This window comes from Acinonyx jubatus, chromosome B1 (genome assembly GCF_027475565.1).
Source record: "Acinonyx jubatus isolate Ajub_Pintada_27869175 chromosome B1, VMU_Ajub_asm_v1.0, whole genome shotgun sequence".
Lineage (NCBI taxonomy): Eukaryota > Metazoa > Chordata > Mammalia > Carnivora > Felidae > Acinonyx > Acinonyx jubatus.
Window position 1 is genome coordinate 181,395,914 of NC_069382.1, and position 104,860 is coordinate 181,500,773.

Consider the following 104,860-nt stretch of genomic DNA (forward strand, 5'->3'; position numbering starts at 1 on the left):
ATCTGCAAAAATAATGCCAGATGAAATTGAGGTCAGCAAGGTTGCAAGATAGGAGATTAGGAAACATACAAAACCCATCCTACTTCCATATTCTAGGAATGATCACGTGAACGCCCAAATTAGAAAGGAAATACCACTTACAACTGCTGAGATAAATGAAATACTTAGGTGTAAATCTAACAAACACGTCCAGAACTTGTAGGTGGAACACTACAAAATGCTAATGACAAAATCAAAGGTCTAAATAAATGTAGAGACTGTGTCACTAGGTTAAGAGTCAACATAGCAGGGATGTCAGTTGTCCCCAAGTTTAGTGCATGTACACGTTTAACACCATTTCTATCAAAATCCCAGCCAGACTTTTGCAGGTGAAGACATTATTCTGAAGTTCATAGGAAAAGCAAGGGAACTAAAGTAGCCAGAGGAACTTTGAAAAATAATAAAGAAGGAAGAATCAGTCTATCCAATTTCAAGACATTATAGCATACACACGCACATACGCACGGTTATGGGTGGAAAAGTAAAATTCTCCTTATAGTTCTAAAGAATTGATTTACACACACATATCTAACATCACACGTTTAGTCCTACGGCATATTAATTTAGAAATATTGCTCTTTTTCATGCACATTTCATGCAGGGGTTTCACTCGATTCTCTCACCTGCACCTTCAGCATCTGGACTTTGACATAACGATGTCCCCGTTCAAGCTGTCCAGCACTGGTTGCCAGTGCACGTTATCTGCACTTATATGTCATTTGGATAGAGAATTCGAGACCCGGGGTGTCTGTGGCTCAGTCAGTTAGGGTCTGACTCTTGGTTTCAGCTCAGGTCATGATCTCATGGTTTCGTGAATTCAAGCCCCATATCAGGATTCTCTTTCTTTCCCTCTCTCTGTCTCTCTCTGCCCCTCCACAACTTGCGCTGTCTCTGTCTCTCTCAACATAAATAAATAAACTTTAAAAAAATTTTTAAAAACCCTCTAGATCCAAACATGACGATACTTTGAGAAATTTCATCTCAAGACCTAACTACCCATTCTCATTAACACTAACACTTTTATTGAAAAACTTTTCTTCCAGGTACAGATTTGTGATCTTTAAAAGACTTCTTTACAAAATTTGCAGTTGGATTCATGAACTCCTATCACCAAAAATAGTCACTGAATCCGTATTTTTCTAATTCTCCCTTTAACTCCCGACTCTGTGGGGTGACCTCTCTAAGCAGCCTAAGACGGTATGGATTTGCAGCCTTAACGGGTAAGCTTCCCCAAACAGTACAAGTATGACAAAGGTCGACCCAAATAAGGTAAAGTACCCTTTAGTGTGAGAGAATCGGAAGGTTTCAAAATTAAGGCAGTTCCCTCTTTTCCGGGGGATAATTTTGGGAAGGAAAACAAAACAAAACAAAACAAAACCCTCACCTTATATTCAGACATATCTGGTAAAAGTCGTGCGTGTTGAATATTTGCTGAGAGGGGCGAGACTCTGACTTCACAACAATAAGCTGGGGATGTTTCTTCTTATCGTCTAATCTGTACAGGAAAATCCTTGGGTGGAAGAAAGCCAAGGGACAGAGAAGGATGCTCAAAAGGAAACCAGTGGCAGAGCTGGAGGTGGGTCTCCTGAGCCCTGAGCGCAGAGCCAGACCCTGGGCTCGCAGAGCCTAGTCTCTGACACCAGGCCACTAAGACGGGTCCAGTTCAGTGACTCCTCTAACCGGAGGACACGGGCACACCGCCCAGCTTCCTGCGGGACCCGGAAGTCTTACTCCTTACTTTGCCGGTAGGATGGAAGCTCTCCAATCTCCAAATCTACCGCAGAGAAAAGGGTTGAAGGCAGAGGAGCGTTTTGTAGTGATGCCTGACCGACTTCCCTGTCTTCTGTACCAGAACCCCAGTTTCCCTCGGCAACCTTCCCCAACTTTAGCTCACGTGATTGGAGAGGTAAGAAGAACCACGGGGACTGGCTTGGGTTTGGGCAAATGCCCGGACGCTTCTGCTAGAATGGTTGGGAAAGAAACTACAGTAGTTCAATGTTGTCGTCTTAGTGGCATCCGAGATGTTGATTTCTCATGTGCCGCACAGGTTCAGCTTTCCCATCTCGCCTGGGGTGGGTGACTGGCTTGTCTAGGGTCGCGTTGGCCGAGCTAATTCGGCTCTGTTCCATGTGTCTCTCGTGCTCCTCCTGGATCCAGCGGGCCAGTCTGGACATGTCTTTCTCATGGGAACAGCCGGAGCTCAAGAGTTAGGACAAAGGGACAAGCTTCTGGAAGCCTGGGCTTGGGGCTGCCACTGTTACTCCCACCGTAGGCTTTTGGTTCAGGCAAGTCGCACGGCCAAGCATTGCGAAGTTACATGGCAAAGGGCAGTGGGTCAGAAGGGGGTGAAGAAGGGGAGCCAGTGACACAATCTGTCACTGAAGCGCTCTTCACTGGAGAAACCAGGTAGCTGTTGGTATTTGTGGTAGTTATGGTTTTTGCAGTTTCCCACCACTTAAGGAGCGCCTGCCTTGGCCCAAAAGCCAATAAGAGGAGAACAGAATTAGGAAATGGGAACGAATGAGGATACCACGTGAGCACCTAGACCCAGCCATGCCTGAAGCTTTCACTTATGTGGGTCATATAAGTTTCTCCTTGAGCCAGTTTGAGATGAGGTTCATTCTGTCAGTCACACCCAACAATGGGGTGTCACACCCAACAATAGGGGTCCTGGGTGGTTCAGTCCGTTAGGCATTCCACTCTTGATTTCGGCTCAGGTCACGATCTCTCAGTTTGTGAGTTTGAGCCTTGCCTCAGGCTCTGTGCTGACAACATGGAGCCTGCTTGGGATTCTCTCTCTCACTCTCTCTCTCTCTCTCTCTCTCTCTCTCTCTCTGCCCCTCCCCCACACTCTCTCGCTCTCTCAAAATAAACTTCAAAAAGAATGCCAACTAAGGCTCTATGGCTGCAGCCATAATATGGCACGGATGTACCTTCTACTAATATGCCTTGAAGCTCCTTTCCGGTCAAGACCAGCTAACCCCTCTCTCCATTCTCCCTGCCATCCCCCCCCCCGCCCCGGTCAATATGCCGCCCGCGTTTGCCCCTCCAGTGTGAGAGCTGGGAACAAGGTGCAGAAGAGAACGTGCATTTATGTGCGTGAAGGTGACGGTTCCTTCACATAGAAATGAAACCCAGAGATCAATAAATCTACTAAAAGCAAAGTTCCCTGGGTTCCGTAGTGTCCCCCAAAGATTGATATCCCCCTGCAACCTCAGAATGTCGATCTCGAAATAGGGTCTTTGCAGGTGGAATCGGTTAAGGATAGAGGAGATATCATGCTGGATTCGGGTGAACCCTACATCCGACGAGAGTGTCCTTTTGGGGAGAGGAGAGGACACAGAGACACACACAGAGAAAGCCACAGGAAGACGCCACGAGCCAGGCAACGCCTGGGGTCACTAGGATCTAGGAAGAGACAAGGAAAGATGCTCCCCTAGAGCCTTGGACGGGAGCCTCACGCTGCTGACACCGCCAGAGCTGTGAGAGGATACATTTCTGTTGTTTGTCGCACTTTGTCACAGCAGCCCTCGCAAACATACGCCTCATCTGGGTTTGACATCCTCCTCCCGGAGAGCCCAGCTCTTTGTTTTATCTTCCAAGTGACCTTGGAGAAGTCACTGTCTGAACTTCGGTTTCCTCACCTGTAAAAATAACCACGTCTACCCTCAAGGACTGGGAGGGTCAGCGTACGTGAGCAAAAAGTCACAGAGCACTTTGTCACCAGCCCAGTGACGTGTACAGGTTAGTCGTCACGTTATTCCTTTATGGCTGCCTTCAAGTAGGTCAGGGGGCCACTCTAAGGAAGAGAACCCATTTCTTCTGGATTATTCAACATGGCCGGCCCCAGGTGAGATTATAAAAAGACAGATTTGGGCTAAGAAAGAACATGGGGTTCCTACACATGGAGCCTGGGGTGCAGATCCTTTTGCAAGTGGTGTTTGGAAGGAGAAACTTGTAAAGAGGTCAGAGGAGCAGGAAAGGGCAGGGGTAGAGCCGAGGCAGACGTGTTTCAGCCAGAGTGGATCCTCAGCCTGATGCACAGGGAGCTCTGGCATGCGATCAGTCCCGAGGCATTGCCTGGTCTCGGGGTGCCCTTCTGTACCCTACCACCGGTCAGTCCTAATCCCAGGCTAAATTGAAATCCTCTGTGGGACTTCACAGAAGGCCCTTCAAGGGACTGACTCCGCTGGGCAATGTATCTCCTTACTCTTCATCCCTCGTCCTCCCTTCTGGTGGAAAGCAGATGTAACGGCTGAAGCTCCAGCAGCCATCTTGGGCCTTGAGGTCACTGTGAGACAGAAGGCAAAAAGATAGGAAGAACTGGTCGAAATATACTTCTTTTTTAAAAACTTTATTTAAGTTCAACTTAGTTAACATACAGTGTAGTATTGCTTTCAGGAGTAGAACCCAGTGATTCATCTCTGATATTCGACGCCCAGTGCTCATCCCAAGTACCCTCCTTAATGCCCCTCACCCATTGAGCCCCCCTCCCCCTCCAGCAACCCCCAGTGTGTTCTCTGTATTTAAGAGTCTCTTATGGTTTGCCTCCTTCTCTGTTTTCATCTCATTTTTCCTTCGCCTCCCCGATGTTCATGTTTTGTTTCTTAAATTCCACATATGAGTGAAATCATATGATACTTGTCTTTCTCTGACTGACTTATTTCACTTAGCATAATACACCCTAGTTCCATCCACGACATTGCAAATGGCAAGATTTCATTCTTTTTGATTGCCGAGTAAAACTCCATTGAATATATATACACCACATCTTTTTTATCCATTCATCCGTCAATGGACATTTGGGCTCTTTCCATGCTTTGGCTGTTGTCAATAGTGCTGCTATAAACATCGGGGGGGGGGGCATGTGCCCCTTCGAATCAGCATTTTTGTATCCTTTGGATAAATACTTAGCGCAATCACTGAATCGCTGGTAGCTCTATTTTTTATTTATTTTTTTGGAGCAGCCTCCACACCGATTTCCAGAGTGGCTGTGCCAGTTTGCTTTCCCTCCAACCTAACTACACGTCTTTGATGTGAGAATAAACCCTTGTTTATTTAAGCTACTCGGGTTTCATGTTTTCTCGTTTGTGTAACCCAACTTGACCTTCACATAGGCTTTTTGAATATGGCACTTCAGGTTTCAAAAATGTGATTTGTGGGATGCCCGGGGGGCTCAGTGGGTTAAACGTCCGACTTCGGCTCAGGTCCTGATCTCCGGTTGGTGCGTTCGATCGAGCCCTGTGTGGGGCTCTGTGCTGACAGCTCAGATTCTGTGTCTCCCTCTCTCTCTGCCCCTCCCCCACTTGTGCTCTGTCTCTCTCTCTCTCAAAAATAAATAAATACTAAAAAAAACCTTTTTTTTTAAATGTGATTTGTAACTAAAATCATATACACTGTATACTCTCCGGGTTACGATGCTTCTCACTTAAAAAAGGGAAAGATTGAACTTGGATGATAACTTTCAAAACATCCCACAAATGGGCCTGGTGCCTTCAATATGTAAACATTTCATCCATCTACCAATTCGCAGGAATTATTGTTGTATTCCTTTTGCACAGGAGGCAGTAGGGTCAGGGGTCAGACCTTGCAGGTGGGAGCGAGGAATGTTAGCCCTGGAGTCACATTGTCCGGGTTCTAATCTGGCTCCACTGCCTTTTAATTCAGGCAACCTTAACCTTGCTGTGCCTCAGTTTCTCGTTCTGTAACAGAGGGATGGCTAATAAGACTCTTGGGAGGATTAAAGGAAAGAATCCTTGTAGGGCACTCACTGGAGTGCCTGGGATGTAATGAACAATTAGTAAAGCTGTTATTCTAATGGCTCCGGATGAGAGCTGAGGCGGGGTTTGAACTAAGGTCTGTGGGAGCCCAGTGCTCAAGCTCCTTCCGCAGTCTCGGTTTCGGGGCGGGGGGGGGGGGGGGGGTGGAGCCTGCCACCTGCTCTTCTCCTCTGTTCCCTCTTACCCCTGTTCCCTCTTACCCATTTGCTCATGGGTGCCTGTTCCTCCGTCAGCAATGCTTAGACATCACCTCCTCCAAGGAGCCCCCAAGGTTAGGTTAGATGCTCTTCTTACGTGTTCCTGTAGCAGCTTGATGCACATCAGTGGTTTGTTGTTGTTGTTGCTATTGTTTTAATTTTTTTTCAGTGTTTATTTATTTTTGCAAGACAGACAGAACATGAGCGGGGAGGGGCAGAGAGAGGGGGAGACACAGACTCTGAAGCAGGCTCCAGGCTCCGAGCTGTCAGCACAGAGCCCGAATTAGGGCTTAAACCCACGAACTGTGAGATCATGACCTGAGCTGAAGTCAGACACTTAATCGACTGAGCCACCCAGGTGCCCCATATAATTCTTATACCCATAGTGCTGATGTGTAACAGACATTTAATACGTATTTACTGATTAAATGACAACGAAAATCAGACTCAGAAAATCTGAGACTATTTGGACTGGAAGGGACCACTGAGTCACCTCATCTGGTGATTCCAGTAAGGGCCAAACCACCTTCCAGGGAGCATTTTGGAAATGGGCAGAGGTGTCTTCGGTTGTCACAGGGTTTTGAGGGGCCCTGTTGGAATGTGGAGGGTAGGAGTTAGATGCCAAATAGCCTGTAACAGAACAGTCCTGTGCAATGAAGAATTAATTGCAAAAGGAATTAATTGCACTAAAGGTCGCACAGCTTTTTTCGAGTCCAGAAAGTCATTTATGTGGGCGAATAATCTATTTATACTTATTTGAACCCAGACTCTTTGATTTACACAAACACAAAGTGTTTGCATAGAATTTTAAAATATCTGAATATGCCAGGAATGCACTGCTGTGGATATCAAGGGAAACTATACTTTGCTTTGTCCAGAAGGAAAAGCAGGAATGGAGCACCATTGTGGGAAACCCACATGACCTATAGCAACGTGGCCCATGTTATCTGAGTCCCCCAAACAACCCATCTGTATCTGCCTTTATAGCCGTCACAGTCGTCCCGGTTGTATCTGTCGGCAATTTCTGGGGAGCAAGCCAGTCCAGAAAAACGTGGCTTAAAACAGCGTTCTCCCCCACGCATCTTGGGTGAGCGGGGCGGGGGCGGGAGAGGGGGGTGTTGACTGATCTAGGCTGGGCTCAGCTGGGCAGTTCTGCTCCAAACTTGGTCAGGTGGGCTGGGCTCCTTGCTTGGGTTGGGCTCAGGTCGTCTGCATGCGTCTCACCAGGGAGCCAGGCTGCGGGGCAGCAGGTGGCTGGGAGAATCTCACCTCACGATGATGGCAGGGGTGCAAGGGGCCAAGCCCCCCCTGCACAGCACACGTCAAGCCTTATTTCAGTCTAGGCTGCTGTTATTCCACTCGACCAAAGCGGGCTACATTGGTGAGCCCAACCTCGAGGAGTGAAAAGAGTACTCTCCTCTCCCACGGAGGCGCAGGGATAGAGTGAATTTTTTTTTTAATTTTTTTAACGTTTATTTATTTTTGAGACAGAGAGAGACAGAGCATGAATGGGGGAGGGGCAGAGAGAGAGGGAGACACAGAATCTGAAACAGGCTCCAGGCTCCGAGCGGTCAGCCCAGAGCCCAACGCGGGGCTCGAACTCACGGACCACGAGATCGTGACCTGAGCCGAAGTTGGGCTGCTTAACCGACTGAGCCACCCAGGTGCCCCTAGAGTGAATATTTTTGAGCCACCTTGGTAGTGATTCTACATGAATCTCCTAGTTTAGCTCTGATTTCAAAATGTCCTGTATACATAAAAAATCCGGGGCCCTGGGTGGCTCAGCCGGTTAAGCGCCTGATTTCAACTCAGGTCATGTTCTCACGGTTTGTGGATTCAAGTCCCGCATTGAGCTCTGTGCTGACAGCTCAGAGCCTGGAGCCTGTTTCGTATTCTGTGTCTCCCTCTCTCTCTGCTCCTCCCCCATTCATGCTCTGTCTGTCTCTCTCTGTCTCTCAAAAATAAATTAAAAAGTTTAAAAAAAATTTTAAACCTGTTTGGGATTCTCTCTCCCTCTCTCTCTCTGCCCCTCCCCCACTCACACGCACGTGGACACTCTCTCCCTTTCTCAAAATAAATGAACTTAAAAAAAAATTAGGCATTTAGGTAGATTATATTATCTATGAATTTCATTTTAAGAGAGTCAAGGGGGTCTACAAAGCATTTTTTACAGAAAGAGGACAAAGGGTAAAGTTTAGGATCACAGAGGTCTTGCAATATAGCGCACCCTGGGGAGGGGCAGGTAGTACAACTGAGTCACAAAGACCTTCCTTTGAATCCTGCTCCACCATTTACAAGTTAATTATGTAAGTTCAGGCCAGCTGTTTAACATCTCTGAGCCTTTCTCGGGTGTGCTATGGGGATAATAATACACGCGTCTTCTGGCTTGCGGGAAGAATGGCATGAGATCATGTGTGACATTCAGGATCCTGGCGGGAAACAGATGACTCGCTCACGTGGGGAATTTGAAGGGCATTTCATAAGGGGACTGCTCACCAGCTTGTGGGCAGGGTTAAGTTTAGCTACCCGGGGAATGTGCCTTCTCTTAGAGCCATTAACAGCAGGGGAGACGTGGAATTGACTTTGGAGTGATGGCGATCTGGAGCTGATGGTGAACAAGGAATTCCTGAGATGTCTTTGGCACAAAAAGATGATTTTATTAAAGCACGGGGACAGGATCTTGGGCAGAAAGAGTTGCAATGGAGTTGTAAGGAGTGACTGGTTATATTCTATAGAGTTGGGGCAGGTAAAGGCAAAAGGAAGGCCTCCAAAAGGACTTTCATACCCAAAGGAGGACTCCTAAGATACTGGGGGCCTAGCTATTGTCAGCTAAGGTTGTTTTTCCTCTAGTAAGACATTAGCATTAGGACAGTAGAGGTTCTGGAGGAATATTCTACTCTGTATTGGCCTCAAGTATCTGTCAATGGGCTGCAGGTTATAAGGAAATTTAATTTTACCTGCCACTTCCTGCTTGCCTTTGTTCCCCACGTCACTATGGAAGGGAGGGTGGTGTTAGGGCTCCAGGAAACTGAGTCTGTGGGTTTCTGGAGGTTGGGCTGTTATGCCCAGAATTCGTGATCCCCAAAGACCACTAGGGAGCCGAGTCCGATGCAAAAGCAAAGAGCCTTTATTCGAGCTAGCTCGAGCTCAATCCCCTACCTGCACCGACGCAGCGGTGAGATACCAGGGAAAGAGAGCGAGTTTCAAAAGGACAAAGGTTTTATTGGGGCCTGGGGGCAGTTGGTGAGGTAATGGCTATGGCCTCAGCCGATTGGCTGGGGAAGGGTCCTGGGGAAGGGTCGAGTCCTGTTAGGCAGGTGAGGGGGGGGTTACTCAAGGGGAGGAGGTGTGGTCAAGGTGAAGGACACAGAACAAGATGGAGTCGGCTGGCGTAGGCCCGCCCTTTCAGGGCTATTGATAAGATTGCCTTTTTTTTTTTTTGTAATTTACTAAGACATTTCTAAACTGATGGAGACTCTGTCTGCATGACTATGATCTCCATCAGTGAGTCATTGGTTTTCTCCTTCTCTTAGCTTTAGGGCAGCCAGGAATGCCTGAGGAATGTCACACAGATTCCACCTGTGGTGCTTTGAAGGGAGGGGTGGGGGAGTTGCTAGCTTGTGCTTTGCATCCAGCTGGCCTTTGGCTGCTTCCTCAGAAGGAGCAGCCCTACCAGACTCGTGGCCTTCAGCAGAGGGCCCCAGTCAACCACGACAAGCCCACAGGGAAGAAGCTGAAGGGATGAAAACCCCTACCGCACGCTCCTCCTTTGGACCTCAGATCTTTCATCTGTCAGTGTCTCCTATTGGCAAAAAACAACCAGAGACGAGATGTGGACTGCGTGTTGATGGCGTCCATGTAGGTCAGTCTCCCGGAGCATAGAGCAGGGTGGGGCGGGGAGGAGTGGAAAGTAGGTCTGGATGGGCAACGAGAAGATGGCCAACACAGCATGAATAACACTCAACACCGCACATGGCAAAAGTAAGAACGCTGTAAGTGGTAGTACTGATGGGGGGAGTGCTTGAGGGCATAAGGTGGGCTGAGGACAAAGTACAAGCTACACCACCCCCCACCCTCCAGGTGGGTTATGTGTGGTAGTCCTTGGACACTCCCGCCTACTCAAAACCAGGAAAGGACAGAAAACAAATGGTTAACTGATAGAGATCACAGTCATACAGGACATGGGTCTCCTGTGTGTGAAATTACAAGAAAAAGGCGATCTTATCAATAGCCTAACCTCCAGAAACTCATAGACTGAGTTTCCTGGAGCCTCAGCATCACCCTCCCCTCCACAGTGATGTGGGGGAACAAAGACAAGAAGGAAATGGCAGATTAAATTAAATTTCCTTATAACCTGCAGCCCATTGACAGATACTTGAGGCTGGCAGAGTGAAACATTTCTCCAGGAACTCCCTACTGTCTTAATGTTAATGCTTTGCTAGAGGGAAAAACAACCTTAGTTCCACAGTATCTTGGCCTCCAATCATCTGTGAGTCTTTAGCATATGAAAATCGCTTTGGAAACTTCCCTTTTGACTTTCCCTGCCCCAGCCCCATAGTATATAACGAGCCACTCTTCACAGCCCCAGTGCAGCTCTTTCTGTCCTCGGGTCTTGTCCCCATGCTTTAAAAAATCACCTTTGTGCACGAAAGACATCTTCAAGAATTGTTTCTTGGCCATCAGCTCCAAACCCCACCATCACCCCAAAACCTCATCAATGCTGTTAAATAAGTTAACACACACACATATGCACACGGGAAACTCAAATAACTTCCCCAAATGATGACTAGAACCTCCACTAGAATCTAGTTGACCTTGAAGGGAAGGAAAAAAGTCTTTTCCCCTAACCATCTTGGGTTTTCTGGCTGAGGCCCCATAAATTAGACTAACAAAAGACAAATTAACAGGAGAAAAAAACCAGCAGAAGTTCATTAACACCCGCATCCAGTGAGAGAGAGAGAGAGAGAGAGAGAGAGAGAGAGAGAGAGAGAGAGACAGACACCCTGGAGCTTAGAGATCAGTATCTCAAAGGAGTGATTAAAACTTGGGCTTGTACAGCATCTTGACAAAAATGTTTTTAGAGACCTGACAAGACAAAGGAAAGGACTTTGAGTTTCCAGGGGCACCAAACCGTGGGAAGGCAAGGTTATGGGGAAACTGGTGGTTAAGAAGGACCTAGAATTTTCTGCAGTGATTAACCTCTGTCCTTGTAGGGGTGTGTGTGGTGGTGGTGGTGGGGGGCATCTTTACATATTATGTCCTGCTTTTAGGCAAATATAGGGGGAAGGCAAAGGGCTTTTCTTATATCTGCTTTTTCTCAATTACCTTCAGCTCAAAATCATCCTTATGCCCAAGTGCTGTATTTGGGAGTGGCATATTCTGCTACCTTTCAACCTCTTCAGTCAGAGTCGAAGGCTTTTTCGACTGCATTCTTCCACAAAATATGCCAACTTTCTGCATCAACACTGACAAATTGCCCTGAGCCAAAGACTCTCAAAACTTAAAGACCGTAATATTTGCCCTCAAAACATATTAAGGGGGATGCTGTCCAGGCAAATAAACCGCATTTAAGCTAGAGATTCAGGGAATCAGGCATTTCCAACTCCTCACACACAGCATTGGATAGCAAGTGAGGCTGGGTGTTGGCTTGCTTAGAAACTAGGCTGGGGCAGTGGTGACCTTGGTTTAAACCAGCACCTTGGTTTAAATGCAGTTCCCGATTACCTTTAAGTAGCTCATGTTAAAACAAACACTTGAAGGGTAGAATAGCTTCCTGGATTGGTCCCCAAGCCACACTGAGATAAAAGGCAGTCTTATTTGTCCTGACAGGCATTCAGGCAGAAACGTCTCTGAAGCTGGTTAAAGCAGTTCCTCTGCAGCTCTGGGATCAGCCCTAAATGTTTATACAACTCTCTGACTCTTGGGAAAGGCAAGGCCACCTGATTGTTCTGCTATTTCTGTGAGCCTCAATAGTTTCAGAAGACTGAACTGTCAGGTGGGAATTTTGTAAGCAGAACAGCCAGGGTTCTTGGAGTCAAAAGAAAAATTAACACATCTCTTTGTATACAGAGTAGATTAGCAGCTTCTTTTTGACTTCACATGCTTTCAATTTCAAGGACTGAAAAAAAAAAGAAAAGAAAAAAATCCCCAAAAACCCACAGGCACAGGCACCAGCCATCTCTGCTCTGCCAGGTTCACATTTCCCTGGCTGGAGCTGGGTGTCAGGATTCTGAACAAACACCTTTTGAAATGTCACTTAGTTTCCCAGAGGATCAGATCTGGATAAATCTCTTTCTTTTACCCAGTGACCTCAGGTGCCTTTTCCTCTCAATCCCCTGTCAACCCCATATGTCACACAACAGAGAACTTTAAGATAGTCTTTTGATTCCAAATCTGTCACCATGCTCCAGGCAAGATGTTGTCAAATCCAGAAATTTGCATGTGCACATACTCTTTATGTAATAATCCAAACCCATAAACGTGCATGTAGCCTTATCTCCTCATCTAAAACCAAAAGTCCAAAAATGTCATTAATACACACAGACAGGAGCTCCTGGATGGCTCAGGTCGTTGAACATTCGACTCTTGATTTCAATTCAGGTCATAACCTGAGGCTCATGGGATCAAGCCCTATGTCAGGCTCCACACGTAGTGTGGAGCCTGCTTGAGATTCCTCTCTCTCTCTCTCACTCACTCTCTCACTCTTGCTCTCCCTCTGGCCCTTTCCCCTGCTCATGTTCTCTAAAATAAAAAAAAACCATATATTTAATAAAAAAAATACAGACAGTTGCTCAGATAGAAACCCAATCTATAACCACCAGAATTTGTACCACACTTTTCACATAATATATCTTATGTGTTCTTGTTAGAAACCTCTGAAGTTATCATTAGCTTGTATATTTTACATATGGAGAGAAAGCTGGTTTGCAAGATCTGTCCAACGACACAGAGCTGATAAGGGGCAGAACCAGGACTAAAGTATCAGTCTATTCCAATTCAAAATTCTTAGTCAAAAGAGAATTGTGGCATGCTTTCCATTTATTAAAGATAAGCAACATTAGAACATAAGTAAGTTTACAGTATTTTGAAATGACAAAAGTCAAATCTATTGCATTACTTGGTGTTTGAATAAAAATCTTTAAGCTTCAGGATTTATTTTCTCAAAGAACTCTTTACATGGAGTCTGAAACAGGTTAAAACTTACTGAATAAAATGATGCTGATTAATAATACAGTTTGCTTAAAAAATAATTCATTTTTGTTATACATCTTTCACTGTTTGATCCACGAGCCCACTTAATATTTAGGGATCTTCATATGAAAAGCACTGAATAATAGCAAAATAGCTCACAGCAAAGAATGAAAGCTCGTAGAATTGAAATACAGCTTTGTCGTAAGTTATGAATTTTATTCTCGAGATTTTAGGCTTAACTAGTATCCTTCATGACAATATTCTTTTTTTTTTTTTTAATTTTTTTTTAACGTTTATTTATTTTTGAGACAGAGAGACAAAGCATGAATGGGGGAGGGTCAGAGAGAGGGAGACACAGAATCTGAAACAGGCTCCAGGCTCTGAGCTGTCAGCACAGAACCCGACACGGGGCTCAAACTCACGGACTGCCAGATCATGACCTGGGCCGAAGTCGGCCGCTTAACCGACTGAGCCACCCAGGCGCCCCGACAATATTCTTTTAATATTGTGACCAACTAGTACATTTGCTTGTGATGAAACCCAGCTCATCACCCCTCATCATCATCACCATCATCATTATCCAAAAATAGAGCTAAGAAAAACTCACTGATAAAGAAGATGGGACAAGAATTAAGTTTTCAAAGAAATGGTGAAGGACATCTAACTACCCTCTACATAGACAAGTATATTTTTCAATTTGTGAACAGAGTTCCTACTGCCACAGCTCTCTGGCTCCTTTGGGACTTTCTCCCCTACCATGATGAATTCTTCAATGAAAATGAAATATCTTTTAGTAACTCTTTTATTTTATTTTTATTATTTTTTTTAAATTTACATCCAAATTAGTTAGCATATAGTGCAACAATGATTTCAGGAATAGATTCCTTAGTGCCCCTTACCCACTTAGCCCATCCCCCCTCTCACAACCCCTTCAGTAACCCTCAGTTTGTCCTCCATATTTATGAGTCTCTTCTGTTCTGTCCTCCTCCCTGTTTTTATATTATTTTTGTTTCCCTTCCCTTACGCTCATCTGTTTTGTCTCTTCAAGTCCTCATATGAGTGAAGTCATATGATTTTTGTCTTTCTCTGGCTAATTTCACTTAGCATAATCCCCTCCAGTTCCATCCACGTAGTTGTAAATGGCAAGATTTCATTCTTTTTGATTGCCGAGTAATACTCCATTGAATATATATACCACATCTTTATCCATTCGTCCATCAATGGACATTTGGGCTCTTTCCATACTTTGGCTATTGTTGATAATGCTGCTATAAACATGGGGCTGCATGTGTCCCTTTGAAACAGCACACCTGTATCCCATGGATAAATGCCTAGTAGTATAATTGCTGGGTCGTAGGGTAGTTCTATTTTTAGTTTTTTGAGGAACCTCCATACTGTTTTCCAGAGTGGCTGCACCAGCTTGCATTCCCATATGTAACTCTCGATGTAAATGCAGTATGAAGTGTGCAGGATCATCTCTGAAATATTCTTGTCAAAAATGTTTAGCCCGAACTTAGTCAAGCTTTCAGATCTCACTTCCAGTTCATAGAAAATATAAGGGATAGAAGATCAAGCTGAACACTAAGAAGAAATAATTAGACAAATTCAGAATATGGAGGAAATTCCAAAAGTAACCATCATGGGGGAAATGAAGGAACTGTTCTAGATTGGAAGATGGAACAGACGGATGTAATGAATAAAACTTGATTGGATCCCAACTCAAGGAAATCTAGCTATAAAATATGTATTTGGCAAATAATCGAAGATATTTGACTACTGTCAATATAATAGATAATAGACACTTCTGTTGATTTTCTTCAGAGAGATGATGTTGTGGTAAATAGAATGACCTTACTCTCTCCTTCAATATGGTCTCTCCACATAACTAGCGTGGTCTTCCTCATAGCGTGGTGGACTCTGGGGAGTTGGACGATTTATGTGAGTAGCTTCCCGGGGGAGAGGGAAGGCTCCTAGGTTCTTAAAGACAAAGCCCCAAATTGGCATAGCTTCACTTTCACTACATTCTGATGTTCCAAGAAAATTGCCAGACCAGCTCAGATTGAAAAGGAGAGGCAGTCTGCACTTCCTGATGGGTGGAATAACACATGCTTACAAAGTGGGAAGGAACTAACGACCGCCATCTTTGAAGACTATCTACTCTCCACCTCCAAAAAAACCAGATTAAATATCTCAAGTGGTGGAATGAAAGCCACACCCTCCACAATCCAAGAGAAATCTAGACATTGAAAACATGCCTCTTTTATAAATAAAAAATTCATTGAGAAGCTCAAACCAAAGGCAGTCAAGCATTTAGTCTACAAAGCATTTCTTTTCTCTCCCTTGTATGCAAGTCTAAGGAGCAAATGCAGAAAAGGACAGAGGTAAGACACACGAAGATTAGGATATTATTCCCTCAAAAATATTTTATTTTAGCCCTATTCTCGTTTTCAGGTTTTCTTTCCCGCTCTGAGCAGTACTTGAAGAGCGAATCCAATTGAAACAGTTGAAAATGTATTTTACTGATTTTTGTCTTCCTACTATCTTTGAGAGAATTTGACATACTGAGTACCCAACAAATGTCTGTTCAATTCACTGAATGATTTATATTTATCATACAAACCGTTATGCATCTAGGAGCTAGGGTTTTAGGAAATTAAAAAGAGCTAAAGAAATTCATGTATTTGCCACAATTGAGAAATGAGCTGTTCTGGTTCACAACTATGCAGAACAGAACCATGAGCCCAGCAGTAAGTAAGAACTTTATCTCCACAGTCAAAAATAATTACTAACGGGGGAGCAGAGTGGCTCAGTCAGTTGAGTGTCCGACTTTGGCCCCGGTCATGATCCCCCAGCTCATGGGTTCGAGCCCCGCATTGGGCTTTGTGCTGACACCTTGGAACCTGGAGCCTGCTTCGGATTCTGTGTCTCCTTCTCTGCCCCTTCCCTGCTCATGCTCTCTCTTTTTCAAAAATAAGTAAATATTTAAAAAAAATAAAAAAATAATTATAAATCCCGTTGAAAAATTCTACACTTATTAAGAAGCGCTTTCAGACGTCGCTTCAGAAAATATTCACGATGACCTTAGTCTTCCATTAGGCATATGACGACGGAGGTGGCTGGGACGGCAGAAATGGCTGCGATGGATGCTGATCCTGACCACATTACGAGGAACCAATGCAGATGTAGATGCTTGCAAGTTTTTTACTTTGGGTGGTGGTAGGTACTGAACTGTGTCCCTCCCAAATTCATATTCAGAAGTTCTAACCCCCCAGTGTGACTATATTTGGAAACAGAGACTTTAAAGAGGTAAGTAAGGGTGAACCTCAACGAATAGGGCTGCCTGTCCTTAGAAGAAGAAGAAACACCAGGGTGAGTGCACAGAGAAAAGGCCATGTGAGGACATGGTGAGAAGGTGGCTTTCTGTAAACGAGAGACATACCTCACCAGAAACCAATCCTGCCAGCACCTTTATCTTGGTCTCCCAGCTCCCAGAACTGTGAGAAAATAAATTTCTGCTGGTTAAGTCACTCAGTCTGTGGTATTTTGTCATGGTAGCCATTTGTACGCTAATAAAGGCTGGCAAACAGAGCATTCATATAAATATGCTCCCATAAAAGCTTATTTTTAAAAATGAGATAATTGAAACATACAGAGAATAGCAGAGAATTAAATATATACACACATACATATATATACACTTATGTATACACACATACAAGTGTATGTATGTATGTATACATATATACACACATATATATACATATATATGTACACACATACACATATATATCTATATATGTATATACATATATGTATACATACATATATATCTATATATGTATATACATATATGTATACATACATATATACATATATGCATATATATGTGTATACATACATACACACACACACTCATATATATATATATATATATACACACACACACACACACACAATATATATACATCCAACCACTGATGTACCACTCAGATTTTAACAAATGTGGACAGCCTGTATTTGCTTCAGATCATTAAGAAATAAATTTTATATTTCAAGTGTGCTTGGTGCCCTTTAGATCTGCTTCCATATCCTCCTACCCCTCACAACTATTCTGAAGCTGGAGGCCGTTCCTGTCCACACTTTTTTGTACTTATATATATGCATGTGTCAAAAAGCAGCATATGGCACTGCTTTGTATTTTACATAAATGATGCCTGTACATACTTTCCTTGCAACTTTACTTCTTTCCCTCAACACGGTCTTGAGGTTTATGTGCGCATTTTGATCCATGTAGTTACAGGTGAATTATTTCCACTGCTCTGTAGTTTTCCACTGTATGGGTGTGCCGCTGTTGACTTCTCCATTTTCCTGCTGACAGATACTTAGGTTGTTAGCAGGGTTTCAGAATTCTAAACACTACAGCCTAGACCAACCTTGCATGCGCGTCCTACCACAGAGTGCTTGCGTCTGCAATTTTACTAGCTATTGCTCTCCCAAATGATTGTGCCAATGGTTGGGCTTTTAATTTTTCCCAGATATGATAGATCTGAAACCTTTATTCATTTATTGTTTTATGAAGAATAAGTTACACACAACGAGCGGTGCCATCCGATGATCTTTGACGAGCATGTTAACTGCGCAATCAGAAGGATCATCCTGTTTCCCCGTGCTCCCAAGCAATCCATCTCTCCCTCTGCCTCGACTCCCAAGGAAGCACTGGACTGTTTTAACAGTAGACTAATTTTCATTTTAGAAAATTTTATATAAATGGAATCATACAGTATGCTTTCTTTGTTTCTCGCTTCTTTCAGTTTAGTGCTGTGATTTTGAAATTCATCCACAGTGCTGTGTGTAGCAGTAGGACGTTCCTTTTGTTGTATGGAGATTTTCTGCTTATCCATTCACCCTTTGGTGAATTTAAGTTATTTGCAGTTTGGGGCATTACAAAAAAAGCCTGCTATGAACATTTCTATGTGGCGGTTTGCTTTCGTTTCTGTTGTAAGGAAAAAGGCTGCGTGGCATGATAGGTAGATGTTTAACTTTACTCAAGGCTTTTATTTGCATTTCCCTAATGGTAATGCTGACCACCTTTTCATGTGCTCATTGGCCATTCATAGATCTTCTTTGGTGAAGTGTCTGCTTAAATCTTTCGTTCACTTCCTAATTGGGTGACTTCTTATTCTTGAGTTGTGTAATCTCTTTATGTATTCTGGAATTCTGGATACAGTTCCTTTATCAGATACTTTTGCCAAATGTTTTCTCCCAATTTGTGGCCAGAAATTTCATTTTCTTAAGCATGTTTTAAAGAGTACAAGTTTTTTGAAGAGCAATTTCTCAATTTTGTGTGTGTGTGTGTGTATGTGTGTTGTGTCGTTTCTGCTTTAAGAAATCTTTACAAATGCGGGGTTCACTAAGGTTTTCTCCAGTTTTCTTCCACAGGTTTTAGCTCTTTTCTTTAGGTCTACATATGGGGTGAAGGTGAAGATTCACTTTGTGTGTGTGTGTGTGTGTGTGCATGTGCACGTGTGTCTAGTTACTGGCACCATTTGTTGAAAAGACTATCTGTTTCTTTGAAATGCCTTGGCACTTTGGTTAAAAATCAGCTTACCATATGTATAAGGTTTATTTCTGGATTCTCTGTTCTGTTACATTGATCTATATGTCTATCTTTACACCAGTTATCACTGTCTTGAGTGCTGTACCTTTATAGTTTGGAGATCAGGTAGTGTAAGTCTTCCAACTTTGTTCTATTTGTCCAGAAGTTTTGGCCAATACATTTCTATATACATTTTAGAATTAGCTTGTTGAGTTTTACAAAAAATTCAGATGGGATCTGGATTGTGATTGTGTTGAATCCATAGGTAAATTTGGGAGCACTGACATCTTAATATTATCAATACCTCACCATGGTATCGACCACCATTTACTTAAATCTTTCATTTTTCTCAATACTCCCCTACAGTTTGGTGTAGAGATATTGCACATCTTTGGTTGGACTTATGCCTAGGAATCTGAAATTTTGCTGCTGTTGTAAATGGTATCTTTTTTACATTTTCTTTTTTAAACTATGCTGCTGGTGCATAAACCTTGCAATACTGGTTCTAATAGTTCTCTGTACATGCTATTGAATTTTCTAATGCATAATGTCACTGAGTAAATAATGACAGTCTTATTTACTTTCTGATCCTCATACCTTTTGCCTCTTTCCTAGGCTTACCAGTGCAATATGGAGCGAGAATAGTGAAAGCAGGCATCCTTGTCTCATAACCGATCTCAGAGGGATGGTATAGAAGTCAGAATAGCCCCCAAAGATGCCCATGTCTTGGCTCTCCAAAACTTGCAGACGTGTTACACGGCCAGGGGGGTTAACGTTGCAGATGGAATTAAGGTTGTGTATCAACGGGCCTTAAAGTAGGAAGAAAACCTAAATTACCTGGGTGGACCCAGTCTAATCACAAGATTCTTTAAAAATGCAAGAGGGAGAAGGAGGAGTCAGTATCACAACATGGTGATTTGAGCACAGTGAAACCTGTATCAGACTCCTAACCTGCAGAACTGTAGGATAACCGATCTGTGTTGTTTTTGAGTCACTAAAGTTTGTGGTAATTTATTACAGTGGCAATAGAACACTAATACAGATATTTGAGACTTTCCAACAGTATGATGTTTGCTGTAGGGTTTTTACGGATATGTTGTCTCTTTGTTTTGTATTCCTTCCAGTTTATTTCTGAAGTGTATTTTTAACTAGTATTTGCTCTGAGCTGTCGGCTCTCATTTTCTTTCCTCCTGTTGCTTGCCTATCGAATCTGAGCTTTTCCAATGTTGATGTTTGATTGTTCTTCCTTAGCTTCTATCATTTCTTGAATTTCTTTCTTCCGTTACTTTTTAAAGAATATTAGATCACGGTTTTTTGCTGCTTTGTAAACATTATTGGGCATCTTCGTTTTCTGTGGGTGTATCATACAGGTTGTTATCCTGTTTTCTTAGAGGATAGTAGGATGTGGTTGTGTGTAAATTGAGATGGATTTCCCTATATTTTTCGATTTCTGTGTAGGAGGTGACGGGCGCCAGGACAGTTTCCTAGTTTTGGGGTCCTAGGGTTCTGTCCGCTGCAGTTACTAGGCAGTGGCTTTGTGTGTGCTGTTAGTGCTCTCTGAATTCGGTCCTGTTTGGTCTCCTCTTCCATCCATCCTTCCCTTGTCAGTGCTCTACACCAACCACCTCTCCCAGGACAGGCCCACTAAGGGGTAAGAGCTACTTCTGATGACTCGAAGCCCATGTGGCCCCAGCACCCTCATACTTTTCTCTGCAGGCTCCTTCTACTAGCTGCCAACTACCAAATGCTGAACGGCCCTCTCTGCTTCCATTGTGGTTTTGGAGCCACCAGTGGGGATGGCCACATCGCGAGTCCCCCTTAGGTTGCTTCTGCTTGTTCCTCCAAAGCTGTTGTTCCCACGTGATCACACGGCTACTGATGGTGTTAGCTCCAACTGCTCAGATTCTGGGATTCACAGGGTTACTCTACTACTTAATTTTAGGGAAGATGATGTCACTGTGTTTTTCTTTTGCTATAGGATAGCTCCTGGGGGTTCGGGGAGATTAAAAAACCATCTGCTGTCCCTACCATTGTGCTTCTTAAAACTGATTTTTTGGGGCGCCTGGGTGGCGCAGTCGGTTAAGCGTCAGACTTCAGCCAGGTCACGATCTCGCGGTCCGTGAGTTCGAGCCCCGCGTCAGGCTCTGGGCTGGTGGCTCGGAGCCTGGAGCCTGTTTCCGATTCTGTGTCTCCCTCTCTCTCTGCCCCTCCCCCGTTCATGCTCTGTTTCTCTCTGTCCCAAAAATAAATAAACGTTGAAAAAAAAAATTAAAAAAAAAAAAACTGATTTTTTAATTTAAAATGATTTGCATTTTTCTATTTATATTTTAAGGCCCAGGATAGGGCAGACTATGCTACAATAACACATAAATTCCAAACTTTACAAGCACTTCTCTCCTGCTCACATAACAGCACGGCTCAGTGGATGGGCTCTCCTGGTAGTTTTCCGAGTGGTGACGGACATGCCCTGGCTGCTTCCAGTTGGCAAATTCCTTGTTTATATCCAAACGGGAAGAGAAGAGAGTGGTCAATCATGACCACTGCGTGTGAAGACAGGGAGTTTTATTGCCATTTTCAGAAGTCGCATATTATCACTTATCCCAACATCTCAGCACTCAGCCACACGGCCCCAAACTAACCACAACAGAGGCTTGGAAAGGTAGAGCAACATAAGAATCTTTGCCACAACTCTGCACCGTTGGCCAAGTAACCCTGGGAGAAAAGACAGACTATAAAACATTAAGACCCTGCCTATCTCTTTATGCATCTGTAAAAAAATTTCAGATGTTATGTGATCAAAGAACACTCACCATCTGTTTTTAATAAGGTTTTAATTCCATCAGTACAAAACTATAAATAAAAAAAACCTTTGTGATTCTGATTGTTTTTACGTCTGCAAAAAACCTTCCGCTGGTTTTCCACAGCCTCCATTGCTGGCAAATTTGGGGGAGAATAAGAAAGTATATAATTAAACAAAATTAAATCGTCTCCAATTATAAAGGTTCCAGTTACACATGGCTTTTGGAATTTTAAAGAATTAAACTATACCACTAATACACAAGGGGGATGTTGGTTTAGCATCGCTTATAAACATAAATGTGTTCACAAACATTCTAAATATCCAATATACATACTTCAGAAGAACAGTGACCTTAAGACAATGATTTTTATTACCTTTAGTCTACCAAGCTTGACACTATAAATATACTCATTCAAAAATTAACACAATATTTAAATAAGAGTCAAGTTCATGAAAATTTACAAAATATAACCAATGTATTCTGACTTATGATCACATCTTAAATATTTCAGCTTTACTCTTCTAGCCTGGTCCGGCCATTTAAAAATATCTGCACACTATTTTAACAAATTCAGGATATAAAACGTAGGAATTTACTAAGTTTTCCCATTATAAAAATTAATATAGCAATTCTCAAAATACTGAAAAAACCGTTTTATGAAAGCAGTACCCACATCATAACAACTTATTTAAGAACACATCTTCAAAAGGCACATTTGAATTACTAGTATTTATCTCAAGATAGTAGTTGAGTTTTGAATTTCCAGTCAATTTCCCATGATCTCAGCGTTACGATCACGGAAGGCCGGGGTTGGAGGTAGGAGAACACAGGTGTCCAGTGAACTTTCCTTAAGGCAGCGGTGTTCTCACTTGCCACACCCATGGAGCCCACGACAGGGAGGTGAGGGAAGGGCGGGTCTGCACATCTGTGTTCCGTCCTAATCGAACCCTCAGGAAACACCTTTTACATGAAAATACTTAAGTAAAAAAAAAAAGAAAATCACAAGACAGAAAGCTAAAAAAAAAAAGGCCCAGAGCACAAACTGCCAGTTTAGTTTGAGTGGTGGTGTTCCTTGTTTGGGGCCCGAAGAAGAGGATGAAGCTTCTGGTTCTTCAGAATCACATCTTCATACTGGGCTCGTCTCAAGTTACATCATCCAGGAGTTCACGGTGCTACAAAATCCTAGCATGTCAGACATACTGATTTTCAAAATCAAATCTAAATGACGTTATGGTTATCTCTGTCAGGTTCCCCTTTAGCAAGGGCTGATATTCTATAGTTGACTGTAATTATATCAGCATCGGTAACCTCAATACCCTACAATACTATAATAACTACTGTTATTTTTAAGGACTTATGCCTTAGGACCCCAAAATGCAATCCAATATGCACTTTGAGGTATGGTTTACTTTTCAGTGAAGTTAATACTAACTGAAGCACTACACAGACTAAGATCAGTAATCTAAAGTACTAATTGACTACGTAATTGATTCCATGGAAGAAACAAAAGGGACTTTTAGTGCTATGGTGGAATTTCAAAATATTGGCGATCTACTTTAATTTCCTATTATTCCTCTCCAGTCTCAGCTGAGTGCCTCCATTTTCTAAAAAGGGAGAGTATCTTTAGATTTTTCCCCTTACTTTAACAAAATAATTGACCAAAAATATTCTGAAGCACAGAAAATAAAATGGTCACCTGTTACTTAACCAAGATATAATTTTCCATTCCCTAACAATGGTCACTTTAGGGGCAATTACTCAAGTTCTAAAATAGCGGCTTTTTAAATTAAGGCAACATTATTCTTACCAGATTTTCTATTAACCACTCTACTGAAGTTCACAAGAGCAGTTTCACCCTTGAAGGCCTTTTATAATGTAAGAAGAGTGAAGACAACATCCTTCTCAGTGTTTATAAAGAATATAAAAAGTTATTCAAAGTCAACAAATACCTTATGTTTCTACTTGGAATTCTAAAGTAATTACAGTCATTTCAGAATGTGTAAACCATGAAATTACCTTTTAAACTAACAAAACAACATAAAATACAATTTTTCTACAAAAATACAATTTAGGAGATATACCACTTCTTCCCTGAAACAGAAATTTAATATTTGGACAAAAAAACTGTAAACTTTTGATTACATTCAAAAGATAACCTTTTAAAGACTTACATTATTTGAGGTTTTGGCAACTGGAGATCTTAACAGCAGATTCGCCCTGCGGTAATGTTCTAACAACATAATAATGCCAAATGTTTTTTTCTCTTACGCTTACATCTGCTACCAGGAAGAGAAAAATGGCTTCCTGCAGTGGACGGTCTGGGTGAATGAACTGCTGAGGTGGACAATGCGGCCCTGATTTCTACCTTGACTGCGTTCCACAATCACACAAGGCATTTGTACCATCTGGACAGGACTCTTCCCATCTTTCAATGCCTGAGTAAGATTTAAGATCTGTGGAAAAAAAAGAGATTTTCACCGGTTCAAATAAGATAAAAACCTTCATTCAGTTCACTGAATAATGGCTATTTTAACTATTTATTCATAACTACAATCTTTATGTCATCCACTTCTGCCCAACAGAGATGACAAGGAGTAACTGCTATAAATACATACTATACAGACACAAAAATAGACACACACGAGTGTACGAAATTAGCATTAAATAACTTTTGCCAATTACTAACTTTAAAATATTCTAGAATGTACTGATGTCCAGAAGCAATCGGAAGACTGAATAAAGAGAATGGTTCCACATACTCCATTTGACATAGAAGCTAGACAGATTCTGGTCTAAAGAGTCTGCTTTTTCCATAATTTGGCTATTGTAGACAATGCTGCTGTAAACATCAGGATACGTGTATCCCTTTGAATCAGTACTTTTGCATTTGCTGATTGCAGTGCAATGGCCGAATCGTACGGTAGTTCTATTTTTAACTTTCTGCAGCACCTCCATCCTGTTCTCCAGAGTGGCCGCACCAGTTTGCATTCCCACCAACAGTGTTTGGAAGGAGCTCAAGTGTCCATCGACTGATGAATGGATTAGGAAGATGTAGCACATATATACAATGGAATGTCACTCGGCCATAAGAAAAATCTAGCCATTTGCAGCGAGGTGGATGGACTAAAGAGTGTTATGCTAAGCAAAATAAGTCAGTCAGAGAAAGACAAATACCGTACGATTGCTCATATGTGGAATTTAAGAAACAAAACAAACGATCACAGGGGAAAAAGAGAGAGGCAAACCAAGAAACAGGCTCTTAACCACAGAGAACAAGCTGATGGTTACCGGAAGGGAGGCGGGCAGAGGGATGGTTGAAATAGGAGATGGGGATTAAGGATGCATTTATTGTGATGAGCACTGGGTGTTGTACCTAAGTGTTGAGTCACTAAATTGTACACCTGACACTAACATTACACTATATGCTTACTGGAATTTAAATAAAAATTTAAAAAAAAAACATTATCCACTTATTCAACAAAAAAATTTGTTGCACGCCTACTATGTGCTAGGCTCTGTTCTAAGTGCTGGGGCTATAACAGTAGAAAAAAACAAAACAAAACCCCCATTTTCACAGAACTTACATTTTAGCAGGGGGAGGAGTCAATAAGCATGAATAAGTAAATTACAACATGTATCACAGGGTACAAGTGCCATGGGAAAGCATGACACAGGCATTGGGTTAGAGAATTTGGGAAGGTACCCATTTAAAATAAAGTTTCATTTAAGAGTTCACTCTTAAATAGAAAAAATAAAACTAGAAAGAGTAAAATATATTACATTACATGTTTAAACATACTCTTAGAATTGCTACTTGAGCACATAAGTAAGGGTGTGAAACTCAACACATAGCTTACAGCCTATTCTACTCTGTTCAGATAATAATTCAGTTTCTTTTTTCCCCCTGCATATCAGGTAAAAAAAAAACAAAAAACTCCCTTTGTTATGTACTTTAGAAATAAAGATGTCTTCTTCAAGTATTTGAAAATATCTAATAATATACAGATAGTATGCATTTTAGTGGTTCTTATAAACATTATTTAATAGTGATAAGCATAAAGGTTTCAACATAAAGCCATACTAATAAATAAAATTCACATTACTTTGAACAGTATAAACTGGATGCTTTAGATCCTGGAAAATCTGAAGTATTTAATACCTCAGGGAAATAAATCTTTACTAGCTATAGTAGCTACTCAATGTATTTATGTTTTAGATTCCCTTTTAAGTTCTTCCCTTAAAATTTCCAGGCTGGATAACAAGACACAAAGAACTTATGAAATTCACATTTATAAACATTGTTCTTATCACAAACATAAATGTGGGCACCAGCATGGCTAAGGAATGAAACGTTCTGGTTAGTTTCCTCTTCTGGTTTTAAAAATTCTATTCTAAAATTGTTAGTCTAAACACAAATTTAAGTAACACCTAATATTTTCCTGACTCTAAAGACATGGTTGTTGGGGCGCCTGGGTGGCTCAGTTGGTTAAGCATCCAACTTCCGCTCACGTCACGATCTCACGGTTTGAGTTCGAGCCCTGCGTCAGGCTCGGTGCTTACAGCTCAGAGCCTGGAGCCTGCTTCGGATTCTGTGTCTCCCTCTCTCTCTGCTCCTCCCCCCTCATGCTCTGTCTCTGTCTCTCTCTCTCTCTCGAAAATAAATAAACATTAAAAAACAGTTAAAAAATAAAGACATGATTGTTGTAGAGAATCTAGAAAACAGAATGGTATAAACAAAATGAGAGTCATTCTACAAGATTAACAATTTTCAAATATATAATAGCAAATATTATTCAAGCCTAAGAACTATCCTAAATATTAATGTTTCTTTGAAAATTGTTAAGACACTTGATAATCTTGCATTTATTTACTAAAGAAACATCTACTGAGCATGCACTATGTTGGGGAGGAGAGAAGACTGAATAGGAGGAAAAAACTCATGAGAGCCCTCTAAATTACACACTTTCTAGAAACAAAAAGCTATATGAACAAATGACTGGAATAAAAATTGATAAACACTTTAACAACAGTGGACCTAGGCCCTGACTTAAAATCTGAACCCCTCCACTACATATCACCCATTTTTTCATTTCTCAAGGGATAAACAAATCTATTATTGTAGGTTTAAAAATTTTTTAATGTTTATTTACTTTTGAGAGAGAGAGAGAGAGAGAGAGAGCACGCGGGCGCGCACGAGTGGAAGAGGGGCAGAGAGAGAAGGAGGGGCAGAATCTGTAGCAGGCTCCAGGCTCTGAGCTGTCAGCACAGAGTCTGACGCGGGGCTCGAACCCACGGACCATGAGATCATGACCTGAGCCGAAGTCGGATGCTTAACCGACTGAGCCACCCAGGCGCCCCAATTATTGTATGTTTAAATTAGAGAAGACTATTTTTAGAAATAGGTTAAGCATTGAAGGCAAAGAAGAAACACTTCAGAAGTCTCCATCTATGCCGCGTTTGAGAACTCGGTAGTGATGTGACGGTTAGGCCGAGGGCGGATGGTATAAACTCTCAGACTTCTGCATATAGACTTTGCTCTCCTTTAGCCTATTTCACTGGTCCTCAAATGTTAGTGGGTATAAGAATTACTGTACTATCTAAAACCACCCATAATTGCTTTATGGTTGATTTTAAGCTATTTTTTTAATAGTAATATTCCCAATATATTGTTTTCACATCAAATTTTTGAGTAAAATGGACATCAGTATGTGTATTTCCAGGGAGTGCTGCAGAAAACGGAACTCTGAGTGGCAGGAAGAGCCTAGAAAGACAGAACTGGAGCTTGAAGGAAAACCGTCCTCCAGATGAAGAGGAAAAGGCATCTGAGGAGTGGCAACAACACACACAAGGGCACCACTGAGAGACGAGAAATGGGAGGGAGTAAGAGTTAAGAGTGACCAGGCTTAGAGGAAGCCATGAGTGACAAGTGCCAGGGCAGGTGTACAGGACAGAGGCAGACTACCAAAGGTCTTGCTGACTGGCACTGGAGCCTGTACACAGTGACAAATCATGGAAGTTGTAAGTCACAGGAGACATGGTCAGATTTGCTTTCAGAGACATGGTTCTGGTTGAATGTGAAAGACAGGAAAAGAGGCCAGGATACCATTTAGAAGATCATTAAATGCAGCGAAGTGATGATAAGGGTCTCAGGCAGAGGCAATGCCTAAATGCAGACTGAGACCCCCTCATTTCATAGATTCAACATCTTAACCCTCTTGAGCCAAGTTTCCTCCACGTAAAATGCAGATAACTCTGTAGAGCTGCTGTAAGAATAAATGACACCAAACATCCAAGTATCTAGTAAAGGGTAAAGTACTCAAGAGGTACTAAAGTGTTACTTTCATTGTCTTTAACATCAATTGTTACTGAATCTGCAAATGAGCTTCCGGTTTATAAGTCACTGAATAGAAGTTCACTGTGTATTCATAAGACAGCTTTATTTATTATTTCTGCCACTTTCTCAGACCACGTGTAAAATTATTTCACGTAAGTAAGTATTTTCTGAGGTCCAGTGTTCCCAACAGGCATAGGCAGAACACAAAATGAATGGCCTTAGACTCTTAACTATAGAACAAACCGAGGGTTGCTGGAGGGGAAGTGGGTGAGGGGATGGGCTAGATGGGTGATGGGCATCAAGGAGGGCACTTGTGATGAGCACCGGGTATCATACGTTAAGTGATGAATCACTAAATTCTACTCTTGAAACTAATATTACACTGTATGTTAACTAGTTAGAATTTAGATAAAAACTTGAAACATAAAAAATAAATAAAATAAAATGAACAATCTTATTGAACCTGATCATGACCTACTGCTATTTAACGTAACATTCGAAATCTTTAACTTTAATAAACATTACTGGTTCCAGACTGTTTTTAAAAAAATGACTTCATACTAGCTCTTAGTTCCAGTCCAAATCATTCTGAGAAGAATTAGAACACGTCACTGATAATGTGTGGAAGCCTAAAAACTTACTGTAAACTAGGGCAAAAGACTTGGCTGTACCAAAGCACAAGTCTGGAGTTCACTGGCAAAACTGGAGGGCAGAGGGATTTAAGGAAAATTATAAACAGTAGAAATAACACAAGTATTTTGACTTAGTTAAGGAACTGGCTGAAAAATGATTTTGTTGCTCAGAATACAGGTTACTGTTATTTGTTTTTGTTTGTTAAACTTCTGTTTCAAAGCACTGATTTACTTTAGAACATAAAATAAAACCTGATTTTTCAGATCAGCTCTTTTAAAAAAACAGTTAAAACCAGAAAGCTACATAATCATGCATGGTCAGGGTACCTTATTCTTTCTGGCTATCAGAAAGACAAAAACCAAACCAAAACCAAACTAAACAAAAATGGGGAACCTGGGTGGCTCAGCTGGTTAAGCATCTGATTTCAGGTCAGGTCATGATCTCACGGTTTATGAGTTTGAGCCCCACATAGGGCTCTCTGCTGTCAGCACAGAGCCCGCTTCAGATCCTCTATCCGTCCCCACCTCTGCCTCTTCCCTGCTCACTCTCGCTCTCTCTAAAATAAATAAACTTAAAAACAATTTAAAAAAATCAAATTAAAACATATAACCAAGGCATCATTTTATTTTTTTTTCTCCAGAACTTGATCTTGTCATTTTTAAATTTTATTACATGCATTTGTAGAATACCTTAACTCCTTTGTGAATGAGATAGGATATGAACAAATAAACCTAAAAGAGCAGACAGCCTCTGGTATATCTTTGTGACAGATCTCAGAACTGGAATGTCCCCTATCTTTTCAGACAAGCATTTTAAAATTTGTATTTAAGGGGCTCCTGGGTGGCTCAGTCGGGTGAGCGGCCGACTTCGGCTCAGGTCATGATCTCGCGGTCCGTGAGTTCGAGCCCCGCGTCGGGCTCTGTGCTGACAGCTCAGAGCCAGGAGCCTGTTTCAGATTCTGTGTCTCCCTCTCTCTAACCCTCCCCCGTTCATGCTCTGTCTCTCTCTGTCTCAAAAATAAATAAATGTTAAAAAAAAAATTTAAAAAAAATAAAGAAAATAAAATTTGTATTTAAATTCCTCATGTACTAACTTTAATTTACAACAAAAGCTTATACAATTATTTAGAGCTTTTCCCTGAAAATCAAAATTCCTGAGAGGGGTGCCTTAGTGGCTCGGTTGGTTAAGCGTCTGACTCTTGATTTTGGCTCAGGTCATGATCTCACGATCAAGCCCCACATCCAGCTCATCAAGGAGCATGGCGCCTGCTTGGAATTCTCTCTCTACCCTCCTCCCCCCCATCTCTCTGCTCCTTCCCGCTCCTGCTTGCTCTCTCTCAAAATAAATAAATTAAAAAAAAATTCCCAAGATAAATCTTTACAGATAAGAGAATTCCGGAAGATGGAGAATATTTATACATCACTTTGTTTTAAGCAAAATGGTCATCTTAGGGCATAATTATCTATGCCAGAAATTGTAGCTCAACTATAGTTTGGGATGGTGACACTCTTCGACATAATTATAATCATGGGCCACCTAAGCCCTTCATGCCTGCCTGAGTCACCTAACTCGGCTCCCTGCAAGGCCCCCTGGCTCTGGCCTCCTCACCTGCTCAGCAAATCTGCACCTGACTGTCCAGCCTCACCTTCCCTAGTGGTTCTTAATCTTTGCTGGGTTAGAGACACCTCTGGTTGAGGTATAAACTCCACCCCAAAATGCACATACAAACAGAGTTTAGCCTAATTCAGGTATTCACAAAAGAAGGTCTCCTCTCTGGAAATTAGTTTTTTGTGTATTTTTTTCCCCCAGAAATTAGTTTTATCACAACCCTTTCGAATGGTAATCTCTCACTGCTCCGATCCCTTCCGCGTGGAATCTATATTCTGGCACTTAAGGCTTCCAAGATCTGGCTCTAGCCTTCTTCTTCAGCCACTTCACTTACTATTTAAAACTTACGACTCCAGCAAAGCACTGCATAAATGCAGATAACAGAGAGCACAGAGAGGTGTGCGAGCGAATAATCCATCCTTTTCCCTGACCCCTGGCCTCCTCATCACAGCAAATGTTCCATGACAGGAGGAACTGGGTCTTGCTCACAGTTCTATTTCAATCACCTTCTGGTACTAGTTCTGTCAATAAACATTTGGTGTATGAATGATTATTTAACTTAATCATATCTATTTGTTAAAGTTATATAATGTAATCCTCAGTACAAAAACTAGACTGGTCTTTTTTGCCACAGGTATGCAGCAAATAGTTACCTGAAATCAAACGTGTATTTTAGGAAGAAAAAGTTAATTAGTAAGTCACTAAAAGACAATGTTTACAGTAACTTATCTGTTCATTATACTTAACACTATAAAATTATTCACAATAATTTAGTTTCATTTCAAGTTTTCCTTCTGGAATCTAAGTACTATCAGTAGAGTGGAAGAACTAGACATTATCCGTAGACCAGCCAGCCTGCACACCCACACCAGCAGACCTAACGCCTTGTACCTCTAATTAAAGAAAGACGGAGTGACAAGACTGAGTTACTATTAGTAACTTTTTTGCCCCACTCAGTGTTCAACTTTGGTGATATGGCGATTTACTGACTGCGCCAGCAAAGGCCAAAGACATTCTATGAGAGAAATAATCAAAAGGCAATAGAACTCGGCACTGAAACATCCAAGCAAGTGGACTTGAGGAGGAAAAAAACAGTAACACTCAGGAAAATAGTTATCAAAATGAAGACAAAGAATTCACAGGAGAGTGAAACTGGTTAACTAAACAATATACAACAAGGTCAAAAATGCCTAATTTAGAACAAGACAGGAAAGATGCTATTGAAATCAACTTCATTTTTAATCATACGAGCTATTTTGGTTCAGCATAAAAGAATTGCATCTTTGGGTCACAATGGAGAGAAGGGTTAACTACTACTGTTTCAAAGAGAAACTGTCTTCTTAATGAACAAGGTCATAAAAAGGTAACTTACCTGACCCCTCATAACAGACATCTGACTTTCAAAAGTAGCTTTGTTAAATCTTCTGTCAGTCTTTATGGGAAAGGAGGAAAAAAACCTACATTATTATAATTCCAAAAATCAAGAAATTTGAAACAAATATTTGAAAACAAAGGAACTCTTCAACTTAGCACATAAGGCCATTCCAGAGCTTTCCTAATAGATAAAATAACATGTAAAGAGTATTTTTACTTGAAGTATTTTTGTATGTCTCTAGAATGACAAGAATAGTTTATTTATAATCCACCTGGTCCCAAAAGGATTTAAAATGACCTCCCAGCCAATGGGTTTAGGTGTTTTTGAGAGAATTAAACTACAGCAGCTCACCAAATATTTATTACAATTTATGGAGTACTTTTGTAAAAATTCAACTTTTGAAGAAAACAACTTGTCAGATTGTAATAGAGTCTTACTTCAAAGAACACTCATAACCAGTGTAACTTCACAAATTTATGCTCCTGTAAAGTAAAGCTGTTAATTCCTTTTTAAGTCAGGCTCTACACCAGAAGCAGTAAACTGCAAATTAGCTCTATTAAGAAAATCTCGTTTGAGATTTATTTCGTTTTCTGCAAGAATTAAAACGAAAAATTTATTTACCTTAAAAAGTTCATGAAGATCTTCACATAAATCTTGCACAAAGTTCATGTCGGAAATATATGGTAGAATCAAGTTTCTTATTTCTTCAGAAAAAGGAACTTTTGCTTGAGGAAGCCAAGCCCAGTGAAATGGATCTGAATGAAAAAGGAGAGAGAGAGAGAGGAAGAAGTTATCAGAGAATAATCATCCTGATTCCAAGTTTGGATGGTGAATTCAGATGGTAAAGCACAGTAAAGTATTATTTAGAACTAGTCAGGTTCCTGAGTTTTAAATAGTAAAAGGTAAGAATTTTGATAATCAGTCTCTCTCAGACAGCCCTATATCAAAAAATACATCTGAATCCCTGGTTTCTAAATTTGGAAATTAAGGGACACCTATAATTTGTTCACATACACCATATCAAATACCATGGCTAAGATTTCCCTGCCCTCCTCCCAGTTACAAATTATCAGGAATTGACCACTCACGAGTGTGTGTGTATGTGTGTGTGTGTGCGCACGCATGTGTATGTGCACGCATACACATGCGTGGAAATATATGATGTTCCAAAGTCTTACCTAAAAAAAATTTTTAAGTGTTATTTACTTATTTATTTTGATAGAGAGAGAGAGAGAGAGAGAGAGAGAGAGAGAGAGATTGCAAGCAGGGGAGGGGCAGAGAGAGAGGAAGAATCCCAACCAGGATCCATGCTGTCAGTGCAGAGCCTGATGCAGGGCTTGAACTCATGAACTGTAAGATCACGATCTGAGCCGAAATCAAGAGTTGGAGGCTTAACCGACTGAGCCACCTGTGAATGTTCCAAACTTTTAAATCATTAGTAGGTGAATAGGCAAATGTCTCTAAGGGATCAAAGATCCATGACTGGGGCGCCTGGGTGGCTCAGTTGGTTAAGCGTCCGACTTCGGCTCAGGTCATGATCTCGCAGTCTGTGAGTTCGAGCCCCATGTCGGGCTCTGTGCTGACAGCTCAGAGCTTGGAACCTGTTTCAGATTCTGTGTCTCCCTCTCTCTCTGACCCTCCCCGGTTCATGCTCTGTCTCTCTCTGTCTCAAATAAATAAACGTTAAAAAAAAAAAAAAAGATCCATGACTTCAGGCTAATTCTAGTTCTCTCCTAAGAAGACTGTTAAATCTACACAGTACTAGGATGAGAAAGATTCGTAAAGTCGTAGAATCTTCTGGAGAGGGTGCATATTCAAATTCCTGCAAGAAAGTATATGTAAGGCTTATGACAAGATGATCACCCACGGAGCTACTGTGGGCACATCCAATGAGAACCTCCTACAGCTAGAGTCGTTCCTTCCGACTTCTCTTTTATTATCTCCCTGTCCACTGTGGGAAGTACACAGTCCATTCCAAAGAAAGCCCTTCCTCCGGCCCACATCTCCCTGCAGCTGTATCTAATTTCCTTTTTACTTATCCCTGACCAATCACATAAAAGCTCTTATTCCGTGCCTGCCTTTACTTCCGATCCCCATCCCTCAACTTCTATTATCACCATTCAGACCGCTCTCCCCTAAGACCACCAGCCATCTCATAAGAGTCTCTCCAAAGGCACACTTGCAGTCCTCATGCTACTTAATGTCTCTGTAGAAAGTAGCAGTCTTCTCTCATCTCCCTTTGTGAAATTCTCTCCTGTGTGGCTTTGGAGATACTACTCTCCCAGAGTGTACTTTCTATCCTTTAAGCCACTTCTTTTGTTTGCTGGCTTTTCCTCTTGCCTTCAATGCCACCATTCCCCCCTTTCTCTCCTTCATTTATTTGCTAAACATTCATGAGACATTCACTGAGTATTTGTGTACCTCACATTGTCCTAGTGGTGGTATTTGTTCTCCTCGAATTCCCTGAGGTAATAAACACCACCGTGGCTTCCGCTACCACGGTGACCGTTTAAAAACTGTATCTTCAATATCAACTCCTCTTTCAAGTTCCAGATCTCTAATCCTCAACTGCATATTTGGTAAAATTTCCCAGATGTATTGTAGGAGCCCTTAACTTAACACTTTTAAAATACAATTTGCATATAAATTCCAAACTATTAGAGGGAAAAAACAATGAAACAAAGACATCTCAAGCCAATTCAACAAAAGATAGGAAAGGAAAAATAAATTGGAATTCATGGTCAATAGAAAAAAGTAAGATGGCAGGAAAAGTTCAAACACATTATTTATTGAGACTTTAACTAGAGTTAAATGTACCTTTTAAAAGAATCTCAGATTGGGTAAAAAAATATCCAGTTAAGTGTTGGGCATAAGTCATATGCTTACAACAAAATGATGGGAGTAAAAAATAAAAGTATAGAATAACACCAGGTAAATGTTAATAAAAAGAAATGAGGTGTAGCAATGTTACAACAGATAAAATAAGTAAAAAAAAAAAACACTGAGAGGGATAAAGTGAGATGTATTTCACACTAATAAAAGAACAAGCCACCAACAATACAAAATGCTGGGCCTTTATGTATGTCAAATACACAGCAAAAAATGTACAGAAATGCAAGAAGAAATTGCCAAAGTCACAATCTTGGTCAACTTCAACTCTCAAAAATTAACAGATCAAGTGGTCAAAAAAATAATATGATTTGACTAACAACTACAATCTTTAATTAATAGACAGATGCAGAACTTTGTGTCCAGACACGTTCTTTTCAAGTACCCTTTAACTGGCCATCAACCAGATTACAAAGGAATTACTAACAAATTTCAATCAGCAGAATTCATGCAGCCAGTCATAGGTCACAAAGCAATAAAACTTGAAAATAAAAATGGGCAGGTTTTTTTTTTAATCAACTGACACAGAAATTTTATTTACTTATTCATTAATTTTTATTAAAAAAAAGGTTTTTTTTAAGGGGCGTCTGGGTGCCTCAGTCATTTAAGTGTCCAACTTCGGTTCAGGTCATGATCTCACGGTTTGTGAGTTTGTAACTCAGGAAGTTCTTTTTTTTTTTTTTTTTTTTTTAACGTTTATTTTTTATTTTCGAGACAGAGAGAACATGAGCAGATAAGGGGCAGAAAGAGAGGCGGGGACAGAGGATCCGAAGTGGGCTCTGTGCTGAAAGCAGTGAGCCCAATGTGGGGTTTGAATTCACGAACCGTGAGATCATGACCTGAGCCGAAGTCAGATGCTCTACTGACTGAGCCACCCAGGTGCCCCAATTATAATTCTATAAAAAAACTTTGTACCCATTAATCCAGATCTCAAGATGTCACGAACAATTTTAAACAAAATAAAACTAGCTCAAGAAGATGTAGCAAACCAGACCCTCAACCACAGAGGAGACTGGTAAGGCAGTTAAAGCACTACTCACTGAAAAGGGGAGAGGTAGGCCTAAACTGTTTTGTAAGTGAATACTACCCAAAACATTAAAGTTAAGTTCTATCCATATATTAAAATAGATGATTCTCATGTTACATACATTTAAAAACTTATTCTACAAGACTAACACAAGCCAAAAAACCAAAACCAGACACAGTCCCTCAAAAATAAGCAAACAAACATGGCAAGGCCCGTGTAGAATGTATCTTTGCATCCCCACATCTAGAACAGAGCCCTAGTGAATGATTATTCTTCACCCAGTTTTTCTTTTCCTTTTTTTGATATCCATAAGTTTTGTTCCCTTCCCATTCTGGAAAAGGGTGATTATAGAATGTATAGATGGTTCTAAACACTTACATGCTCTCCACTCATCAGGATGCTTAAAAGGAAATGCCAGACCATTATCAATTGCAGCTATTTTAATAAGTGATTCTTTATCATCAATCCATTTCGTTTCCTAAAGAAGAAAAAATGGCTGCTGATAAAAAAATGTATATGAATATTTCTAAAAGATCAAGTATTAAATAAATTTTTAAAAATTATTGAAGTTTAAATACCTTTTATTTGAAGAGACTAAAAATAAATAAGTTGCCTTTTATTAAAGGTCTTACTATAAATAAAAAATAAGTTATCAGAAAGTACAAATTTCCACACTTGAAGGGAAGAAACCATCGTATAAATCAGTAAGAATTTCATAATCACTATTTTTTATTTGCTATTATAAATTCAGATAGTACTGGTTTCATTTCTTTCCTTTTGGGGAAGAGGACTTGGAATTATTAAGACTTAAAAATTTGTTGTTTCAGATACTTTACTGCTAGATATACTGCTTAAAAGTATGACATTTGTAAAATATTGGTATTTTTAAGAGAACTTAACAAAGCTACCTCATTAAAAATTTAGTCTTTCCTGGGGTACCCCAGAAATATTTAGTCCAAACACAAAATGTTTCTAAATAAAACTCTTCAAAGAACAATTATAAAAAGGTCCAGTAGAAGGAATCTCAAGATACCAATAATTACAGAAAGTAGGCCATTCCTAACTTCTACATTCTTGACAGCAAGAGGGATTTCATGTTAAAGAGTATTTATTATGGGGGTGCCTGGGTGGCTTAGTCGGTTAAGCGTCCGACTTCGGCTCAGGTCATGATCTCGCAGTTCATGGGTTCGAGCCCCGTGTCGGGCTCCGTGCTGACAGCTCAGAGCCTGGAGCCTGCTTCGGATTCTATGTCTCCCTCTCTCTCTGCCCCTCTCCTGCTCACGGTCTGTCTCTCTTTGTCTCTCAATAATAAACAAACTTTCAAAAAATTAAAAAAAAGAGTATTTATTATGTAAAGATAAGACGGTTGCCATTAGCAAGTGGCCTAGATAAAAACAAAAGGTAAAAAAGACAATTTTAAAATGAGAAGTATTAGCATGAAGGTCCGTGTCATATATGTCTGGTTTGTTTCTTTTAGTTTATATCAAATATCTTACCTCACTGAAAATGCACAAAATACTTAAGAGCAAAAGAATAAAATTTTCAGTAAAATCTAATTGCTCAAGATACACCAATAAAATATATTTAGCAACTATTATGAAAATATATATTTATGTGTATATTTTAAACCTATTTCTGCTGTAACTGCCATTTATTTTTATTTCTTTTCTTCTATTTACAATTTTATTGAGGTATAATTTACACACAATAAACTTCACATATTAGTGTACAATTTGATAAGCATCCGCGGATGTGAAACCTTCACCGAAAGTTTTCTGGTGTCCTTTGCGGTGGCTCCCTCTCTCGCTCCCTCCCTCTACCCCACCCGCAGGCAACCAGGGTCTGCTTTCTGTCACCAGGGATTAGTTTGCACTTTGTAGATTTTCACATAAATGGAATCAGTGTGTTCCCTTTGTGAGTAGCTCCTTTCACTCAGCAGGATTTTGAGACTCATCCACATTATGGAGTCATAAGACTCAGAAAGAAGTGAATTACTAAAATATAAACATGTCGACCAAAAATACCAGAACCTTTTTTACATAAAAGCAAAATAAATCTGGTGGTCGTGGTTCTACAACGAATTTCCCAAGTTCTAAAAAAAAGTACCAAGCTGGTATCATTCTTCTACTCTAATACAACATAAAAAATAAAGCTGCACAGAGATTTAGAAATTTAAAAAATGCAGTGTAAACAGGGGAGGAAAGAAAAAAGATGAGAAAAACAGCAAAAGGAGATAAAACCAAGGATCTAAGTGAAGGAAATGAAGAAATGAAGAAAAACATAAATTTAAGGAATCTTTTATAGAAATTGTGTGTGTCTCTGTGTATAATTTTGAAATTTCCTTACCTTAACTTCCTTTCCCTGTTGCTTTTCGTATTTGATTAACCAATTGTCATTTCCCCTGTCTTTCAAAACAAAACAAATGTTACTTCAGTTTTTATGGATATCATAGCTTAATATCAAAGGAAATATTCTAGTCACCTTTTGATTTTCAAGACCTTAACTGGTTATCTGTGGCACATGTGTACATATTAAAGGCTCCAACCTAACACATACAAGCCAAAAAATACTTACAAATGTTAACTAACACTTTTTGAGGGTTTACGCTATTGTCAGACATTGTTGTAAGTACTTAACAGGCACTAATTCATTTAATCCTTATAACCATTCTGTGAGGTATGTATTATCAAGAACTATTAAATCAAGGTTATTAAAATCAAGGGTAACTTCTGTTCCCCTCAGGAAGAAAAAGCATGTACCTCTATTACCAAGCAAATTTCTGGGTAGGTTCTCACCTAATGTCTGTATAGAAGTACTCTATGACTCTACATCAAATTTAACATTAATCTAAGACCACATTAATTAAGAAGGCAACTCTGGAAAAGTATGTAATGCTTTTTCAGAAACTAGTATAAATGAGCAAATATTTTGAACCAGTGGTTCTCAAATTTCAGCATGCTTCAGAATTACCGAGAGGACATGTTAAAACAGACTGGTGGCCCCCTATGCAGAGTTTCTGTTTTAGCAGGACTGGGGTGCACTCTTCTGAAAAGATGCATGTGTAACAAGTCCCCACATGAAACTGACCCAGCCAGTCCAGGGAACCGTATTTGGGAGCCACTGTTTCAGATGATCTACACCACTGCTCCATTCTAGCACAGAAAAAAAATCAAGTTTAATGTATTTATAGACTATGCTAACAGTTACCTAAAGTCAAAATAAGCATCTAAAATAATTTACACAATCAAGTTTTAATTATTCATATTATGCAGATAATATTTCTGGCTTTGTCCTGCTGCTAAGAAATTCCCCAGGAGGGACAAGAACTGACCTCTACCACCCAGGCAGGAGACTGCTATGAGTTAGAATCTCCAGTACAAGATTAACTCTGCCCAAGGGAGTCAGTACTACATCTGTTTTCCAAGGCAGGTAGAGAAAAAGTGGCCTCCAGACCTCTGTATCAAAATTTTATGTCTTTGATTTGGATAACAAGAGTTGAATACAATCTGCAAACTAACAAGATTTGAGTAAACAAGTAAGAGAACTTCAATACCTGTATTTCTGATGATGTAATCCAAAATAACTAATCTTTCAAACTGTGACTGAAATTGTTTTCTAATATTCTCGGGCAAAGGGTCAGCTTCAAATTTCCTAAGCCAATATTCAGCCTCCTTGTAACCTTCAACAAATAACTGAAAGGAACCAATCTATAATTTTAAGAACTAGAGTTAGAAAAGAAAGTACAAGAACAAAGAAATTACTTCTTTAATTTCTCACCAGTATCATCATAAAATGTTATATAAACATTATAAGAAAAATAGAAGGGTTAACACTAATTTAGATAAGCCATATTTATCAAACTATTTTTATACACTAGTTTTAAACAGCCACATAAAGAATACATAGCAAAGTAAAAATGCTCAACCCTAGGCTTTTAAGGAGCATGGAAGCTATTTTAGGATAACTAAAAAAGAAAATGCACATGTGCCCTCAAGGTGAAAATCTCAACTCAGACTGATGTTTTCTAAAAATATTCATTAAAATGAACTTAATTATAGTGGCCAAATATTACACCTATCCTGGTCATTTAATAACCGTGCATACTTTTATCTTATTGAAGAAATACTCTGGGATTTTTTTACAACATAAAATATGGACTATATCCTTATTTTTTTAAATGAATTCTTCAACTTTGCAGATTAAAGATCCGGTCACAAATTTTAAAGAATAAATCAATCAATCATAACTTGGTTTTAAGTGGTTTTTAAGAAAATCCTTTCCTTGAAGATATGTCTGTTTTAAAAGGCATTTCTGTCATTAACATTACTAAATGTATTTATGGCACAGGACACATGGGTTACCTGGTTGGTCTCATAAATACAAATAACCACAAAGAAAATCTATGTCTTATCCTAACACTATGTTCTTATTGTTGGCCTGAAATTTTAACTATATATCTAAAAGGTTTTCTTTAAAGCACTTAATAAGTAGTCATAAATATGGAAATAATATCTTTCTTTAGTCACACTTAATTTTATCATATCCAAGGAATAACAGGCCTTGTAAAAATTTTCAAACTTCCTCCTTACTTGGAGTATAATTTTAAAAACAATTTAAGTTAACCATGAATTTCTACTCAAATTCTTTTATCTAGATATATGCTAGGCATAGCAACCACAAAACAAAATCACAGGTCACATTACATATATATATATATATATATATATATACATATATATATATATATATATATACACAAATTACATATATATACATATACTTATATATACACACATACATATATATACATGCATATATTACATATACATATTACATACACATACATTTTACATATATATAATGTAAAAATGTAAAATATAAAAAAATAAAAAAATATATAAATTATATATACATACACACACACACCCACACACATATATAAAAGCCTGAAGTTTTTCTAGAATGCCTTCCCATTAACCCTTCCCACTCCTGCTTAGCCAGCTGCTAACCAATCCTTAGGTTTATCTAAAAGTAATAAGAAAAAACAAAATTCATTATGTAGTCCGTAAACAAGAATTACTACCACTTACTTTTATACTATGTGCCAGGCACTATACCAAGTACTTGACATGAATTTCTTCATTTTATCTCACAACCTCAAGAGGTAGTTTTTCTCATCCCAGTTTATAGAAACTGGGGCTTAAGGAGCAAGCAACTTGCCCAAGGGCTCAGAGCTAACTGGTAGAGGGGCTGCGAGAGCAACTTAAGTCTGTGCTTTTAGCCATTACTTTATAAAGCCTTAGATGCAAACTCCTCCTGGAAACAGTATCCCCAGTCCTCCAAGCTGGGTTAGACGTCTCTCCTCTATCCTCTCTGAGAATTTAACCATCCTAACAGCTTTCTCATATCACACTGAGATTGCTTGTTCACTGAAAGCTCTTTGAGAATGAAAAAACTATTTTCTTTATTATCATATCCACAGCCTACAGCACACGATACTCAGGTAATACATGCTGAATTGTCCCCCCAAATAAAGTTTCTCACAGTAACTTACCTTAGGGGGGAGTCCTATCCGATGGAATTTTCTACCTACTTTTGGCACTTTCTCTAAAGCATACTTTTTGCCTCTAGATTTTGCACGGTCAATTGCGCTGTAGTTAAATGTCTCACTGACAAGCCAAACCACCTAGAAACACACAGTTTAGAAAAATGGTTATGAGAATTTGCATTATAGTGTTTCTACTCATATACACCATGAAACACACTCTAAAGCTATAAATCAGCGAAGTTCAACCCAATCCTAAACGGTGCAGAGAATCTAAACTAGAAAGGCTTAGGGATTTTGCAAAGTCAGTTAAATGGCACATATTTTGGAGAGAGGCAGCTTAAAACTGGCCAGTGGAAGAAAGAAGTAATCATTCTGAGATGTAGAATTAGGAAGGGATATTCTGAGGAAGTCTTCAAGTAAAAATTCATAAAGGCTAAATAGAAAGAATTTCTAGAACACCGATATTCTTCTGCCTTCTAAATGTTAGTTCTTTCTCTTCTTGTCTTATCGTCAGCATCATCTAGGCATCAGCAGCCAGGGAGACTTGCTTGGACACTTTGAGCATCTCCCCTAGAATCAATTTATCGGTTACTCATGTCTCCAGATTACCAAAACAAGGGCTCAACTTCAGGTTCTGTCATCAGAAATATTACTAAAGTGTTCGCAGAGAAGTAGACTATAAATTAGAAGCACATAATGAAAACCAATTTTTTCCTTTACCTTTGTTTTAGGTACAATATTCAGATGCAGCTTTTCATCCACAAGGGAGGCACCAGCTTCAGAAAGGTATCCCTGATTAGGAAGCAGGCAGCCTCTACCGAAGCAGCAAGGGCAGCAGACCTTATGAACATATTTGGTCCATTTTGGATTCAGTTGACCATAAGGCTCTTCTGATTTGGGTTTAAATACACCAATAATTTTCTATATAAAATAGGAGACATTTTCTGAGACTTTTAATATAGAGAGATGATAACCCATAAAATGCATTTGGTAATCTTTTTCTATTTCTTCCCACCAGATTTGGATATAACTCTTAAATATTAAGATATTTAGATATTTATATTAAGATATAAACTCTTAAATATTAAGAGGTTTAGTTCTCATTGTGTTTTTATATCCATTCTCATTTAACAATGTAAAATCAGTAATCCTTTGGGCTAGTAGTTTTCAAACTGTGCTCTCAGCAACACTAGGAAAGGTGAGAGGGGAAATGAGAGTAGGGCTCTAAGACCCCCTACCACTTAACTAGATTAACTCTGACTTCACTTGTTTTATTACTGGACTTCCAACTTAAGAAAGGGTTCTGCTGATTTCATAATGTTTGAAAACTACTGCTCTAGGTCAGATAGTATCTATTAAATATCCATATTATGTGTTTACTTACCAGCTACTTTCTCACTAGATGTACATTCTAAAGGGCAAGAACTTTGTTAGGGCTGTATCCCAAGTACTCAGCACAGTGCCTGGTACACGGTAGGCATTCAAGCATTTGTTAAATGAACTAATAAAGCCAATGACAAAAAGTCATCTCTAAAATATAAAGGTAATGATAGGATATAGTGAATATATGTTGCTATATGTTCAGATGTTGTCAGATTCTCCTACCCTAATCTTTTTCCAGTTATTTTTTTGTGAATCATTTTAAATAAATTTTCTCCTCTTAAAAAAAATTTGCCCATGGATGTCTAAAGTCTATAATCTTTATTACTGGTCTGATAAAATATATTCATATTAAATTTAGAGGGTGAATTATCCTTAGACAAGAAATAAAAATCTTACTATAATTTTAAGTATATAATTGCTTTATAATGCAATAAAATCTGAGTCACTAGTAAAAAGTTAAGAAGAAAAAATTAGTAAATCAAACTTGGAGGAAAGACTGAGAGACTGACATTACCATATATATATATATATATATATATATATATATACACACACACATATATATGTGTATATACGTATATATGTATATGTATATATATGTGTGTGTGTGTATGTATATATATATATATATATATATATATATATATATATATATATAAATCCCAAAAAAGACTGTTTTAAAATGTAACTTGGATCTTTGCAAAGAATATTAGGATGAAATCATAACCTTTTTTACTCCTGAAGAAAGAACTGCTGGTTATGTATCATTCAGGAAGCTTTTAAAGATAATAATACAGATTTCTGAAAATCTAGACTAATTGGAACAAAGTCCCATATCAACTTCTCTTTTCTGCCCTAGAATTCTACTTTGGTTCATTTCACGATGTCACATTCCAATGCCTTCAAGCTTCAGGCTGCCCAGGTTCCTCTGGCATAATGCTGACAAATATTCCTAGGGCAAGCCTTTGAAAGTTTAAATTTCTACTTTGCTTGGCTAATATAGATGCTGTAAAGTAAGGACTTACGAATATAAACTCAACAAATCTATAGCTGAATGTGAACATTCCGTAATTGCTTGAAACCAAGTACTAAAATAGTAGGAAAGCAAACTGTGACTTAAAATGAATAGCGCTATTTCTAAATAGCAGAATGCTCTAGTTAAACACAAAACAACCCCCCACCTTTATTTTTGAAAAGAGGGTGCAATCAGATTAGGAAAATAGCTTCAGAACCTCATAATGACTCCACATTTAGTGTTTTCCAAAATTTCTGTTATATACAGTAGATCTGTGAAATTCTCACCCTCTTAGGATCCTTCACAAAGTAACTTCCACTTGAACCTTGAGAGATTCTTTCTGGAAAAACTCCAAATTCTATTGCTTGCTCTGCTTTCAATATAACATCAGCAAATTCAGGATCATCCAGGAATGTATTCAATGCTGAAGAACCAACAATTATTGCATTAAAAAATCAATGTTGATATAGAACGTGACGAAGAAAGGCCAGCTATGACAATGCTTGTGATAGGGACCTGTGATACTGGGTTAGGTGATTAGCATTAGGACATTAAGGTGCAGAAGAACAAAAGCCATCACATGGCTTCCAGGATGCTCCTTCTCTAGGTTTAAGAAAAAATGTAATCAAGTATCATATGGGCTGCTTGGATCCTCGCTTTTTTCCCCCAACCCCACTTCTCTTTAAAGTTCAAGTACTGACGCATGAAAAACAAAATCCCTATTTGTTGAAATAATCATACTAATACCTCCGATTGCTCTGAATTCCTCCTCTCTTCCAGTGATTCTGTTCTCCATTCCACCTCCCCTTCCAGCTGTGGTCACACCTCAGATCTGTCATCACCAATACCTGCAACCTCCCCACACCTTTCCATTTCAAGCACCTTTTATCTTCCTCGTTCGTTCCCTCTAGTACCCTGAGTTCAAAAACTATTCCATCCCACTAGGACCCACAAGGCACTGACCTCCCATGTTGCTACTGATCTCTGCGTCCTCACATCCCTCGCTGGCCAGCTTAATTAAATTACGGGCAGGCATCATATAATCACTCTTCTTTTCCTCCCTCCCCTTATCATGGTCACCTGGAAAAATCCCATTAAACTCAACTGGTTAAACTCAACTGTCTGCAGAGTACACCTAGGCCTGGATAGCTGAACTTGACGATACAAACATACACAAACACAAGGCCTCAGAGCTCACTTTAATGTAAATTCATCCCCACAAACCTCAGGTGGGTCCTTCATGCCACCTGGGAAGCACACTACGTTCCTGTTTCGGACTGAATCTTTGTGTCTTCCCAAGATGTGTTCAAGCCCTAACTCCCCATGGAATTGTACTGGGAGATGGAGTCTGTGGGAGGTAATCAGGTTTAGGTGAGGTCATGAGGGTAGGGCCCCCACAACAGGATCAGTGCCAAGAGCATGCTCTCTCTCGCCCTGTGCCACGTGAGGACACAATGAGAAGGTGGTCATCTGCCAGCCAGCAGGAAAGCCTTGATCTTGGACTCATCTTGGACTTCCCAGCCCTGATCGTGAAACTTCATCTTAGACTTTCCAGCCTCCAGGACTGGGAGAAATAAATGTCTGTTGTTTAAACCACTCAGTCTACGGTATGTTGTTCTAGTAACCTGAACTAGGACAACTCCTGGTACCGTTTCTCCCACTGTTCTGGGCAACTCTCTCATAACCTCCCCCCTCTTCACATTTCCAACACCCCCTCTTTCTCAGACGATCCTTAACAGATGCAATCAGAAATCAGTATCATCAGCCCTCCACACCATATCTGCCCACAACATCCTGTCTTCCACCTGTTACTACAGACGAACTAAGCTTGAAGATCAACTCATTCACTTTGTGTCCTAGACCCTATCTCTTCCTGATGATTCCAGGACATTTCTTCAGCAATCCTTCCCTGCATCAATATTTCCCTCTTTATTGGATCACTTCTATCACCATACTAAGCATGCTGTAATTTTTCTCAGCCTAAATGTACTTACTCCCACGTTACTCCTAGATATTCCCTCATTTCTTTGATCCCCTGTATAGCAGAAGGTCTCTATAGTTATTTACATTTAATATCTCCAACATTTCTTCCTCGACTCTCTGTTGAACCCATTTCAATTAGGTTTCTGTCCCAACCACTCCATTGATAAAACTTTTGTTGAGGTACACAGTGATATCCATATTGCTAAATCTAACCTCAGAACTTATCTTCCTTGACCAGTGCCACCATTTGACCCTGTTAATCACTCCTTCCTCCTTCACATGGCTTCCAGGATGCCCCTTCTCCAGGTTTTTCCATTTCATTGGCTCCTCTTTTTCAGTCTCTTTATTGGCTCACTTTTACCTCGTGACAGTTTACCTTTAGGATGCCCCAGATTCAGTTCATGGTCCTCTCCTCTCCGTTATCAACACTGATGACTCCCAAATTTATTTGTCAAGCCTGGACTTCTACCTTCAACTCCAGACTACGATATTCAACATCTCTACTTGGATGTTTAATGAACAGCTCAAATTTTACCACCCAAAACTCAATTCTTCTCTTTATAACTCCACCTGACTGCTTCCCTCTCAGGTTTCCCTATTTCAGTTATTGGCAACTCCAAATCTTCCAGTTGCTCATGGAAATCCTTGGAATCACCCATGATCTTATACTCTCACCTCCAACATCTAATCCATCAGTAGTTTGCATGGCTCTACCTTACACGAACATCCAGAATCCAATCACCTCTCACCATCTCCATTCCTTCCATGTGATTCAAGGGACTATCAACTCTCATCTAGATTATTGTAAGACTCTCTTAACTGCTTTCCCTCTTTCACCCACGCCTTCTCTATACTTGACAGAGAAGTTATAATCATTTTTTTTAAGTTTATTTATTTTAAGAGAGAGAGAGAGAGAGCAAGCGTGCACAAGTACACATGAGCAGGGGAGGAGCAGAGAGAAAGGGAGAGAGAGAATCCCGAGCAGGCTCCTCACTGTCAGCACAGAGCCTGACATGGAGCTCAATCCCACAAACCATGAGATCATGACCTGAGCCGAAACCAAGAGTCAGGTGCCCCAACCCAGAACTTTTATAGTTCTTGGAACATAACAGGTAATCAATAAACACTTGCAAAATGAATGAACAATTAATCATTTAAAGTGGTACACAAGGCAAAAATTATTCATATTTTACTTTGGAAGGTATTTAAATGCTATTACATGCATTCAACATTATGAAAATTCAAAACATAAACTTACTTATTTTAAAATTTGCCTTCATTTAGACAGAAATATTTTTTTTTTACTAATTTTTAAAAGTATGTGCTAAGAAAAATGCTACAAAAAGTACTATTGGGCATATTTAACCTACTTAAATGAATAAATAATCCAAGTATTTTAGTTACATCACTACAATTGATGTGCTAATTCCTAATCCTTCTTATCTATCCCGTGAAAATAATTAAGAATGGAGAAACTTAGTCTTTCTTTATTCACTGTATATCCTGAGCACCTGGATGAGGAGTCAGCATTTAGTGGGTACTTAATATTTAACTGAATAAATGAAGTATTATTTATGTACTAGAATATACCAGTAATAATGATCATTAGTCAAATGAGATTTCTTCTAGGCGGAGGCTCTTTTTTTTCTTTTTTTTTTAAGTTTGTTCATTTTGAGAGAGTGAGTCGGGGAGGGGCAGAAAGAGGAAGACAGAGAATCCCAGGCACTGTCAGTGCAGAGCCAGACACCGGGCTTGAACAAAGGAACCATGAGATCATGACCTGAGCTGAAGTCGAACACTTAACCGACTGAGCCACCCAGGTGCCCCTAGGCGAAGCCTCTTAATAAGAAAGAAGTTGGAAAGTTTTTTATTTCAACCCTGCCCCTAGCACTAGTGTACTTTTTACAATACGTCACTAGGAGGTAGTCTTCGGGGAAACGTTTAAACACTTTCAACAAGACATCACTACTTTTTTTGTGATCCTTTTATTTGGAAGCGAAACAATGTATAAGCTTCTTCCTTTTCCAGAAATTAAGTCTCCTGTAGTTTCACACCATGTCCTAGACCTGCTATCTGGAGCAAAACAAAAGCGTACTTACTCCTTTCTCTCCAGGAAGAGCCCTTCAAAAAGCTGATGATCATTTCATGTTCCCCTAAGTCTCCTCTACTCTTGCCTCCTCCCATATGGAAGTGTTTTCAGGCTTTTCAGCACACGAGTTGCCCTCTTATTTCATGCCTCAGGTTTTCAATGTGCCCCCTTATGAAATATGGTCTCCGGAATCAAGCAACCCATTGCAGGGAATAGACACATCTCTCAGCATTGATAGTATACCAAAATGAGAAGCACTCTGGTGTCACATTAGTTGTTTAGAAATCTGGTCATACTACTAATGCATACTGAACTTGGACCACTCTTGGTCTCTCCCATGCTGTACTTGAGCAGTTCTTGTGGAAACTACGCGTAGACTTGGCCGGTATTACTATTAAATGTTATCAAATTGTTTTACGGGCTAAGCTTTATGAGTTCATCATGTAACAACCTGCCTTTGTTGCTCTCATGGAGCCCATGCTTATACTCTGAATAATAATAATAATAATTTTCAGTTATAATAATAATTTTATAATTATTATATTAATAATTAATAAATAAATATAATAATTATTATTATAATAACTGCATACTAATTCAGTTTCAACCAAAATCAGATCAAGCAGAACCATTCCTATAAAATCAGCCAGGATGTTCTTAATCCCTTTCTCTTTAATTTGTCCTTTATTGAGCAACTCTTTTAAATAAATGAGATAATCTCCCCACATGAAAACGGGCGTTCTTTGAAGATGCCCTGGATTTGCCATCACTATCTAGAATGACGCTTAAAAGACAACTGGTCCTGCCATCCAAATTGCTGCTGGAAAAAATGCCTACCTACCAACTGTTCTAAAATCAAAGAAACTGTTTTTTAGGAGATAATTTTTCTTGAACTCATAACTCACAATTACATTCTAAAGCTTTCTTCATTTACTTAACTGTACATGTGGCAATTAGTTTAAGTTGAAGGATCTCTCCAAAACTTATGGCGCTTCATGCTGTGAGTGCTCTGGAGATTTGGGTTGAAGGCCTGTTGTCATTGCTAGTTTTGATTTTTAATAGTTGAGGGGCATGGTTAGTTACATTTTCTTTAATGAAGAAAATCTTTTTTTCCGGCAAAATTACTGTTGCTCCTTTTAAGGAATAAACTATTAGGGTTTTGATTTGTCTCTGTATCAAAGAATTTTCTGAGGAAAATCTCAATTCCACCTCTGTGTATTCCCTTCGGGTCTCCTCTAAGAAGTGGTGACCTTCTAGTCCAGCTCTGGTCCTGTATGAGCGCCTCACTTTCACCAGATATCCAGCATACACTCTCAACATTTGCCAATGCTGTTCCCCAGTATGTTCCAAGCTTCCTTCCCAGGCTAATTCTTATTGATCCTTCAACTCCATCTGATCACTTGTAACACTGTAACAAAATGATCCAAATCGAAGAAGGGCAGACATTTTTGTTTTGCTGATATATTCCAAGTGCTTAAAACAGTGCCTGGTACACAGTAGGCCCTCAATAAGCCTGAAAATTATTTATTAACAAACTCTGCCCTTAACCACATGTAAGCCTTATCACTGGTCCTTTAGGAAGCAGAATTGAAAATGGAATTAAGGGAATCCATTTTATAAACCTTTCAGATAAGGACATGTGGCAACGTATCAAAACAAGCCCCTCCTCACTTGAGGGTTGGGTTGTATCTTACCCACTGACCAGAATTTTCTAAAGAGAAAAGTCGTTAGCTCACCAGTCTGGTGATCTGAACACTGCCTCGGAGGTTCAAGTGCCCGTCATCCTTCAGGCCTCGAGTTGGATGCTCCTTCCTCTGCTAAGTGTTCCCAGGCCCCTAAATCCAGGGCACAGCTCAATGGAATCCTCAGTTCTCCCCACCCAAATAGATCAGCTGTGGGAACTGTCTGTTTTAATTGGCCATTCCCTCCATTACTATAAAGCTCTGTGGGACAAGGCTGGTGACTGGACGTCCATTTGCTATCCGGTCACCACTGTGTCCCGAGGCCTCAACTTCCACTGGCACACAGCAGGCACTCAAGCATTTGAGAATGATGCATCTCAGCAATAAACGGAAAACAAAGAATAAGCGTCTTCTAATTACTGGTTGAGCAATAACCGCTTGACAGTGAGAGGTAGCTGCTCACCATCTTTCAATAGCTCAGTTATGGATAACTGTCAAGACGCATAGGACATCTACTCTTCTAATATTGTCCTCTAAATTCAGCCAGATTATCAGTGTCTAGGATCTGGATCTGGCAATACTGAGAGCACCGTCCATTAGAATTCCTTTATTAAAATGGGCTTCAAGGAGGTTATGAGAAATACTCCTATGAAATTCATCACTTTTATTACAAAGATACTATTCAGTACATAGTCTCTTCTCCAAAAGATACACAACAGGTTATCCTTTGTCAGGTCAGTTTAGATTCCAATAGCTACTTTAACTTTATGGGCACATTGTGCTTCTTTCTGTAACCTTAAACACCAGATTTGTGGGGCACCTGTGGCTCAGTCGGTTAGGCGTCCAACTTCGGCTCAGGTCATGATCTCACGGTCTGTGAGTTCAAGCCCCGCGTCGGGCTCTGTGCTGGCAGCTCAGAGCCTGGAGCCTGCTTCAGATTCTGTGTCTCCCTCTCTCTCTGGCCCTCCCCCGTTCATGCTCTGTCTCTCTCTGTCTCAAAAATAAATAAAACATTAAAAAAAAAATCAGATTTGTGGGCTGCCTGCAGCAAGCATCTCCTGTGCATGCTGTGTACTATCATGGCCTCCACCTTATTTATTTCATTACCTCAGTTCCCACCCTCGTCTTTCTTCCTTATTTTTAAATGATGCTATTTTGTTCATACATTTATAAGCCACCATGAATCATTAAAAGGCTTTTAAATACACACTTCCGTTGACTTTGGCAGTTCCTAGTATATTCTAACACCACTCTCTACTTGTAGGCTCTCCAACGAAACTGGTAAGTGCTCCTGGTTTGTGTTAACTGGGATCCTGGAAAAGTCACTTCACCTCTCTGTGCTTCCTTAAAATGAGAATAAAAAATAAAACTCACTTCATGGGGTTAGTTATATATTAATATAAGTGAAGGGCACAGAACTATGCCCTTCATATACTGTTACCTAGGTATTATCATCTTTATGACTCTCCAACTCACTGATTAAAATGACAACTAAGGAATGAATCTTTCTACTTTGACACTGACCCAACAATACTATGTTTATGCTGGTTCCAGACTGTCAATGTCTTGCTCAAGTAACGGTAACAGATACTCTTCCACGTAAAGCTCCTATTTACATAGACAAAATAGTTAAGCATAAAGGCTCGTGCATTGAGCGTAAGATAAATGATGTTAATATTCATCTAAAGGCAAGAATTTCTTAGAACTAGTGAGGTGGCTTCATGGAAAATGGATGCTAAAGGACAAAGGAAGTTAATGGAACTCGCCTGGGCGGCTCAGTCGTTGAGCTTCTGACTTTGGCTCAGGTCATTATCTCACAGTTTGAGTTCGAGTCCCACACTGGGTGAGCTCAAGCCCTGCTTTGGTTAAAACATGAGCCCTGGGTGAGCCCCACTTCTCTGTCTCTGTCTCTGTCTCTCTCTCTCTGCCCCTCACTGACTTGCATGCTCTCTCTCTCAAAATAAATAACTTAAAAATCTAGTTACATTACTCAATCATAAACTTTTTAGGAGACTGGTTTGAAATGTTTAAATACTTATTGAAATTCAAAACTATTTTTAAATCCATTAAAAACAAGACCTCCATTAATAAATCACCAAAAGTAACAACTATTTTACAATACTTGGGATCTACAGCAAAATGGAAAAAGTGCAGGACACAAAAAGAAGGGCTAGGCTCAGTCTGGCTTTACCACTTCCTGTATACTTGCCTTTGGCTTACCTCTGAACTTCTATGTACTAGCCACTACAGTTTTATTCATTTTCAATTCTCACAACAAGGAGTAACAACTAACTTGCCGTGCTGCTGTAAGAATTAATGAACTACACAAAGAGAGATCTCCGCAAACTGTAAACCGTGATACAAATAAATTATTACCATTTTGGAACGTAGGAATTCTCTTTAGTAATCCATTTGTATTATGAGTACCATATTCTATCCCAGTTACTTTTTCTAGCCTTAATACTATTTGTTTACAAGATCTCACTTTCCGGGGCACCTGGGTGGCTCAGTCAGGTAAGCATCTGACTCAGGTCATGATCTCATGGTCCTGAGACTGGACCCCACACAGGGCTCTGTGCTGGCAGTACAGAGCCTGCTTGTGATTCCCTCTCTCTCCCTCTCACTCAAGGATTCAGGCTCTTTTAAAATCTAGCTACACAGGTAAATTTAAGGCAGCAAAAAGGAAGCTAGCCACACAGATCTTAGTTAGTTCACAGAAGGGATTCTAGGTAATACAGAAACACATTACACAGCTGGGGGAATGTGGGTCCATTTGTGATCATCACATTTGTTCTGTTCAACGTCAATGCACCTGTTAGCTAACACAGTGGCAACAGACCTGCATGTCAGACCAGTCTGCTAAAGCTTTATTCATGAAACACCTGAACAGGAAATCGTCTGCTTCTCCGAGGCCTCTCCGATGTATCTGCTTGAGTGTCTGAATGTTCAGTTCAACTACGACTTGAATAACCTATTCCATCCAAACTTTCTTAAATTGTGGGAGGCCCATTAGTGTACTGACAGCAGGACATGTAAAATCTAAAGACTCCAGAAAGACTAAGCAGGAGTAATGACAAGTACAATTTCTGTGGCTTTTCTTCAAGCCGTCACCCAGGGAGTTCTACAGGCACAGTGCACACACCATCTCACTTAAACCATCCTAACCACCGACAAATAGGTGTTATCCGAATTTTACAAACTAGCCCGTCTCATCTCCAGCTATGATTCCTACAAGCCCACTGTTTTACTATCAGATTAGGCTAACTCGACTCGACCTGCCAAAAAATCCTTCATCGACAAATATCCATGCCTGCAATAGCATGCTTACCCTTTATTAATTTTCAACATCCTATCAATTATCCTCGTTTCCACCCGAGGCTACCAGTCCATTCGATAGTGAAAAAGTCCCCGCCCCCTTCTTAAAGTACAAGAATACAAATGGTTCCAGAAAGAAAACTTTGCGCACGAGATGGCAGCTGGAGAAATTCAACTGCCTCTGCCCCCTCTGGCTAACGTCACAATAACATTAACTGCAAGAAGTTTTGAAACGTGTCCCAGTGGCAACTAGATATTCTTGCTCTCCAGCTCTCTGCCGTCATCCATCTGCCTTGCAAATTCACAACTCCGGGAACTTTCCTGACAGTTCAGGCTTCTTATTCCAAAACTCAAGTCCAAACCTGAGAAAACGACTTACGTCATGTTACCATGCTAAGTTTGGGTTGTTTTTTTTTTTTTTTCAGTGTCTGATTGCAAAAGTTGAGGCTTACTCTTAGGAGAGGCCTCAAGGGTCAGAGTTTAACGACAACCTCGGGCCTTAAGTGAGGTGGCCTAAGGCCCCTGGGAAAGGTGCAAGGAAACTGGGGAGCAGAGAGAAAGGGAAGGTGTCCAAGCTTCGACCGGCCCCGAGTCTGTGCTCCGCATGGGAGGGATGCCCGGCTAACTGCCTCTCCTACCAGGCAAGGGCTGGTGTGGGACAGAGGTGGGACCCCGGGAGGGGCTGGGCGGCGACGCGCGCGCAGGGAGGACCGCGGGGTGGAGATTGGGGCCGAGTCGCACCTGCACCCAGGGGCGGTTTCCGGTTCGGGTGGGTGGGCGAGCCCCGGAGGACCCCCACGCCCCAGGAGGAGCGGCTGGGCGCGTCCCGGGACGGGAGCAGCAGTTCCGCGTCTCCGGCCTCCCGAGGGGAGGCCGCGCCCTCCTCGCCGGCAGCCTCCACGAGCCTGACGGCGCTCCCGGGGGCGCCCTTAGGCGTCTGGGCCCAGGCGAACCGCGGCAGCAGCGGCTCCCGCTCCTCGTCGTCCTCCTCCTCCAAGCTCCCGCCGCCGGCTGACGCCCGCAGCCCGGGCTCGGAGGACTCCGCCATGGCCTCCCTCCGTGCCGTCCGCGCTGGGACCAGCTCAGAGAGGCGAGCTGCCCGGCTCTGGTCTCGACATCGCGGGAGACCGGAGCCGCTGGGTCGGGGCGAGGTCACCTCACAAACTCGCGGCCCCGCTCTGCGCGGGCCTGGCGGTTGTCCCCGCGCAGCCGCCAGCCACGCCCCACCTCGGGCCAACCCTGCGCCTGCGCAGAAGGGCGGGGGCGGAGGTAGGCGGGGCGCGGGGCGGGGCCGCCACCTGCCGCTGCCTGCGCCGGAAGATGTGAAGTGGGGTGGGTGCCTTGTAGCGGTTGGCGTTCATTTACCTCCGCCTAGGAGCCCCCCACCCCCGGAACCCCAATCAGCCTCTCCTCCACCGCAGAATTTTCTCAAAGAGTTTACCACCATCATTATTTCTGTGACTAACTTTTGTTACTCCCACTACAAGCCCATGAGAGCAAGGACCTTGTTCTTTGTTAAGACATTTTGGATATTGGTTGTATTTTGTCTCTTTTTATTATGACTAATTTAGCTAGAAGCTTATCATTTTTAAGAATCTTTTCAAAAAGCCATTTTTTGGTTCCACTGATTTTCTGTTTTCTAGTTCACTGATATTTGTGCTTATTATTTCCTTCTTGCTACTTAATTGGGATTTGATTTCCTCTTCTTTTTCAAGTTGGGTAGAGTAGAAGAGTGTATTACTGATTTTGGACCTCTCTAATTTTTTAAAATATAAGTGTTTAAAGCTATGCCTTTCCCTCTATGCACTGCTTTATCTGCATCCACAATTTTTGCTATGTTGTGCTTTCATTTTCATTCATTTCAAAATTCATTTTATTTCCTGTATGGTTTCATTTTGACTGCTTTGAAGTGTGTGTGTAATTTCCAAGTATTTAGGGGTTTTCCTAGAAATCATTAATTGGTTTCTAATTTAATTGTGCTGTGGTCAGAGAAGATACACTAAGATTTCAACCTTTTTTGAAGTTTGTTGAGACTTATTTCATAGCTCAGCATATTATCTACCTTAGTGAACATTCTATGTGCTCTTTAAAAAGAATGTGTATTCTTGGGAATGCAAGCTGGTGTAGCCACTCTGGAAAACAGTATGGAGTTTCCTCAAAAAACTAAAAATAGAACTACCCTACGACCCAGCAATTGCACTACTAGGCATTTATCCACGGGATGCAGGTGTACTATTTTGAAGGGACACATGCACCCCCATGTTTATAGCAGCACTATCAACAATAGCCAGAGTATGGAAAGAGCCCAAATGTCCATCGATGGATGAATGGATAAAGATGATGTGGTATATATATATTCAATGGAGTATTGCTTGGCAATCAAAAAGAATGAAATCTTGCCATTTGCAACTATGTGGACGGAACTGGAGGGTATTCTGCTAAGTGAAATTAGTCAGTCAGAGAAAGACAAAAATCATAGGACTTCACTCATATGAGGACTTTAAGAGACAAAAACAGATGAACATAAGGGACAGGAAACAAAAAAATATATAAAAACAGAAAGGGGGACAAAACAGAAGAGACTCATAAATATGGAGAACAGAGGGTTACTGGAGGGGTTGTGGGAAGGGGGATGGGCTAAATGGGTGAGGGGCGTTAAGGAATCTACTCCTGAAATCATTGTTGCACTATATGCTAACTAATTTGGATGTAAATACAATAAAATAAATAAAATAAAATAAAAATAAAATAAAATAGTACAGAGATCAATCAATAAAAAGACTGTGTATTCTGCAGTTGAGTGGTTCTATAACTATCAACTGTTTCTATAAATATCAATTCAGTATTTATAGTGTTATTTGCATCAACTATATCCTTATGGATTTTAAATATAGTTACTCTATCACTCACTGAGATGAGGGTTACAATCTAACTATGATTGTAGATTTGTCTATTTCTTCTTTTAGTTTGGTGAGGTTTTGCTTTATACATATATATATATGTACATACATATATATACACATACATATATATATATATATATTTAATGTGTATTTATTTTTGAGAGAGAGAGAGCATAAACAGGGGAGGGGAAGAGAGAGTGAAGGGATAGAAGATCCAAAGTGGGCTCTGTGCTGAGAGCACAGAGCCTAAAGCGGGGCTTAAACTCATGAACCATGAGATCATGACCCAAGCCAAAGTCAAATGCTTAACTGACTGAGCCACCCAGGCGCCCCTGCTTTATATAGTTTTGAAATTGTGGCATTAGGTGTAGACACAGGTTTTTTTATGTCTTCAGTTAGGTTTTTATTTCTTCCTGATGATTTGGCCCTTTCCATCCCTTCTAATACTCCTACCTTGAAGTCTATATTGTCTGACAGTAATAAAATCACTCCACTTTTCTTAGGCTTACTGTTTGCCTGGTAAATCTTTTTCCATCCTTTTCTTTTCAATATATTTGTGTCTTTACGTATGCATGTTTGTAAATAAGTATATATCTCCTGTAAATAACTTATAGTTGGTTCTTGGTTTTATTATTTACATTTAGTCTGATAATGTCTGCCTTTCAATTGGTGTTTTTAGTTTACTTACATTTAATGTACTATTAATGTGTTTGGATTTCGTTTACTGTCATTTGCAATTTGTATTTTATTTTTTTCATAATTTTTGTTCCTCTGTTCTTCTTTTCTTGCTTTCTTTTGGGTTAATCATATTTCTTCATATTTCATCTTAGTTCCTCTATTGACCTGCTAAACCTCTTTACATTAATTTTGAGTGTTTATTCTAGCACTTACTGTATGCATCCTTAAATTATCTCAGTGCACATAAAGCTTATATTGTAGCACTTGATGTAAAATATAAGAACCTTGCAAAAGGGTCATTCTATTTATCCCCCATCCTTTATGTTATTGTTGTCACATATATTAGACCCACATATATTTAAATATAGTGAATAAGTTTTGTCTTAAACAATTACATGTCTTATAAAGAAATTAAGAAAAGAATGTATTATCTTTTATATTTGCCCGCATAGTTACCATTTCCAGTGTTCTTCCTTCCTTCCTGAAGATCTGAGTTTCCGACGAGTATAATTTACCTTCCCTCTGGCGAATTTTTTAAAGGACTTCTGGTAAAGTAAATCCGTTGGTGATAAATTCTAAATTTTCATTGATCTGAAGTTATCTTTATTCCTCCTTCATTTTTAAGTTTTATTTGAGAGAGAGAGAGAGAGAGAGAGAGAGAGAATCCCAAGTAGGTCCATGCCCAGTGTGCAGCCCCAGGCAGGGCTCTATCCCACAACCCTGGGATCATGACCTGAGCCAAAATCAAGAGTAATTTCATTGTCCTCTACCCTTCATTTTATCTGAATTATGTCCTTGCACACACCCAGCCAGCTTGCACTAGGTTATTTTTTTCTAGCTGCCTTTAAGATTTTTTCTTAATCCTTGCTTTTCAATAGCTTGACCATGATGCTCTTGATATGAATTTCTTTATCTATATCCTGCTTGAGTTTTGCTTAGGTTGCTCAGACCTGTAAATTTATGTATTCCAGAAAAATTGGAAAAATCTCAGCCATTATTTGTTCAAGCTTTTTTTTCTATGCCATTCTGGGATACCTATTATATATATAGATATGTTAGACTCTTTGATATTGTCCTAACATTAGGGCTCTGTTAATTTTTTTCGATAGTTTTTTAAAAATTTTTTCTTGTTTTTATTTTGAGACAGAGAGAAAAAGCATGAGCGAAGGAGGGGCAGAGAGGGAGAGGCAGAGAATCCCAAGAAGGCTCTATACTGTCAGCATGGAGTCTGATGCAGGGCTCAAAGCCACGGAATGTGAGATCATGACCTGAGCTGAAATCAGGAGTTGGATGCTTAACCCAGTGAGCCACCCAGGTGCCCCAACAGTTTTTAGCTCTGTTTTTCAGATAGTATAATTTCTCATTACCTGTTTTAAATTCACCAACCCTTCAGCCATTCTAATTAGCAATTAAACCTACTCAATGGGCATATTTCAAATTTTGTACTTTTCAGTTCTAGAATTTCCATTTGGTTCTTTTTTTTTTTAAAGAGTTTCTATATATCTGCTAACATTTTTCATCTGTTAATTCATTACGGCATATATATTTTTAAGTCCTTGACTATATGTATAGGTGTTAAGTCTTTGCTAATTCTTGTATCTGAGTTATCTTAGAGTCAGTTTCTATTGATTACTTTTTTTCTTGACTATGAGTCAAACTTTCCCATTTCTTTCCCATTTCCCATTTCTTGCATATATGTTACCTTTTTCTGGATGTTGTATATTGTGGATGCTATATTGTATCATCACATTGTATATTGTAGATTCAATTATCTTCCTCTGATGAGTGTTGATATGTTCTGGTATGTAGTTAACTAAACTAGAGTCAAATTCCACCTGAAAATTCTGATCATTTCTTTCAACAATCCTGATGCTGCTTTTTGCTGGGCTCCATGGAGTCTCCCTTATGCACTCAGAGTTTAAGAATCAACCAATTTTTCAGGTGGGGTATATGTGTAGATTTTGGAGCCTTCTCCCTCTGTTATTCCTTCCTTTTCAGGATTTCTGTCCTCAATTTTCAGCTATCTTGGGAGCCCCAGACTCCATTCTTAAGCTATTAAGACTGTGGCTTTCTGATTGAGTTCCCACTGTACTGTACTGTACTTTCACAGTACAGACTAAGCAGTGATTTCACATGAAAAGATGTGTAAGCATAAATCACACTTGTTATATTTCAATTCTTTGAAGAGTGGCCATCCCTTCAATCACTGCCTAACTGCTTTTGGTTGCTTTCCAGTATCCTCAAAAAAATTTTTTTATTAAAATTTTTTTTAAACCTTTATTTATTTTTGAGAGAGAGAGAGAGACAGATAGACAGAGTGTGAGTGGGGGAGAGGCAGAGAGAGAGGGAGACACAGAATCTGAATGAAGCAGGCTCCAGGCTCTGAGCTGTCAGCACAGAGCCTGATGCAGGGCTCAAACTCACGAACCACAAGATCATGACCTGAGCCAAAGGTGGACACTCAACCTACTGAGCCACCCAGGCACCCCAATAACTGTTTTTATATTTTCCCCAAAGTTTATCATTTTTATCTATAAAGGATTAGTCTGATATAACTTCTTCTGACCTATTTTTTTTTGGAAATGTATCCTTTAGTGAAATGAATATTTTTGTCAGTAGTTTACATGTTAGCATAGGAATATTACTTATTATTAGATAAGGCAGGGTTCCACATCAGTTCTATTTGTAGTTTTAGTTTTTATAGACATAAACATTGAGAAAATCTGTTCAAATAAATAGATGAACATGGGAAACATTTTATAATAGCAATGTCACTCAAATCTTTGATCTTCTTTCAAAATATATGCTAAATATCACAGAGTATTTTATTTCATTACCCCAAATTATTTTTATGATCAATCATCAGTTACCTCATTCAGGTCCTCCTTTGAGTTTTTCACTTTCTCAGTTTCTGGGAAGTATATCAGAAAGGCTTTTAAAAGACTTATCCAGGGGCGCCTGGGTGGCTCAGTTGGCTGAGCATCTGACTCTTGATTTCAGCTCAGGTGATAATCCTAGGGTCGTGGGATCAAGCCCCAAGCCCCTGGGGAGCATGGAGCCTACTTAAGGTTCTCTCTCCCTCTGCCCCCTCCCCTGCTCATGCACTGTCTCTCACTCTCTCCAAAATAATATAAAATTTAAAAAGACTTTTCCAATTATTAATAATGGTAGTGTAATCTTTTCATTTCAAAGCACCTTATTTTTAACTCAGAAATGAGAAAGTAAAAATATTAACATTTCTATAGAGCATTCCCAATATGATATTATTTGCTAAAACTCTTGTATCTCATCAAAACCTTGGAACTATAGGTTTGACTCATTCCATGTACATAAAACATCTAACTTAAAAGGTACTTGGTAAAGACAGTGTTCGTTATCAAATCAGTCAGTCAAAGCAGACTTAAACATTTTCACAAACATGACAAAATATGCCCTGTGTCAACATCTCAGTTTCTCTAAAATTTTTTTTTAATTTTTTTTTTTTTTAATTTCAAGTAAACTCCATGCCCACCACAGGTATTGAATTCACAAACCCGAGGTGAAGAGTCGCATACTCCACCAACCAAGTCAGCCAAGCACCCTCAACATCTCAGTTTTCACGTTGTTCCCATGGACTATTCCCTTAGGAGTGCATTTTTTTTTATAGTGGTCAGGGTTTAGAGGAGGCAAGATCTTTAAATGAAACTTGTCACCACTCCCACAATCTCATTCTACAATACCTATGTATTTAGAACATCCTAACGCAGGCCTAAGTGCACTATGTCTAATGTTGTCATCGCTTTGAAAATAATGCTCCTTTAATAAGAAAATAGAGAATGCACTGCTGCTATTTTATGGGGCCTTTGTATATGGAGAGTTTTCCAAAACCTGTATTTGAAATCCAGTCTTTGTTGGGAGCCTGAAGTTTTATGCACCTGGAAGCAAGGAGACTTTGGATGATTCAGGACAGATATTCCTACACCAACTGGTATAGTACAGTTCAATTCTGGCACTAACCATCTAGAGTTAGCACAGATTCCACAAGTTAAGGGGTCAGTCCTCCATAAAACTGCGATCACTTCAGATGCCAGCCATATTTCGGGGGTCCCCAGACTACCTGCATTTATGACCGACTGTCTACAAATTCGAGGGGGTCTCATGACTCCCTTGGGTTCTCTAATTTGGTAGAACAACGCACAGAACTCTGCAAAGAGCTCAAGGTTCTTACCCTCGTGGAGATTATGATCAGATGGAACTTACAGACAAATAGGCAATTTACAAAAACAGTATGCTAAATGCTGTGTGGAGGAAGCACAGGCTGCTATGAGGGCGTGTAAGAGGGGCAGAGATCAGGAAAGGGGGTTAAGAAAGAGAATACACGAGTAGGGAAGAGACTTGGCTGGAGTAAAATCTCATCTGAAATTTCTGACATTTCTTTCAGCAATCCAGCTGTGGCCTTTTGTTGGGCTGAGAGATGACAGAGGAGGCCCTCAGGGCGGATGACATTTATTTATTTATTTATTTATTTATTTATTTATTTATTTATGTATGTTTATTTATTTATTTTTCAGAGAGAGACAGAGCAGGGGAGGGGCAGAGAGAAGGAAAGACAGAATGCCAAGCCGGCTCCGCACCGCCAGTGCTGTTTGTGAGAAGAATGGGGAAAAGAGCAATCCTGGCAGGGAAGCCAGCTTGGTGACAGGTGCTATCCTCTTGCTGGAGACAGAGGAGTGAACACGTGTCTGTTCTCAAGAAGCTCCCATTCCCATGGGGGAGACACACGCTAAGTAAGGAAGAGGATCTTAGCATGTAAAATGATAACAAATGCTATGAAAAAGGACACTGCAGGATGGGAAATACAGAATGATGGTGGTGTGAATGGGTAGGTGCTATTTTACGTTAGGTAGTGGGTTGAATGGTGGCACAAAAGATATGTCCATGTCAAATTCCTAGAACCTGTGAATATTGTTTTATTTGGGAAAAGGGGTCTTTGCAAATGTGATTAAGTTAAGAATGTTGGGATGAGATCATCCCAGATTATCTTGGTTGGCTCTAAATCCAGTGACAAGTGTATTATAAAAGAAAGGCAGAGGGAGGTTTGAGAGAGAAGAGAAGACACACGGGGGCAGATGTGAAGACGCACAGATTGGAGGGATGTGGCCACAAGCAAAGGAAGTCGAGGAATGCCAACAGCCACAAAAAACAAGCGCAACAGTCAAAGACTCAAGGAGAGTCTTAATGGAATTGAGGATGATAGCGATAGCTATGAGGCTAGCTTGGAGAATGTTCCAAATACATGCTTGCCACTGAATTCTTTCTATATGGAAATTTTGGAACTTCTAGGGCTGTATACCTTTTCACACTGATTTTTTTTAACCAAAAAATTACATCAAAAATGATTTAGTGTATCATAAGGCCCTCATAGCAATGGGAAAAAAAACAACCAAGAACTACTTGACTAAGGTGAAAGTTTTAATTAGATGTGATTTTAAAGGTTGTGGTTCAACTGCTATGCAATCAGTACACACAGAAAACAGAGGACACTTGTCTTTGAGTAAATCTGATAACTGCCACTAGGTTGATAATCTGTTTTGGCTTTGTCAACCTAGCTCCAGTGGACTTTTGCTTCATAGGGAATCTATTATTACCTTGAGAAAACCCAGAGATCCTCTAGATGACCCCTTCAATCTGTATTCTACTCCACTTCAATATTTACTTGGATAGGTTGTGATTTGAATACAGATATGTTTTAAAACATAACTCCCAGTTTCCTATCATTCCCAAAATTTATCTTATTCTGATACTGGATCTTGCTTTAGGCAGAATCTGTTCTCACAAACTTAAGTACAAGTAAAATGCTGCTTTAATGCAGTGTTAATCAGGGCTACAGGCCACTGAAAGCCAGACTGCTGTTGCATGCACTTTGAGTTTATTAGCATATTTACCTCCACAGCAACTTATTGAGACAGGAGTTCTTATTATCCCTTTACTCATGGGAAAACTAAGGCATATAAAGATTAAGTAATCTGTCTCAGATTACCCAGAAAAAAGTGGCAGAGTTAGCATTGAATACTGGTGGTCTGAGTTCATCTTCTTAAGCCACTCCTAACTTCTCTTCACATAGGAAAGCAGTGGAAAGTTCTTTCAGAATCACAATTCTGATCACTGTCATTAACTTCTAATGTTACCCCATTGGTCACCAAAACACAAAAACAAAAACAAACCTAAAAATTTACTGTGGCATGTAATTTCTCCCGAAGAGTAGGTTCTAACCTCTAACATAAGCCGTATGTTTTGCCTCATTTCAGCTACAGCCATCCTGAACTTCTCCCTATTTCTAGAATCAGTTATTTCATGTCTCCATGTCTATCCTTGCTGTCAGGATATCCTTACTCTCTTCTTCACCAGTTTAATATCAATTCCTTTGGAATACTGTCCCCAGTTTCCTAAGCAGAGATCATAATGTCTCTGCCTTGTGTCTTCCACAAATCCTTGCTCTGACCTCTGATGAAGCCGTCTCCAAGCCGTCTCCCACTGAAGTTTAATTTTTTTCCCTATTCGAAGGTGCCATGAAAATGTGAGCCCCTTGCAAGGAGAGATACATTGTTCCCTTCTCTGTAGTTCTCTCTCTCTCCCTCTTCTGGTAGAAGAGTGACTAGAACCTAGTGTGTGCTTGACAGAAGTTTTATAGTTCATGAACCAATGAATGAATGAGTAAAATTATATTTAAAAGAATGATGTCAATGAATTTTGTCGTAGAAGCCATCAACCCCTAAGTTCTCTTTGGTAGCATTGATATTTGCTCTCCAAATATCATCAAGACAATCTGTGTTGGGGGTCCCTAGTTTTGAAGATTCACTAGGGCGACAATTCACTAGATTCGCTAGATTCATTTTGACGACTCACAGGGCTCAGTATATAGCCATATTCGTGTCTATGACAGATTATCATGAAAGGATACAAAGCAGAATCAGCAAAGGGAAAAGCCCATGGGACGAAGTACAGAGGAAACCAGGCACTCACCTCCAAGAGCTCTCTCCCAGTGGAATCACATAGGAAACTCACACCTCCTCCAAACTAGAAGCCATGACAACACTGGAAGACTGTCTACAAGGGAACCTCATTAGAGACTCAGTGCCCGGGATTTTTATTGGGGCCAGTCATGTGGGCACCCTCTGCCTTGCATCTACCAAAGTTCCAGACCCCCACAGAAGCAAGGCAGGTATCCAGCATACACCATATTGTTTGCACAAGCAGTTTAGGCCCAGTGAATCGCTCTTACCAGGAACGGTGGGAACTCTCCCCAAATCCAAGTTCCCAGATGTCAGGCAAGGGCCATTATGGCCTTTTCAGTGATGATCACAGCTGCCAAATGAGAGGAGGTGCTTCTGAAGGGAAGGATACATCTCAGCAAGAGAAGGAGAAGGTTGGTCAGCTCCGTGCTCTAGAATGAACAAAACGGACAGAAGCCTAGTTCCTCAGGGACTATCTCAGAAGGGAGTTAAGAAAAGAGTTGTCAGATTTTCTCTTCCAGAATCCTGGTTTGGGATACAGATGGGGATGGGTTCACGGGATGCACGGCTGAGGTGGTGGCGAGAAATGTATGTACTTAAATAAAATGCATTGATTGGTACTTCCAGTTTGTGCAGCTTACTTTAGGAAAAAAATGTAAAACATTTTAGAACTGTATAGACATATACAATTCAAATTTTGTTTTTCATTTTAAGAGATAGCTAAATTCCCTAAATGCCAACTTAATTGCAGAGGCTAGTTAAATCCAGGAACCTCAGGAGCAGGACTGTGGTTTAACAAGTTTTATAAACTTTGTAATTTCCCCAGGATTCATATTTGTGTGGTTGCCTGTTTGTCTGCAGTAAGGAATAAAAAACAAAACAAAACAAAGACAATAAGGAGAGGGCTCTGGGCTTGTCGGCAAGAAAATGGCAAGCTGGGGAAACAGGGTACCCTTTCTGCTGGGCTTGGTGGAGAGCAGGCGAGTGAGTGACCACAGGTGCTGAAAGAAAAGGAAAACTGACAAATCCTTGAGGCCTGAGCAGAGAAAAAGACATGGGGACAGGTGAGGCCCGCAGAGAGCCTGGGGCTGAGCCTTTGAAGCCTGTGTTCATTTCCTGGGGCTGCCCTAACACATTAACCCAAACTGGCTGGTTTAAACAATGGAAACTTATTCTCCAATAGTTCTGGGGCCCAGAGATTGGAAATCAAGGTGTCAGCAGGGCCACGCTCCCTCCAAAGGCTCTTCTTTGCCTCTTCCCGCTTCCAGGAGCTCCCAGCATCCTTGCCTTGTAGACCCATTACTCCAATCTCTGCTCCAAAGCCACCTAGCCTTCTCTCTGTACATCTCTGTGTTTCTTTGCCTCTTCTTTTAAGAACACTGGTCATTAGATTTAAGGTCGAGCCTAATCCAGTATGACCTCATCTTAAGTAATTATATCTGCAAAGACTCTATTTCCAAATGAGGTCACATTCTGAGATTTTGAGTGGACATGAATTTTTTGGGGGGTAGAGTGTCGAGGGGAGCTATTCAACTCACTATAAAACCCCATCACAGTAATTTGCACCTGTTATTATCAGATGGAAGATCCCCCCCATCAAAGCCTTGGTATGTGTATTAGCACAGTGTTACAAAAAAGGAAACCACTGACCAAACCTAGCAAGTAGTCACAAAAGAGACAGAGTGAGCAAAAGCAGAACTGCATCCTGTACGTGATCAGATTTATGCTTTTCCTTGGATGAAAAGGCCATGATTGCAAACTTCACAATGAAAGGTCTTTATTGAAGGAAACCTGCCAGAAAATCTGCCTATGAAACAACCACAGCCGAATGGGGTTCCATTAATTTTTCGGGACATCTCGAACGTGCTCTGAGCTTCCTCGCACAGTCCCCTCCACACTGAGTGTGTGACAGGCCCACCTGCCAGGAGCCAGGTGCAATCAAAGGCTAAGGAGGGGACAGGATGCACATGCTTGTAAACATATCCACACTGGTCTGAGCCATCCACGAAGATGCCCCAGCTATACTAAATAACCTCCAGCCACCCCCTTCTAGAGGTTGCTCCTCCGCTAGGCTTTCTCATTAAGCTGGTCTCAGAATAAAGGAAAAGTTGCTTTGTTCAAGAAAGTTCTGGCGGTTGGAAATGGTCATTCTTGGCTTTGAGGAAACACTTGAGAGTGGCTGTGCATTAATTTCTGCTCCCAGTTAGACTTTTGGATGCTGATATAGATTAACAAACACACTTAACATGCTGATACTATTTTTTTTGTTTTTTGAGAGAGAGACATACAAGTGAGTCAGGGGCAGAGAGAGAGAGAGAGAGAGAGAGAGAGACAGAGAGAAAACCCCAAGAGGGGCAGGGAGAGAGAGAGAGAGAGAGAGAGAGAGAGAGAGGAGAGAAGTGGGGCTCACCCAAAGTGATTATGACCTGAGCCAAAGTCAGATGCTTAACGGCTGAGCCACCCAGGCACCTGCTGATATTATTTTTAACTTGTGTCTCAGAGTTAGTATTGTTGGCCAATGAATTAGACACAAAAGAACCTCAGAAGTACAACTGCAATCATTCCTGGTCCGCAAGAAATTTTCAAATGACATATTAAGCGGTTAAGAAATTAGCAGAGGGACGCCTGGGTGGCTCAGTTGGTTAAGCGTCCGGCTTCCACTCATGTCATGATCTCACAGCTTGTGAGTTCAAGCCCCACATCAGGCTCTGTGCTGACAGCTCAGAGCCTGGAGCCTGCTTTTGATTCTGTGTCTCCCTCTCTCTGTCTGCCCCTCTCCTGCTCACGCTCTGTCTCTGAAAAATAAATAAACATAAAAAAAAAAAATTAGTAGAGACTAAATGTGCTTGGCCAAAATTCATTATGTTGGTATCTAATCCCTAATGTGATGGTATTTGGAGGTGTGGCCTTTGAGAGGTGATTAGGTCATGAGGGTGGAACCCTCACTAAGGGATTTAGTATCCTTACAGAAAAGATCCCTGGAGAGCTCCCGTGCCCCTTTCCACCATGTGGGGACACAGCAAAAAGATGTCTGCCTGTGAATCAGGAAGTGGGCTTTCACCACACACCAAACCTTCTGGTGCCACTAATTGGACTTCCCAGGCTCCTGAAGTGTAGAAATAAATTTATAGTGTTTATAAGCCATCTGCATATGATATTTCTATTACAGCAGCCCAGATGGACTAAGACAGTCATTGTCAACATGGAAAGAACTTTCCTAATGATTTAATCTATCCATCCTTCCATCCATCCACCCATCACTCTATTGATTCTACTTCCGAAATATCTCCTGAATCATCAACTTCTCTTTCTCTTCATCACTACCACCATGGTCCAAACCGTCATCGTCTCTGTCTTGACCATTCCAACAGTCTCTTAACTAGACTCTTATTTCTACTCTAGTCCCCAAACTAGTTAGGATATCATGGGAAGCAAAAACAGAAATCCCAACACAAATCGGTTTAAAAGAAATTCATTCTCTTCCAAAGGAGAAGGCCAGCAAGTGGGCAAAATTGGGAGCTGGTTGACTCAGGGACTCATTACTGTCACCAGAGACCCAGGTTCTTTTCCATTTTAGTTCATCCATGCTTAGTTTGTTGGCTTTACCCTCAGGATGCTACCCTATGGGTGAACACTGGTGGCAGCCGTTGTAAGCAGCTTCATACCCAGACATGGCCACATCCAGAAGCAGGAAGGGACTGCCCCCTGGTGCATTTCTACAAATGAGGATGCCTTTCCCAGAAGTCTTCCATGATAGACCTTCCATCAAAGCTCACTGCCCAGAACTAGTTCACATGCCACTGTGGAACCAATGACTGACAAGGAGAATGGGACCATTGTACTGACTTGGGACAATCAGAATTTCTCCTTGGAGTTGGGAATACAACCCCACTTTCTTGAGTCACGTTGAAGAGATGGACACCAGACCAAATTATAATTCCACTGGCAGGAGGTAAGCGAGGAAAAGATACTGGACAAGACACCAAAGGTGTCAGCCAGGCCTTCCACCCCAAATCTCTTTTCTGTGGAGCTGCCAGTGTGATCTTCTCAACTCTCATTTCTAATTATGTTTCTCCTCTGCTTAACGTTTTGGTGGTTTCACCTGATACTTAGAAGGTAATCTAAAAACATTATTTGGGTTTACAAGTTTTTGCAAGCTCTACACACTGCCCTCCTCACTTTCTGTAAACCATCCTTCTGGCTTTGCTGCCAAGGGGCTTGTGCCTATCCCTGTCTGTGGACTGTATTAGTCAGGGTTCTCCAAAGAAACTGAACCAATAGGATATAAAAGATTTATTTAGAGGAATTGCCTCCTGTGACTGTGGGGGGTGGCAAGTTCAAAATTTGCAGGGCAGGTGGCAGGCTGGCAACCCACGGGTTGATGTTCTCGTCTTGAATTTACTCTCTGGGAAACTTCAGTTTTTGCTTTCAGACCTTGCACCTGATTGGGTGAGACCCACCACATGATGGACAGTAATCTCTTTCACTTAAAATTCACTGATTATAGATGCGAACCACCTCCCTAAAACACCTTCACAGCAACACCTAGGTTAGTGTTTGATTAAACAACTGGGCACTACGGTCTAACCAAGTTGACACATAAAACTAACCATCACACGGACCGTTCTTTTCTTCCCATCTAGCCAGAACATGCCCACTCTACTTCCAGGTCTCAACTTCCTCAGGAAGACTTGTATGCAGGCCTCCTTCCCCAACCAGATTAGATGCCCCTCCTCACTGGCTCCAAATGAACTCTCTAACTAGCACTACCATCATGCAACTTTATAATAATCTGTTTACCTGTTTGCTAACTGGCACACAAGCCTGAAGAGCAAAAACTATGCTCAGATCACTGTTACGCCCCATCAGCCAGCACAGAACTTGCCACATAGCAGAGGCACTCAAATAGTTACCAAGGGGATGCATCCCATCCAACTCCATGTTATGGTTAAAATAATAGGCTTCGAAATGAAAACCACCTTACTTACGATTACCTTGCAAATTAGTAGCAGAGCTTGATCAGACCTCAGGGCTCTTGCCTACGACTTCAGCCTCCTCTGCACTTTGCACCTCCTCTTTGTGCAGGAAGGCGAAGATCCACCAGTCGTGTCAAGGTTTAGTTTTTAGAGGCATCTGTGTCCAGCTGTTTTGTATTTAAAAAAGAGATGCACACTTGGGTTCCTGTAATAGGGGTTCATGGGTTTTTGTTTGTTTGTTTTGTTTTGCTTTTGGGTGTACGTATGATGGTAGGAAGCTTGTGTGACAGGAATGGCTATCCAGCCGACTTTGAGGGAAACCTGGCCAGGAACTAGCTTCTCTCTCTGCTCCTTAGCCCCAAGGGGTCACCAGTTCCCTGCCATCCTGCTGCTTCAGCTCTGCCAGATCTTATCCTTTTCCTGTTGCCCACTCACTCCTTGTCTGATCATGCTTTCCTGACGCTGTGGCTGCTGCTTATGAGTACTGTGGGCTCACTCATGCCTTCTCTCTGCAATTGTTCAGTCTCTTCCTGCCACCCAAATGCCTTGCTCTTTGTATTTTCTAAATGTAGTTTCCAACCGGGCACTCTGGTAGGCTTATTTTGTTACTATCTTTCCTATTTGGATAGAATTTTTCATGCCTCATCACCTCAAAGGTTAGCCCATGAATGGGCTGCTTTTAGATCCAATTGGCTGTGATGGAAGTGGTCTGGAGGCAGGCAGATCATGTGGCATAGAACATTCTAGAGACTGTGAGAGGGCATTTTTTTTTTCTTTTCCAGTGGCTGAGAGTGAGGTGGGTACCTTCATTGACCTGTCCAATACAGCAGAAAAAAAGATGACCAGAGTTTTTGGATAATAGTCCGAGGTGTTACCTCATGGCAAGGTATGATAGTATTTTAAAGAGGCTCAGGTGACCTCATTTCTGGCATATGGTGCCTTTAGATTTTCCTTTTCAGGTTAAGAGGCTGGGAGTAAAACATGCCGGGGGGCAGTGTGAAGAAAATGGGAAAAAATGGAAAATGGAAAGAATGTTATAACCCTGAGATTATAACATTTGACTTGGACAATAACAAGTGAATTTAAATGAAGCTAGATCTCAAAGTGATTTCTATGAAAAGAGACAACGAAGTTTTATTTTTCTTCCTTTCTTCTTCTTCTTCTTCTTCTTCTTTTTTTTATAAAGACTTTAATCTAATCTGGTAGAGTAGAAGAAAATAACTCAATGTTCTGAAAATAAATTTCCCAGAGGAGGCCATTAAGGCAGCCCTTTTGTTTCCTGTCATACTCTGAATCAGTTACAAGGACAAACTCTATTTGTTTGGGTACATTAATTTTGCTCAATGGCCTTTCTAGAAAATGAGCATCAAATTGATGGGACTGGACCTCAGCAAAGAAGAAGTTCCAATTTTCTCTGGATGGATTGTTCTGGACGTGCAGTGGAAAATTATTATTAATAGCGATTCATGTTTACTATCCAGTGAGCATGAGAGAAAGATGGAGTTTAGAAATGCAGCTGTATCCAACTAAGCACTGAGCATCATGGGACAAATTACTAGGCAGTGATGACCCCAATCTTTGGCTCCTGTGTGGCTAGTCTGTTTGGGCCATACTTAGTGTGCTGGATCATCTATTTTCTCTGACTATGCTTTGTTCGGGACCTTCGGAGAAGCAAGATAGGTTTTTGAGATGATTTAGTCATTGGGTTGTCTTCTTGCAGGTTCCATGTGGTGCTTATGCCCCAGATGCATTCATGTGTTTATTTCAATCATTCAACTGAGCTGAACAGACATGTCCCCTTCCCTCATGGAGTTGATATTTTAGCGATTAAATTTGATACCTAGGTCTTTCTGATTCTGATTCAGCCTTCAAATATCAAATAAAAGGAGAGGTATTTCATGGCTTTGGATTTTGCTCTCCAGGTTAAGGGGATAGGGGTATAAACCATGCTCACAAAGAGGGTGTAAAGAAGGAAGTACAAAGAAGTAAAATAACTCTATCTTCTTGGGGCTTAATGAGAACCCAGCTAGTCCCTGTGGTTAGTGGAGTATGGAGAGTTACTATAACGCTCATTTCTCATAAATGTATATGCCTTTGTTATTTGCATTCTGTGTGCTAAGCTCATTCCTGAATTTATTTCTCTTTCTCTTTTCTGCAGAAATGAATGAAGACAAACCAAACGAGAATAGGCAAGGTGTCTTTATTTAGAGCTTGCTATAGCAAAGGAGTCAGCCACCATCACTTGTGTTTTGGCAGAGATTGAAAGGCAGGCAGAGGGGAAGGAAAAATTTGTAGTGAAACAAAGGGAAGGCTTTAGGTATGTTCTGATTGGAGGCTGTTGGCATGGGGAAGCTAATTAGAGGCTAATTAGAAGGGGCCTAATTAGAAGGGGGCATTCTATATGATTGGTCAGGGGCACATATTGGACTGTCTCTGGTTGGTCCAAAGTTCAAAAATTAGGCATGTTAACTTATTAATTAAATCCCAGCTGTTTGTGGTCAGTTGCTACAGAGATCATTGTTTAGCTTCCTAGCTGGTTGATAGATAGTGGTTTGACTTGTAGACAGAAGATTGGTTTCCTGGGCTGGTTACTATAGATGATAGGTTGGTTTCCCAGGCTGGTTGCTGCAGGTTGTAGGTCAGAGCTCTGTTTTTACATATAGTCTGGCCATTGTTTGTATATTCAGTCTCTCATTCATTTGTTTTACTTAGATTGCTTCATGTATTTTAACTTTTAAATCCTTTATTTTATACATATCTATTAATAGACATCAATTCTGCAACCTTCATGGTACATTTTCAAAAAACTTTTAATTACAAAATAATGCATGTTCACGAATAAAGAGCTTTAAAATAGAAATAAGGAAAAGGAAAAATAATTTTATAAACTTCCACCAACCGCGTCCCTGCTGACAATTTGCTATATGTTCTTCCTATGCATATGTATTAATATAATCTCATGGTACTTTGTATATTCATGACTCTCTTATATATAGTAGTTGGTGTGTATTTCTCCCACTGGGGGTTTGCAGAGATGAAGTGTATTCTTACTCAATTGTGACTTCCCAAACCTTGCACAGTACTTTGAACATAGTATATTCAACAAGAATTAATTGAATATTTTGTATTGAACCACATTAAGTTGTCTGTCTTGTAAGTAAAAAAAAATCAAATAATGGCAATTTGATGTGGTTAAATCTACTGGATGGATGCCTGGATGGTCGAACAGACAGACAATGGATGGATGAATTATAATGCCCTTTACCATTGTCTGGTCTGTTCCACATAACTGATGATCTAAGCATCGATGTTCTGGATAAATGTGTTGTGGCCTCTTGACAATGATGGGGAAAATTCTGACTTCTGCTCCCAACTTAGTTATTTCTTCCATTTATTTATGACTGTTATTTAGCCAATTACCAAATGGCAGCATCAGTCCTTTTCATCTATATGTACATCAACTTTTTTTTTGTAAGACTTCAATCTCCTTGTCATGAGTAGGTGGATCATTTCATTTTCCAATTATTTGAGCTTCAGTTTAGGATTTTGGTTAATGGTTTTGCAAGACATTGATTAGAGAGGTCTTTCTTTCCTGATTAAAAGTATATATGATAGCTTTTCTCTAGCTCTCTTTTATTTGTATCTAGTAATTGTGGATATAAATATATAACTATGGAGATCTGTCACATACTATATTATGTGAATTTTTCAGGAAGCAGAATCTTTTTTTTTTTTTAATCATTTCAGAAGGTTGTCATTAGTCAGACTAAGGATTCTGGAAGTAAATCTTAAGTAAAATGAATTGTTTTCAATAAAACACTGTAATAGCACATCACTGCTGCCAACTCCTATTTAATATTCCTCCTATTTAATATCTGTGTATAATATCTAGAGTAGAGTTGCTGTATAAATTATCTCTAAGGCTGTGGTCTTTAGGGCTTGGTGTTTAAAAACTATAATCAGTTGGTAATTTAGTATAGTGGATAAGAGTACAAGGTTGGCTGTCCCTACTTGTCTTTTCTTCCAGGTCTCTCTGTTACAAGTCCTTCTACCTCAATATGTTATTTTCCCTCTTGGAGTCTTGTTACCTCCTATGAAAAATGGTGCTGTAGACTGAATGTTTGTGTGCCTCCAAAATGTGTACGTTAAATCCTAAACACGAATGTGAAGGTATTAAGAGATGGGGCCTCCGGGAGATGATTAGGCAATGGGGTAAAGTCCTCATAAATGGGATTAGTGCTCTCATAAATGAGACCCCAGAGAGCTCCCTCACCCCTTCTGCCATGTAAAGTTGCATGGAGAAGACTGCCACCTATGAATCAGGAAGTGGGACTTCATCAGACACTGAATCTGCCAGAGCCTTGATCTTGGACTTCCAAGCCTCCAGAACTGTGAGAAATAAATCCTTGCTGTTTATAAGCCACTCAGTCTATGGTATTTTGCAATAGCATTCTGAATGGACTAAGACAAATGGGGGTAGTGTTATCTTGGATGATAAAGTCATTCAGTCTTTCATTCAATATGCACTCAGTCATGTGTCCAGACCTTGTCCTTGGCAGTGCTATTGGGTGGCACAATTCCATGCACAATATAGTTACGCAATACATTCACTTTGCTTTCTGTGTTCTGGTGATGCAGAGAAAAAGGAGGCAGGCAAGCCTTTTTACACTCTCTTGTTCCATTGTAATATCCCTGGCAGTTCAAAGACATAAGTCAAATGTTGTAGTTGGAGGAAGGAATACTTGGGTTCAAATCTGTTATTAGATCTTGGGAAACTTCTGTACTCTTCCCTCTCAATTCCCTTCTGGGCAACATGGAAATAATAGTTTCTGCCTCTTTTACCTCCCAGAATTGTCCAGGCATTTACTTTACACAAGTTATCATAATTTAATGAGATCATCAAATGATATTAACTCCTTGAGTGCCCCTTATAAACTGTAAATGTAGTAGTGGTGATTAAAATTCTTACTTTTTAAAAAATAAAGCTCAGGTTGGTTTGAAGAAAACAAATGTTTTTCCAGTTTTTTTGGTTGGACAGTGAGGCATTCCCAGAGGAGTTTTAGAACACTTCCCTGCATTACAGGGAGATAATTTATCCACGGTATTTCCAGAAGGCATCACTCTCCAGTCTGCTTATCAGGATTAACTGGGAAACATCTTAAAAATATCCGTACTTGGGGGGCACCTGGGTGGCTCAGTTGGTTAAGCGCCTGACTCTTGGTTTCAGTTCAGGTAATGCATGATCTCACGGTTCATGGGTTTGAGCCCTGCATCAGGCTCTGTGCAGATGGCACAGAGCCTGCTTGGGATTTCCTCTCTCTCTCGCTCTGCCTCTTCCCTGCTTACCCTCTCTCTCTCAAAAAAAAAAAAATCCATATTTGGGTTGCACCCCAAGCGATTGAATTGCAATCCCTGGGGGTAGGACTTTTCAAAAAAATTAAAAATCACCTCTGAATGATTCTAATGTGCAGACTGGGCAGAGAAGCACAGCCTCAAGAAATGTTCTAAACTAATGCCCGTGGTTTTGCCAGAAAAACTACTGAGCATTACAATTGTCCTGAGTGGACAGATCGTGGTTTGCCCAGCCTGCTTCCACCTTCTGAAGGTGGCAGCTGTGGAGAAACTGCGTGTTCAGGCCGCAGGATAGAGGGCCTGCCCTCTGCTCTTACAAATGGCATTGACAGCATTTCATATGTTTTACGGTAGTTATAAAGTCACCTGCAATTGAATTGCTTCACAGATTACAGCGTGCTTTCAGATGCATCATCTCATTGAAATAAATTTATTTCTTTTCTGCAGATACGAGGAAACATATGCTCATCACAGGAATTTTACCAAGTCTAGAAAAGTGAAAGGAGGAATTAAAAAAATCTCTCAAATCCTGTTATCCAAAGACAACTATTGCTAATATTTTACAAATTTCCTTCCAGTTGTTTTTAATGAGTTACAATGTCATCATAAAATCATGCATATTCATTGTGAAAAATCAAATACAGAGATTATAAAGCAAAAAATGTCCCTGTCCTCTCCCTAACCCCCCACCCACCCCAACCCCTACAACCACTTTGCCAAATCACATTCTTCAGAGGCAGACATTGTTAATGTTCTTTACGTGCAAACTCTTTTCAGGCTTTTCCTTCTACGTTAAAAAGTTTTTGCTTTTCATGGTCGTATTCTTAAAGTAAATTCAATTTCTATTCTGTTTTACCCCATTGAACATTACATCAGAAGCTTTCTTGAACATAATTTCTAATGGCCGTATAATATTCTATTGACTATATGTATTATCATTTGCTTAATTATACGCTGTTGAATAATTGCCTTGTTTTCGGTTTTTCACTATGATAAATTCTGCAGTGACTATCTTTGTGCATAAAACCTTTTCTGTTCCCATCTAGGCAACTTCTATAGAAAAATCCACCTTCAGGAAGAGTATTCGTGGGTCACAGTGATGCTTCTTTCCATGACCTTGGAAAGTTTGGCCATGCAGGTACCTGTACATTTTATAGTAATACAGAGAAAGCGTCATGGGTCTTAGGATCAGATACATTTGTATTCAAATACCAGCTTTGCCACTGATTAGCTGTGTGACCTTGGAAAGTAACCTAATCTCTCTGACCCTCATATCTGCATCTGTAGTATATAGATAGCAATGCCTACTTGATAGTTATTATGAAGGTTATTTTGTAAGGCACTTAAAGTAATACCTTCCCTAAATAAATACTGAGTAAAAATTGTTTCCTCTACCTCCTTTAAAAGAAAAACAAAACTTTTTTTGCTTTAAGAAAAATTGAGGTAGGGGTGCCTGGGTGGCTCAGTCGCTTAAGCGTCCGACTTCAGCTCAGGCCATGATCTCACCGCTCACGAACTAAAGTGCCGCGTCGGGCTCTGTGCTGACAGCTCAGAACCTGAAGCCTCCTTCTGATTCTGTGTCTCCCTCTCTCTCTGCCCTCCCCCTCTCACGTTCTGCCTCTCTCTCTCTCAAAAATAAACATTATAAAATTTTTTTTTAAAGAAAAATTGAGGTATAACATATACAGGAAGTTACACAGCTGTTAAATGTATAGTTTGATGATTTTTTTTACATGTGCATAAACCCATGTAATCACAATTCAGATCAAGATACAGATGAACATTTCTGTCACCGTAGGTGATTCTCTTATGCCCTGTACCCCTCCATAACCATCCCCACTTCCCAGAGGTGACCACTGACTTCTATCACCTTGAATTAATTTTCCTATTCTTGAACTTTATTTTTATTTTTTAAGCACATTTTAAAAAATTTATTTATTTAACTGAGAGAGGGAGGGAGAGAAAACATGTGCAAGCAGAGGGGGAGCAAAGAAAGAGAGGGAGAGAGAATCCCAAGCAGACTCTGCACTGTCATTGCAGAGCCTGATTCAGGGTTTGATCTCACAAACTGTCAGATTAAGACCTGAGCTGAAATCAAGACGCGGATGCTTAAGTGACTGAGCCACCCAGGCGCCCCTTGGACTTTATTTAGTGGAATCATATAGTAAGTATTCTCATGTGTACAGTGTCTTTTGCTCAATATTATGTCTGTGAGATTCATCCATGCTATTGTGTTAATAGTTTGTTCTTTTATATTGTTTTATAGTATCCCAAAGCAAGAATATTGCAACACTGACTTATCCATTCTCCTGCTGATGGACAGTTGAGTTGTTTCCAGTTTGAAGGTGTTATGAATGCTTTTCCTGTCTATTGTAGACAACTAACACATTTCTTTTGGGTACATATCTGGGAGTGGAGTTGCTGAGTTATGGGTGGATGAAGATTTAGTTTGGGTAGACATTTCTTTTATCTCCTCTGAAGACAAATTGTGAAAAGTTAAAACCATTCATTTCTTCATTCAACAGATGTTTGTGAAGTGCTCTGTATGTATCAGGCACTGTGCTAAATCCTAAGGTAGCGGGGTCCCAGGGTTAGTTAAATGAGAGGTTCAAAGATGTCACTAAAAACCACTCTTCCTTCTCACCATCTTCAGAGTTATACCCTCACTCTCAAGAAGGCTGCTGCAGCTCCAGGTATCACATCATTACAAGATCTCATCCACAAACAAGAAGTAGGGAGAAAGAGCATCCTTCTTCGTGTGTGTGTGTGTGTGTGTGTGTGTGTGTGTGAATTTTGTTTGTTTATTTATTATTTTTGTGAATTTTATTTTTTAATCTGAGAGAAAACTTTCCCTCAAATTTCCAGTAGATTTTCCTTCAGGCCCTATGTCATACACTCATGCTCTAGCAGCAAAGATGTCTGAAATGAAGTGTATTCAGCATTTTCTTTCCTGTTTTTTAATGTTTATTTATTTTTGAGAGAGAAAAGGATATTGACCGCAAGCAGGGGAGGGGGAGAGAGAGAAGGAGGGGCAGAAACCGAAGCAGGCTCCAGGCTCTGAGCTGTCAGCACAGAGCCTGATGCGGGGCTCGAATTCACGGACTTTGAGATCATGATTTGAGCCGATGTCAGATGTTTAACCAACTGAGCTGCCCAGGCTCCCCTCCCTTTATACTGTTCTGATGCTCATTCTCATGTCACTCAATGTTGTGGGGATTTCATCAAGAATTGTTAAAATGAAAGATCAGTTGAGAAAGGTGAAGAGGAGAAACAGAGAACGCATTTCATGCGGTGATGGAAGTCTATGTAATTTATAAATTGCGTGGCTAGAGAAATTGTAGCTTATTATTTTAGGATGCAAAAGAGAATGTGGAAATTGGAATCAGTTACAAGGAGATGTATTGCAGTTAGCCAACGTTTGTTGCTTCACAAATACATGAAAAAATACGATCGTGTGAAGGATATTGGATACCAAATGGGCTTTATTTTTAACTGTTTGTTTTAATAGCTCATGAAAATATGGCGGTGCTTTTTATGGCTGTAATGAATTTTAAGGATATGAGGCTTCACTTCAGCTTTCTAGTACTAAATCTTTTTAGTAGAGAGAAGATACTCAGTATGCTGGTATCCCTCCAAGCTCCTGGTGGTCAATTCCTCCTTCTGTTGCTCTTCATACTTTTCTAAAAATTGCAGGCTGTATGGGTAGAAGCAGTGACAATTTCAGCAGGTGGTTCCTAGGAAACTGGTATCATGCTCTGTGAGCCTCATTTGCCTTCCTCAGGTTTCTTTTCATTTCTTGAATACAAACCTTTCTCCCTTCCTCTGGAGGATGTATGATGGCTTTTGTGGCACTGGAACTTTAAAAGGGGGAAAATATATGGGTGTATTGAGACTCTTTGGTTTCAATATCAGAAATTCAACTTAACTTCTTGGCCCTAAAGAGAGACTTGATTGTAAGAGACTCTTAAATACAAAAGACAAACTGAGGGTGGCTGGAGGGGTGTTGGGTGGGGGGATGGGCTAAATGGGCAAGGGGCATTAAGAAGGGCAATTGTTGGGATGAGCACTGGGTGTTATATGCAAGTGAGGAATCACTAAATTCTATTCCTGAAATCATTATTACACTGTATGTTAACTAACTTGGATTTAAATTAAAAACAAAATAAAAACGAAATAAAAAAAGAGAATTGATTGGTTCGCGTAACTGAAAAGTCTGGGACATACTGACCTCAGGCATGGCTGGATCCAGGAGCTCAAATGTTAAAGGATTGGTTTGCATGTCTTGTATCTTGTCTGCTTTCCTCTGTTGTGGCTCCATTCTCAGACAGGCTGATCTCCAGTGATGACAGGATAGCTGCCAACATTTTGTCTTCTCAGCAAACTCAGTACGAGAAAACATATTCTTTCCTCAATAGTTCCAGGAAAAGGTATGCACTCTGGAGGATGAAGGGTAAGGATAGGGCTGATACTGAGCCAGAAGGCACCAGTCCAGGTGGGAATACAGTTTGTAATTGCCATCAGATGGGGCAGTGCCTATACTGTACCTGTTGACTATTCTGAAGTAAGGGGAAGTGGCAAAGAGTTATCCTATTGTGCTTTTTACACTCTTATTTCATTTCATTCACCCAAATTTTAATTTTTCCTTTACCTCTTTCTTTGCCCCTCCAAAGTCTCAAGAAGCGGGTAGGCAAGATTCTATCCCAGTTGGGGAGAATAAGTGTGATACAATGGTCATAATGGTGACTGTGCGTGTGGCTAATGGGACCTGATTATTCCAGGCCCTGTATTTCATCCTTTGTCCAAGAAGAAAGTAAGACAAACCTCAGCTTCATTGGGGCAAGTGCCTAATGTCACATTCACCATTGTATTTCCAGCACATCACAGACCAGTGCCTGGCACAGCAGGAGTATTCATCAAATAATATTTGAATGCAGAGAAGAAGAAACGTGAGGAAGCAATACAATTTTTTCCTTATTGTCTTACAGAGCATGAGCTATGGAGCTGGAGTACCTGGGCTTAAAACCAGGCATTTCTAGCCCTGGCCTCACCGGCCGCATGACTTGAGGCCTGACACTTAGTAGAGAGGTAAGATACTCAGTTATCATAGATACTCCCTATGGCTCAGTTTCTTTATTTGAAAAATGGAGATAGTAGTAGGAATTGTTGAGAGAATTAAGTGAATAATACACACACAAAATACTTACATGGTAGACTGGATCTCTAGTCACCTATATCTAATCATCTATGGGAAGAATGTACCTCCCCACCCCCTTTGAAGTTAAACTTGGCCTTGCGACTTGACTTAGCCAAAAAAATGTGAGAAGAAGTGCCATGTGCTCCTTCTGAGTGGAAGCTTTAAAGGCCAGTGTGTGTTTTGACATAGGGTGTGTAGTGAAGAATTTGGCCTTGCTCTCCTGAAATCATTGTGGCACTGTGTGTTAGCTAACTTGGATGTACATTAAAAAAATAAATTAAAAAAAAAAAAAGAATTTGGCCTTGCCCAAAGAAAGGACTGGCCTTTGCCCTCAGCTTCCACGAGGTACTTAACGTCATACTTGATAGGAATGTCTTTGGTGACGGTGGGGGTTGGCCACACCAGGAAGACCAACCATGTGATTTAGGGTGGGGACCTTGGGTCACGTGTTGTCAGTCAATCATTCAATCAATCATTAAATCCTGCCATTAATCATGCCTCTCTAACCTCAATAAAAACTCTAGATGCAGAAGCTCAGGTGAGCTGCCTTGGTCAGCAATATTCTGTGAGTAGCATCAGGGATTGATGCTGGGAGAGTAATGCATCCTGAGGACTGCATAGTTTTGTGTCTGGAAACTTCCCAGATTCTGCCCTATGTGTCTCTTCCTTTAACTGTGTAACTGTAAGCGCAAAAGCTTTCAGCAAGTTCTTAGAGTCCTTCTAGTGAATTACTGAATCTGAAAGTATTTGGGGGAAACTTCTGAACTTGCAGTTGGTGTCAGAAGTGAAGACAATCTTAGGGATTGTGTCCTCAAATTTTTCAGTTTGGTTACCTCTGAATATACGTTTCTGTTTTTTCTATTGATAGGGCCCTGGCAGTGTTCCTGATATTGTCAGCTTTATCAGTCTGCCTCTTAGGATAAAGAGGATGATATGTGGGAACACAGTCCCCAGCCCACCTGTGTCACATGAGTGAGAAATTAATTTATTTAAAACAAAGTTCTGCTTATTTGGGGATTGTTTGTAGTCACAGTGTAACCTAACCATCCTAACTGATGTAGCCTGGCCAAGGGCCTGGCACACAGTAAACACTCAATAAATATTAGCTACTACAAATTAGTACTGTAACACGAATACCTTTTTATAATATAAACATCTATACAGATCATCTTTAAATTACAAGAAAACTTCCTAATAGTGTCTGTTCTTTAAATCTTGGGAGCTGAAAAAAAATACAATTCCCAAATGAAGTTCTATAAACAACAAGTGCCTTTTAAGTCCTTTACACGATGAAGAAAATTGACCTTTGGAATCGCTGAAGATTTAGCATTCACAGCCTAGCAGCCATTTTCCCAAAATCCAGAGCCCCCAACTTCCACCCAGAAAAAAATCTGGAGTTTTCTTTATTTTTTTTTTAATTGTGGGAAAATACACATAACATAAAATTAGCCATTTTAACCACTTTGAAGTGCTCAGTTCGGTAGCGTTAAACATATTACCCACTGTTGCGTAACCCATCTCCAGAACTTCTTCATGCGATTTTCGATATACTCCTCACCCTCGCCCCTAGCCACTCCCATTTCACTCTCTGTTTCTATTAATTTGATACTCCAGGTACCTCCTATAAATGGAATTAAGTAGTATTTTGTCTTTTTGTGACTGGCTGATTTCGCTTAGCATAATGCCTTTAAGACTCATCCATGTTGAAGCATGTGTCAGAATTTCCTTCCTTTTTAAGGCTGAATAATGCCCCATCGTGTGTTTATAACACATTTTGTCTATCCACTCATCCATCAGTGGACACCTGGGTTGCTTCCACTTTTGCCTGTTGTGAAGGATGTTGCTATGAACATGGGTATACACGCACCTCTCTGAGACCCTGCTTTTGGTTCCTTTGTATATATCCCCAGAAGTAGAACTGCCACATCATAGAGAAATTCCATGCTTTAGTTTCTGAGGAACTGCCATACTATTTTCCATAGTAGCTACACTTTTATATTTCTACCAATAGCCAAAGCAGTTTTAAAGTCGATTCTGCATTGGAGGCAAGCCAGGTGCACTTTAGAACTCAGCCCCAGTCTACTCTTCCTAGTATCTCTTCCATCCTCGAAATAAGGGGATTAAAAAGAATCTTCTTCCTAGATGACATAGGTGGGAGGAGTTTTCAGGGGAGATTAACCAAAGTAAGGGAGTAAGCCACCACCTCCATTAGACTTCCTCAAAGCCTCGCCTTTTTTTGCCTGTCCACCTCCCAGCCAGTCTTCCTCTCTCATCCAGAATCTGCAAGGGATACAAGGGCTTGACAGAGCTTCCATATTTGATTTGCAACCATTACTCTTTCTCCTCTTTTCAAAAGGGAAAACGTTTTCTTTAAAGGATTATATGCATCTTCTTTCTCTCCATCTATTTTACCAGTACATGGGTGGTGGTTAGCCCAGGCTAATTGCTGGTTATTGATCTGTAACAAACTGCTGTGTAACAAATTACTGCCAAACTCAAAACAATGACCATTTAATTATATCTCATGAATTTGTGGGTTATGAATCCAAGTGAGCTTATTTGGGTGATTTTTCTACATCATGATGGTCAACTAGGGTCACCTGGTGGCTTTAGCTTGTGGGTGACCGCTTTGAAAGGCTTTACTCACTTGTCTGGTTTCTTGGAAGATGACTGGAAGGCTGGGACCCCCAGCTGTCAGGGGTTCCCACACAAAGCATGCATGGTGGTCTCAGGGTGGTCAGACTTCTTACATAGCAACTTAGGGCTCGAAAGAATGTTCTAAGGACCAAGAGGTGAATGCTTCTAGTCTGTTAAGGCTTAAACCCAGTCACAGAGTAAGCTTTTGCCATATTTTATTGATGAAAACAGTTACAGAGCGCACCTAAATTGAAGAGGAGGGCACATACACCTCATCTATTGATGGGAGGCGTGGCAAATAGTTTTTGGCCATTTTTAATCTTTTGCACTATTTACATAAGAAGAAGGTAACAAGATCATGACTCAGGTAGAGTCTGAGTTTCACAGTGATCAAGGATGGGGAGATTAAAGGACTAGCCTACATTAGGTAGAGCAGAAGACTGACATACCAAAAAGTTAGCTATAGCCAAATCCCAAAACAGTGAGTGAAAGATTAATAAATTAAATGTTAAAATTACTGAGTGGAAAAAAATATATATAAGAAAAACAATATGTTTAATAAAGGGGTACTATTAACATAGAAAGAACTTTATAAATTAATGGTAGAAAATACATCTGGAAAAGCAAGGGCTCCAGTATATACAGAACAATCCTAAAAACCAAAAAGAGCAAACTTGAAGGACTTACTCTTTCTGATTTCAAAAATTACTACACAACTATTGTAAATAAGACTGTGTGGTACTGGCATAGAGCAGAAATAGATCAATAGAACAGAATTGAGAATTAAGAAAAAATCAACTTAGGGTCAATTAATTTTTGACAAGGATGCCAAGAACGATTCAGTGGGTTAAAGATTAGTCTTTTCAGCAAATAGTGCTGAAACAACCAGATATCTACAGGCAAAGGATGGAGTTGGTCCCCTACCTCCTACCATATACAAAAAACAACTCAAAATGAACCAAAGACCTAAATGTAAGTGTATAAACTATAAAACTCATAGAATAAATGTTCTCTCTTGTCCTTGGATTGGACAGTGATTTCTTAGATGTGAAGCCTGAAGCATAGCAACCAAAGAAAAAATAGATTCATTGAGTTTCACCAAAATTTAAAACATTTGTGCTTCACAGGACACTATTAAGAAAGGGAAAAGACAACACGTGGAATGGAAGAATTTTTTTCAAGTCATATATTTAATAAGGAATTAGTATTCAGAATATATAAGGAACTCTTATTCCTCTACATTAAAAAGACAAATTACCCATTTGAGAAACGGGCACAGGGTCTGAATTTATTTCTTCTTTTTAAGGAAAATATACAAATGGCCAATAAGCACATGAGCACATCATTTGTCATCAGGGAAATGAAAATCCAAACCACAATGAGATAGCACATCACACCTACTCGTACAGCTAGCAAAAGATGGGATAATAACAAGCCTTCATGAGGATCTGGAAAAATTGGAGCCTTCCTACACTGCTGATGGGATATAAAATGGCAAAGCTGTTCTGGAAAATCATCTGACAGGTACTCTAAAAGTTAAACATAGGTTTACCAAATCACCCTCAATTTCATTCCAAGGTATATACCTAAAATAACGGAAATGATATAAACTGCTATAACATTTGTAGAGAGCAGATCAGAAATAGTTGTCATAACTTTAAATGTGCATATCCTTCGACCCATAAATTTCACTTCTAAGAATGTATTCTAATGAAATATATTAAGGCAAGAGTGCAAAATATGTGTCTAAGATATTCCCTGAAGTGTCATTTAGTAAATTTGGAAATAAAGTAAAATATCTAGCAATAGGAAATCAGTTATGGCATAATTTCTATCAGTCAGTGCAACACTTAGTACCTCTTTAAGAGGATATTGTGTTGCTGGGCTTTTTTTTTCCTGTAGTTTTTTTCCTGTCTTGTGGGGATGAACAGCCTAGGGCAAACATCTTTCTTATGCACCTCTGGGCCCAATTCCCAGAAGACGGACTGTGTATTTGAAGCAAAGGAGGAGAATGCGTGATGTTTGCAAATTCTTTTTTGACCGTTCCTCTGTGTTGGGGTGAGGCTGAGTTGCTTTTTATGTGTCTATCTGAGCGCTGGGGGAAGAAAGATGCCCCTCCGTGTCCTAAATGAGAAGAGAACTGTGATCAGGAGTGGACGAGGTTCACAATTTCAGCCTGGAGGAAGGTCAGTAAAAGAGGTAAGGGCAGCTCCCACCTAGGAAAGGCAGTCCCCACAAGCCTGCAGGATATCAGAGCTTACTTGCTGTCTGCTCCCAGATCACAAGAGAGCCTCCCTGACTCGGGGCACAGCAACCCTAGGCAATCTACACATCTCACCTTCAGGCAGGTGGTTGGACGCATATGGGCTAATGCCTACACTTCGCTTCATATTGACTGGCTTTGCCCCTTTGGGCCCTGAAATTTCCACTTCACTGCAATGAGTCTAAGGAAAGCCTGGCTCTGGAGGGAGGCTGGGTTGGCCAGCCTGAATTTTAATATGTCTTAAGGCATCTATTTACTGAAAGGGAAAACTGTCTATAATATATTAAGTAGGAAAAACAAAGCTGAAAAAGTATATATGCTGTGATTTCTATTTTTTATATTAAAAAGCATACAAGTATTTGCTAAACAAAATATTCCGATGAGCATGTAACTAATGTGGTTTTCAGAGGTGATCCTTATCTTCTTATTACATACTTTCTTTTCTTATACTTCACCAATATTTGATCTTTTTTTTTTCTTTCAGTGAGCATTCGCTACTTTACAAAAGAAGAAACAAGACTATTTTGTTGAAGTGTGCCAATGTGAAAGGGTTAGTTAGTTATTATTGGTCTGAATACGTGGACTTTGGAGCCTGGCAGGTCAACAATGACACGCGGAAAAGCACACAACACAAGGGTGACTGCAGATTGCTGGGCAGAGGGCGTTTACTTTCTGGTCCACTGAATACCCCACTCTGGATGCTAGCGGCCAAGTTTCCTCCTGTGTTATGTGGGAGGAAAAAGGATGTCAGAAACTTGTCTGCTAAAGGAAGAGTGTTATGGGCTGAATTATATCACGCTAAAATTCGTACGTGGGAGCCCTAACTCATAGTACCTCAGAATGTGACTGGATGAGATAGGGTCTTTAAAGGGTGATTAAATGAAGGTGAGGCCATTAGGGTGGGCTTTAATCCAATCTGATTGGTGTTCTTATAAGAAGAGGAAGTAAGACTCACTGAGAGACCCCAGGAATGTGCACACACAGAGAAGAGACCATGTGAGGACACAGCCAGAAGGCAGCCAAGGAGAGAGGTCTCAGAAGAAACTAAACTCGTCGGCACCTTGATCTTAGACTTCTAGCTTCCAGAACTTGGGAGAAAATAAGTGTCTGTTGTTTAAGCTGCCCTGTCTGCTGTTTTGTTATGGTAGCCCAGCAAATGAATACAAGGATACTCATGATTTTAAGTTTCTGCATGTTGCCATGTGTAAATATTTCAGCCCAAATAGTTTCACAAATGCTGCCTTTTTTTTTTTTTTTTGCCTTCACGGAGGACCTTTCTTCAACAAATATTTCATAAGAAAAACCTCATCAAAGAAGTTGTCTTTATTTATGATTTTGCATAATGATAGGTCTCCTGAATTTCATTTCATTCCTGTTCAGAACGTAAATTTATCCAATTAAAAATAGGTGCTTTAGCAAATGATTCATCTTACAAGGTGAGATATTTCAAAACGCAATGACAGGATTTCAATGTTAATATTGTATACTAGCTGAGGGCTCATTGTTGAATGGGTTCAGAGCCCCCTGTGCTTATTAATAAAGGGTAAATTTCAAGTCTCCCTGTTTGAAAATGATGCTTCCAATAACTGAATTTTAGAATTTAATTTGATAAATACTTTGCTTAAGAATGTTCATAAACACATGATAAGATGTACAATTTGGTCACCAGAGAAAAGCCAATTAAGGTCACAATGAGATACCACTATATATATTAGGATAGATAAAATAAAAAAAGACTAAAAAAAAAGACTTATGCTACCAAGTGTTGTTAAGAATATGATGCAATTGGAACTCATACACTGCTGGTGGGACTACAGTCACTTTGGCAAACAGTATGGCATCACCTTATAAAGTTAAAGATTCATTACCATACAACCATTCTTACAAGCAGAAATTCTTGGGGGTGTGCCTGGGTGGCTCAGCTGGTTGAACTTCTGACTTCAGCTTAGGTCATGATCTCATGGTTCGTGAGTAAGAGACCCACATAGGGCTCTCTGCAGTCAGCACAGAGCCTGCTTTGGGCCCCCTGCCTCCCTCTCTCTCTCTGTACCTCCCCGATGCTTCCTCTCTGTCTCTCTCTCTCTCTCCCTCTTTCTCTCTCAAAAATAAATAAACATTAAAAAAAATTCTACTTCTGACTATTTACCCAAAAGGAATGAAAACGTATGTCCAAACAAAACATGTATATGAACAGTTGTGGCAACGTTATTCATAACAGCCCCCAACTGGAAACAAGTCAATGGTCCATAACTATGAATGGATAAACAAAAGTGGTACATCTGTAGCATGGAAAACTATGCAGCAATAAAAAAAGAGAAAATATTAATACAGACAACAACATGGATACATCTCAAAAATATTAAACTAAATGAAGTCAAAGACAAAGACTCCAAACTGTATGAATCTATTTAAATGAAATCCTATAATATGCAAAACTATAATGATAAGAAGCAGATCAATGGTTGCCTGGGGCAGGGTAAGGGAGGTAAATGAATACAAAGGGTCTGAAGACATTTTTTAGGGGGGAGAATATTCTTTTCTTTTTTTTTCTTTTTTTTTAAGTAGGCTTCACACTCAGCGCAGGACCCAATGCAGGGCTTGAACTCATCACGCTGAGATCGAGACCTGAGCTGAGGTGAAGAGTCGGACACTTAACTGACTGAGCCACCCAGGCACTGCTGTTCTACTTTCTCGACTGTGGTGGCAGTTAAATGATTGTCCAAAATTACAAACCTTCATCAAACCGGACACTTAAAATTAGTGTAAATAACACCTTAACAAAAAAGAGGAAAAATTTTCCAGTTATCTTTGAACAACACACAATCAACATTTAGAGGACTTGCTTACAAAAGAAAAGTTTGATACACTGGTATCAGGCAAGCAGATTTGATGACAGATTCAGTATCAGATCACTTAGTCGCTGGTTTGCAGCCTCAGGTGTTCCCCAGGTAAAATTCAAAAACGGGCCTCCATTTGCAAAGGTTGAGAGGAGAATGAAGAAAGAGGCAGGCTGTTCCTGATCGCTAGCTGGCAGTTTTAATAAACAAAGCAAACAAACCTACAAAACTTGTCTTGGGCAGCAGTAAGATGAGTTGATCTCTGCACCTGCTTGCCAGAATCTTGGGGGTTTATATGGAGGCCTTACTCTTTTTTAAATTTTGTTTAATGTTTATTTATCTTAGAGAGAGAGAGAGAGAGAGAGAGAGAGAGAGAGAGAGAGAGACAGAGCATGAGTGGGGAAGGGGAAGAGAGAGGGAGACACAGAATCTGAAGCAGGGTCCAGGCTCTGAGCTGTCAGCACAGAGCCCAACGCAAGGCTCGAACTCACAAACTGCGAGATCATGACCTGAGCCAAAGTTGGACGCTCAACCCACTGAGCCACCCAGGCGCCCCTAGAGGTCTTACTCTTATGTAGAGTCCAGGTTGGCTCAACAACACCTTACTCTCTCCAGGTTGCTTCCTTCAAGTGGCTCCAGCTGTGGCAACAGTGAGCCGAATATATAGAGGGGAGGGAGCGAGGTGCCTCAGATCGGCTGTGTCCACCTGTGCCCGTGGGTGAACCAGGTCACGTCCTCTTGATGACCTCCTCCAACATGAAGACATCCCATTAATTCTTTGAGAAAGTAGGATCATCATTTTGAAGATGATAAAGCAGGGCGAGTTAACAGGAGTAACTTGCCCAAGGAAATAGCTAGTAAGTGGTGAGGCTGGGATTCAATTAGGTCCCAGTTTAGAATTCACTTCCATCTACTACATGCCTTTGACTTCTTAATTGGACCTGATGTGAGTGTTTAAAATGATCTTTTGGGGCCGCTCGAACACGTTGTGAATAGTATTTAACGATAAACTTCATTTTTAGCCCATTTTAAATGTTGTTTTCCTACTGCATCGTCTACCACAAACACTCTGCTCTACCAAGGGTCCCAGAATGAGTCTCATGTGCCCCTCCTCCCCATCTGAATCTCCTCCATTTCAATCACCCTCACACATCCCTTTGCTACCCATCAGTGGTCCACACTGAGGAAAGTCCACTCCTGCAGGGGGTATTTGACAACCTGTGCATATCAGGGAGCATTTTGGACCTACTGGTACTTAGGGAGCAGAAGTTGGGGATGTTGAGCATTATGCCATGCATGGCCCATGAATGAATCATCCAGCACAAATTGCCAAGAACACCTCCCCAAAACTTTGGTTAAATTCTTTCTTTAGAGACCTAATCAAGCCACCTCTGCAAGGCTTTCTTTTCTTTCTTTCCATTTTTTAATGTTTATTTACTTTTGAGAGAGAGAGAGAGAGAGAGTGAGCAGGGGAAGGGCAGAGAGAGAGAGACACAGAATCCGAAGCAGGCTCCAGGCTCTGAGCTGTCAGCAAGAGCCCGACGTGGGGCTCCAACCCACAAACCGCGAGATTGTGACCTGAGCCAAAGTTGGACTCTCAACTGACTGAGCCACCCAGGCACTTCTGCAAGGTTTTCTCTGGGTAATCTGGCCCCAGGTCACCTCTCCCTCTTGAATGACTCCATGCTGTTGCTACCTCTGCTCTTCTGCATAGCTTTTAGCCCTACTTTTTCTGTTTGTTTGTTTGTTTGGTTGGTTGGTTGTGTTTTTGTTTTTCTATTCTTGGTCTAAGGTCTAAAAGCCTGTCTGTCAAAGCCCATTGGAGCCACTCTGGCTTCAGGAAGCCAGTCTGCTATTCAGTTGTGTCCAGACTTGGGGCTACGGTGCTTTGCTTGCTCACTCAGTCACAAAATGATTTAAAAAGGCTTCAATTGGCAGTGCTGTAGGAATTTCTGTAGGGATTTGTAGCTAGAGAGACAAGAACAGGGGCCTTTGTATTGAATGAGTAAATTATGTATGCTACAGACGCCTGTGAGAGACGGGGGGGGGGGGGGGGGGGGGGCAGGGCGGGCAGGCTGGTTGGAGGGGCTGGGGGCTTCAGCCTCTTCTGACCTTTGCCCAGGCAGCATCAGAGCTGGTTCTCCCAAAACCTCCTGTTAGCACTTAATTCTGCACAGGCAGTCACTATGATTCATGCATCAGGCCATTAATCCAGTAAGAAGCCGCTAAATGGGCGGACGAACAAAAACAGGAGGCCCTTCTGAGAGCTGTAAATTATTTCTCATAACAGCTTTATATACTTGAAAGTGAAGGGTATTCCAGGAGTACGGTGCAAAGTACCTAGAACCTCACTTTCTAATAGAAACCTAGGAAATTTGATTCAACCACTAACAAATTGAAGATATATTTTGGACCAGTGGCTGGGCTGGCACAGAGATGAATAAAAACACAGTACTTAATCTCTCAGGAGTTCAAAACCTCCACAGAGTGACTCTCAAATGCTACTCTTCCCTCCCCCTGCCCTCCACATTCTAGTCTTAAGACTGACTCCTACATACTCACTTAGACTTTCTCCTCCTCTCCACCTTTACTGCTGCTGCTAGGTTTTCTGAAAGTCCGGATCGGTGGCAGCAACGGCCCCTTTACCTGTTTCCCTGGCTATCCGATGTGACTCAGCGTCCACATACAAGCCGATGAACGTTTCCGAAAAGCAATCTGATAGGGGAACACTCAAGAAAGGGTGCAAACCCAATGCAAAACCCTTTAATGGTGCTCTATTGTTTAAAGGGTGAAGTTCGAACCCCTCACCAAGGCTTTTCACTTTTGCAGCTCTGTTTGCACAGCCAGTCTTTCCGTAAAAGAGATCCCCAATCCAGACGTGCTGACCCTCTGGCAGTTTTCCAAAATTCTCCGCTTTTACTCTTGCTCCCTTACGCCACATGTCTTGGCCCCCAGTTCAGCTAACCAAGCTTTCAAGCCTCAGCCCAGGTGTCATGTCCTCCTCCTCCTCCTGCCTGCTGGGGGAGGGGTGCCCCTATTTGTGCTCCTGTACCTTTCCACTCATCACACGCATCTCTCAGTCGACTTTGGTTTTTTTGACTAAACCACAAGAACTACATGTGATTGATCTTTGACTGCTCAGCACCCTGCTAGGTGCACAGTAAATGCTTGCTGAATGTATCTGAATGAGGCCTTAGGCAAGGTCATAATAACCAAGACAACAGTGGCTTATTCAGGGACGCCGTAATGCGTGTTTGTCTATATGAAGTCCCTGCTTTGTTTCTAACACCGTACTTGGAAAAGTTGTCGTGGGCAACTGAATGGCCTCATGGTTCCTGAATGATGTACGGGAGTGATAAGATCTTAGAAGAGACAGATTTGGTGTCTTTGGGGAAATCAAAACACAAGCCTCCAATATAATTCTGTCTTACAATGATGTGAACACACACGTTCACAGTGATATGTGCATAGAAGACCCACAGTTTAGTAGGTTGGACATTTTAGCTAAGTGGTTGAATTTGAAACTTCATGATTGTATTAAACGATCTGCCTTCCTTTTGGCTCTATTTTATTTTATTCGTTTTGACTCCATTTTATTTATCCGGACTGTATACTGCTTTTTTAGGGCTACCATAACAAATCACTACAAACCTGGTGGCTGGAAACTACAGATATTTATTCTTGCACAGTTTTGGAAGCCAGAAGTCCAAAACCAATGTGTTGGCAAGCTGTGCTCCCCCTGAGGGCCCGGGCGAGAGTCCTCCCCTGCCTCTTCCAGCCCCTGGTGGGTCCAGGTGTTCCGTGACTTGTGCCTGCATCGCTTGAAGCTGAACCTCCACCTTCACATAGCTTTCTCCATTTCTCCTTGTGTCTCTCCTTTTCTGCCTCTTCTAAGGACAATTGTCCTTAATCCATAATGGTCTTGTCTTGTTATACTTAACAGGATTCAATCTTGTAAAGATTCTTTTTCTGAGTAAGGTCATAGTCACAAGTTCCGGAGATTAGGGTATGGATATATCTTTTTTGAGGAGGTAAAATTCAATCCACTTACTAGACTGTAAGGAGTAATTTTTGATACATTTATCAAAGCCATTGAGATGAAATTCTAGATAACATGATTATTTTGCCTTAATTATAAATAACTATTTTGAAATGCTTGAGGGGGTGTCTTATTTCTTCAAGTTGGAAGGAGCTGTAATTGAGTGAGCCCTCCGTATTCACATCAAATGGGAATGCCACCTACTCTTTGCGAAGATTCACAGCTGGCAGAACTCAGCTCCAATAATGCAGAGGAACATGTGGAGGCACAGATAATAAGCCTAATTATGTGGCCTGTTAGCACATTGGAAAACGTACAATAGTGATTCCAATACGTTGGGTATATTATGCTGAGTCCAGTAAGGACACTTGTCAAATTTAGGGTTTGTTTCCTTGGGTTTTGAAGCTGTGAGCTTGAAGAGATAGGGTAGAAGCCGCTTTTTTCCCCGTAGAGTTGATGTTATTGCATGTTCGTTAAGAGAGAGGCAAGGAGAGGCAGATGAACTTTCATGGAATCCTTGAACATTAATCCTAGAGTTTACAATAAAAAGGATGGAGGGGGGCCCTGGGTGGCTCAGTTGGTTAAGCTTCTGACTTAAGGTCAGGTCATGATCTCATGGTTTGTGGGTTTGAGCCCTGCGTCGGACTCTGTTGACAGCTTGGAGCTTGGAGCCTGCTTCAGATTCTGTGTCTCCCTCTCTCTCTGCCTCTCCTCTGCTCATGCTCTGTCTCTCTCTCAAAAATAAGTGAACATTAAAACATTTTTTTAAAAAGGATGTAAAAGTATTGCATTTATAGTACTATGGTGCCACAAAATCAATCCATTCATTCAGTCTGGGAGATGGCAAGCTATGGCTGCAGGCCAAATCTAGCCCACTGCCTGCTTTTGTAAATAGAGTTTTATTGGAACATAGCCACGCCCATTCATTTATATAGTATTTGTGGCTACTTCTGCACTACTCTACAGAGTCGAATAGTTGGGGCAGAGATGTCATGGCCCTCAAAGTCAAAAATATTTGCTATCTGGCCCTTTATGGAAAAAGTTTGCCAACCCCTGATTCCACTCAATCAATAATACTCAACACTTTGGAAAATACATTACGGATTAGATGCTGTTTTATCTCATGTAATTTTATGTCACTCTCAAAGCTATTCTATGAACTGTTTACTATTATTGGCATTTTATAGCTGATGAAACTGAGGTGTAGGGGACCCAGAACCTGCTCCAGATCACTAAGCTGCTAAGTGACTAGGTGGGGCTTGAACTGACACCTGTTTGATCCTAAACTCAAGTTTTCATTTATCAAACTAAATGCAAACTTTTTGGTCTCCTAATTACCTAAATTAGCATGGAGCATTTTACACACCAAGGGCCATAAGAAAAATAGTACATATTGGCATATATTTGTTGTTTCTTTTTGAAAAACAAAAGCGCTTTTTAAGTCTTATTGGAACAATGTTGAAAAATAAGCTTTAGCTTTTTTTATTTAGCTAGCATTTCGTTATTTAAACGGAATTATATGCAAAGAGGCAATGAAGTTGCCTGTAAAGTGTACCCTTTTCTCTTGGTTATAAACATGATTAAAGGGAGGTCTCATTCAAAAGCTACACTTGGAATGGAACCTTGGCCAACAGACTTCATATAATATTGTGGTTCTATTGGCAAGACTATCTTTGCAGTGGGGAAGAATGTCACAGACCATGTTATCTGATGACCACTTCTAAGCTCTTCCTACCTGACTTTCCTCACTCTGATTCCATGTTCAACAATCGACCTAATGGTTCCTCAGGGCTGGTACAGTGGTGCACTGTGTGTGTGAGGGACATCACCATCCACATGAATGGCAGCCTCTAGGGTTCTGCAGGAGATAGCCTAGGAAGCTGTGTTTAGGTAGCTCTGGAAAGAATTGGCAAGTCGCTGGTGGCTGTAGTTTTAATGAAAGTGATGTCACTCGTTGTAAAATTAATCGGCATCCAGTTGGTATGCCTTGCTATCTCAGAATGTCAATTAATGTGAGTGTACTACTAAGACTAGTCCATTTTTTATGTGCTGGCACCATCAGAACTCACAGGAGTTTTGGATTTGGCAGACCAAGAACCACTCCCTGGGGAGTTGTGACATTACCAATAGATGTCACATTATGAGATCTTTAGGTAAAGGGCCATAAACTTCCTTGGCATTGCCATAGATAGTTAAACCACATGTCTTCTCATTTGTGGAAGATGTCTTGGTGTACCACACAGAAGTGAGGGACTTAATTCCCCAGCTGTTGGGAGGGCTTCTGGCGGCTAGCCCTCAGCTCTCCAAAGGAATTGCATCAGCTGAGAGGGCTGCCTTGTCCCTTTATTCCAGGCTGGGACAGCCTCAAAGGTCAACCTATCTTCAGAATTCCCTGTAGGTTTGGCAGAGGCTCCTACTAAGACTGTGTCAAAACTCAACTTCTCCCTCTGCCCCATCCTGCTTTCTTCCCTTCTTCTCACAGATGCTGATAAACTTCCTGCCTGCTAATCTCCATCTCAGAGTCTGCTTCCTGGGGACCCTAACCAGAGATACCACTCAGACCTCAAATCAGAGATCTCCAACATTAGGGCCTGGCAATCTATGGAAACAACAATGAAGAAATCTCCACTTACTCATCCAACAATTATTTACTAAGGACCAATTATGAGCCAAGTTGCTTCCAGGCATTAGGAATAAAGCTGTGAATAAGGCAAATATTTGCCTTCCTGGAGAGCTTTCTAGTGTGGGGGGCAGACAAAACCAAATAACAATATGTCAGGCAGAGATATATACTTGAAAAAAACAAATCAGGTGAAAAGTTAGAGTTTCGAGATAAGAGGAGCTGCCATTGGGTGGTCAGGGAAGGCATTTCTGAGGCAGTGACGTGGAGCAGAACCCTAAAGGAAGTCAGCAATGCAAAGATTCAGGGGAAAAGCATTCCCAGCAGTCAACTAAAACAAAAAGGTCCAAGGTAGGAAGGAGCATTGGGTTTTTAAGGAACAGTAGGGGGGCCAGAATGGCAGAGTGGAGTGAGCACAGTGGCAGGTGAGATCAGAGGCCCTGAAGCTGCCTTGTATTTTGAGCACAGTGGGAAGCATTCAAGGGCTTTGAGCTAGAAAGCAACAAGACCTGACTTATGTTTAAAGACATCACCCTGACTGCCATGGGGGAAGAGTAGAAGCGGGAGACCAGTGAAGATGCATGGCAAAAGTCTAGGAGGGGGATCATGGTATTTAGAACAGTGTGGATGGGGTAAGAAGTAGCTACATGTGGGGATGTATTTTAAAGTTGGAGTCTCAGGGGGTGCCTTAGTGGCTCAGTCAGTTAAGCATTCGACTTCGGCTCAGGTCATGATCTCATGGTTCATGAGTTCAAGCCCTGCATTGGGCTCTGTGCTGAAAGCTCAGAGTCTGGAGCCTACTTTGTATTCTCTCTCTCTCTCTCTCTCTCTCTCTCTCTCTCTCTCTCTCTCTCCACCACCCCCCCCCCCACTCATGCTGTGTCTCTCAAAAATAAACATTAAAAAAAAATTAAACTTGGAGCCTCAGGACCTGCTGATTGTAATCAACTGGATGTCTGTGTCTCCCCTGCCTCCAAATTCAGATGTCGAAGCCCTAACCCCCAGTGTGATGGTATTAGGAGGTGAAGCCTTTGAGAGGTAATTAGATCAGACCAGGTCATGAGGGTAGAGCCCTCATGATGGGGTTAGTGCCCTTATAAGAAGAGGAAGAACTTCCTCTCACTACCATCTGAGGGCACAGCAAGATGGGAGCCATCTTCATATAAGCCAGGAAGAGGCTCCTTACCCTAACTAACCCTACTGGCACCCAATCTTGGATTTCCATCTCCTAGACTGTGAGAAATAAATTTCTGTTGTTTAAGCCACCCATCCTGCAGTATATCGTTATGGCATCCTGAGGTGACTAAGACACTGATGCATTAGATGAGGGGCTAGGGATGGGGAAAGAATCAAGGTGGCTCATTGGTTTCTTGGCCTGAGCACATGGATCGATGGTGGTGCCGTTTCCTGAGATGGGCATTCTCCCCACTTAAAGACTTCTAGAATTTCTTGTGTGCACAAGTCAGAATGCCTGTATAATGATTTGCATTCAAGAGGGAATCCTCCACCATATGCCTAAGAAGACTTACAATGAAGAAAGTAGAGAAGATAGGATTTCCGTTAATACAACTATGTACTTACTGTTTTATAAGAAATATTCTGGTGGGGAGGGGAGGGGGAGGGAGGTTGCAGTCAGGAGCATTCTGCTTTTATTCTTACTAGGAGAATTCTCATCTCAGTGTAGAACAGATGTAGGGATGATAAATAAGCTTCAAAACCAGAAGAGTGCTGAATGCAGTTAGGTCTCTCTGGTCCATTCTACTGGCATCTATTGATTTAATTACAGTTTTCTTCTTTAACTTGATGTAATAAATTTTACTGATATATTTCATAATGTGAAACCATTCTAGCATGCTGACATAAAATCTACATGGAAGTGGTATACTATCCCTTCAATATACTACTGGGTTTGATTTGCTAATAATTATTCAGCTAATTTGTTTATTAATATTCAATGTTCTTACAAAAATAAGTTAAGGGTATTTTATTTCTATTATCTTGGATTTTTTATTTTATTAATTTTACCTTTTATGTTTACTAATTACCTTATCCTACTTTCTTTATTTTGTTCTCTTTCTAGTTTCTTAAATTGACCACTTATTTCATTTGTTTTCAGACTTTTTCAAATAATGAAAGCATTTAAGTCTATACGTTGCCATTTGAGTATCATGCAACCTGTATGCACAGGCTTAGGTATGAAATCATTTCCTAATTGTTCCATTGTTTAATTTTGCTTTGTTTTTAAAATTCAGTTTTATTTGATTTTTTTTTTTAAGTTTCTTTATTTTTGACAGAGGGAGAGAGAGGGAGAGAGACAAAGCACGAGCAGGGGAGGGGCAGAGAGAGAGGGAGACAGAATCCGAAGCAGACTCCAGGCTCTGAGCTGTCAGCACAGAGCCCGATGCGAAGCTGGAAGTCACGAACCGTGAGATCATAACCTGAGCCGAGGTCTAATGCTCAACTGACTAAGCCACTCAGGTGCCCCTAAAATTCAGTTTTAATATTCCTGATTGCTTAAGGTTTGTTTTTTTTGTTTTGTTTTGTTTTTCTGCGGGGTGGGGGTGGGGGTGGTGGTGCTTGGTCTCTGGAAATAACATATTTCAAAATTTATTGAGGCTGTCTTTCTGATCAACTATATGACCAATCTTTGTAAATATGCCTTAAATATAAGAGTAGAAGGTATGTAGGAAATGAAATTTCAGTTACTCATGGGTTTTCCAAGAAACCTCCCTATTCCCTGAAGGGCATCCATGATGTGTCTGACTCCATTACCTTCCACTGGCGTCTCCATCATCAGCCAGGTCTGTACCACTTCCTTTGTTATGATATCTCACTTGATCTTGCTCCTTCAGTCCATTTTATCCTTATTACATATTTTAGTTTGCCATTTCTTCTACTCTCTTTACTTTTGTAGGCTTGGTCATGCGTCTACCCTCAGAACTGCCACTGCACATGTACAAGCTATCTGTCCTTTCTGAGGGACTCAGTGTGTCCTCGAAGTTGTGACTTTTAGAAGTCTGAGGAAACAAGTCTTACACAGAAGATACAGATAATCTGATAAACAGGCACCAGAAGATGAGTTTATAATTTAAGTCCCCTTGTTATAAAACGAAACCATGTCTTTTCTTCAGAGATGACGGGAGGGAATGAAGTCACGTGGGCTTCTCCAGAAGGCAGACCTGGGTTCATATTGCAGCTCCCACTGACTGGCTGTGCCACTGGGGCAAGTTTCTTTCCCTCCCGGAGCCTCACTTTCTTCACTCACTCACTGCTTCATTTACCGAAGCGCTATTATTTGGGTATCCACTATGTAGTAGTGGCTGGGGAGGCAAGGGTGAGCGAGCACAAACACAGTCCCTTACAGACAACGATGTCTGTTCCATGGGTGTTGGTGTGTGAATTCAATGGGGTCATTCAAATAAAGGGTCGGGCACAGAACATATTGGTACTGTTATTATTAACCTTAAATTAAATGTGATTCAGATGCCCAGTTAGGGCAGCCAGACTAGGAACTTGGTCTTATTTGTTGAAGATCTCCAGCTTTATGAGGAGTACTTGTAGTTCTTATGCTGCACTGTTCCTTCTGGCCTACAGCAATCTCACCACCACCTCATTCAGCTTCGTGAACTCTGTGTGTCTGAGCAAATAATTAGCAAAAAGAAGGAAGGGGCCTGGAGATACCCTCCCCACTCATTCTGGATTCCCCTCGGTTAGCGCATTCCAGGAGAGCTTTCATTCTTCCAAAATTACTGAGTATCTTTCGTACATTGGATGAGATACTAAATGCAGAGTAAACAAAACAAACGGATTGTAGTCTTTGTCCTTGAGAAGCCAAGAATATTCCAAACCCACCTTCTAAAAATGGACCAGACCCCAGAGTATCCAAGAGTATACTAAGAAGAGTGTTCTTCAATTAATGTTCAGGATGGTGTTTGGAAAAACCTGGGTCTCATAATTTTTATAAGTTCAAATGCAGCTCAGTGTCACTTGGGATAGAATTTCCTCGATGTCTTAACCATCTGCTAACCAACTTTCTGCCTCCGTTTGTATTCACTTTTATTTCAGCCGGACATCTCTTAACAGCCTGAGAAGGAAATGTTTCTCAGCTATAAAGAACTTGGAATGTGTTTTTCAAAAGTACATTTTTCAACATTCAAGGAATTTTGAGAAATGTACCATTTGCCTAAGGGCAGGTGATTTAAAAGATCTCTCTTGTGATGGCTTCAAATAAGTTGGTGATTGGAAAGCTGATGCATGAATATAAGGCATTATTATTCCACACTGATGCTTCAGAGGAGGGAACTAGTTAGGGGAATATTTTCCTCCCTAACATTTCATCCCTGCTGAAATAAGTCAAAATACCCAACGTTCTTTGTATTCAGAGGTGACACCGGTACCAGCATGACTCTCAGCTGCTGTCAATTCCGGGCTTCTGGAAGCAATGTCACGGTGCTTTAACTTGCTTTTCAGTTTACTCAGCATGTCTTTGAAGCATCGCCTCTATTCGTCTCTTCCACAGCTCACTGTTCAGCCAAATTGCACTATTTCAGCAGGAACTCAACTAAATACTTAAAAGCTAGTGGGCAAGCCTCCTCCTTGTTGAGGATTTATGCCCGTGTTTTTCAAACGGGGATCCTCAGGCAAACAGCAGCCACATCGCCTGGGGCGCTTGTTACATTACACCTCCTGGACCTCATCCCCAGACCAACACCTTCAGAAATTCAGAGTGGGAGATCAGGTAACCTGTGTTTTAAACAAATGCCCCTGGTGATTCCTATACACTGATGGTTAAGTTATAGGAATTGAGGGCTTTTACAGTCACCAACTCCATTTTGGTTGAGGCTTGTGTGTGTGTGTGTGTGTGTGTGTGTGTGTGTGTGTGTGTGTGTATTTAATGTTTATTTATTTATTTTGAGAGAGAGGGAGAGAACGGGAGATGGGCAGAGAGAGAGGAGACAGAGAATCCCAGGCAGGCTCTGTGCCTTTAGCATAGAGCCCTATGCAAGGCCTGAGCTCATGAACTGCAAGATCATGACCTGAGCTGAAACCAAGAGCCGAACACTTAGCCAGCTTAACCAACTGAGCCACCCAGGCACCCCGAGGCTTGTGTCTTTCTTTACACACAAGGGCATCGGCGATCTGCAGAAGCTTAGTCCCAGAAGTACACCTGAACATCAGAAAAAGCAAGTGTGTTCATATAATTCAAACCTTCCCAGAAAACTCTGTCCTTTAGATATATTATGGCTTATATTTTGAAAATATCCACATGCCATCAAGTATACCTGTCTAAGTGGCTAGACAGAAAACAAATCAAATTCAAAACATTAACATGCTCTGAAAGATGAGGAGCTTGAATAGCAGGAGTTGAATTATAACCTTCCAAGCCCTGTTGGCTGAAACACAGGCAAGAGGTCTTTTGGGTATTTATTAAGGAAGTAAGACGTGCGACACCTTCCCAGACTGGTTGCCCCAGCCCTGCTGAGGGCAGGTTGCCTTCCCCGCTCTGGCCGCCTAGATGCAGTCCCACTGGCTCAGAGCTCCATTTCCATCTCTATTGTTTCTACAAGCACAGATAGCATTTCTGCACATTTTTTTTTAACTTTTGATTGTGAAATGATTTGTAGGAAATTGCACAAAAGCAAATGTACAGGGAGGTTCCATATACCCTGTCTTCTGTCTCTCCAAAAGTAATATTTTGTACAACTACTGCAAAATACCGAAGCCAGAAAAATGACGTCGGTCATCAGTACAATCCACAGAGTTTATTCAGATTTCACCAGTTTTACATGCACTGTGTGTGTGTGTGTGTGTGTAGTTCTGTTCAATGTTACCATATGAGTGGATTAGTATAGGCACTCTCGTAACTAAGCTATAGAACTGTTGGATCGCCGCAGGCCCCCTCATGCTGCCCCTTCACGGCCATGCCCAGCCCCTTCCACCACCCCTAATCCCTAGCAACAGCAAATCCATTTTCCATCTCTATAATCTCCCACAATTATTTTTTAATAGCATTTTAATAGCCTCGAGGCAACATCTAACCACGCTAAGCTTCCTGCCTGGACCGTCCAAGTTATCTCTCAAGGTACCAATGACTGTTTTTGTTAGTGCTCTGGTTACAAAGTTACATAAATGTTTAGTGATCTGACTATAATCCTAATATTCCTAAAAGCAACATTTTGCATGTACAATTTTGCTGAATGTGTGTTTTTCAGCACTATCTATTCCATGCCACAGCAAAAATATCTGTATAATGGCTCCAACATAATAGGTTATTTTTTACCCACAGCGGAACATAAGGAAGATGTTCTTTCTGGCAAGTGCTTCTCCAACTGGCAATCAAGTCACCCAGACTCTTTTCATCTTGTGACTCTGCCACTTTGATGGTTAATTTTGTGTGTCAACTGGACCTGGCTGGAGTGGCCAGATATTTGGGAAAACATTATTTCTGAGTGGGTCTGTGAGGGTGTTCCTGGGTGAGGTTAACATTTGAATCAGAAGACTGGCTAAAGCATGTTGCCCTCCTCAAGTCGGTCAGTCATATCTAGTCTGTATCCAATCCAAAATAAGAGGGTGAGGAAGAAAGAATTCTTTCTGCCTGACTGTCTTTGAGCTGGAACATCGGCCTCCTCCTGTCTTTGGCCTCGGACTTGGGCAGGAACTACACCATTGGCTTGCCAGGTCTCCACTTTGCCAACCACAGATCTCGGACTTCTCGGCCACCATAATCATGTGAACCAATTCCTTATAGTAAATCTCTTTCTCTCTGTATATCCTATTAGTTCTGTTTCTCTGGAGAACCTTGATGAATACAGCCACCTTCCACAATGTATTTGCTGTTCTGACTCTCCAGTGGCTGGAGGCAGAGGGATGGGAAGCCACAGCTGCTTCTTCCAGCTTGGATGAGGAGATGGCATGTTCAAGTTCACTGACATTCCATCCACTACAACTCAGACATATGGCCACACCCAACTGCAACACGGGCTGAAAAAAGGTGTCTAGACGAAAAGTTATCACTCCTTAACGTCCAAAAAGGGAGGTTCTCATAGGGGGAAAAGGGAGCAGAGGAAATGGCATTGGAGTAGGCAAAAAAGTGTCTGAAGTAAGTATGAGTACTAAGATGAGGCTACAAATTTTCATCGCAGAATTATTTGTAACAGTGAAAATATTTTAACAACCTAAATAAGCCATAGTAGAAGATTGGTTAAATACTCTAGAATGGATTCATATAACAGAAAAAAAAATACGATGTTGAAGATGGTATTTTAGAAGAATACAAGATTTAGAATTACATTGAAAATGTCTATAATGCATTGTTAAGTGTAAAAAGCAGAAAACAAAATATTATACAATGTGTTCCCTTTTACAAAAAATTCTTTTTAATGTTTATTTATTTTTGAGAGAGAGAGAGAGAGTGGGGGAGGGGCAGAGAGAGAGGGAGACACAGAATCTAAAGCAGGCTCACAGAGCCCCATGCAAGGCTCAACCCCACAAACCACCAGATCATGACCTGAGCTGAAGTTGAACGTTTAACTGACTGAGCCACCCAGGCGCCCCTACAATGTGTTCCCTTTTTTGTAAAGCAGCAACAACAAAACCAGTAAATATGTGCACAAAAGAGAGGCTGGATGGACATATGCCACAATTTTAACAAGTGGTTATCCCTCTGTGGGAAATTATGGCTGATTCTTGTTTGTTTATTATTATTATTTTTAACGTTTATTTTTGAGACAAAGAGAGATAGAGCACAAGCAGGGGAGGAGCAGAGAGAGAGAGGGAGACACAGAATCCGAAACAGGCTCCAGGCCCTGAGCTGTCAGCACAGAGCCCAACGCGGGGCTCGAACTCATCAACTGTGAGATCATGACCTGAGCCGAAGTTGGATGCTTAACCGACTGAGCCACCTAGGTGCCCCTGTTTTTACTTTTTTTTTTAACCTGTATTTTCTAAATTTTTAGAAATATAAAAAAAATGTGTCATACTTGAAATAATAATTATAAGAAGTTATTTTTTAAAAAGGGAATTAATGTAGGTGACCATAAAACAAGGATAAAAGGGACAAGGTCACAAATGTGAACTGGTGACCTGGCTTTGAATCTCTGCTCTACCACTTACCAGTTTGTGAGCTTGGATGAGTTATCAACCTTTCTAAGTCTTGATTTCATCCCTAAAATTGGAACACTGGTGATAAAACATACTGCCCTTGCTGGCTTCTTGTGATGCTTAAATAAAATATTGTTCTTGTAGCTCAGTACCTGGGACACAGTAAGTCCTTGCAAGGCTTCACCATCATTATCACGATGTTATTAGCAACCATAGTATAGTGTCTTGGGGCAACTTCAGCTCATGGGGTACCATGGCGGTGTTTGAATGCTCTCTCCACTCCGGGGCCAAATGCCAATTGTCATAAATAAAGCCCCGTTTTCCCCACATTGACACTACTCTTCTTTCATCTCAGTTTTGCACTATTCTTGTTCGTAAACTTTCAAACAGGTTCTTTGTTATTACCACCCAACCTAAACTCTAATCTCGTTTTTAAAAAATCACAAATTACAGGGGTGCCTGGGTGGCTCAGTCGGTTAAGCATTCACCTCTTCATTTTGGCTGAGGTCGTGAGGCCTCTCAAAAATAAAGAAAGAAACATTAAAAGAATCAGAATTGACAATCTTCATTATTTCATTTTAATAGAAGATCATACCATCAATCAGTTGCCACTGAGGGTTACTTCTAAAGAATTGGGGTTTGAAGCAGTTGCATTGATTGCATTCTACAGAACACATCTCTCCCACCACCACCACATGCATACATATCACCATTCTCAGTGTCTCCTTTGACAGAGGTAATGCTTCCAGTTGTCATCAGCCCCTCACTCACTCCTCTCCCTCCCCCCAACCAGGCCTTTCTTCCTTCTCTGTGGAGAGCCTGCTCTGGGTTGGCACTGGTTGTGGATAAATCTGGCTAACTCTGGATGATGTATAGGAACCCCATTTGGCAGTATCTCTGACGTAGACCTTATCAGTGACTAAGATGACATTTTGGCCTCTGTCTGCCATATCATTTATCTTTTTTCTTAATTGGTTCAAAACCTGGGTGAGGAAAGCAGTTTTATTTATTGGGCCCTACTCAAAGTTCCCAAGAAAGCACACACACGTATTTGTTTGTTTTTCTTTGTTTTTATTAAAGCTATGGTAGGAAGCAGGTAGGAAAGAGGGTACACTGAAGCATCTAAAGTAGTAAAATATCTAGGGGTGTCTGGGTGGCTCTTGGTTAAGCATCTGACTTGTGATTTCGGCTCAGGTCATAATCTTGTGGTCTGTGAGTTCAAGTCCCGCGTTTGGCTCTGTGCTGACTGCTGGAAGCCTGCTTGGGATCCTCTTTCCACCCCCCTGCCCTTCCCCTACTCTCTCTCAAAATAAATAAATAAACTTTTAAAAGTTAAAAAAAAAGGAAGTAAAAAAATCTGAGAATAGGAAAGACCAGGTGAATGAGTACTCAATGTGGATTCAGTTTGCATTTTTAGGATAGGACAGTTGCTTCTCAAATTTTATCACTATGAGATGTCGCTGAAATTCATATTCTGATTCAACAGGTCTGGAATGGAGCCCGAATTCCATACTTCCAATAAGCTCCAGGTGATGCTGCCTCCAGCCCACAGACAACACTTGAGTAGCAAAGGTGGAGGATATTATGAATTGCTACCTTCCACACTCAATAAGCACTTATCAACTTACTTATTTTGAAGCATATTTAGATTAATAATTATTTTACCTAACCTAGTAATTACGATGTGCCTCCAATTTCCTAAGTGCACTTCTATCTGGATAGCATATCATATCCTTCACCTGCCCCCACCTTTTATTGGCTCCACATTATCAGCAAGCTTTTGCCACATTAATACACCAGCCCAAAATTCAGTAGCTTAAAACAACAACCATTTCTTTTGCTCACAGTCCTGTGGGTTATAATTTGGGTTGGGCCCGGCTGAGGATTCTTTGGCTGGTCTTGACTGGGCTCACTCTTGCATCTATGGCCAGCAGCAGGGCACTCGGTTGGTGTCCCCGACAGTGCTGTTGACTGGGGCAGTGGAGAGGACTGGGCCACGTTTCTTATCATCATCCAACTGGATAGGGCAGGCTCGTTCACATGGTGGCAGAAAGATTTCACGTGCAGCATCAGGGTAAGCCCAAATGTGCTTTTCATGCCTCTACCTGAATCACATTTGTTACCATCCATCTCACTGGTCAAAGCAAGTTGCATGACCAAATTCAGCATCCGTGTGCCAGAGTTACCTACGGTGTGGTTACTGGGAGGCAGAAGCATTTATAGCTGCTTTTGCAATCCAACTATTCAAGCTCAAATTGGCCTTTAGGCTTTCCCCAGAAAGGCCTATCAGGCTTGTTTTTATCCCTACGCTATTGCTTTTTCTCTTCCTTCTCCTGGAACACTCTATTTTTGGACAGAGCCTTAGTCCACTTTGAAATGCTACCTCCTACTTAAGCTAGATGTCTAAATTGAATGGGGCCGTCAATCATACAGCACATCTCATTCAGACTATTACAGTTACCTATATATAGATGGTATTCTCCTCTACTAGATATTTCTTTTTTTTTTCAATATATGAAATTTATTGTATTTCCATACAACACCCAGTGCTCATCCCAAAAGGTGCTCTCCTTAATACCCATCACCTACCCTCCCCTCCCTCCCACCCCCCATCAACCCTCAGTTTGTTCTCAGTTTTTAAGAGTCTCTTATGCTTTGGCTCTCTCCCACTCTAACCTCTTTTTTTTTTCCTTCCCCTCCCCCATGGGTTTCTGTTAAGTTTCTCAGGATCCACATGAGAGTGAAACCATATGGTATCTGTCTTTCTCTGTATGGCTTATTTCACTTAGCATAACACTCTCCAGTTCCATCCACGTTGCTACAAAGGGCCATATTTCATTCTTTCTTATTGCCCTGTAGTACTCCATTGTGTATATAAACCACAATTTCTTTATCCATTCATCAGTTGATGGACATTTAGGCTCTTTCCATAATTTGGCTATTGTTGAGTGTGCTGCTATGAACATTGGGGTACAAGTGCCCCTATGCATCAGTACTCCTGTATCCCTTGGGTAAATTCCTAGCAGTGCTATTGCTGGGTCATAGGGTAGGTCTATTTTTCATTTTTTGAGGAACCTCCACACTGTTTTCCAGAGTGGCTGCACCAATTTGCATTCCCACCTCTACTAGATATTTCTAAAGGGTTTTTGGTTGTGGCTTGCTCATGTTTGTATTTCCAGCAAAAAATATCAATTGCTACAATTTACTGAGTTTAGTTACTTTGTATATTTTTCACCTCACAAAAAGGAGGTATTCATATTGGCTCCTTAGGAAAGTGAAACAGAGAGGTGAAATAATTTGTTCAAGACCACAGAGCCAGGAAGCCTCTGAACCCATATCTCTGAAGTCCAAGAGCTTGGTCTTTTCAACTAGTCTCCTAATTTAATGAGAATACATGGTTTTTTGAATAAGCCACATGCAGACAATTAAGAATTGACCAAAGAGAGTATGTTTGGGGTGCCTGGGTGACTCAGTAGGTTAAGCGTCCGACTCTTGATTTCAATTCAGGTCATGATCTTATGGTTCGTGGGTTTGAGCCCTGTATCAGGCTCCATGCCAACAGCGTGAAGCCTGCTTGGGATTCTCTTTCTCTCTCTCTCTCTCTCTCTCAAAATAAATAAACTGAAAAAAAAAACTTATCGGAGTGTATGTTTGTCTTTGTGGGAATGCAAGTCAGGCTCTAAGGACAGAAGAAGAGTCTCAGGGTTAGCGGGCTTTCATAGAGTGAGGCTCAGATTTTGACTCAGGTCTATAGGTTTACAAATGGTCCTCAGTTCTCTGTGGT

General features: G+C 40.7%; 1 protein-coding gene and 1 long non-coding RNA gene across 4 annotated transcripts; one reads left to right on the plus strand and one right to left on the minus strand.

The window, feature by feature from the left end:
- Positions 1–21,617: 21,617 nt before the first annotated feature.
- Positions 21,618–53,736, minus strand: PI4K2B (phosphatidylinositol 4-kinase type 2 beta). The gene is made up of 11 exons (XM_027048673.2): positions 53,227–53,736; positions 43,704–43,840; positions 41,739–41,939; positions 41,025–41,156; positions 39,024–39,177; positions 37,817–37,875; positions 35,849–35,948; positions 32,176–32,309; positions 31,552–31,611; positions 23,879–24,057; positions 21,618–22,786 (listed from the first exon to the last, which is right to left on the minus strand). The coding sequence occupies exons 1-10, from the start codon at positions 53,531–53,533 to the stop codon at positions 23,884–23,886; spliced, it is 1,458 nt and encodes a 485-aa protein (XP_026904474.1). The 5' UTR covers positions 53,534–53,736; the 3' UTR covers positions 21,618–22,786; positions 23,879–23,883.
- Positions 52,709–93,841, plus strand: LOC113596210 (uncharacterized). 3 transcript variants are annotated; one of them, XR_008296381.1, is made up of 6 exons: positions 52,709–52,864; positions 60,619–60,832; positions 74,433–74,524; positions 78,372–78,471; positions 82,524–82,741; positions 92,839–93,841. It is a non-coding gene; the product is annotated as an uncharacterized LOC113596210 (long non-coding RNA). The 3 variants fall into 3 exon arrangements; XR_008296380.1 differs by lacking the exon at positions 92,839–93,841 and adding an exon at positions 86,933–87,535; XR_003416975.2 differs by lacking the exon at positions 92,839–93,841 and adding an exon at positions 83,965–84,669.
- The last annotated feature ends 11,019 nt before the right edge of the window (positions 93,842–104,860 follow it).

Coding starts and splice junctions, on each gene's coding strand:
- PI4K2B (XM_027048673.2), bottom strand. CDS start 53,533: ATGGCGGAGTCCTCCGAGCCCGGGCTGCGGGCGTCAGCCGGCGGCGGG. Junction 39,178..41,024: donor GGATAGGACTCCCCCCTAAG/GTAAGTTACTGT, acceptor TTAAAATTATAG/ATTGGTTCCTTTCAGTTATT. Junction 31,612..32,175: donor ATCTTCATGAACTTTTTAAG/GTAAATAAATTT, acceptor TTTCCCATAAAG/ACTGACAGAAGATTTAACAA.